This window comes from Balaenoptera physalus (genome assembly GCF_965194825.1).
Source record: "Balaenoptera physalus genome assembly, chromosome: 1".
Classification (NCBI taxonomy): domain Eukaryota; kingdom Metazoa; phylum Chordata; class Mammalia; order Artiodactyla; family Balaenopteridae; genus Balaenoptera; species Balaenoptera physalus.
In genome coordinates this window covers 60,162,589-60,306,767 of record NC_138882.1, presented here as the reverse complement: position 1 = coordinate 60,306,767, position 144,179 = coordinate 60,162,589, and the positions used below count along the sequence as shown (strand labels likewise).

The 144,179-nt window shown below is 38.8% G+C and overlaps 2 protein-coding genes, 1 long non-coding RNA gene and 1 pseudogene across 11 annotated transcripts in view; 2 read left to right on the top strand and 2 right to left on the bottom strand.

The window, feature by feature from the left end:
* LOC309651887 (uncharacterized protein C1orf105) overlaps positions 1-13,337 on the top strand; it is a gene marked incomplete at its 5' end in the record, with an annotated part of 47,614 nt that extends 34,277 nt beyond the window's left edge. Inside the window, one exon of the mRNA XM_082445040.1 lies at positions 1-13,337. This exon is cut by the window's left edge and continues 4,738 nt beyond it.
* Positions 13,338-42,080: 28,743 nt separating this feature from the next.
* On the bottom strand, positions 42,081-42,672 carry LOC309649343 (protein S100-A11 pseudogene; annotated as a pseudogene). The gene has a single exon. The product of its transcript is annotated as a protein S100-A11 pseudogene (transcript).
* Positions 42,673-44,425: 1,753 nt separating this feature from the next.
* SUCO (SUN domain containing ossification factor) lies at positions 44,426-117,446 on the top strand. Of its 8 annotated transcripts, none has more exons than XM_082437106.1 (24): positions 44,426-45,014; positions 61,247-61,355; positions 63,105-63,215; positions 65,381-65,535; positions 68,678-68,815; positions 69,050-69,200; positions 72,689-72,812; positions 73,517-73,641; positions 74,717-74,784; positions 82,086-82,193; positions 83,750-83,855; positions 86,392-86,412; positions 86,615-86,670; positions 87,149-87,240; positions 88,062-88,127; positions 93,472-93,540; positions 94,505-94,595; positions 97,681-98,838; positions 101,440-101,527; positions 104,260-104,364; positions 105,937-106,091; positions 106,688-106,779; positions 114,258-114,313; positions 115,421-117,446. In XM_082437106.1, the coding sequence occupies exons 1-24, from the start codon at positions 44,953-44,955 to the stop codon at positions 115,862-115,864; spliced, it is 3,750 nt and encodes a 1,249-aa protein (XP_082293232.1). In that variant the 5' UTR covers positions 44,426-44,952; the 3' UTR covers positions 115,865-117,446. The 8 variants fall into 8 exon arrangements, with proteins under 8 accessions (XP_082293232.1, XP_082293234.1, XP_082293239.1 ...); XM_082437108.1 differs by having other exon boundaries at positions 44,631-45,014; positions 73,505-73,641; XM_082437113.1 differs by lacking the exon at positions 86,392-86,412 and having other exon boundaries at positions 44,631-45,014.
* Positions 91,205-93,465, bottom strand: LOC309649553. Its single transcript, XR_014257199.1, has 2 exons — positions 91,855-93,465; positions 91,205-91,539 (listed from the first exon to the last, which is right to left on the bottom strand). It is a non-coding gene; the product is annotated as an uncharacterized lncRNA (long non-coding RNA).
* Positions 117,447-144,179: the final 26,733 nt, after the last annotated feature.

Genomic DNA, 144,179 nt, shown 5'->3' with positions numbered 1-144,179 from the left:
TAGGCATTGTGTTGGGTGCTGTAGATCCAACAGTGAATATCATTGTTTTCTGCTCCTGAGAAGTTTGTGATCTAATTGGGCAGTAGAGGTAGGTTGATAGGTAATCACAATGAAACGTTAGAAGTGCTGTGATAGAGGTATGCACAGGGTAGTAGGAGGGGTGGGGAAGGGAAGAAAGAGTTTCCTAGGAGAATTGTCCATAAGCTAATTTTAAAGAGCACTCGATATTGGATCTAGTGCAAAAGGACAGCCTCTAAGGGGGTGAGGAACAATAGTGGATATATGCTTGGGCTCTGTACTCACGCTGGCTGAGTTTCCTCATCTGTAACACCAAGATAGTAATATACCTTATAGGGTTACCATACATTTAAAGGAAGTAATTATGTACAGCACCTTAGCACCTAGCTCTCAGTAAATATAAATTATTAATTCACTTTAAATGCAGTATTACCTGATGGATCTGAAATTGTGTTTGGAGGGCTCTTATTTTAGGGTTAATTCTGTGCTTAGAAGTTTTTTTTTTTCCTTGTAGAATATTACACAAGAGTCAACAGGGGTGATGTATTAAGGAATTGATAAATTAATTAGAAATGTGGCAGTGTTGGGTTTTTTTTGGCTGCTTTGGGTCTTTGTTGCTGCGCGTGGGCTTTCTCTAGTTGCATAAGCGGAGGCTACTCTTTGTTGCGGTGCACGGGCTTCTCATTGCGGTGGCTTCTCTTGTTGCAGAGCACGGGCTCTAGGGCGTGTAGGCTTCAGTAGTTGTGGCACACAGGCTCAGTAGTTGTGGTGCATGGGCTTAGTTGCTCCACGGCATGTGGGATCTTCCCAGACCAGGGATCGAACTCGTGTCCCCTGCGTTGGTAGGCAGATTCCTAACCACTGCCAGGGAAGTCCCACAGTGTTGGTTTTAAAAGGAGTTAATAATGTTTAACAAGAAGGTACCTCAGCCCAATCCAACATTTGCTCTCATTCATTCATTCAGTACTTGAGTTCCTATGGTGTACTCTATGGAAGGCTTACAAAAAGCTTCCAACATAATACTTTTCTGTAGAAACTCACAGTCCAATGAGAAAGACAACGTGGAAACAAAGCATTACAACACCATATGATAAGTGTGATCATAAAGTCATGTGCAAAATACTGGTTATGACATTATTTGGATTATTTGGCTGTGTAATACTTAACTGAATAAGCTGGAGAAAAGCATTGTCAGAACTGGGTCTGAGAAAGAACAAACAATGGCAGCTGAGTGGAAGGAGAAAACACCAGTTGGAAAGAGATCAGTTAGAGGCTTTTGCAATAATCTGGCAAGGTTGGTAAACCTTGGTAGTTTCTAACTGAATATATGGTCTGGCCCTAGGAAGAGAGATCTGGACTGGGGGGTCATGTCTAGGAGTCATCAGTCTAAAGATGGTATTTGAAGCTACAGGTACCAATGAGATAATTCAAGGACATGGTGTTGTGGTGTAGTGTGAAAAGAGAGGGATTCCAAGCGGGCAGGCCTGGAGAATGTTAATAAAGGACAAGAAAGAGAAAGAAGAAAGTTAAATTGAGAAGAAACTGGGAGTAGGTGTCCCAGAAACCAAGGGCAGAAAATTTTAGCAAACAGAAGGCTATCAATGGTTGCAAATGCCACAGGGAAGTCAAGCAGGAAAGGAATGAAAAGAAGTCACCAGATTCCATAATTAAGGTATTGGGGATAACCTTAGTTCATGTATTACTTGTTCAACTGGATTGCAGTGAGTCAAAGAAAACAGGAGTTTGGTGATGAGGATGAGAGTTACAAAACACTCTACTGCTTTGTTTCTATGAGTTGCTCTGAAGACAAGAAATTTTGTAAGATATTGTTATGGTTTAGGTATCTCACTGATAGCATTTTTCAAAATGCATCTCTTAGTGTTTTCTGAACCCTCTGGGCTCACTCCAGGAAGGCTCTCCTCCCTGCCCTCAGCGCACCCACACCAGAAGCTCAGGACTGCAAAGAGAAATGAAGAGGAACCTGCTCCCCAGCTCAGGGCCCTCCTCCAGCATCCGGCCCTCTGCCTGCTTCCAGTCCTCTTCACTGGAGATGATGTCATCTCCCCTCCTCGCTGACCCATCTGCCTTCCCGACTTTGCTCCTACCTCTAGTATCTCTGAACCTCAGACTGTTTGCTCTGGGCCTGGTAACTGGACCTCCTCAGCGCTGCAAACTCAGGCCTGAGCCCCGAGAACACCGCTGGCAGTGCCAATAGTGGCCCATCCCCTATTTATTCATTGCAGATATATTTGTTAAGCCCCTGGTAGGAGTCAGGTACTATGCTAGGCACTGGAAGACATTGCTGAAGAAGGAAGCCAAAGTTCCTGCCCTTAGTGAAATTTACATTTAGTAGGGGAGATAAAGAATAAAGAAATGTTGGGCAAGAGCCCCCCGGGCACCCTCCCTCCCAGGGAAAGAACTTGGACCTACACATATTGAACTGTAGTTACACTTTGTAAACTCTTGGAGCCACTCTCCTAGCTATGCTTGGGCCTTTGACATCTATCCTAAAGTACAAGGTCTCACTAGTATCATATCTCTTTCCCAAGCATTTAGTCTCCCAGTCAATAGTTATAATAATGGTACTGTATCAGTTATTATAACTATTATAATACCATTACAATACCATTATTACAGTACCATTATTATAACTATTGGGAACTACTGTTCCCAACTACTGTTCCCAGTCAATAGTTATAATAATGGTACTGTATCAGTTATTATAACTATTATAATACCATTACAATACCATTATTACAGTACCATTATTATAACTATTGGGAACTACTGTTCCCAGCTACTGTTTCCAGTCAATAGTTATAATAATTGTACTGTATCAGTCAAGTCAGATTCTTATTCTTTTCTGACTGACTGTAGAAAATGAAGTAGTATTTTCATTTGTTCCTGCATCCCTTTTCAGTGGCTTTCTACCCTGCTGTGGCACCCTCATTCCACATACCATCTCACATTCCACTTCCAAAGTGCTAGACTTTCTAATTAATCACTGTATGTTACCCTATCTAAGATGCCATCAATGAACAGATGCACCATTATTTTATATACCAATAAAGAAGGGACTTCCCTGGTGGTCCAGTGGTTAAGAATCTGCCTTCCAATGCAGGGGATGTGGGTTCCATCCCTGGTCGGGAAACTAAGATCCCACATGCCGTGGGGCAACTAAGCCCGTGTGCCACAACTACTGAGTCTGCGTGACGCAACTAAGACGCAACGCAGCCAAATAAATACACAATTTTTTTTTTAATGCACAAGATGAAGAATCTAATGGGAGACCCCTACATAAAGCTGAGACACCAAAGGGCCACACTTTCCATACAGAAGTAAACAAGAAATAAACTCACCACACAGACAGAGACAGCAAAAAATCTTGCATGCCTCAGTCTCGGCACCGATGGAGACAGGGTGAATAACATCTCATCTGAGAAATGAAACTACAAGCTGGCACTCATACAAGTGGTCTAAGTTCACACTGCTAGCGTGGCCCAAATAGTCTCAACCTCAGAATTTAATTTGTAGTCGCGTCAGAGTGACCAGCAGAAGAAAAAGTAAATCCTCACAACCAAGGTTCTCAATGCCCATATGATGGTCCACCAACTCTAACAGTAATCAAAGTCAGTACATTCTACTGAAACCAAAGGACACTGAGCATCTGGTAGACTTCCTTGTGTAAGGATTTGGACTATAGTCTCTTTCCTGTGAGTTTAAATTATGAAGGTAATATTTCGTCTATTGAGACCACTCCAAAATTACAGATGCAGAAACCAAGGTTTATATATAACCGTGGCACTGGGGCGCTCATTTAGTGCTCCCCAATGCTACTTCTTTTTCTCTGAAAGATCATAACTTGTCTGTGTCTGGCATCTTAGGCTCTTCCTGGAATGAGGGAGGGCTAGATGGTAGCTTTTATTAAGTATCATGTTGGCATTTACAGACATGAACATAAGTTGCTGGAGCCATGAGTCGTAATGTTGACAGAACCTCACTAGAGACTAATTCTGGGCTCCACATCTGGAAGTTACAGATGCTGGTAAAGGTTTTGAGAGGAAACATAAAAACTGTTGTAAAACAGGAACTAGGTAGGAAGGGTAAAATTCTGGGCTTTTTTTTTTTTAACCAGAAGGAATTCCAGAGACCATCTAGTGCAGTTCCTCAGGCCATCTGGCAGGGCTGCTATGTAGATCAGATTTTTGCATGGCTCAACCTTTTTCATAAACTCTGTTTAAATGCCACCTTTTCAGAGAAAACCCCTTTGATTATCTCATCTATAATAGCCTACCTACAATCCAGGACGCTTAATACTTTATTCTACCTCTTTTAATCACGGCAGTTATCACTATCTGATGCTGTCTGAAATGATTAGTTAATTGTTAACTTGCTTTTTTTCTCTCTTCTCCCACTAGAATGTAGAGACCTGGTTCAACCAACTCCGTAAACCCAGAGCCAGAACAATACCCCTAAAATAGAAGCTCAGAAATATTTGTTGAATGACTGAACAGTGAATGAATCAATGAAGAAAATAAGGACAGAAGCTGTGATTACTTCAGTCAGACAGATAAAATTCCATATCAGGTTTAGACTAGATTTTAAGTGATTCATTTTCTATGAGGAACTAGCTATAATGTTTCTGTATCACAGCTCTTAGCATAGTGCCTGCCACATACAAGGCTCTCAGGAAATATTTGCTGGATACAAGAATGTGTATCGTATACCCCTTAATGGTGAGCTGCTAAAATTACCAGGAAGAGTAATCAGGGAACAACATATAATCTTATTAACCAAAAAAAGTATAGGGAAATACAAATAGATTTTATATGACATGAAGATTGAAAGAGATGAAAGATTTAAAGATTTAAAATAACATTTTTAGAATAAGAAGTGGAAAATCATTAAGACTGAGAATGGAATGCAGGGGACTTTTAAGGAAGAAGGAGAAATTCAAGACGTCATGATTGTCCATGTTCCTCTCATCTCCTTTGTTAAGTAACCCGGGGAGGTTATAAAATCTTCTTCCAGGAGGGCTTTAAAAATAAGAGCACTTTCTCCTTGACTGGAGTGCCCCCAGAATGAGGGATAAACCAAGCAGCCTTTCCAACATCTTCCAGCCTCATATACTCTGAATTTGGACACTGAGAAACTACTCATTTGTAATCCAGCAAACACTTACAAAGTGCCTCTAAGTGCCAGAGAAGAGTCAGGATCCTTTGGCTGCAAGTGACAGAAACTCAATTCATACAATTTAAAGAAAAAAAAAAAAAAGACGTACGCTTGAAGGATACTGGATTTTCTCCCAGAGCCATAAACCCACGAAAAGGGCAGGGATGTAGCAGACCCTAGGAACCATTGGAGCCAGGAACTTAATATGGTGTGGATTCTTTCTCTACCTTTTCCCTTCTTCCTGGTGTTAGCTTTTTCCTTCCCCTGCTGCAGACTGCCTGTTTCCCAGTGGCGGAAAACCTGACAACAGGCATCTTCTAAGATTTAGGCCTTATAGCTTTTGGCCACTGTGGTCCCAAGCTGAAAAATCTAAAAGAAGGCACCTAGCCCAACTTGAAAACGCACCCTATCAAATCAAGCAATCAATTATGACCATTGCAATGGGATTAGATTAGAAGTCCATAAAGATAAAGTGGTGGGGAGAGAGAGACAGTTTCTAAAGGAAGTGGGTGGGGCTGAGCAGGCAATACCACATACACTCATTATGATCTGGCACCGTGCTGGACACTGGTTAAAGGTGACTGAGGCTTTATACCTGTAAAACCAAGGTGTCATCAACTACTGAATCACACAAAAATGCTGGCAACGATATCACCGGGAAGTCTGACGCGGTGCTGTGTTTGGGAGCAGCTGAGTCTGGTATCTCTCTCTGAGAAGGCAGCCTCCAATTTCTTTGTAAAAGGTGCATTCTTGTGTCTCCAGCTCAGAAGTTTGACCTGTCCGTTGGAGCTAGTGATGACCATGGAGGTAAAGGTGATGGTTAAGGAACTGGTTTGTCAACACTTGGGAACCTGCAAAAGAGGTCACTATGACACTCTTGGGGGTGAGCATGATCAAGTAGAGTAGATGGAGAGAAAGAAAGAGAGAAAACAGGAGAAGAGTGTTGTTAAGGGTGTTAATGTCAAATTAACCCCAAACCTCACTTCCTCATAGCTCTGCAAAATCTTCCTCCATTGAGGAATGAGAAAGTTAGGCTCTCCTGGAAAATATTAAGAGGGTAAAGCTTTCTGATCTGGGAATCTCTGATCACAGACTGTCCCTTCTACTCTGTGGCTGTGTCTCCTCAGCTCCTCCCCCCTCCCGCTCCCCCCCCTGCCCCCCCAGCAGTGCCTGGTTGGAAAGGGGGTATGGGACTGAATGAGCTATTTATGTCCTAGCTTTGTTTCCATGACAACTGATCCTCAAGCATTGCATTTAGGCCCTTATAAGTCACACCTTCCCAAGGAGGACGCTGTAGGTTTGCGGAAGGGATGGAGTTGGCTTCTGGTCACATAGCTGGGCTTTTCAGAGATTCTCCAAAGGGCTGATGTATCTTTTAGAAATATTTCTGTTTTCAATGCTTAAAGTAATAGTAATTCTTTCCTAAATGACTTGAAATCAAAATTCTTCACTTTTCCCTTTAGACAATGGCCGCAGCCCACTAACTCCCAAATAGGCCCGTAAGAACAGCACGGGCTAGAGGATGCCTGCTCATTTGTCAGTCAAATGGGAAAGTAGGAGGAAGTAATGCATTGGTGACAACGGACTCAGCCAGTCAGCCCAAGTCAGGAAGCATCTCTCTTTTCCCTGAACTAGAGTGACTGTCCAGAACTGGAGCATTTCAGGGGAAGAAGTGTGTTAAGATTTCTTGCAAGTTAAGAGACACATGTGGCAAGCATCACAGAGGAGATGGAGGTGTTCAGGGAGATGAAGCTGATAAATATCCTTATTGTAAGAATTTCAGTGACTGACTCTGAGCTCCTCCTTTAGGCTTGAAGGAAGAAACCATGACTTAACCATTTCCCTGTATCTAGCCAGCGTGGTGCCGGGCGCTGAGCCAGTACTCAGTAAGTTTTGGTTGATGGATTGATTAAAAGTAATATTTGATATTTGCAAGCATATCTCAGGAGCTATGCAGAATCTGGGGCTTCCTAAAAGCACCAAACTTGCTCTCTAGAAGTGAAAGTCATCCTTTTTAAATTTTTTAATTATCACTCATTTAACTCTGATTGATTTTTCTTAATCGTGCTCCATGTTAACTAGGAATTTGATTCCCAAAAACTGGTTCCGAGTGAAACAGAGGAAATTAGTTTTCTCTCTCATAATCCTCTAAAGGAGGAGCAACTCATTCTGAGATCCAGAAACTGAGCTGAGGATAAGAATGCCTGTGGATTCCCAGCAAAACTCAAGATTGAAATAGAGTGAAATGCCTTGCGGAGTTATCTTCACTGAGGGACCACGAAACCACCACAGAAACGTAGAAACAGAGTCTAGTCAGCATGGAATTCTCTTTGGTTTCCTTTCAATTTGTAACCCCCCTAGACCTTAGATAATTGAAATCTGGAGTTTTTCACAGTTAGACCTCTTCTTTGTGCATGAGAATTGCTGAAGTAAACTGACTTAAAATTGAAAAACAACAAGGAAAAGATAAGCAATGAGAATTGACATTTGTTAATGAAGAACAACAACATAAGATGTTTATATTTTAGTGGCTGAGAGCAGGGCCGCTGGTGGCAGCCTGTCTGGGTCTGTGTCCTGACACTACACTTTCTTGCTGCCATGTGGCTTTGGGCAAGGCTGTTGTGAGACTGAAATGTATTATATCAAGAAAAGTGCTCAAAGTATGCCTGGCACATAATAAGTGCTCAATAAATATCAACGAATCTCACTATTTTGATATTATTTTTAAATGCTTTCTAAGCCACAATTTTAATAAGGCTATTCTCCTGCTTAAAATACTTCAATGGTTTCTTGTTTTCCCCCTAAACTGCAAGTTCTTGAGCATGGCCAACAGATTATTCCAGGGCTGGCCTCTACCTACACATCCCCTGCCTCTCCTCTCTGATCAAATCCTAAGCTCTGTTCTTAGGATTCGAGTTCTTTGATGTGTCTTGTCCTCTTATGTCTCTACACATGTTCTCTTTCTTCTGCTTGAAACACTGTCTCCCTACTGCTCACCTGGCTAATAGCTATTTGTCCTTAAATTAGCCTAGATATCGCCTCTTCCAGCAAGCTCCCTCTAACATAACTAGTTTGGCTTAAGGACCCTTCCCACAAGCTCTTCCATCCCCTTGTTCTACTGCTTTGCATTCCCTCACATAATCTGCTCACATCTTTCCTTCTCTTTGTCTCCCATGTGCTCCTTTGTGGAAAGAAACGACATCCTGTTATCCAATGTATCCTCAGCATGTATCACAGAGCAGGTGTTCCAAAAAATGCTTGGTCTCTTAAGAATAGAGGAGGCTGACAAATGGAATCTTCTAGAAAAATCAGCAAAGGTAAAGAACTGAAGCCCACAAGAAAGAGAAATAGAGAAAATCTGTAATTCCCTCACGTCTCAACCCACTCCTTCACCCTCACATTTGCAAGCCTGGGATTTGCTCCTTTACTGTCTTCCGTTCTCAAGTTGCCCTGAAGAGAATGCCAGGAGTTACATTCTCTTTTGACCCATGCCTTTGAGGGCTACCTGATCCTGCTTTATTTCCTGTTGTGCAACCACGACAGGCTGTGCACGGGAATTAGGGGGCTTACAAATTGAAAGGAAAGCAAAGAGAATTCCATGCTGACTGCACTCTGTTTCTACCTTTCTGTGGTGGTTTCGTGGTCCCTCAGTGAAGATAACTCCGCAAGGCATTTCACTTTATTTTCTTGATCCTCAATGGAAAATCCGAGCAGCCACGGTTTCAGATCCTTCTAAGCTGATTATGGTTCTTAGAGGTAAGGGAACCAAGGCTTTCCATAATCTAGACAATGCAGAGCTTGTCTTTTGGACTACCAGCACTGGATAAATACTAATCAACTGCTTTTCCCTTTTCTAAGAATCCTAGAGGGCCACAGTTAATCCTTTAAAGGCTCCTGTGGGTGGAAAACACCACTCTGTTACACATTGATTAGGAAAGTGATAGCTCAAGGTCGTTCAGCAGTTAAGTGGCAGAACTAGGTGGTACTGGGGGTCATATAACGCAAGTCAGTTTCTTTTTCCCTTTGGCATTTTAAATTCTGGACACAGAGCTACAGAATTAAAACCAGAGCAGGGGGCAGGCTAATGAGAAAATTACATATTTGAACAAGATTTAAAAATAAATAAATGATAAATAGAATTTATGGAATCCCTATGAACCTATTCCCAGCAATCTGGAAAGCATTAGCAAAAGCAAATACCCCAAGTTATCCCAGGGAATTACCCTACTATATTCATTTCTTTGGCATGAAAAAACCCCCAAGGATCCAGAGTAAGGGTTAGAAGAGAAAGAGGAAGAAAAATATTTCTAAAGAATCAGGGGTTTGATTTTTCTGCCATTTAGTAAAGATTTTATTTTGAGAAGAATTGGTTACAAGCTTCTGAAATCTCTTTCGTGGGATATTTGATCATGGAAAGTGGAAGAGACTTCAGACTATTTCAATCTCAAGTGTGAATAGATCCAAAGCTTTTCACCTGTCTCTGAAGTAGACAGGAAAATAGTCGGGGAGCTTCTCCAAGTTAATGAAGTCTCTTCTGGCCCAGAGATCATATATCACCTATCATTATGGCTCTTATTCTAGTAATTCTAGTATAAGGTCTGTCATTTAGCAGATGTGCAACAAATTTTGCTGAAAACAATTGTGAATGCATAGCATGTTTGGTGAAGGGATAGTGGTCTCTTATTTTTAGTTCTCAAAGAAAGAAAAGCCCTGATTTATAGCATTTGCCAATTACTGTGGTGTAAATACTCCCAGCCAGGCCACTTTCAAGTTACCCATGGCTTAACAACAAGCTCACAAAGTTTCTAGAAATTTAACAACTGGCTCTCGTGATGGGCAGGAGTCAATCCAGCACACCCATGCTTGTGGCAGTACATTCTTGGCTCCCCGTGTATACAAAGGCAGAGCAGTACCGAATGTTTTCAGTATATTTAGCCTTCAGAAGGAAAAGGGGGTTCTAGATAAAGCCAGAGGTAGCTTGGGAACAGAAATTCTGCAGCATGATGAGGCCTCCCACGTGGAAAAGCACATCAGTCGTGTCCTGGCGGGACTGCCAAGGACCAGAATAATTTTCTGTCTTTAGCTTAGTGTGAAACGTTGAAGAAGTGCATGTCAAACACGCCTCTGCCTTCTGCATGCCTCTTCCTCTAAGCAAAGAACAAAAAAAAACCCTCGGAATTCCCAAACCCTCTTTAATAGAGCTGAGGTTTGTGTGAACAATTAAAAAACACTAATCCAGGTCTGAGTGTACTCAAATCACAGTTACCAACGTAAGATGTCTTTGTAATGTGGGGATTAGACCAAAGAGGGTTATTTCTAATTATCGAAACCAGGAATATTTTTTGTGTGTGATTGGCAATAAGCATTCTTCATCACGATAAATAGATCATTATTTCCATTCTCTCACAGTTTACATCATTCATATAGTTTTTGTTCAAAGTTTCTCCATTTGTCATGCTGCTGAATTAACAGGGTTACCGGCTCATGAGTGCTTAGGATGAGTGCTTGGTGACAGGTGTTTCTCAGAAACACGTGTATGTAGCCAGTATGACTTCTTTCAGCCAATTCATCCTCTCCACTCCACGCTCTGGACAGATCCGTAGCCTGACACGGGGGTTCTGGTTATGGATCTCAGGAAAGTCGCTGGGACCAGGTCCCACATGAAGCACACGTCCCTCCTCCCCAGTTCTGCCCTGTCCGGGAGGTGGGAGCCTTGAGTAGAGCCCGGGAAGGTGAGAGCCAGGCCGGCAGGGCTCTTTCAAAACACACACTTCCCTCACCACCTAAACGGGCATTATGTGAAAGACGAGCCCCAGCCTGCTCTCCTATACACAGATTCAGTTAAACATCACTCACCGCAATCTACTTTTTACTTGTCCCTTGATCCTACTCTTGGTCTTTCTGACATTCACTCTGCTATTGTTCTCTTCCTCCTTTCCTAAGATCATTCTTTGGAATTACCCTGTGTGCTTGGGTCGGCTCCACTCGGTTTAGCCTAAGAGATAACACAGAATCTGAGAAGTCAAGTGGTCTGGGTTTGTGCCTTGACCCCTTCACTTGCTGGCGGTGTGACCTTGGGAAAGTGACTTGACCTCTTTAAGCCTCAGCTTCCCCATACGCAAAACCAGGTCACTACAAGTCCCTATTTTATGAGTGTCGTGAGGTGAAAATGAGGACATGCGTGCCAAATTCCCAGCAAATATCTCGGTGGTAGACACTTGAATAGGTTAGCTCTTGTGAACATTACTTCCGTCCTTGTTATTATTGTTGTCATCAGTAGAAGTGATGTTTCCATGGCACAACGCTGCCCCAAGTGCCTTGTGGGAGGCCCACACTGCAGCCCCAGAGGTTCCCATGGCCAAGGTCCCTGAGCAAAGTCTTATTTATTTATTTATTTATTTATTTATTTATTGGCTGCATTGGGTCTTCGTAGCTGTGCGCGGGCTTTCTCTAGTTGCGGCCAGCGGGGGCTACTCTTTGTTGCAGTGCGCGGGCTTCTCACTGCGGTGGCTTCTCTTGTTGTGGAGCACAGGCTCTAGGCGTGCGGGCTCAGTAGCTGTGGCTCGCGGGCTCTAGAGCTCAGGCTCAGTAGTTGTGGGGCACGGGCTTAGCTGCTCCGCAGCATGTGGGATCTTCCCGGACCAGGGCTCGAACCCGTGTCCCCTGCATTGCCAGACGGATTCTTAACCACTGCGCCACCAGGGAAGTCCCCTGAGAGAAGTCTTGATAAGCGCTTACTGTGAAGAGATGCTTGTGAAAGTGATGCCTACCTCCAAGCACAGAGCCGGGTAATAATCTGTCCCTTGATATGCCCTGCAAGTTTGTCTTGGATAAGAAAATCCTTAATGACTTTTTGATTTTGCTTGCCATGTGCTTTGTTATTGCTGACACAAAATTATGTCTAGAAAACATACATCTTTTCAAAAATTTAATTTGATAAACACTGACTTCTTAACCTTTAAAATGAATAATGACCATTGTAACAATGTCAGCAATGAAATGGTTTTATTGTTTGTTCCCCCTCTAAGAAGCTGAACCAGGGATGCGTAAGATGGCCTCTTATACCTCCTGTAATTAAAGATCAGTCTGGAGTCCTGCTTGAAAGCCCCACCTTTTTTCACTTCCCTCCATTTATTCTAGGGAAATAGCCAAACTCCTGAAATAGGACAGATGCTGCCTGGATTTGTCAGGTCTGGAAGCCCTTGAAACTGCAGTTGAACTCATCTGTCAGGATCAGCGGTTTGAGCTTACCTTCAAGGTCAAAAGTACCTTTGAATTTTCCAAGATACATGAAAAGAGATTCCATATATGCAGTCATGTGCCACCCTATATGTCAGGGAATGAAACCATGCCTTCTAGATACTCCAACAACAGACTTTACAAGAGTTTAAGAAACCTAGAGAAGGCGGGAGATGGCCGGGAATAAAGGCCAAGAGGAGCACTTGGGCTTTTCCAATGGGCAGGAAAGGTCACTGCCCAGGGTCGGCAGTGTTAGGACTCCCAGCGTTTCCTGACAGCACCATGACCATTGCATTCCACTCTACCCGAAGCCTGTCTCCACCCTCCCCACCAAACCCATTCCTCTAATTCTTGGCCTCCTCCCCACCAGCCTGCAGTCCTGTTCCAATCTTCAATTTCAAAATGGTGGTGGTGGGGGGAGCTACATTTGACAAAAAGTTTCCTACAAGCTTTGCACAAGGGTCTATATTCCATTTCCCTCAGAGAGTTCTTTTGTCACATATTGGAACCTGCCTGTTGCCGTAAGGGGGGCTCAGAGCTCATCCAATACTTCCACTGTCAAGTCACAAGTCCTCAGCCCTGTCCTTGAGCAGTGAATTTGTATTTTACAAATTCAAATTCAATTTTCTGAAGAACCTTATGTATTATGACCAGCAAATCTAAGAGACGGAAGGTCGTCAGAGGTCATCTTGGCCAATGCCAGAAGCCACAGCCCATTTACAGTGTTCCTCACAGAGTTGTCTGGCCTTTGATTAAACACCAGATGACAGAGGTTGCCTCTTCAGAAGAAAAAGGAATGTCTGAGAAACAGGGGTGGGAAGGGGACTAACTTTTCATAATATATTTTTTTGTTCCTTTAAAATTTCATCCTGTTGCATTGGTTGCCTATTCAAAAAAAGTAAGCTAGGTATTTTGAAAATACCTTTAGTGTGAGGAAACCCATTACACCACAAAGCAGATAGATCATTCCATTTCAGATGGTTGGAATTGGCAGACAGTTGTTTCTCCTGCTGAGCTGAAATTACTCTTTGTGTGGCTTCTACTTTTCTACCCATCCCTCATAGTGAGTCGTGCAGAACCCGCCAACCCCTCTTTAGCATCAAAAATAAAAAAGTCAAATATATGAAGACAATCATTTTACTTTCTTTTAGTCATTTCTTCTTGAAGGACAGAAAGGTCACCCACTTTGCTACATCAGATCTCTCAGCTAGAAGGACTGGAGGAAAAGAAAACTAATTTTAGTATTTATGGGGAAAAAAAAAGAAATTGGTCCAGGGATGAGTTTCCCTCATGCTGTCTTGTTGAATCTGGCCTCCACTGCTCACTGAAGGGTAAGGATTGGCAGAGCCAAATTCTACTCCACAATAAAGAGGTAGCTCTGGCCTTACCTTTGCAGCCTGAGGGGAGGGAAAGAGAGGCTCCCTTTGACAGTGGACATTTCCTAGCAGCCTCAGAAAAGTTTCATGAGCTTCTGTAATAGATTGCAAAGCATTTGGGGGCAGGGGAATGCCTGTTTCCACAACACAAAAGTTTTGCACAGGATTTCATCCAGAAGTTTATAAAGCCAATACAATCAGGGGACTAAATTTAAGGGCACTGTTCTTGGATTGGAAAGACAATGGATAGACCTGGAGCTTTGTACCCAATGCCTTTCTTGATTTTTATTATCATTTCAACAAGTATTGTCTCTCCTCCCCGCTCCATCCCAAGTCCCCAGAACTGTGCTAAACTACAAAGGAAGCACCAGGATATGTACCCTGCCCTCCAAGAGCATATATTCGTCCTGAGAAGGCTATATGCACACAAAAGCAATGAAGTAAGAATGCAAGACCGATTAGACTTGGCCAGAGAGTAACTAGTCACTGGGGCAGCATTCAGCCCATGGAACCTTTCTGTAGCAGGTGCACACATAGGAACCCCTCACAGATTATATGCCTTCCCAGACCTGAATATTGTTCTCATTTCCTCTCTCCTACAGAAAAAGGACCCTACTGACCTATTAGGAAATGACCTTCGAGGTATCTGTCCAGTTGCAAAAGAGGTACGCCCCCCCACCTACCCAAATACCTTTTCATCCTGGTTTCCCTTATGGCCAAGGGTACACATTGGGGACCTCCTGACTGGAGTAGAAGAGAAAGTCTGCAATTATGAGGTTTGAGGAGTAGTCACAGAGAGATTTGTCTGCCAGAGGGATATCTTTAAGGCTCAGATTCAGGCCAGAATAATGTTCACCCCTGTGAGATGGCAAATCCTATAATGTCTCCCTTAGCCCACCTGTGGCACTCCTGAGCCCCTCAACAGCACGGTAAAGCCTCTCCGGAAAGCTGGTCTTCCAGAGCCTTGGCTTACCTTATCAGCCCTGTAACCACGGGAGGAACTAGGTATCTAGAAAGGCATGAAACTGGACAGTGAATGCTTCTGTTTAAGCCCGTGTTCTTTCGTCTCAGTGCAGGCACACGTCACATTCATCTGTCTACTCTGGCCCGGTTCACACGCTGGCAGCATCTCTCTTTGCCCAGCTCAGTCAATTCAGCCCGGCTTTAAGCTGGAGCAGGTCAAATGTGTTCTCACCCCAGTGTTTACCACTAACCAAGCTGAACGACTCAGCAAGTGTTTCCTGCCTTTTATTGTTCTCTTTGAGGGTAGGAATCAGGCCTTCCCCTTGGGGAGGGCCCACAGCAGGCACTGAGCCTGGCGAGGAGAGGGTGGGCATGCCCAAAACACCACTCAGTGAATATTCAGTGATTACCCCCCATCAGCCTGGTGCTGTGCTTGGCACTGGGAGATCAGGGATGAATGAGATGCTTCTGCCTTCACGTTGAGAGAGGGAAGCAGACAAGCTAGCAAGCCGCGCGCGGTACCAAGAACCGCGATGAGAACCGGGGCCGGGAGGGCACTGAGATGGGCACCGAATCCAGCCTTGGTGAGCAGAGGGGCTGGGGAAGGGAGTCTAGGAACCGTCGAGGGGAGTCACGTCCCACCTGTTGAGTAGGTGCTAGGTGACCCAAAGACAGGGCCGGGTGTGCGCTCAGAGAGGAAGTTCAGGAGCCAGTGGAGCCACTGGGAGGTGAGAGAGAGCATAGGTGAGAACTGAATGATGAATCCTTGGATCTCAGAATAGTTCCTTATAGCTGGAAAGTTCTGAAGGTTTAATCATCCGCTTTTCACCCAGTTTAGTGATGGTGATTGATACCAATTCATATTCATATTCAGCCTAGGTTTAACAAAAGCCCTCTGTCCTGATCTGTGAAAGGACAGCTTAAAATGTGTGGAGGTCAGGAAAAGCAAAGGCCCGGTCTGTAACCCCACCCCTCCAGCTCTGGTAGAAAAACAAAGGCCACTAGCAAGTGTCTGTCATGCTGGAATGCGCTGGCGCAGCTCAGGGTTTGGGGAGCTCTTTCTCCTCTCTCTTTCTCTCCTCTTTTGGTCTGGTGAGCTTGAAAACAGTCTGCATTCTCAGAGCTGCCCCGTCAGGTCGCATACACGACTCCCTGCTTAATCAGGCGCACACACCCGACTGCTTTCCTGCACACATCCTCTTGCAGCCCTCCCCATGCCCACCTCCCCACCGCGCGTGCCCTGGGGCCCTCAGAACTGTGACAGCTCTCCGGAGACAGAAGGTCTGCAAGAGGGGAGCCCGATCTCCTGTGGGAGGACCTAAACACGGGAGGAGATGTGCACGTGATGTGTAGGTCTTCTCCTTAGGACCCAGGAGGAAGTGGGATGGTTCATCCTCTTAGGCAAATCCTTAAAAATCTCAAAAGAAGGAAAAGGACCTTCAAATTTTTGTTTCCACATTACAAGTAATTAACATTCTTAGATCTTCAAATGAAAGTTTAACATGGATTATCTCACTCAATCCAAATAATAATCTTTTTTATTTATTTATTTATTTATTTATTTATTTATTTATTTATTTATTTATGGCTGTGTTGGGTCTTTGTTTCTGTGCGAGGGCTTTCTCTAGTTGCGGCAAGTGGGGGCCACTCTTCATCGCGGCGCGCGGGCCTCTCACTATCGCGGCCTCTCTTGTTGCGGAGCACAGGCTCCAGACGCGCAGGCTCAGTAGTTGTGGCTCACGGGCCTAGTTGCTCCGCGGCATGTGGGATCTTCCCAGACCAGGGCTCGAACCCGTGTCCCCTGCATTGGCAGGCAGACTCTCAACCACTGTGCCACCAGGGAAGACCCCAAATGATAATCTTACGAGGTGTTTGCTATTATTATCTCTCTCTGTGCCTCAGTGTCTTCATTAGGGATATAATGGCACCTACCTCATAGTCTTGGAAGAATTTAATTTAACAAACATTAGAACTGTGCCAACTCTCAGAAAATGTGAGTATTTATCATTGTGAGGAATCTGGGGCACAGAGGCTAAGTACTTTGGCCAGGATCACACAGCTGACAAAATGAGGCCAAGATTCAAATCCAGCCAGTCTGACCCCCAAGCCTGACCTCCTAATGGCAGCACTATCCACCCAGCGGCTCTGCTCCAAAGAAGGATTAAGGATGACAAGGAACCGGTGACTCTGGGTTTTGCTAGAGAGAAGCTGGAAAACCCCCTTGGTTGGGTAAATCAGTGGTTCTCAGAATCTGCTCCCAAGTGGCGTCCTCAGCATTTCCTAGGGACTTGTTAGAGATGCATGTTCTCAGGCCCCATCCCAGCTACTGAATCTGAAGCTCTGGGGTGAGACCAGCATGCTCTGCTTTCAGGAGCTCTCCCGGTGATTCCGCGGCACACTAGAACCCCAGAAGCACCAGTGTGGAGTCTCAACTCTCAGTTATCTCATACGTAACGTGCTCTTAGGCTCCACAGATGCACGTGGCCCTCAACCACATTATGATGAACTGTCCCTCACCCAACTCCAGGCGGAGGTTTAGAAAAGGCTTAGCGAGGGCTGGACACAGAGGGCTCGTGAAGCCCCAGCTGCCCTCGGTCTTTTGTCAGAGAGCAGGTGGCAGTGGGACTTTCTCACCTTCTCTGATATTCCCTCCAGCAGTTAAAGAAACAATCCTCTGAAGAAACAGACCTCTAAAAATGTGGATTAATTTGGCCTCATGGCCACAGCACATGGAGGCCTCAGTTTTGGGAAACACTAGGTCTCGCAGTGGAGAAAACAGATTTGGTACCCAGGTTTTGGTGGTGGTTATTGATTTCCCCCCAAAATTGACTGAAAGTAGAATTTAAGGGCCCGAAAGGCTAAAAAGTGACCAAATGAATTCTTCCCCTTGGGGAGTGTATCTATGGGGTGTAAGGGTGGGCAGAGGTATAACCGAGCTCTAGGCTCTATAGCATTAAAATCTGGGTGAGAGTTCATAAAATTTACAAAAGTAGCACAATTTCCCCAAGGATCAGGGCAGGAGAAGGGTTGGCCTGTGGGTGGGCATGGGGGTCAGGCTCCATCACGTTCTTTGGCAACTGAATATTCTTGAATGTCTTCTACCTGGCTTAGTCTGCAGCAGCAGCTTCTAGAGGGCTGTAAGGAGCATTATCATGATTACTTAATACTGTCCTTTTCGAGCATGTACCCTGTGGCAGGCACTATTCATTTTGCATGTGTTAACTCTTTTAATTCTCATAAGTCTTGAACTAGGTATCATTTTTTCATCCTCCTATTACAGATGGATTTAAAATACTGAAGCACAGAGATATAAAGTAATTTACCTAGGGACAAACAGCTACCCAGTGGTGGAGTTCAGGTTAGAACCCAGGCACTGTTGGAATAGAGCAGGCCCTACGATGTGATTCCTCCTCTGCAGGAGAGTTTGTGCCCATGCCAGGGGACAAGGAAAAGAAGGAGAGTGGGGAGGAGAGCAGGTCAGAAACACGAGGCCCTCAGCTGATCCCTGAGCCAGATTCCCTCCCTGACACTGCCTCAGCCAACCGCTGCCAAACCAGTCCTCCGGACTGGAGTGTGACACCCACACCCTGTTCATCAGAGTCAGGTGGCAATGACACACGCAGTCCTTTGCCGGGGAGCCTCCCGAGACAGGTGTCAAAGTCCACCTCCAGCGCTGGAGTACACCTACCCCCACTGAGACCAGAGCTCAGGAGGGCACCCGGCAGGGCTTCCCTGGCCCTGGGGAGTTTTGCTCAGGCCTTGCCTGCCTCTCTGCTCAATAGGAAATGGGCTCCGCGCAGGATGTCCTGGCCCAAGGGAAAGGCCTGTCACTCCATGGCGGCTATTTCAGCTGAGGAAGCCGGGCTGACAGATGTAACCAGGTGTTCCCTCACCTGCCCACCTTTCCTAGAAGACAATTACAGGTTCCTCACTGTGAGTCTTTCTTCCTGGGCATTTTCACAGGGAGGGAGGACTGCCTTCAGGTTTTCTCTGGGGGAAAGGAATTCAAAGCCAACAGGCCTCTCCCTGGGAGACTGCAGCCACATGCCAAGGTTCCCAGGAAATGGCCAGCTCACCAGGTCTGACAAGTGACCTCTCCTGACAAGTGGCCAGTCGAGTTTCAAAAGAGCAGTGCCACTGACTAAGAGCAAATTGCCTCTTTTTAAGGAACACAAGGTGTTTTTGATAGGTGGGAGCAGACCCCCTCCACGCCTCAGATGCAGGACCACGGAGGACTCCCAAGCCTACTTCTCAGAGCAGGGTATTTGGATCACCCCTTCACAGAGGGGCTGACACATTAAATGGCCCTGCTGACGCGTGAGGGGATTGGCAGCTGGAGGTGGGCGCAGACCCGTGATACTGCTGATGCTTTAGGAACACGGGAATGCCTACCATGGACCACTCCATCGCTGGGCAATGAGTGCTCAGACTTGTAACTCCTGGCCTCTGAACAGTGCGTGTTTTGTTTCCTTGTTTGAAGCCAATTTTAAACTTAAATTGTAGGTAAGGGAAAAAAAATCATGTTTTTGCTATTGGACAGTCTAAAAAAAACTGGCAAGGATACAAGGAGCCCTTGTTACCTGGACCAGGATCTGAGGAAATGCTTCTTACCCAGAAGAGGGCTCTGGAATAAACTGTTCCTTTCACCAGGGTTGGCACAGCACCCAGTGAGAACTGAGGGAACAGATGAATAAAACCTGAGGGCTGGAAGAGCCAGTGGGGCCTCCCAGAGTTGTCAAGCTCCACCAGGGCCCTCATCTTCCTGCCTAAACCATTCTGGATCATTTAGCCTAAAATCCATCAGTCCTTAAACATCTTCTCCCACTTCCTCAAGGAAGATGTCTTCCTCCGTCCCCAGTTCCCAGAAGTTTCTGCCTTGCATTTTTGAGAGCTTGCTTTTCACCTGGTGTTAAAGATCATCCGTTCGAGAAGCAGGCTGGCAGGCTTCCCTCCACAGTCCGGCTGTGGGCCCAGGGATCCCTGAGCCTACACTGGAAGCACCCCACGTTAACCCTGAAACTGCTGGTGGACTCATTCACTGAGCAAATCTTTAGGGAGCACCTTCTACACACCAGGCCTGATCTAGGCCCTAGAGATAAAGCAATGAACCACACCCTTATCCCTGCTCTCACAGAGCCTACGTTCTATTGGGCGGGCCAAAAAGTTTGTTCGGGTTTTCCGTAACATCTTATGAACTTTTTGGCCAATCCAGTAGTACATATAAATAAATAAAACACAAATTTTAAATATGGTATATTAGGAAGTGATGATGGCTGTAGAAAAAAGCACAACGGGGTAGGAAATAACCAAGGAGACTGAGAGAGACATGAGGACCCAAGGGGACCCAAATCAGGAGTAAGTCACTGGGTGGGGTTGTCTTTTGGCCTGAATGCCACTGCTCCCCTCACCCCAGCTCCTGCACTTTTACCAAGAGCTCCTTCTAATGCCTGCCTCTCTTCTTTTGATCCTTCTGTTCCTATCCCTTCCTCCACCACCAAATACCTTGGCTCTTCCTCTTTCAAATTCTCCTGGTTTTCAAGGTCCAGCTCAAGACCAGCCTTATTGCAGCTCTTCTGAAGTGTACAGATCTGTCCCTTCTCTGAGCTCTGTAAAAACAGTAAGCCATGCAAGTGCTACTTTTTTTTTTTTTGGCTGTGTTGGGTCTTTGTTACTGTGCACCGACTTTCTCTAGTTGTGGCGAGCAGGGGCTACTCTTTGTTGTGGTGCATGTGCTTCTCATTGCGGTGGCTTCTCTAGGTGCACAGGCTTCAGTAGTTGTGGCACGTGGGCTCAGTAGTTGTGGCACGCGGGCTCCAGAGCGCAGGCTCAGTAGTTGTGGCTCATGGGCTTAGTTGCTCTGCAGCATGTGGGATCTTCCCAGGCCAGGGATCGAACCCTTGTCCCCTGCATTGGTAGGCAGATTCTTAACCACTGCGCCACCAGGGAAGTCCCAAGTGCTACTTGATCTTATTTTGTCTTCTGTAAGTGTCTCTTCAGTAGCATTCTCAACTTGTGCAAAGCTATAAAAGAAGGAGGCTGAGCTCTCAGCATATGGCCTTGAATATAGAATGCCTTTAGTCATCATACTAAGTGGCTTCAGTGCAGTTTGCTAGGGGAGGACTTCTCTCTCCCTTCCAGGAAGCTGCAGCTTTTTCTCCTCAAGCCTTAACCACTCCCCCAAGCTCTCTCAGCAGAATCTCCATCTGATATGAATTCCCTCAGTTTTCCCTCTCCTCAAAATGTAATTTATATTTTCATCATCTTCCTATTTAAGAAGAATTAGTGCTGACTTTGTTCAAGACTAACAGTTTCATCTACACTTTCCCACCGTGGCTGCTCATGACTCTGGCGTCTTGTTCTTTTCATTATCCAGAAATTCTTGTTCATTCTCTTAAAGGACTGGCTCCTTCTTAGCATCCCAGCGAGCTGAAGTCTTCCCCATGAAAAATAAGAAAAAGTCCTGATACTTCTTCCTCAAGCTACTACCAAATCATTCCAGAGGGAAAAGTGACTTAGAACATGGACTCTTGAACCAGATTGCCTATAGTTTAAATAATACCAGTTCTATTGTTGCTAACTGTGGGTTTTGGGCAACTTACTTAACCATTCCATGCCTCAGTCTCCTCATCTGTAAGAATGGGGATAATCATAGTAACAGCTATCTCATCATGCAGAGTTGACAATAAAATAAATTAATTGTCAACCGCTTAGAACAGCGTCTGACACATTATAAATGCTATGCAATTGTTAATTAAAATATATAATTGTTAAGCACTAGCTATTACTACTTCTTTCATTTCTTTGGTTTTATTTCTTCCTAAAGCTACCATCCAATCTCTCTGTTGCCTTTCATCACCAAATTTCTCAAAAGGATGGCTTTCGTTGCAGATTCCCCACTAATTGCCTCCTTTTCCTCATGTCTTTCATTCCTCGACCCCCTCCCATACTGAAACCACCCTCTTCAAAGACGCCAATGGCCTCTTAAGCTGCGAATCCAAAGTCTCTTTTCCTTCCATTTGCCTTCTAATATCTGACTTAGAATCTCTTCCTCCCTTTGGAGAAGGCACTCCAGCTTCCCCTCAGCCATCGCCTCTCCATACACTCCAGCCCTTAACGCAGGCCTTCCCAAAGGTTCTTCTCGGACTCTTGTGCTACCCTCCCTACCTGGTGATGTAATCCACACTGCTGTCTTCAGTTACTGCCTACATGCCATTGCCTCTTACACCTACTAGGCCTGACATTTCCCCCTGGGCACCAGCCCAAAAGCCTGACTGGCCAGACAGATAGATAGCCTATCAACTATTCAGTTACAACATGTAAATCTTCTCCCTCTCAGGTGTTGCTGCAAGTCTTTGTTTTGATATTTAGTCTCAAAAGCTTGAAATCTTAGAGTCTTTGCTGTTCTCTACCCCTACATGCCTTTGCATTTTACAAATCAGTTGTCGCCTCCCTTAGCTCAGTTGCTCCCCACGATGACCCTAAGAGCATTATTTGATTAGTGATTTAGTAAGTCTTAATTTAGATGAGTCTTCTTTTCCCAGACCGACAAAATGAGCGTATTTGCCAATTCTTTTAAGAAAGGCTGGTATAACTCTGATTTACAAAGGAAGACAATGAGGCTCATGAAGGTTAGGTAACTTGTTCAAGGTGTTGGAAGGGTCAAGTACAATAGTATGTGTAAAGGAAGCTTCATAGACCATAAAACATCATGTAAATACAAGGGTTTCATAATTACTAATAAAATATTAAATTATTCCTGATACAACAAATTTGGTAAATGTCATAAGAGAAGTACTAAGTGTACAGAACTACAGAGGGGAGGGAAATCCATTTAGTTCGGGGTAATAAGGATCCTAGAAAAAGATCTGTCAAAATCAGGTGAAGAACATATGGGTTAGATTTCAGTTTGATTATCTTCTAAATGACCACAGGTGACGTCTAGCAGTTGCCAACCTAATTAGGCCTGGATGGGATGCATTCAGAGACTTTGTCCCTTTCTCCCCAATCTTCCAAGTACTACTGTCACTAATGATGACCCCCCATTATTTAAGTGATTGAGACAGTCTTAACTTGCAATACTCCTTTCCCCAGACTGGCAAAATGGACATTTTGCTAATTCTTTTAAAGGACTCTTGTGAGGATTAGTGCGATTATGCTTGTACAGGGCTTGAGTTCCTACTAAGTAGAATGCTGAACAAATACTGAACACAGTCATTATTTAACCCAACTGACATTTCTTTTAATAGTTACTCATGAATAGTGATATCTTGAGAACTAGGCCTGAAACTGGACCAGCTATGAGCTGTCTAGCCACAAAAATCAGGGGGTACACCTTTACCTAAAAAGGTAGTCACAGAATGAGATATTGCCAGTCTGCTCTGACAGCTGTAAATAAGTTATGTCACATTTATGTTCAGATCACTAAGAGGTCCTGTTCCTGGTGGGCTGGGGAGAGGCCACTTTCTCTGCCTGAGTGGTCATCAGATGGTGTTCAGTCAGTGCCCCAGCCTGGGCTGCTTTGTCCCAAGATGGGGGACAAAAAAACTAGAAAGAATAGAGCCAATGCCAGCTCACCAACAACTTCACAATCTGTTGAAGATGTAAGAAAGCTTTGTTTCACAAATTGCAGTGACTGAATCAAAAAGTGAGGAGAGACCTCTCCTAGGTCCCAAAATCTTCCGTGTGGGTTGCAGTGGATGTAAAGGACAGAGAGTGGAGGAAGAGAACTGAGTCACTAACCAAGGAACAATTCATTTAAGTCTCTGGGTTTGGGGCTTTAAATATTCACTAGTGCCGGCATCTGTTCTCAAGTGTCTCCTGTTACCTACTTTCTTGAGCACCCCACCCCTGAGGAACACTGACCTGGAACGACAGTATCAAAAGAAACTCCTAAAGCTTAGCCCATAGCAGGACAGCTAGATGGTGGGAGGGCCGGCTGGAGAGGGCCTCATCTCTACAGCCAAAGGGGGTGTGGGGAAAGAACCTACAACAAAGTACAGTTGGAAAGTGACATGCTTAACTAGAATTGTTTACTACTTGCTTCCAGTTGAAAAGGAAAACCTAGCCTATGATGTCAAAACTAATGTCACTCACACAAGTATGTAGGCAGTATAACTGACTGACAACCTCACTGCTCCTCTGGACCCTCCACCGTGGTCCTGCTGAGGCCACACTTCCTACGGGCTGCTCCCAGCCACTGACAAAGCACACAGGGCATAATGAGGCAGGCCCTTTCCTGCAAGACTCTGCCAGTAGGTGACTTTGGCTCAGGGACATCCTATCAGGTTGGCCAAACCCTTCTTGTAACTGTGCTGTAGTCCATGATTCTTCCTACCCATTTCCCCTTCCTTCCGCCTCCCCTTCACAGTTGCCAGAGCTGCCTCATGGTCTGAAAGCTCTTCCCAGCTTCTCTTCCTTCCCCCTTTAACCTTCACAGGCACCGACCCTGTGAATCTCCTTCACATCTAATCCTCTCTTGGCTCTGTTAAGAGGACCTGAATTAGCACAATCATTAACAATGATATATCTATTGCATCCTCTGTGGAGGGCACTCTACCAAGACTGAGGGATGCAGGAAGCATACAAAGAGACACAGGCCACAGTCCCTACTCTCAGGGAGCCTTTCACTGAATAGGTATCCCACAGATAACAACGGTGAACAGTAAAAAGAAGTATATGCTTCTAACACAATACTGTAATCACCTATTTACATGACTGTTTCCCTTTCTATATCTCAGTGGGACCAGTGTTTTTTAAACTGTAAGTCAAGACTTATTAGGGGGCTATAAAATCATAACAGCGGGTCACAACCAGTATCGTTTAAAACAAAATAGAAGATACAGAAGGCAGCATACATAATAAATATTATATTGTGAAACTCTTGTGTCTATATATATATATATATATATATATATATATATATATGTGTACACACAAATATATGTGTGTAATGGGCTGTGATGTAAAATATATTTCTTACTGGAACACCATTAAGAAATTTTGGAAGTGAGTAAACTGGACCATAAGCTTCCTGAGGACCAGGACAGTGTCCTTACTCAGGGCCACAGTGCCAGGGTCTAGGCACTCAATATTATATGTAGGCATTCAATAAATATTTGTTGACTGTGTGTGCTTTTGATGGTGAACTTTAGAAGTCAGCTTGACAGGGCTTAGTGGTGCCCAGATAGCTGGTAAAACATTATTTCTGGATGTGTCTGTGAGGGTGTTTCTGGAAGGGATTAGCATTTGAATCAGTAAAGCTGAGTAAAGAAGATGACCCTCACCAATGCAAGTGGGCACCATCCCATCCCTTGAGGGTTTGAATAGAATAAAAAGGATGAGGAAGGGTGAATTTGATTTCTCATTGAGCTAGAACATCCATTTTCTCCTACCTTCAGACTTTGGTGCTCTGGTTCTCGGGCCTTTGGACTTGGACTTGGAATTATACCATTGGCTCCCCTGGTTCACAGGCCTTTGGCTGTGACTCCACCCCTTGCTTTCCTCGGCATCCAACTGGCAGATGATAGATTGTGGGACTTCTCAGCCTCTATAATCACATGAGCCAATCCCTTATAATAAATCTCTTTTAAAATATCTATGTATATCTCCTACTGGTTCTATTTCTCTGGAGAAGCCTGCCTAATACAGTGCTGAATAAGACAAAGAGAGTCACTTCACAGAGGAGAGGAAACCTGAGTTAGACGTTGAGAAAAAGTACTGGATTTAGAAAACTGGAGAGGAAAAGCAAGAATAGGCAGGGGGCATGATATGAGCAGAGAATCAAAGGTCAAGATGCTCATAATATACTGGGGAGATTGAGTAGACCAGTTATTTTGGCTTAATGCCCATTAGTGTGGAAAGAAATAAGGGAGGAAAAAGAAGTTGGCCTGAAATTTATGTCAAAATGGCCAACACAGTTCTCCAAGCATGTGTTTTTGCAACGATAAGGTGATAAAGTAATCATGATAATGACAAAATCATACCCAGAACTTATACAAGGCATCTTTCAAAGGTCTCAAAGCATGTTACCATGCTGCATTATTGATCTTCTTGATAATTCTGTGAGACAGGTTCAGGGAAGTTATCAATCACCTCTATTATACAGGTAGGGAAACGCGGATAGAGGCAGTGAGAGTGTCTTAATTCCACATCCCTCTAGTGAGCCAGCTGGAGTTCTTTGAAATGCAGTCGCCCCATTTCAGCTACCTTTTCTAGGGCCAATCTCCCTTGTTAATGTGTGTCCCAATTCCCATTCTGTATAAGTCTGTAGATGTTTATCTCTTCCAGGCAATTAACTGGACTTAAAGCCACTTCTCCACCTTGTTGCTTGGAAAGGTGGACTGGTTACATCTTCTCTTTTAGTGGCATACAGATATTTCTCACTGACACCTAAAATGAAATCTTTGTGTCTAAAGCTAATAGAGCCAAATGACACATGGGTTTTAGAGTGAATTTCCAGTCTAATATACATTCATTCTGTTAGTCTACTGGAGTCTTCTGCCTTTGAATTCCATCAATTTCTCTCTCTTTAGGCTGTTCCTTTGCCCCTCTCCCCTCTTTCACCAGCAATAAGACATGATACATAATCTCAGATACTGATTACCAAATCTAGTGAAAAAATTGAATGGTCCACAACCTCCTCAGCCTCCAGTTACTGCCTTTTATTCTTCATGGCCCACAGTAACTGATTGAATCTCTGACCCAAGAGCTCCTAGAGACTATTTTACTTACCCTAGGGCAGATGCAAGGGTCAGTTATGGCTTCTCCTGGTTTTCCTGGAACTCTGTTGAATAGCAGCCTACCTTTGACCTCTTCAAGGTCACTTGAGCTTGCCAAGAGTTTCCCAGTAAAATTTTACTTCTTCCTGCTTTACAAAGCCAATCAATATTCCTCCCATTGATTGAATGTAGACCTCTATTGTGTCAGGCTCATTCAGGTTATGTCAACAAGATGTGCAATGACATGATTGGCCATGGCTTGTACTTTATTTCCTAGCTGTCCCCAAGCTAAGTTGGCCATACTTAATGCCAAAAGAGCAGCAGAATGTATCAGGAAGGTCATGAACTCTGGAGTCCTGCTAGGTTTCCCGTTCTGCTGCACCTACTTGCTTGTAACCTTTAGATAACCCCTTTGAGTCTCAGTACACTGCTTTAGTCTTTCTCTTCAGTGCCTAGCAGAGTCCTAGACACAAAGTACATCCTTTGTTAGTTCCTGTGGACTTGGTGTAACTGACCTGCCTATAGGACATCGTAGCAAGTTTAAAGCTTCACCTCCCAAACTGTAGCTAGGTCAAAGTCATCAGGCAGCAAAAGAGACAGTGGTCATAGGAATGGTTTTGGCAGCAGCTGAACCCTAGTTGATACTTTCTTTCCTCTTCCAGTTCTCCCAGGACTTCTTCCTACCTGATGGAGAACACTCTGGTCTGGTATTGGAGGGTGGGTCACACTCTCAGGGAAACTCCTGAAGATTATAACAGAGCCCTGTTGCTCCCTTATGACATCAACAGTGACTGGAATAGGAAGAAATGGAAAACTGAAAGAAACACTCCTATCTCTAAAGCTAAGGCCATGTGAGAAGCCTGCTAAGGGACGGCACCATCTGGTATTTATATGGGGGCAGTGATGGAAGAGCAGCAAAGATGTTGCAAGGATAATGGCATGGCCCCTCCCTTCCTTACTAGCTCTCCCACAACTTCCCCACATATGTGCCAAGATCCAGGCATACTGAACTACTTGCAATTTCCTGAAAGTGCCTTTTTTTTTTTTTGCCTCTAGGCTTTTCTTTATGCTATTATTCTGTCTTCCTAGATGCCCTTCCCATGTCTGACTTCCTGCTACTTATCTTTCTGGGTGCAGCTAGGTATTAATTTCCCTTCTCTTGTTAGCCTTCTTTCTCATCACCATCCCAGACTATGCTCTTATAAGACCTCCTCCCTATCTTCATATGTCACAAGGGATGTTGTAATTGTTAACTTAAGATCATAATTGACCATCCCCAGGATGATGATGACAGTGAAATCATAGATGCCATCTACTGAGCTCTGTCTATATTCCAGGTACTATATTTTAAGCCACTAATTCTCACTCCGACCTCATGAAGTAGGACTGTTATTCCCACTTTAGAGATGGGGAAAGGAAGCTTAGAAAGGCTTTGTCTGCCTTTGTACAGTTAATAAGAGGCAGGGTCAGGATGAGAACATGTCTGGTTTTCACCTGTTGGGCTGCGTACAACCTGAAGGCGGGGCCACATCCTTCATCTCTGTATCCTCAGCGTCCAGCACAGTGCCTGGAACAAAGCAGCTGCTAGTAGGCACCCAATAATGTGTTTGATAAATCAGTGAATGAATGGTGATGAACTGCCATCACAGTCAGCCTTGGCTCAGACCTGATAATCTCGATATGTATTTCTTGGCCCTGGATACCCATTTTAGAGAAACAGTTAAGTCTGAAGTAAAAAGATACTTCAAGGACAGCAGCAAGGGAGTATTTTGTAACTTGGCTCTGAGTACATTATGCATGATTAGACTGGGCTGAGTTACTGGGCTCGATAGCTACACAAAGCAGGTCAAGTATCCAATGAGGAAATGAATATAGATAAACTGTATTTACTCCTAGGAACTCCTACAAAGGGTTTAACAGAGTCTAACATTCTGCTGAGGCAGGGCTTTGGGCAAATAGCTTGGCTTTATTTGCACAATAAACAAGTAGTCCCCTGTATGAGCTAAATTTCTCAGCCAGGAAGGCTGCTTGGAAAGCAGATCTGGGCTCAGAACAAGTTTGAAGCGGCTTCTTTTTGTAGGAGAATGAAAGAACAGGTCACTTTTGGTGGAAATAATAAACCTGAAGAGAAGAGGCTTAGAAAGGCTTTGTCCACATTCATACATTTAATAAGAGGCAGGGTCAGGATGAGAACACAGGTCTGCCTGACACTAAGCCCAATTTTCACCACTATGTCATTCAGCCGTCCCTGGTTAACCCATCCTTGGCCACCAGCTGATTAGTGGCAGAATGTGGGCTAGAATCTGCCAACTCCTCAGAATTCTTGCTTCTCAAGCAATGGTCCTCCTCTGTAGAGGGCAGACCTCGAGTAACCAGTATATTCTTTAAGCTTCCTTGTGGAACAGTCAAATACAAGAAATTTTCTTCTTCCTTGGGGAAATTCCTCCTATAAAAAAGAAATATATCTTTGTCGATTTTTCATGGAATTTAAATTTCCCATCCTGGCTGGGTCCCAAGCCTCCTTTTTAGAACTGACTTCCAACAAAATTAAGCACAAATGGGTCCTAATACAACTAATAAAAATGTACTTTTCCCCACTTGGGCAAAATAAGAGGTGATATACCAACTGAAACTTCCTATTCTTATCAAGCAGAAAATAAATAGCAATCTCAGAGCATACCAGTTGCCATAATGCTTGTCTTTTCTTTCCAGTCTTCTGTGACAGTGGGAATTTCATGTGATTGGATATGAGTCTGGAGACCTGACCAATCAGCCACTAAGAATAATAATTTGGAATTTTCTTGACCCTTTTAAGCTTTAGACTTTTTTGCTTATGAAATATGGTTATAGCTAATCTACCTACCTCACTGGTTGGAACTGATGAACAAATGAGATCATGAGAATTAAAGATGTAGACACCATCTTTTCCCCTTACCCAGTAATCAACATCACAAGTCCACTTTCAAGGGAGGGAAGTGAAGTAACGGGGACTGTTTTTACCTAGTGAAACCCTGTGAAGAGACAGGAAGAAGAGATAGATAATGTGGTTTCTTGGCTCACCACCTCCCTGAGTATGAGTCTCAGTAAATCACTAGCCTTTGATACAAGATAAGCAGGTTTTTTCGGAAACCCTGTAGCATATTTCCCTGCTTCTGCCTAGAACATCAAACATTTATTGTGTCTACCTCATGAAAGACAATGGGCTTCAAAGATGAAAAAGGTATAGTCCCTGCTCTCAGGGAAAATTGAAATGGGAAGTGACCCCTAGAAGCTTCAGGGTGGAATGGTTCACAAAACAGACAATGGAAAGGGAGATCTTTATTAGTTAATTTTATCAGGGTCAAGATTAATTCTGAAACTTTATAAGATATGCTTAAACAAAAGCTGAATAATTATTCTCATAACTGGACAAGATGCATCAGATCTCATTTGCTTGAGTGAAACAACAGATCACCCAGAATAATGGAGCTTCTTGCTTGCTTTGGAAGTACCTTGGATTTCATTCCCAAACTTTCTCAGATGTGAGGTTTCGAGAATAATCAAGGTGGAGTAAGACATTGAAAAGCAACAAAATGATAGAGAGAACACTGGAAAATAACAGAAATGGGTGGGCAACTTCAGGGGAATTTGTAATGGAAGAGGGATGGCAGATCATGGCATGAACTCAACAAATAAACTGTGTATTCACTTTGCAGCAATTATGTTACTAATTAGTGTAAAGGTAATCTAAATGAAAGATTTTAAAAAGCTGACATCTAGATTCATTTCAAGTTTTTTATTAATGTGTTATTAAGTTTGTTTAAATCTTCTTTTATAGTGTCTTAAGTATAACCTGGGCCAAGACTCAGTCTGGTAACATTGAATATTGAATGGATAAAGACTTGTCCTTGATCTTCTTCTTCTAAAACCCCTTTTAGTCCTTTATTTCCCTGCATCTTTGGGCACCAGACAAAACCTGCCTACCTAGGTGAGAACCCTGCTGTCTAAACCTCTCCCTGACCTACACACACCATCAGCACTTGCGTTCTGGATCTAATTTCAACATGACCCTACTCTCCACTGAGGAAAAAAACCAGTGAATCAATAGGAGTGTAGAGCCTCCATTAAAGGAGAAAATGGAGCTGGTCCAGAGACAGAGATGGATTTAGAGAGCTAGGAAGGGAACCAGGGAAGCCAAAGGAGGAATGGGATTAAAAAAGGAGATGGTGAACCATTAGGCCAAATGCTGAAGAGTGGTCTTGGACAATTGAGAAGAGTTGGATTTAGTGATTAGAACTGATGAGCTGAGTAGAATGAGAGGAGAAAAGACAGAATGCAACATGTTAAGGAAAAAAATCAGCCTGTGAAGAAATGGAGACAGGGTTATAAAAACAATGATGATAACCAATGTTTATTGGGGAGCTTAGCTGTGTGTCTAGAATTCCACAAAACACTTGGCATGTATTATCTCCTTACAGAGACCCTATTAAGTAGGCACTATCATTATCCCCATTTTAGATGAGCAAATTGCAACACAGACTGGACAGTAATTTATGCAAGTTAATTTACTATGATACATTACCCATAATCTGGAGCTGATGAAGCTCAGATCAAACTCAGAACTGTTCGACTCTTGACTGCCAGCTTACTGTACCTCTCAGTCTAGATTTGTTTGATTCAGAGGAAAGAAATAGTTTTATCTGTATCTCATGAGGAGAATGTGCTTTGGGGGAACTTTTTGTTAAGACAGGGAAGCTGTAAGGATATGTGTGAGCAGATGGGAGAGGAGCACTGGAGATGGAGGTTGAAGATATAAAAAGATGAGTCTACTAAATGGAAACTTGCAATTGATGGGATAGAATTTCCCAAGGATAGAAAGGGCTCTGATTACAAACACAGCTGGAAAAGTTAACTTACGACATAAGAAAAGGAAGAAAATGCTTACTGGGTTTGATGATCAGGAAATAATTTTGTTTGCAAGAGCTTTAAAACTTAGATTTTACAGAGGAAGTCAGTTGTTAACAAATATTCAGTTATTTCTCAGATGAGTTATGCGCCCTGTCAAGTAGAGTCAACAACAGCATTGCCCGTCATTTCTAATTATTTTCTAGACACTGATTATGATGATGTAAAACAATTTATCAGTACTCCATCGTGTAAAATATTTACGTTGCCCCATTCATCTGAGAAATTATATTCCTCAGGTAGTCTCTGGATAGGTAGGGCATGTCAATTGGAATTCCTTTGATTTCAAGGGTCAGGAACCCAACTGGAACTAACGTAGGTAAAAGAGGATTGCCTTGTCTCACACAGCCAGACCCCAGGAAGGACAGGGATGTAGCCAGCCTTGGGAGAACGGGAACATGGGGCTTGAATAGCAGCAGGATTCTCTATCCCTTATCTCTGTTTCTCTCTGCTGCTGACTTCATTCACTCCTACTCCGGGCTACAAGCTGTCCCTGGGTTCAATCTCCATCCCTTCCCTACCAGAAAGAAAGAAAGGCACTTTTCCCAAACTCCAGTGCGAAAATCCCAGGGAAAGGCTCAGAGTGCATTAACCTTGGTCATGTTCCCAACTCATGGGGCCAATCACTGACCAGAGGAGTGAGGTCAGCTCCCATCCAGACCAGTTGCAGCCAGGTGCAAGGTGGGGAAGTTCAGTTCCTCTAAAATAAGGAAATGCTGTTTCCAGAAGAAAGAAAGGGTGATGGTCAGAAACAAATAATAAAAATCTACTGCCTAAGTGTAGTCAGTTCTTTTACTGATGGGGAAAGTGAAGCACAGAGGCATTAGAAAATCAACTCAGAGTCTTCTTGAGTAAGAACGGACAATAGATGCGGTTCTTTTTATTAATCGTGCTGCTAAATTATTCTGGCTATCGTGTTAAAAGTTGGATTTGGTTTTGGTCGTAATGATTGCTGTTCCCCAGTTGTATTCTTTGTAAGCAAAGAGCGGTATGTGACTAGGAGTACGTATTTCTGGATATATCCTCAAGAGTCAGCTTCCTTCTTCTCCACAGAAAGTAGTAGGAAAATACTGATAAAAAATTTACCTTGGGCCACCAAGACTCTGCTTGATTCAGGCCTGTCTTCACCTGAGTTGTTCATGGTGCTCTCAGAAAGAGCCCCACCTGCAGAGTCATAATGAATGAGCTAAGAAATAGGAAACTTCAGCTCCATCTGGTCTGCTGACACAAGCCTTTGAGCTATCATTTCATTTGTCACAGTTCATTTAAAGTGAGGACTTGCTTCCTTCCCAGTCCTGAGAATATAGACATTTAGACATTCTAGAATATGGACGACATATGTCCAATTTGTATCTCTTCACTTTAAATATTTTAAAGGAATTGGCATATTTCACACAGCTTAAGGATAGTTTTCTCCTCATTAATGAAAGGAATTTGCAAAAGTAATTATTGAATACTTAGAAGTAAAGCAGAACATAAGGATTATCATTGTAGGCAGAGCTCTTGGAAATATATATACATGAAAAGAAGGCAACGTGAACTTGAATAATGCTTATGTCTAATTCATTGTGTGCAGATCTTTGGCTGGAATGCTGAAAGATTCATTGAGGAAAAACTCAATTCATTGTTTCATTGTTGAGAAAATAAAAGGGACTTTTCTATTAACCTCCAGATTAGTAAGTACAATACACAAAACATGTTCCTTAACTAGCAGAATGGCTTTTAGGACTAAAATTAGTCCTAATGGATATTTTTCAAGTATTTCCTGTTCTCTGCCACCCACTCATTCAGATTCAGATTCAACTAACTGTTCGTGATTGACTGCTCTGTTCTGGCACTTTGCTACATGCTCCTATTACCTCGTTTGATTCTCACTTCAACTTCGGAGGAGTCTCAGAATTCTCATTTTACAGAGACTTAGGGAAATTAAGAGCCTTAAGTAAGGCCTGATCAGTGTTGAGTGAGGAGCTGGGGTTCTGGCATCAGAATCTGGTTTTTTCCAGATACCATGACCTGTGCTCCTTCCTCTGACCCTTGTCTCCATTTTATCAGAGTCAGTGAGTTGTATCAACATTTAGATATCAAACAGCAAAAGGAATGGGAGTGAGAAGAAAAATATTCTTTCTTTGCTAATTTCAATTTTATGAACAAAAAAATCAAGCCGTTTGCAGATAAATAACAAAGAATAGAGCAACCATAGTTTGAGTAGTCATGAGGCATGATCTAAAACCATCTGTTCTTTCCCATGTCTTTTGCGCGTGTGTCTGTTTGCTTTCTGTAGTGTCAACAAGTTCTCTGTGTGGCAGAAAGGCGTGAAAGATGAAACACAGCAGGTTTGAATTACAGGGTTGTATGGGTAGGGGCTATCCCCCCAACTCATGGAATTTTATTTATTGATTAAAAGCCTTGTGTAGCATGTGTTCAAAGACAGCTGTGTCTTGGAAGAAGCGATATCACACTGGTGTTATCAGAGGGTCATGTAGCCATGTGGGACCTTAAGATAAACAGTCCTGCACAGTCTGTCCCAGTCAATACACAATTTGCCAACTTCACATGAAATGTCCTTTGGCAAATAAAAAGGTTCTCTTAGGGAAACGTAGGATGGATACATGCTGGTATTTTTACCTCAAATTAAAATAGAGTTATCAAGTGGATTATTAAGGAACAAAAATTAATTATTCCTGAACACATCACCCTAATAATAAAACTAATTTCTTTTTTTGTGTATTCCCTTCCTGGGGACATCACTGTCTTTAGGATGCATCACTTTGGCTCCTGTAATCTCTTTTGAAGAATGACAATTTGCAAGAGTTGGAATGCCTGACCTTGTGTTTTATTGTGCAAGGTCATGGCCCTCAGCAGTATGGTTGCATGGTGTTTGTTTGTCTTTTTGTGCATTCCCTGGTGGTGTCTAGATGTTCAAACCAACATACTAAGAACAAAATAAGTGTGCTAAGGAAGACCCATTTCTCTGCAGCTGGCTCTCCCCAGTCATTTCTGGTACAAAAGGCAGACCCCAGGGACTGCTTCCTGATCATGCATTTTCAGTTTCTTAAGTAACTGCAACAGGAAGCCATGAGGCTAGGCCTTATTTCCTCAGATGCATTGTTTTTGTCAGCCCATTGCTCCTATCACTATTCAGCTTCTAGCTTTTTACATTTTTAAATAAATCCCTTTTTTTTCTTTAGAAAAAAAGAAGGGTCATTCTCAAAACGCAACACTCATTGCTGCCAGTAAAAGCAATGAAAAACGAAAAAGATATAGGAGCTCTTCCACTGTTCACTAGGCTTCCTTCGACTATAGGTCAACCCTTCCAAGCTTGTTTTTCTGGGAACAAGCAGGAGGACAGAGAAATAGCTTCAGGAGGGTCACCTCGATGCACACAAGGTTGCATGACTCACCCCATTTTAATCACTCTTCTCTCCCCCAGCTCCCCGCTCTCTCCTCTTTTTCTCTCTCCCTGTCCCTTGTCCATATTCTCCCTCCTCCCTTTTCTCCCTTATATCCTTTTATCTGGTCAGGTTTTTAATATTGTTAGAATATTAAGATTAATGAAATAATACTTGAGTGTTCTGATGACCTCCGAGGAAGGTTCTTTGGATTTCCTCGTTCTCTCATAACTAATGTCTTCTCTGGGAGTAAACTGTTCATCCATCAAGCATATTAGCTCTTCTCCAGCAAGTTAACCATTCATTAGGCGATTTTTTTTTTTTTCAAGATTAAGGCCAAGGATCTGTATTGGCTCCTCGCGGGAAGGAAATGGAAACAATTCCAAGGGCTGCTGTCCTTGGGTAAAGAGGAGAGCAGTACCATTGCAGGGAGGTTGGGGGGGGGGCATTCAAGGCCTTCTATAATCTGCCCCAAACTACCTTTTCAGTCTTGCCTCCTACAATCCCCTGACAGGTCTGTAGCCTTCTCTCGAGGTAAACTGAACTTCTTTCTTTTCCCTTAGTATATGAAGCAGGCCCCAGACCTTAGCTTATATGCTCTTCCCACTGCCTGGAAAGCACCATCCCATACCTGAAACATGACAGGCACACACACAGTGCCTCACATGCTCCTTCTGTCAGGGAAAGTGCATCTATCCTTGAAGGCCCAGTCCTAGGCCCATCTCTTCCTCTGTCTTCCTTGAGTAGCTCACCTTGCTCCATCCCTTCTTTTTCTCTCTGAACACCTACAGCACTTACCTGTGTCAGGCAAAAGTTAATCTCCATGACGAAAACACGCTGGCACTGAAACTGAATATGATGTTCTTGATAAAATTTATCAGACTTTGAAAAAGTGATGTGTGTGTGTGTGTGTGTGTGCATGTGTGTGTCTTAGTGAAGAAGCTGAAGGCTGAGAGGGTGAGAAGAAGAGATGATGAATACAGAGAGAATAACTAGAGAGAAGTGATGAAAATAAAATATCACCTCCTGGTCCTGATCACTTATCTCACAGAACCCATTTTTGCTAGTCCTCTCCCATAGCTGTGCTAATTCTCTCTCTCTCTCTCTCTACTTTGGCCTTCATCCTGCAGCTGCCAGTCTTATAGATGGTAGAAACTCACCAAGGCTTCTCAAACACCAGTTCAATATTTAAAAAAACATCTTTTCAATTTGGAGAGACCACTACACACACAACAACACACACACACACACACACTCCATACCCCAAATGCCAAAATGTCCACTAAATTGCACTTAACCTCCTAAGTGCTGCTCCTTCTGCATCCTGTTGGCCAAAACTAAAAACTGAATAGTTTATATTCTTCTCCCTTCCCTTCTCCAGCCTTTTGCTGAAAGTTCTAATGGTATTAGACCAGCTTCAGGTAGTCTCCATCTCGCCCTGTAGTCTAGTCTGCACATACGCTGAAGCCTTTGACACGTCAAACAAAACCTCCTGGTACTTTTGTTTTCTAGTGTGTACACACATACCCTTATAATGTCGGAATAACATGCTCTATAAATAAAATGTGAACATTAAAACGTGTTTTTAAGTACCCAATTTTGCTTCTATACTAAAGACATATTTGTGAAAGGTAATGGAAAAGTTGTAGACTTTGTAATACCTTTTTCAGATAAAATCCTAAAGGTATTCATATATATTCATATATATATATATATATATATATATATATTCATATATATATATATATATATATATATACACATAGCCATAGCCATACACATGTCAAACTTATGATAATTAATAACTCATGTGGTTTTGAGATGAAAGAACAATGAAACAAACATGGAAAGTATTAGAGATGAAACTTTCCTTCCTTCCTTCCTTTCTCCCCATCTTTTCCTTTCTTTCAATAAATATTTAGTATCTGCTACATATGTGTTTGGTGCTGTAGGGAATAGAAAGATTAAAACACTGACCTCTGCCCTGAAGTCACTTTCAGTCTTGTTAGGAAGATAAGGTATGATGGAAAAGATTATATGATATAGACATTAAAAGATTAATACAGGGCTTCCCTGGTGGCGCAGCGGTTGAGAATCTGCCTGCTAATGCAGGGTACATGGGTTCGAGCCCTGGTCTGGGAAGATCCCACATGCCACGGAGCAACTAGGCCCGTGAGCCACAACTACTGAGCCTGCGTGTCTGGAGCCTGTGCTCCGCAACAAGAGAGGCCACGATAGTGAGAGGCCCATGCACCGCGATGAAGAGTGGCCCCCGCTTGCTGCAACTAGAGAAAGCCCTCGCACAGAAATGAAGACCCAACACAGCCATAAATAAATAAATAAGTAAATAAAGTGAAACCTTTAACAAAACAAAACAAAACAAAAAACAAATACGAGACCTTTACTTGAAGCAGCCTTCATTTAAAAAAAAAAAAGATTAATACATAAAATGTCATGAAGTAATATGTGATTATATAGCAAATAAGTGGTATTGGCGATTAGTGCTACAGTTTTGAGGTAGACATCTTTGTGGGTTGGGTGATCCCAGCAGACTTCCTAGACGAGGAAGAGCTTCAGATGGGCAGAAAAGAGAAGCACAGGACAATTCTGATGGAGGGAACTAAACTAAGCGGTGAATTAAAAGACTGTACGTGGGATTAAAATGTATTGATAATATGATCTCGATGATGTTTTAAAAACAGATGCTTAGAAAAAGAAAAGACAAGAAATATGGAAAAATACAGTGGTTGACTTTGAGCGGTGGGACTATGGTTTTCTTGGTATCTGTCTATTTTCCAAATTATCTATCATGAACCTAAAAAAAAGAAAATAGCGTAATGGAACCTTAGAAAAGTCATGCATCAATTTCTGTTGACCTTTTGCTCACAAATCTTCTAGTGACAATACAGGATTATCTCTCCTAGCTCATGTTTATAACAGGCTATTCAATTATTTTTCTCACAGAAATGTAGGGGCAATTTCCATGATTAATGTTTTATTTGATATGTTAGGTAACTTTCGTGTTCTCTTCCGTTCAGCATATTAGCCATTGTTCCAGTTATCTTCTGTGTAATAAAATCACCCCAAAACTTAGTGGAGTAAAACAAGGTTTTATTGTGCTTATGGATTCCATGGATCAGATATAAGGACAGGGCACACAGGGAGAATTTGTCTTTGCTCCATGATGTCTGGGCCCTCCACTGGAAGATTAAAAAGTTTGGGGTGATGACTGCCGGAGGCTGGAATTATCTGAAGGCTCATTCACTCAGACATCTGGCAGGGGATGCTGGCTGTTGACTGGACTATAAGCTGAGGCTATTGGCCAGAACACATACATGTGGCCTCTTTGTGTCATTGGGCTTCCTTATAATATGGAGGTTGTTTTCTAAGGATGTGTCCAAGTAAGAGAGAGAGCCAGGCAGAATCCATATCCCCTTTTACGATCTTCTATGACATAGCCTTGGAAATCACACGGCCTCACTTTCACCACAGTCTATTGGTCGAGGCAGTCACAAAGCCCACCTTCCCCTCTCATTTCAAGGGGAGGAGAGACAGTCTCTGCCTCTTTTTTTTTTTTTTTTTTTTAATATTTATTTATTTATTTTTGACTGTGTTGGGTCTTCGTTTCTGTGCGAGGGCTTTCTCTAGTTGCGGCAAGCGGGGGCCACTCTTCATCGCGGTACGCGGGCCTCTCACCATCGCGGCCTCTCTTGTTGCGGAGTAGGGGCTCCAGACGCGCAGGCTCAGCAATTGTGGCTCACGGGTCCAGTTGCTCCGTGGCATGTGGGATCTTCCCAGACCAGGGCTCGAACCCGTGTCCCCTGCATCGGCAGGCAGATTCTCAACCACTGCGCCACCAGGGAAGCCCCAGTCTCTGCCTCTTGATGGAGAAGTAACAAGGTTCCAGAAGAACATGGAGAACGAGACAAATTTCTGTGACAATTTTTAGAGAATATAATCTACCACAGTCATTGTCATGCTTTCTCTTGCAGTTAAGTAAGTTGTACCCAATTATTGCTGAAAAAGCCAGATGAGCCACAGATTTTCAGGCCCAGAGCTATGTTCAATGGCAGAGAGACTACTTAGTTCAGTGATACCAAGTATCTGCTGCAAGTTGCCTTTCCACTGGAGAAAGGAAGGTCCTACCTTCATCACTGAAATGGTTTCGTTTATAGTCCTGGAAATGCTGTTTATGTTATTAATATGCTGACCAAGACCAGAAAGTTCTGCTGAGAGAGTCCCTGTCTCATTGAAGTTTACATTCTATGTTATATTTACATTCTATGTTATATTTATAAATACATAAAGCCATTACTTGAGTGTGGAAGGACAAAACAGACTCAACAGAGGGAGTTTGGAAAAAGAGCAGAGAAAGAAGGAAAGTGAGTACATGAGAGAGAGAGGACCGGTGGAAGGAGATTTTCTTAATATCTTCCATTCATCGTTGCCAAGTGGGAAATCTTAGTTGATAGCAGTTGGGTCTTGGTCGGCAGAAGATTAGCAGAATGATCTCCAAATCATTCTGCTTAGGCCTGTGAGAAGCATAGGTAAAATAAAAAATGAGACTCTAGCCTTAGGAAGTTTATTTGTCAGGGTGAGGGGTGTCAAAGGAAAATCACATACATATATATTTCACTTTTTCACTCTACAGTGAGAATGTGAGTTGTCATTTAATCAGAGTGGTGCAACTTAAAAACTGAATGAAATTAGAATAGAAATAAAATTTACCAAGTTTCCCTGCAGCCACACTTTTAGTCCAATACAACAGAGATGCTTTATTTAGTCCTGTAAAGGTAATGGCTCAAGGAGCCAAGGGAAGAATGTCTTAGAACAGTGTTTCCAAACTTATTTGACAACAAAAGCCACCGATTAGGTACAGATTTCAGGGCCAGCCTCCTGGAGATTCTGATTGTGTTTCTCGGGTGGGCTTAGGAAACTACATTTTTTATAGAAGATTCTATTATAAGGAAAATTTGGAAAATGGAGATCTAGAAAAAATTGCAATTGACCAAAGAGGAGTGAAAACACAAAGAACTGTTTGTGCAAATAAAAAAAACAGAAGCACAGTTAATTAAATGCTTTGTGCACCTTTCACAAGTTGACTGAATCTATGTCGGCAACACTATAGATAAATACAATAAAAATAAATTCATAATACATTTGTCAAGATATTTCCAGCAAATGTGAGTCTCTAAAAAGTAGGTATAGTTACTCACAATTGTGCAAATAAATGCATCACATTGATGTTTTTAGCCTATAAGTAGGTTCTGAATAAAGGTAAAATTAAAAACATACAATGTTTAAAATTAATCAAAATCATTTTAAAGGATTCAAATTTTAAATCCTCCTCATAATGATCAAAAGTCCCTTTCAGGACTTCCCTGGTGGCACAGTGGTTAGGAATCCACCTGCCAATGCAGGGGACAGAGGTTCAAGCCCTGGTCCAGGAAGATCCTACATGCCAAAGAAGCAGCAGCAAGTGGAGTGAAGACAAACAGTAAGAAATTTCTGTATTGTATCTATATGTAGTTAAAAATTTAAGTGCTGATCACCACATTCACCCTTCTTTCCATCTGGTTTAGTCCCTTTTCTTGTCTCTGTATACGTCTTTTCTCAGTTCTCTGGCCTTTCTTTCACTGATTTCAGGGAACTTTTGTCCTAAATGGCTTTTACTCTAGAAGCATCTAATTTCATTGAGCCTCAGCTGTTCCTCTCTAAGACACATAGTATCTCAGTGTTTTATAATATTGAAAAGAACAAATAACTTTTCAACAAATTCAAAATAAGTCAGAGCTTGCTCATCATATATCACCAACTTAAATTAGACAAATATTTCTTCTCTTGTGCTTTGAAAGTATGATTTATATATGAGATAAATGACAAAGGAGATGGCCAGAGGGGTTGGCTTCTTTTCTGAGATCTGCTTCTTCTTCTTCACCATCAGCAAATAGAGTATCTGATCTCTATCAGGGCAGGGACAACCTGTCCAGAGTTTCTGTGTCTTTAACCTTTTAGGAATGGGAGAGCTCCTCTTCATCATGCATTTTAGTCCTTGGTGACTTCCTGAATAATCCAAGGATCTGCAAGTCACGTGAGTTATCATGTGTGTTGTCAGTGCTTTATAGATTTTATTGAATTGTGAGATTCTGCTATAGCACGGTTTCTCAAGCTGGGTACTTTCAGCTTTTCAGGCCAAATAATTTTTTTGTTATGTAAAGCTGTCTTCTGCATTGTAGGATGTAGCATCCTTGAACTCTACCCACTAGATGTAGCATTACCTCAGTTGTGACAACCAAAAAATTTCCAGACATTGCCAATTTTCCCCCAAGGGAAAAAAAATTGTCCCTGGTTGAGAATCACTATAGTGTAGTTAAGAGGTGGTAAATGGTGATTACTTAGTGTGAGCCTTAAAGATTATATACACATTTTGATTTTTCTATATATTTTCTTGCCATTCTTTGGCATATGTTATACTTTTGAGTATGGTGGCATTTATCTATACTCAATTTATTTTATATAATTCTTATTCATTTTCTTATTTATCTATTTCATTATAATATAATTTTTTCCATTATTTTTTCTCATTATATTTACCAACCAAGCAGAAAAATGTCTACCAGTTTTTCAAACGTCACCTCCATGGAACTTCTCTTATTCTCACTATCTGAAGCCTTAAAACAAAGAAGAATTAACACAAATAGAAACTCAAGTGAAGAAGTTAATTTATGGGGAAACAACTTCTATTTTATGCAGGTAAAATTTGAAGTGATGGTAGAATTAGTGTTATGTCCAGCACCTACTTGAAGAGAAGTTGGGATATAGACCTGGGAGTCAACAGTATAGATGAGAACTGAAATTATGAAATATCCAAGAGAAAAATGAAAAGGCTCAGAGGGCTGAAAATTACACCTTAACATGAAGCCATGGAAATGAAACTAGCAAAAAGAGAAAAAGATATTTATTGATTGAAATAATAAAAGCTAATGATTGATTAATAATTAGGTGAATGGCAACCCTACCACAGGGGTCACAATAAAGCCCCAACTGTAGGAAAAAGGAAGAAAGAAAGAAAAAAAAGAAGAAAGAAAGGAAAGAAGGAAGGAAGGGAGGAAAGAAGGACGAAAAATTCTATCTACTAACTGTATATTCCAAAAGATCATTGCAGAGACTTAGTGGAAAAGCAGTGGGTGGACTTGTGGGTTTGGGGTGAGAAGGAGAGGATACAAGAGAGGCACATGATAACTTGCCAGGCTTGAGTTGAGCATGTATTCTTTTTTTTTTTTTTTTTTTTTTTGTGCTTTAAAAAACAATATTGTTTTATTACTACCAGCAGGAGTGGCCTGCATGGGGTGGTGGGTGCACTGGGCTCAGGGTATGTGTGGGCTGTGAGGGGTAGATGATAATTGGGAGGCTGAAGGAAAGGGAGTGGGGCTGGAGGCCAGGCCCAAAGGCTTCTCCGATTTACTTCTGGGAAGAGGTAGACTTAATAAAGGAGTCGTGGCAAGCTAGGGCCAGGCCGCCAATAAGATTAAGAAATTCTTGGAAATCTAGCTGTCCATCAGAATCGAGGTCCAGCTTCTTCATCATGCGGTCAAGGACACCAGGGTCCTTCTGGTTCTTTGTGAAGGCACCCAGCTCTGTATTCACGAAGATAAGGAACTCGGCCTTGGAGAGTTTGCAGTTGTTACCGTCCCTTCCAGCATGCCTTTGGAAAACAGCAATCAGAGACTCGATGCACCGTTCAGTCTCTGTAGGGCTGGATATTTTTGCCATGTTCGGAGAAGAGCGAAGCACGGGGCTGCGAGCAAGGAGCGGCGAGGCGCGAACTGGGCGGCGGGCCGGGTCTGCTCGAGCATGTATTCTAACAGAACTTTCTTTGCTGTGATCTACTGAGGATCAGCTCAGGAGCACCTGTTCCTTGCCCTGAATAACCTATTTCCTGGAGTGAAAGGAAAAGGGTGCCTCACATGGTGAAGAATGTAAAATAATCCCCATCCTTCTGTTGCCCCTACCTTCCTTTTAATTTATATATTAATCATTTGATACTGCTCTTGGGCGAGTTAAGTGCTTGCCTACTGCAGTGAGAGAGATGAAGTGATTTTATTGTCATATACTAAAAGTGCCATGAACAGATCATTGGAACTGTTACCTAATTATTGCCAGAAAAATTAGTTTAGGATGAATTCTTCTAAAACCAAATCATCCTATGTAGAATTTTTCTAATATCCAGTTGACTTATAGTAAGAATTTTAGAATGAGTCAAAACATTCTGTTCCCTGGGAGTACAATTAACAACTAATTCAACTTAGAAGGTTTACAAGGAAATTACGTGGTTCAAAATTGTGTTAGATGGGCACTTTACTGAGTCCTTTTTCCTTCGACCACATGAGTACCAAGTGGCCCACGCTTTAATAACACCTGCTTTGAACATTTCTTACACTAGACATTGTGCCATGTTCCACGGCACAGACAACTGGAGTCTCCATTCTCCCATATGTCTGGCTGCTTTCTGGAGAAGGTAGTTCTGAGTTTCTGACAGCCAAGACAAAAAGGGAAACACCATTGAGTTATACTTTTATATTTCTTATTTTATAAAAGAAATATCCCTCCGTAGAGACTAACTTCCCTCTTAGTGTCAAGAGTCAAATACATCACCAGAGACAGAAGAAGGAACACATGAGGCCAGAGGCCAGACGTCTCCCGAGCAAAAGCTCGTGCGTCTTCCTCTATACCACCTCATAGAAGAGAACTACGTCAAGAGGCGCTTGGGAAGAAAAGCGGTCAAGCATTGTGGACTTTCAGGCAGAGGGTCCCTAAACTAGCTTCTGAGACATCTTTAGGGGCATCAGTGGCATAAAAATCTCGAGGGGGGCACACTGCTCGTTTTAAAGATTGAGAAGCGGTCACTTTTTGTCTCAGACTGGAGCAACAGACTTGTGTACACGACCACCTTCCCCGCTTTCGGTGAACCTCAGAACTTGGAGCTCCCCCATAAGGAGCCGCAGTTTTCCCTTCCGGCCCCACCGCAGCGAACCCAAAGCACGAATCCAAGAGACTGAAGACCAATCGAGCCGATCCCAGTGGAGGAATCTGGCGGGGAGCGAAATTCTCCCATAGGCGGAAAAGATGCGGAAGACTTCTCACTCCAACCAATCAGATGAGAGGAACTCTTGGCACACCCCTTTCCGCTAACCAGTCAGCACCTAGCTCGATGGGCCCGGCCCACTGACACCCGGAAAACGTCTTTTAAATTTTATTAGTATAGCTTTTCCCCCACCGTCATTCTAGGCCTTCCCACAAACTGTGGTCAAAAAAGGAAAACTGGATGTAACAGTTCCAAAGCTGGACAGTCTTGCAGTGAGAAGCGAAACCACAGACCTCTTCATCAAAACAGTGATACTGGGAAGGACAGGGAAAGGGAAAGGGAAGGGTTCCGGAGAGAAAACTACAGCTCCCAAGGGCCCTTGCACGGACTCGGCGCGCCCTGGGCTAGAGGGCGGGACATCGTACGAAGAAGGCTGAGGGTCACGAGGCTCCTCTCGGACTTCCTGAAGTGGGCGGGACTTGAGATGGGCGGGGCGGTGGCCACCCCCGCCTCTCTCGCTTTGTGTCCTCCTCCCTCTGGCTCAGCTGCCTGAGACGTCGGAGGGGGCGTGGTCCGCGCGGAGGCTAGTGGGGGGTGCGAGCGCCGCGGGACGTGGGTGACGCGTCTTCTTCCAGCTCAGCGGTGTGTGAGGTGTCGCGGCCCCGCCGGTGATTGGTTGTTGAGAGGCTAGTACGCAGCGGCCGTTGGTCGCCGGCAGCACGGAGCGAGAACCGGGGAGGGCGGGGGGGTTATGGGGCGGCAGCGGTGGCGGCGGCTGGAGGAGGCGGGCGCGGACGAGCCGGCGGCTGCGGCAGCAACGGCGGTCCCCGGAAGCCCCCTGTGAAGCGCACCCGTCGGCGCCGCTGTGGGCCCCTGGGAGAGAGCGGCCAGCGCGCGAGCCGCTCAGGAGCCGCTCCTCCAGCGCCGCAGCCCTTCGGACTCTCGGTCTCATCCTCGCTCTCCTGCTCCGGCTCCTCCATCTTGGCCTCGGCAGTAGCAGCTGCCGAGAGGATGTGCCGCCTTCTGGCAGGGGGAAGAAGGAGGAGAAGATGAAGAAGTACCGGCGGGCCTTGGCCCTAGTCTCCTGCCTGTCTCTGTGTTCCCTGGTCTGGTGAGTAGCCGCGACCACACGGGAGTTTCCCGTGAGGGGAGAGGGGGGCAGGGAGCGGCCCAGGTCACACCCCCAAATCATCCCGGCTTTTAGGGTGCGGGTCTCCAAGGCTCCTATGAAGCGACAAACCGATTACTCCGTGACTCTCCGGCGGGCTGGCCTGGCAACCCTCTCTGCGGAGGCTTTCGTGGTGCGTTTTGGAATTTACAGAGACTAAGTGGGAGAGGGAGGCGCCTGGGTGCCTTTGTACCCGGTTACCCTGGCCCTTGGTGATGGTGGGGTGTGTGGGAAGTGTTCACATAGAGGCTGGGTAAGTTGCTCGGGCTTAGTAGCAGCTACTTGTTTTCATGGTTTGGGAAGGGCATAAGGTATGTCGGATGTGATGTGTTCCCGACAGGCGATTTTAAAAACGTGACTTGTCGTGAAGGTGACTAATGTACGAGCACTGGTTCTCCTGGCCCTTTCTCTCCTAGTCTTTGGCCTCGGGTACACTTGGGGTTGCTGTTCTTGGAGACTTTCGGGAGGCGTTATGAAGCACTTTTTCAAGGGGTAGATGATAAGAAGCTGTTGAGCAGAGAGTGTCTTCGGGTGTAGTGTGTACAGGGGTTTCTGGAAGTGTGGCTTGGATAATGTCCCGTAGTAATGGAAGGATAAGTCCTGCATTTTGGAGGCGGGAAGAGTGCTTTGTCTATAAGTTTGTGGAGTTTCTGTTAGTCCCTGGCACATTTGGGGTTTTTTGAAGGAGAAGAGAAAGCTTGTCAGTCAAAGGATCGCTACCACTGTACTTGGAAAATCCATTCTGCCCTCCGAGGGAGTTTCTTCAGAGATGTGTGACATTTGCTGACTGTAAAGATGCTTCTTCAGTCAGAGTGATTTGCTGTTATATTAAAATCTAGACAAACTAAGTTTCTTGTTTAGCTTATTTCTGCAAAACACCAACAATTTTTTTCATTTATGTGGGTGCCTAATGGATTCCAAAGACACTGAAGTTGTAGAGTTGTTGCTCACAGAAAATAATACGTAAATAAGAAGAAAAGAAAACACTTGCCTGGCTGAAGAATTTTGATTGGCAGGTTGATAGACGTTTTAGAGAACAAGAAATTTGGCCTCTTGACGTTCATTCCGAACCCTTTAATGAGACCAATGTTATCTCACCTTCTGCTTTTTAGTATCGTGTTGGTTACCAAGAAATGCATGTAGGAGATGAGTCCGCTCACCTCATTTTAAATTTAAATTTGTACATGAGATACGGAAACCTTGTGTGTTCATATACACTTCTTTCTGGGGGCTGTTTAGTTGTTTGTAGGTTATATATGTTTTTTCTTTCCTCTTTCTACTTGATCTTGCCCATCTTTAGGCCGTGTATTCTTCATCACTTTCTGAAATGGTTGAGAGGGCAAAGAGGTTACACTTTTCATTCAAGTTTAAAACACACCAGGATCTCTGGTTTTTTTTTTTTAGTTGAAATATACTTGACATATAACATTGTGTAAATTTCAGGTGTACAACATGTTGAATTGATACATTTACATAATGTAATATGGTTACCATTGTAGCAATAGTTAGCATCTCTATTACATCACATAATCATTTCTTTTTGTGGTGGGAATAATTAAGATCTGGTCTCTTAGCAAGTTGATAATTATAATACAATAGTGTTGTCTATACCCACTATACTGTGATCTCCAGGACTAACTTATCTACCAGCTGCAAGTTTCTACCCTTAAACATGATTTAAAAAAAATTAATTGGCTGGTGGCAGTGAAATCAAGCATTACAGTGTGGTTTTTAAAATCATTTGCAGATTTAAATTATCCATGCTTCTATTAGTTTGTTTAATTTTGGGTTGTCTTTTGCTTAAGCTGACCTCAATATGGTTTCTCAACTTTATTCATTGGAAGTAGTGAGGAGATCATGACCTGTTAGGGGAAAAAAAAAATCAGTTAGCTTAGTACTGAAAATAATAGTCATAAAGTTCTGTAAAGTTTGTTGACTTTCACAGTGAAAAATGGTTGTTGAGGGATTAAGTAAATATTGCAAAGTTTAAGAAACTTTTGTTTAAGAAACAGTTGGGTTTGTTTTGAGATTTGTTTGCACTGCCAAATTTTAAGATATTTTAATTGTTCTTTACTGAGGCCATGGAAAGGCATTATAGGATATTAAGGCTTGAGAATTTTTTGGAAGGGTGATGATGACATCAGGGAAGAGAAGTGATGTGTGGTGTGATTGGCAAAGGGTATGTTGTGTCTTTTGAGGCTGTTCTTCCTTGGGAAATTGGAATAATGAAATTATGTCACTGACTCAGCTGGAGATCTAACTCTTGCTACAAGATGGTCTGTTAGGTCATTTCTCGACATCTCCATTCTCCCTTAGCGTAATGCTCTTGTAGGGTTTGACAAGTTTTGCAAGAGTCATTTTTGTTTCTGTCATTTATAAAGTGTTCCAAGATTTTGTGATCCATTTCTTTTTTAAGCCATACCATTTTGTAGATTTATGAGTGCTATATGTTTATACTACAATACTCTATAGTTTCTAAGTTCCTAAACTCCTCATCCTACCAATATTACTGAATCTTATAATCACTTTATTTATACTGTCACATATTTATAGATCTTGCTTATGTCTCCCCTCTCCTTTTGTCTTTCCAGCCTGGAGTCCTAACCTTAGATTACTTTCACAAAAGACTCATCCTATCCTTCTTATTATTTATTCTGGTTGCTATTTTTTCCTTTTGCATACTTCATGTGATTCTTTATCAAATACTACAGAGTATTTTAGGCATAAATGTACTATAGCTGTGGCAAGAATAATTATGATAGCTATTATTTATTGTCAACTCTCTGACAAACCTGTGGTGTGTACTTTGCACATTTTAGCACCTTTAATCTTCACAACAACCCTATTAGTATTATTGATAATTTACTTTTACATTTTGTAGTTAAGGAAGTAGAGAAGTTAAATAACTTGGCTAAAGTAAAGCAGCTGTTAAGTTTTGGAGCTTGGATTTGAACCTAGGCCGCCTGATTCATGGGATCCTGACTGCTGTAATCCTTTGTCGGTCAGGAAAACTATATTGTAGGTACGGCTCCATCACTTACTAGATCTGCATCCTCGGACATGTTTTGTAATTTCTTTGAACCTTAGTCCTTATATCCTAAAAGTGGGAAAACTAATTCATTCACACCCCACAGGGTTGTTAGGAGGATAACATGAGATAATATATATGGTACATCTTTGTAAAATAGTAAGGGTACATTATCTATATGTTTTATCATAAAATCATTCAACAAAGGTTTTTCTCATGTTCATTAAGTACCAGATGTTGTTATGGGCATTGAAAATGTGAAAATAGGGTGACCAACTTATCCTGGTTTTAGCAGTGAAAGTCCTAAGTCCCAGGAATCCCTATGTTAGTTTCCTATTGCTGCTGTAACAAGTTACCAAAAATTTAGTGACTTAAAACAACACACATTTATCATCTTACAGTTTTGGGGGTCAGAAGTCCAAAATAAGTCTTAACTGGGCTAAAGTCAGGGTGTCAGCAGGCCAGGTTCCTTCTTGAGACTAAGGGAAGAATCTGCTTCTTGACTTTTTCACCTTCTAGGGGCTGCTTATATTCTCTGGCTCCTTCCTCGGGTTATTCCAACCTCTTGCTTCAGTCTTCACATCTACTAATGAGAGATCCTCCTGCCTCCTTTTACAAGGACTCTTGTGATTACATTGGGCCCACCCAGACAATCCAGGATTATCTCCCCATCTCAAATTCCTTAACTTAATCACTTCTGCAAAGACCTTTTTACCATGTAAGGCAATATATTCAGGGATTAGGACTCAGACATCTCTGGAGGGGCCATTATGCAGCCTAGCCTACCCACCTTGGTCCTGGCAAACTAGGAAGATTGATGACCACCCTAAAGAGGAAAAAAAAAGACTTGGTCAGTGCCTTAAGTGGTGGATATTCAAATTTTTTTGTATTCCCCCCATCAGAAAAGCATTGTGCATGAACCTTTAATATGTAATTAATTGTTTATAAGATTTATACATGTGTAAATATGGTATTAGTATATTAGTATACTAATAGCATATTGGTATACATAATAAATTATACAAATTAGATGGTTAAGAAAGATGAGAAAGAAAATAAACAGTCTAATACTTTGTTAACAGACCTTTTTGTTCTTATTTAAAAAGTAGTAGTTTGGTGAGAGGTGTGTGATTGACTGACTAGATTATTTTACATCATAATGTGGATGAATAATAGCTTGTACTTTGACTTTGTATTCTAGATAACGGTCTATTATCACTAGCTGTGTGTCCTTGGACAGATTATTTCTATGAGCCTCAGTTCTCATCCATAAAATGCTTTGCAGAATCAAGATGGGAGAATTTTGTTTCAGGCAGAGGAAAGATTCCTGTTGGTGGAGAGAGATGGGAAGGGAGGTTAGAGCCAGCTTTTGAAGGGACTTGATTATTGTGCAGGTGAACTCTGATTTTAACCTGACTGAGAGGATGAGCCAATGAATTAGTTTAAATAGGAGAAACCGGAGAGTGAGGTCAGATTGATCTTTTAGTTAGATCACTAGGAGGATAGAGTGGATTGGAAAGGACAGACTTCGGAGACAGGGAGCCCTAAAGTGGCAGTCACACTAGGAGAGAGTTGATAGATATCCACAATACCTTGTGGATAGATATCCACAAACATTTTGTTAGGTAGAAACATTTATATGTTTAAAATACTTCAGTAAGAAACTAAATACTCTTTTTTGGAAACGTACATGTTGCAGATTGTACTTTAGTGCCAGGTGTGTGTTAACCTGTTTTGTTTTCAAGACCATATTTTAAAGTAGATTCAAAAAATAAAATTGTACCTGTCTCAGGGGAATGGAAATTGCTTTTGAGTATTTGTAGTATAGGAATGTCAATCCTTTGTGACAGACTAGTTTCATAAATGCCGAGTTTTTTGAAAGAAAATTTGATTTTATTTTAGGACTTTGTTTTTGTAATGAATCACTAGTTAAAATTATTTTATATTTTCCGTAAAAGTAACGCCTAGCTTTGGTAGAAAATGTTTTGTCGCATTAACATGGCTCATAAGTACTAAGGTCATTTTATATTTCTTGTTATGGAGTATTTGAAATCGATAACAGGAGAAAATGTGAAAAGTGCTTAAAACAGTGCTTTGCTCATAGTAAGCCCTATTATGTAAGTTCTTGTTATTCATTCATCCTGGATACTTTGGCAGAAGTAGGATCCTAGGCTGAGGTATCAGAGTTCAGAAGTAGGAATCCATACATCTGTTCAAAATATCAATATTATTTTGTTGCCAACAATGTATTTGGTGTGGTGGGGGTGGCTGAAGAAGCAGGAGACTTGAGCTCTGCCCTCAGGAGTATACAAGCTGCTTGTCAAAATATAGGTAGGTACTGGTGTAGTGGAAAGGGCATGAAACTAAGTTAGAGCTTGGCTGTAATCCTTTATTTCCAGTATTAACAGTGAACATTTATTGGGCACTTATTTCTTTTTTAAAATTTTTTGTACAGCAGGTTCTTATTATCCATTTTATACACATCAGTGTATACATGTCAATCCCAATTGCCCAATTCATCCCACCACCACCCCCACCCCTGGCCACTTTCCCCCCTTGGTGTCCATACGTTTGTTCTCTACATCTGTGTCTCTATTTCTGCCCTGCAAACCGGTTCATCTGTACCATTCTTCTAGGTTCCACATATATGCGTTAATATACGGTATTTGTTTTTCTCTTTCTGACTTATTTCGCTCTGTATGACAGTCTCCAGATCCATCCATGTCTCTACAAATGAGCCAATTTCGTTTCTCTTTATGGCTGAGTAATATTCCATTGTATATATGTACCACATCTTCTTTATCCATTCGTCTGTCGATGGGCATTTAGGTTGCTCCCATGACCTGGCTGTTGTAAATTGTGCTGCAATGAACATTGGGGTGCGTGTGTCTTTTTGAATTATGGTTTTCTCAGGGTGTATGCCCAGTAGTGGGACTGCTGGGTCGTATGGTAGTTATATTTTTAGTTTTTTAGGGAACCTCCATACTGTTCTCCATAGTGGCTGTATCAATTGACATTCCCACCAGCAGTGCAAGAGAGTTCCCTTTTCTCCACACCCTCTCCAGCATTTGTTGTTTGTAGATTTTCTGATGGTGCCCATTCTAACCGGTGTGAGGTGATACCTCATGGTAGTTTTGATTTGCATTTCTCTAATAATTAGTGATGTTGAGCGGCTTTTCTGGGCACTTATTTCTGTTCTAAGTGCTTTATATACACTAACTCATTTTGTTCTAATTAAACTCTTTTGAGATAGACATACCATTTTAAAGAGATTAAGAAAGATACAAAGAAATTAACCAATTTGCCTAAATTCTCAGTAAGCAGTGAGCTGGAATTTAAGTAGCCTGAGTCTGAGCCTGTGCTCTTAACCACTACTGTCTGCTGCCTGTAGGCTGGGAGGTGGCCTTAGGCAAGTTTCTCTACCTTTTCTTTGTTTGTCAATTTTCTTATCTAAAAGATGGGGCTGACTGGATTGGCTCTACGAGGAATGAATAATAGAATTATTCATGAAGCTTTAAAAAAAAATACATGCCTACGGCACTTACCTTGGACGTGTGGTTAAGTTTGGGATACTCTTGTGCATTCCAGTCATTACTGCTAAATTAAATGAATTCTGAGATTTTTCTTTTGCACTTTTAACATTCTAGGATATCTGATTTGAACATTAGTGAACAATACAAAGAGCTGAATTGTTTAGTAGTTGCTTAAAAAAGGGAAAAAACTGGACTGGAGTTGTCAAGGAAGACTTGGTTTTAAGAGAAATGACGTGTGGTTCATATACTTTACTTCTGTGGAATACAGGTGCTTCATGAACTGAAATAAGATACACTGGTGCTGCTAATATGAATAGCGGCCTTTCCCTAGTTTGTGTGTGTGTGTCTGCTTGCCTGCCTGCAGTGGGCAGATAGTACTTAATTGTCAGGAGAAATGAGAAAGGTTATGAGTAAAAGAAGACGATGTACTTGATATGGGTGGAAGTGATAGTAAGCAGCCAAGCCTGAGTAGAAAATAAAAGCTAAAGTCATCCCTTGGTATCCGTGGGGGATTGGTTCCAGGACCCAACCTTGGATGCTCAAGTCTGTTATGTAAAATGGCATAGTACACTCAGCCCTCCCTCTACCCAGATGTGGAACCCGTGGATGCGGAGGGCTGAGTGTATTCTGGAAATTGTGATGGGTTTTGCAAGCTAAACCAAGGAGTAAGGCAGTAAAGATCCAGCAAGAGAAGTGGTGTTTGGAGAGTGTTATTTTGACATCATTGTGTTACAGGAGAAAGGCTGGAGGGATGAATACTAAATGAAAAGCAATTGGAGTAGTTGAAGTTTTTCATAACAAGGACTTAACTTGGCAGTAGAAATGAAGAGGGTTCATTGAGCAGAGATTTCCAGGAAGTAAATGATCTGGTTTGGTGATAGGTTGGCAAGTTGGCAATGCAGTACAGAAGAACTGGGTTTTAGTTTGCCTCTAACCAGCTCTTGGTCTTCAACACCGCCTTTCTGTTGTCCATCTCAATGTCAAGAGATGTTTACTGAGGCTTTTCTGTGTGCTGCTTTCTGTGCAAGATTCTGGTGGACAAAATAGAAAAAGTAGCTGCTTTCTTGGAGCCTACTGTGGTTGAGGGGATAAATTCTAGGGTCTAAAATGATGGATCTGTGAAGTAAAGTTCAAAGAGAGAAGAGGAGTTAATTTTTTTTTTTTTAACTTGGGCAACTAGAGGAATTGGAGGTGTTAAAAAAGAACTGGAAGAGTTGCAAAGAGTTTTAAAGGAGAAGGAGATGTTAGTTGAGGCGAGGAGAATATCCCAGTGGAAACGTTATATAGGGACTTAAATGCAGACTTCAGTGAAAATGAGATTTGGGCTGGAGCTGTCCTCATAGAGGGGATCATTTTTGAAACAGAACCTTTGAACATGGAGTTTCTGCAGATACTTAGAACAAACAAAGGTGACAAGCAAAGTAAAGCTCTGAGAGCGGAAACTAGGGAAGGTGGAAAGAGGTTTAAGGAGGTCATTTGAATGGTCAGCAATATAAAAACCTCAGATAGCCTGAAAAGCTTGAAAATTGAGAAAAAGGCCCTGTTTTCAAAAGAGAGAGGTGATTGATAAGTTTTTGTGAGTGGAGATAGAAGGTATTTGGAGAGTGGTAAGTGTGAGCTCGTACACATTTGTTTCGCAGCCAGAAGGGATACAGGAAGCTGGAGTAGCCTCATACTTGTATGTTTCAAACCATTCAACCCATTTTGATTTGAGGAGGGATACTGAGGGCCTATGCAAGGGACTTGAGCATCTGTGGATTTTGCTATCTGCAGGGGATCCTGGAACCAAGATACCTAGGGACAACTGTTTACACTACTCTGGAATTTGATAAGTGAAAGAAGATAAGGATAGTAGCTGATAACAACTGCTAACATTTGAGTGCATATTCTATGCCAGGCTAAGCATTGCACATGCATTATTTCATTTTCCCATTTTACAGTGGAGACATACAGGTTTTGTAATTTGTCCAAGAGAATGCACCTGGGATTAACACTTGGGTCTTTTGACTCTGAAGTCCATGCCCTAGCCACTACACTACAAAGCTTTGTATTTATCTCTTGTGGCTGCTTTCTAAATCAAGAGGTAAATATTGCCCCTCCCTTGTAGTAGTTCTTATATTTTTATGTTCTGCTGTAACTAGCCATGACTAACATCATCAGTTCTTAAGGGAATGGATTAGTGTTATTTTCTCACCTTTCTTTTCATTTATCTATTGACCAGAGAGTATTAAATAAGAAATGTAGCACTACAGAAAGATCATAGGCTTTGGAGAGGTAGATCTAGATTTGTAGTCACAAATTGAGTGACTTTGGGCCAGTTAACTTCTGAGCTTTAGTTTACTTGTAAAAGTTAGATTAATATTTTAATCTAAACTGCCTGGCACACTAAAAAAAAGACTGTGTTTTCTTCTAGAGACATCAGATATTTAGGATTGGATTGATCATACTCTGTTTATGCCACCTTCTGTATGGACCCCCCTTTTTCCTCCATCTTACATCATTACTCTTTTATCTTCTATCTTCATTTTCACTCCTATTTCCCCCATGTTAGGCATTTACCCTAGAGTATATCTGATGTGTTTTTCCAGTCGACCTTCATGTATTTACTTCATATACTTGTGTTTTCTTCCAAAATAATGTTTTGTTTATATGTTTTAAAATTTACATACAGGGTATAATGCTATTAATCTCATTCTTTTTCCTACTTTTTTCCACTGAACACTTTTTTAGAAGCTTGTTTTAGTTACTAGAATCATCATTAAGTGAATTCTACGTAGTTAATGATGTGGCAGATGCCTCAGGAAGGCCTGATGTCATTTATTCATTCATTCAATGGGTATTTATTGAGCCCTTTGTGTGCAGGCTGCTTCTAATGAGAGACTTTATGCCAACAAATGCATTTGGGAGTATTTGTTCCAGTTGCTTGTCTTTTGCGATCCCAGTACTATAGACGAATTAGGGTGGTTTTGTAGTAAATCTTAATTATCTGGCAAGGTGAAACACTTGTCTTTGCTTTTTTTGTTAATATAGTTATTCTTAGACTGGTTTTTCCTTATCATATTTAGAACATTAGGAGCCTTCACGTTTTTTTGTTTGTTTGTTTTTGTCTTTAGGATTCTCTTTTAATTTTTATTTTATATTGGCGTATAGTAGATTTACAATGTTGCGTTAGTTTCAGGTGTACAGCAAAGTGATTCAGTTATACATATACATATATCTATTCTTTTTCAGATTCTTTTCCCATATGGGTTATTTCAGAGTGTTGAGTAGAGTTTCCTGTCCTATACAGTAAGGATCCTTCAGGTTTTTTTGTTGTCTTTTTTTTTTTTTTTTTTTTTGGCCGCGTTGGGTCTTAGTTGCAGCACGCAGGATCTTTCGTTCCAGCCTGCGGGCTCAGTAGTTGCAGCACGCGGGCTTAGTTGCCCCGTGGCATGTAGGATCTTAGTTCCCCGACCAGGGATTGAACCCGCGTCTCCTGCATTGGAAGGCGGATTCTCAACCACTGGACCACCAGGGAAGTCCCCCTTCAGGTATTTTGATAGGAGTTATATTTGAGTGATGAATTACTTTGGGGAGAATTGCTGTCTTTACTCTGCTGTCAGTAGCATTCCATCCATGAACATATTAGATCTTCATTTATTTGTCTCTTCATTTTATGGTCATTATTAGAGTTAACATTTTTTCTCTATAAGTGGTTGTGTAATTTTTAAGGTTAATTTCTGTAAATTATTTTATAATTTTTGTTATTGCTAATAGTTTATTTTCTATTTTGTTATTGCTGGGGAGGAAAATATTGACTTTTTTGCTTCTTATATTTTTAAATTGAAATAATTTACATACAGTGAAATGCACATATGGCATCAACTGTATAGTTGGATCAGTTTTGACAAATGTATACATCTGTATAACTCACACCCCATCAAGGTATGGAACATTTCCATCACTCCAGAATGTTTTTTCATGTCCCATTCTACAGAATTCCCTGAAGCAACCGGTGATTTGATTTCTATCACCATGGATAGTTTTGCTAATTCTGGAACTTTATTTAAATGGAATTATACAGTATTTATTCTGGTGTCTGGCTTCTTTCACTCAGTGTAATGCTTCCAAGATTTATCTTATCTTTTTTCATTCATTAGTAATTCATTCCTTTTTATTCTGAGAAGTAGTACATTGTATGAATATACTACAGTTTGTTTACATTTTCCTGTTGAACATCTGGGCTGCTTCCAGTTTTTGGCTATTAGGAGTGAAAGCTACAGGGGACATTTTTGTACACATAGTTTTCATTTCCCTTAAGAAGTACCTAAAAGTGGAATTGCAAGCACCGAAACAGATGGATATCGTATGCTACTGGATATAATACCCTGAGAAAGACACAACATCGCTTATGAAGGCTTCCAGCCAGGAATACATAACCTGAATCTGCTCATGATGAAACATCAGACAAACCTCAAAAAAGGACCATATTATTTCAAAATAAAAGGACTATGTCCTTCAAAATGTCAGTGCCACATAAGGTAAAAGCCAAGAACTATTCCAGGTTAAAGGAGGCTGAAGGCACATGAAAAATGCAGGATATGATCTTACACTCGATTCTGTACTTGAGGTGGGGAGAGGGGGAATGCTGTAAGGACACTACTGGGGACATAGATTATTGTGTCAATGTAACATTTACTGAGGTTGATAATTGTGGCATGGTTGTGTAAGAGAATATCCTTATTCTGAAGAAATACATACAGAAGATATTTAGAGATAAATTACGTGGAGTGGGGAGAGAGGGAGGGCTATGTGCTTGCCAGGAGCAAATGGCAAATGATGGAACCAATGGGTCAAAATGTTAACAATAGGTTGATATGGGCAAAGGGTTTATGGATGTTCTTTGTGCTATGTTGGCATTTCTTCTGAAAGTTTGAAATTATTTCCAAATAAAAAGTGGGAAAAGAAAGAGTGAGATTTCCTTTTTCTCTGTGTATGGTTTTGATTAATCCACTCAAATTTCTTTAATTATCATCAATTAATTCCAATTTTTGTATACTTTGTGCCAATTTTGTTATTTTTCTAGAAACATCCATTTCCTCTGAGTTTTCAAATATATTAGTATATATAGCTGGTAATATTTTATAACTTTAAAAAATCTGTTTTGTTTGTGGTTATTTCATGCTTTTAGGAACATATTTTGTTAATTCACATCACCATCTCTCCTTTATCGGTTTTTCCAGAGGTTTATCTTTTTAATATTTTCGTCGAAAGACTAACTTTTGGTTTTCTTAATCTTCTTTGCTTTTTTTGGTTTTGTTTTTTATTTCAGTGATTTCTGTCCTTATAGTCTTCCTTTTTTCTTTAGATTTACAGTTCTTCATCTTCTTGAGTTGAAAGATTAGCTCTTTTGTATTCAGTGTCTCCAAATGTGCTCAGAAGCATAGTTTTCCTGCTGCTGTCTTACCGGCATCCCACCAATTTCGACCTGTAGTCTTCTGCTATGTTTTGTAATGTTCCCTATTGTTTCCTCTTTAACCAAAGGATTATTCTGCTGCATAATTTTGTTTCCAGGCTTTGGTATGTTGTTAGCTGTTGCTATCCTAAATGACACTCAAATGTGAATTTTACAAGACTTTTAATTACATTTACTCTGAAAGTTAATACCTTTCTGTATGAATGGTGAATCCATGCCACGTTATTGGGGAGGAATTGGCAAAAAGGTATAAATGTCCTCTTAGTTTCCAGATTCTGTTTTTTGAGCTTGTGTGTGTGTGAGGGGGTGGTGGGTGGGTGGGTGAGTTGGGGAGTAGTAGTGGTGGAGGTGATGGGGCTGATGGGAAGAGGAATGAAAAGTGACCTAATTTCCTTTCTGCTACTTGCTACAAAACAGTTCCCCTCAGAACCCTTATTCATTTAATAAATATTTATTAAGCACATAATGTTTGCAGGTTTTGGCTTTGTAGGGAGGGGCTAAAGTATCAATAGTTAGGAATATGGAATTGATTCTCAAAGAGTTTAAGTAAGAGAGGATATACATGGCACAGAATCAACTTACAAATAGTAGTGGGGAGTACTCATTTTGAACTGAGGGAGAGTGTCAGGCTCACAGACTGCCATTTATCTTGATGTGATTTGTGGTGCTGAACTTCTTAAAAGTTTTGAAACTCATCTCATCAGGCTTGGGGTTTTCATAGTACAGTTTTTGAAACTTGCTTAAGTAGTATGGAATGAGACCCATTTAATCATGCAACAAAGTGCCCTCAGCCATTGTAATGTGACCCACTGATTCTTAATGAGGGGGCATGCATATCTAATTCACCTTGGGGAACTTGTTGAAAGTAAAGACCCCATTATAGCGATTCATTCTTCTTCAGTAGAGTTGGAGTGGGTTTGGGGTATTTCATTTTACTTTGGTGATTTAAAATTTCTTTCTTTTTTTTTTTTAAATTAATTAATTTATTTATGGCTGTGTTGGGTCTTCGTTTCTGTGTGAGGGCTTTCTCCAGTTGCGGCAAGCGGGGGCCACTCTTCATTGTGGTGCGCGGGCCTCTACTATCGCGGCCTCTCTTGTTGCAGAGCACAGGCTCCAGACGCGCAGGCTCAGTAATTGTGGCTCAAGGGCCTAGTGGCTCCGTGGCATGTGGGATCTTCCCAGACCAGGGCTCGAACCCGTGTCCCCTGCATTGGCAGGCAGATTCTCAACCGCTGCGCCACCAGGGAAGCCCTAAAATTTCTTGACAGTTATTAGTTGGTGATAAATTTTATCTATTTTAGGCTTTTTTTATACACAAAATTAAGGTTATCTTTACAGGTCTGTCCTTAATTAATATCTGTCCTTAAATAGGGACTGATATGTTAGAGGTATTTAAGTGATACTGTTGATAAAGCTGTAATTAAGAGGAGGAATAGGGTAGATAGGTAAAGAATGTAGTCTATATTAATGTCAGGTATATTCACATTCTTCAGAGAAATAGAACCAACCATATATATATATATATAAAATGAGGCGTTGGGTCACACGATTATGGGAGCTGAGAAGACCCACGGTCTGCGATATGAAAGCTGGAGACCGAGGGAAACCAGTGGTTAATTCAGGCCAAGTCTGAAGGCCTATCAACCAGTAGAGCTGAAGATATAAATCCCAGTTAAAGGGCAGGAGAAGATGAGATGCCTCAGCTCAAATAGTGAGGCAGAGGAAAAAAGGGCAAATTCTTCTGATTTTTGTTCAGTTCAGGCCCTCAGAGGATTAGATGATGCCCACTCACGTTGGGGAGGGGCAGTCTACTGAGTCCACTGATTCAAATGCCAGTCTCACCCAAAAACTCCTAACTTTGGATAATGGGATTTGATTATATGATAGTAAAAATTTAGGATCATGAGATTTAATGTCTTTTGGCCATCTTCACATTAACTGTGAATATTAGGATTTATACACAAGTATACACATACACATGCAGAATTCTTGATGATAAAACTAGTATGTGCTCATGGTAGAAATTTAGAAAGTATAGAAAGGAATATAGAAAATAAGGGGGCATAATCTCCAAAATTCTAACACCCACAGTTTTGAATATCTGAAACTTTTTGCTGTCCCAAATATGTGTATATATACACTCACAAATGCACCTACAAACACACATGTGTACACACACACAGCTGAGAAACAATGCAAAAGTCTATCAATAAAGAAATATTTAATAAATAGTGATATATCTATATGAAATTTTGAATAAGTAATATATCCTTGTGGTTCAAAAGACATAGAGTATCGTAGAGTGAAGAATATCCACCTATTATCCTGTCACCCAGTCAGTCACTCAGTTTTCCACCCTGGAGGCAACCAAGGTGGTGCTTTTTTTTCTTTTCTTTTTAATTCTTCCAGAGAAATTTATGCACATACAGGTGCCTTTAGTACACATATGCACACATGGTAGCATACTATATGTATATATTATTATGTACTTTGCTCTTCTCTTTTTGTTTTTTTTTTGTTTTTAATTTTTATCAAAATGATGTATTCATATCAAAAAGTCAGATAGCTCTAAAAGGATTTTGTTTGTTTGCTTTTGTAAATAAGCCATTCCCTCATCCCTCTTTCCCCATTATTTCTTTCAAGGAAACCACTTTCATCTCTTAGCTGATGAATTTTATGTTTACCTCTTTGTCTCTAAAATAATTGCTTTAATGTCAGTTTTAGGTATTTTACTACAGATGATCAGATTCTCTTAAGCACATGCTAGTAATACAGTTTAGTCATAATTTGGGTTAGATCAGTATTCAGTGTTTATATTATTACTATAAATGATACAACTGAGCTGTGTAGTAAAACATGATTACTTTTCCCTTTTCTGTTCTGCTTTTCCTTTTTTTTTTTTTAATAATGAAGCTGCTTTTCTTTCTTTCTTTTTTTTTTTAATTTAGGGAAGGCTCTTTTATTTATTTTTTTTTTATATTTTATTTTTGGCTGTGTTGGGTCTTCGTTTCTGTGCGAGGGCTTTTCTCTAGTTGCGGCAAGCGGGGGCCACTCTTCATCGCGGTGCGCGGGCCTCTCACTATCGCGGCCTCTCTTGTTGCGGAGCACAGGCTCCAGACGCGCAGGCTCAGTAGTTGTGGCTCACGGGCTTAGTTGCTCCGCGGCATGTGGGATCTTCCCAGACCAGGGCTCGAACCCGTGTCCCCTGCATTAGCAGGCAGATTCTCAACCACTGCACCACCAGGGAAGCCCTGCTTTTCCTTTTTCATGGTACTAATATTTGACTTGTTATGTTTGCTTATTTTTCTATTTAATTACAAATTATCTACCAGTTATGTAAATCTGTTCTTGAGATTTTCAGACTCATCAGTTGTGCTGTTAATTTCATCCTCCTAAAGAAGACTCTTCCAGAGCTTCTGATGATCTCCAATTTAGTATGGTTGCCCTCTGTTCTTTGTGTACATACAGCTGTCATCCTAGGAATTCTCTTTCCAGTCACCCTGGGGATTCCCTTTTCCTCTCTCATCTCACTACCATAGTGTTGTGATTATTGTGGTTTCTTAGATGTCTAGTTTCCCCACATTAAAATCTTCTTGACTATTCTATTTATATAAAGTTTAGAGTCAGTCTGTCTAATTTTTTAAGTTTCCTTTTTTGCCACTTCAGTATGTGGTTTTCAGATCTACCATACATATTACCTTAAATTACCTTAAATGCTTTGAAATATCAATAGTTTAGGTAGTTTTAGAGTTATCTGTTCTTAAATATTTGGTAGAATTTAGAGTATCATTGGCATCTGATGCTTTCTGAGGAGGTTAGCTCTTTGACAACTTTCTCTGTTCCTTTTGTGATAATTATCAGATACTCCTTTTGTGAAGTTTTTCCTGTTTTACCTTCATGAGATTCATGATGCCTTACTTGGAGTGCTGATAACACTGTTTATGGTTTTCTTAGGGCATTAAATAAAAAATCTTTGTCTTATGTACATTTGTCTTCATCATTAAATTGTTAAGTTCTCAAGGGCATTAGGATAAGAACCATCTGTTTGTTTATTGCCTCAAATTCTAGTCCAGGTATGGAATATGTTGGCTTAACAACTTTTTTTTCTTCTTTCTTCTTCTTTTTTTTTTTGGTGGTGGTGACGGTGGATGTTTTACAGGCTTCCCAGTTGGCATGTATGTTGCAAAGAGAGTTCTTCAGCTTCATCATACTACTCTCAAGATGACAATTGTGCACTAGAAAATGAAGATGTACAATTCCAGAAAAAGGTACCTTAAATGAAGTTGAAGTTGTAATTTGTGTATTAGCTTTCTAAGACTTCCTCAAAACATTTGGAATAAAAGTATTTCAAAAATACTATGACATAATTTTTGGTGGAGATTTGTAATTTTCTTTGCTATAATATGAGGAGTTACTCAGGTAATTCTGAAATTAATGTGACTCTGAGATATTTATATATTTATTCTTATTGCTTATATTTGGAATGTTGTAATAACATTCTTAGTCCTACAGTAAGGAGAAAAAATAGTGCCTATTCAGAGAGAAAACTAGGGTTCTCTTTTTAATGCTTTAACTAGTTAAAGGGTTTCTAAAGAAACCCCAGTCTTATAAATTAAAAACTATTAGAAATGAATATTATAGGGAAAGTCTGCAATTAGTGGCTATGTACTTTGTTTTATATAATTGTGTGGAGTGAATAGACAGAGTCCAAAAAATCTGATGGTGTCTAAATAATTTATTATTTTATCATTTTAAATGATGAAAGGTGAGCTATCATTGTAAATGATGAAAGATGAGTATTGACTTTAGCTAGATTTGGCTCCCCCCTCCCCCCAAATCAATATACTTATTTTAAATTACAGATGTAATTTATACCCACTATAAGATATTCATATTTATATCTCATTCCCCTCCTCAAAGGAACCACAATTTACTGTTTCTTGTGAAAACATTCAGACTGTTTTCTGTGGTTATAGATATATCATTTTGTAGCATACAAATTAATGTTTTAATTTTTATTAAAAAAATATTGTACAAATTTATTTCCCCTCTTCCCCAGTAATATCTCATGGATACCTTTGCATGTTACTGTATTCTTCTGAATAGCTACATTTTTATTCTGTCATATGGGTGTATCACAATTTATTAAGCATTTATTTATTGACAGACTTTTGCATTGTTTCTCAGCTGTGTGTGTGCATGCATGTTTGTGTGTACATTTGTGTGTGTGTGTGAATGCACAAACTTATAATTACATGCTTGGGTGGTTTTTTTTTTTTTTGGCATGATATTGTGTTTAGAGTAGATTATTTAAATTTCTGAGTTATACAGGATATATTTCTGGGATGGAGCAGTTAAAATTTTGAAGACTATTGCTGGGTATCTCTCCGAATAAAGTATAATTGTGTGCTTCTATCTACAGTCTATAAGATTTAGAGCTGGTATCTTCTTTGATGAGAAATTTGAAAACTTAAATGTTGTAAGAATGAGTTTAAGCAAAGCATTAAGGAAGGGGAAACATTTCTTTCAGCAAACATTCGGGTACCTAGTATATGCTATACAGGCTTAGATAATAATGAATATGAACTTTGCTTTTATGAAGCTTATATGCCAGAAGATAAATTTAAGGACAACATATCTGAAATTCTAATTTGAAAGTGAGTGTCAAGAGAGGTGACACAAAAACTATAAGTACATTCATTTATCAAGTACTTACTGACACATAGTGCTGGGTAGTAGGACTAAAGTGTTTATTAAGAAATCAGATGTAGTGTATATTTGGAAGGCAGCTATGCTCATCACTATACACCAGCGCACACATGTAGTATACATTTGAAGTGAAGCAGTAAGGAGGGTAATGCAGGAAGGTAGACAATAAGCATGGAAACAAATAAAAGACATTAAAGTCACAGTAAAGTGTTTTGGTTGTAAAGTATAGAAAGATGGTCTTTAATGTTGCTTCAGGACTGTTTTGTGAAACAATTTTATCAGTTGGCCTTTTCTTTGTTGCAATATAGGATGAAAGAGAGGGACCTATCAATGCCGAATTATCAGGAAAGGTGGGTTCAAGCTTACCTGTTCCTCCAGAAGAACACAAAGTAAAAGATGACTACGTTGTGAATGTAGAAGTAAGCTTTGTTGCTTTGATTTTTAATGATATGCCTTTTCAAACCACTTCACAAAATAGAAAACCTGTTTGGTCACCATATTGTGTATTTTTATTTTTTTCTTTTTGTAGTATCATGCAGCTGGCCTTAATACTAGTCACCTGCTAAGAGTACTACTTTTGAGAAAATTCGGAATTACAGGTTTAATAGTAAATGCGACTTTTCTCTGTGGTATAGGTTTGGTTGTAAGTCCTCCTTTCTTCTAGATTCCATTTTGACTCTCTATAATTTATCTTGTCTCTTCAGTTTTTCAGATGTCAGGGGAAATTATTTTCTGACTTAATGTATTTATATGTAGAACACAGAGCATTTTGATACCAAAATTTTACCACTTAGTGTGGAATATGGATTAATAAATAATAGGTTGAGTGTATTTTTTCCTTTTAATCTCATATTACATCCTAAATATTATTTTCCATTTTGTATACCAGATTTTATGAAAGATATTAAAAACTAGACCAGAATGTAAGCTGATCAGAATGCTGAAGCATCTGGAAACCATTTAGTATCAGGAATGACTGAAGGAACTGGGGATATTTGATCTGGAGGGAAGAAGGACTAAGGAAAAACTAAATATCTCAAATATTAACAAAAACAAATTTCAGCTTAAAAGGAGGGAGAATTCTCTTAAAAAAATGCAGCCAGAGTTATTTTATGAGTTAATTGGGTTATCTAAGGAGATATAGTAAGTTTCATTTTATTGGATTCTGGAGGACATTTGGAAAAGATTTGTGCATAAGAGTAAGAAAAGTGATCTCTGTAACCCTTCAATTTTATGAGTATCCTGAACAGTCCAGCCTTTGTTCATTTTCCTGAATTTTTATTATGGTATTCTCTTGTTCAAATACTTTGAAGTGCTTACTGCATCTTAGAGACCTGTGCTGTTCAATATAGTAGCCACTAGCTACCTGTGGAAATGTGGATAGTCGAAGTTGAGATTTGCTGTAAGTATAAGATACACATCGATTTTGGAGACTTAGTAACTAAGAAAAAAAAAGTGTAAAATATCTTACTAATTTTTTTATATTGCATGCATATTGAATGATAATGCAGTATTTGATAATATTGTAATGGTTCTTTTCTCAAAGCCTCCATCATAAAATGTAAAGTATTTGTATTCTTTTGTGAATTTTTCGTTCCAGTGTAAATAATTCCCCAGACGATCATGTTTTATTTTGTACTCTTCTGACTCTGCCTCATGTTTTCTTTCTGCTGCTGTACTGGCTGCCCTGTTCTTCAGAGTCCTAGTTCTTCTAGTCCAGAATAGTCCTTCGTTTCTCTTTACCTTGAACTGAGCACGAGTACCTCTCACTTGATATTCATTTAGTAACTATTAAATGTCTACTGTGTGCTAGATACTGTGCTAGGCACTAGGAACATGAAGATCAGGAAAATATAGTCCTTACTCAAGACATTTATAGTGTAGTTGAAGAAGAGAAAGAAATAAATAAGGGCAATTGAGGTGTTATAGATCCTGTGATTAAAGTCTGTACAGAGAACAGTGGAGGCATAGAGGAAGGGGAATGGCTCATTCTATTTAGGGTTAGTTGTGGGGGAGGAGGTACTGATAAGAGGTTTTCAAACATGAGTAGGTATTAAGTACGTTTCAGTTTGTGTTTTGGAGGAGTAAATGGCCCAGAGCATACGGGCCTTGAAGGAGCAGCAAAAATCATGTATTGCTTTGTAATGTTATTTATACATGCCTTGTGTTGTTATTTGTTGATACACATTGTCTTCTTAACTGCTCAGGGGGCAAAAACTATGCGTTTTACTATTTTATATATTTATATAGGATTTCTGTGTTGCTATTAGCATTAATTAATTACAGTAAGAGGGAAATTTTGTGGGTCCTGATATAAAATAGGAAATAGGAAAGAAGAAAGACAAGCTGCTTTGTCCTAGTTTATGAAATGCCATGAAAAATGTGTAGAGCCTGTATTTTAATATGAAATATATTCCTTAGGGTGGTAATGTTGGAAGAAAGGATTTTTATAAAACTACTTTTTTAGTGAACATTATTTATTTATATTGTTACTTTTGAGACATAGTTTTTATAATACCCTCTTCAGCTAAAGACATAGTTTATTAATCCCAACATTAAATATAACTGACTTTTTTAAAAACAGAATACGGAGTCAAAAAAGTTAAGTCCATCTGTGATTGAAACACTCCCTACAGTTGATCTGCCTGAAGATCCTTCCAGTGTAGTTGTGGACAGTGAAAACGTGGAAAATACTTCCAGCTCATCTACCTCAGAGATCACTCCAATCTCAAAGCTTGAGTAAGTCATTACAAAGAGAAAAAAATATGATTAGATAATGACGGAAAAATTTCTTTGATACTCAAATTTGACATTAAGGCTTTATAGAAGACCTAAGTAATAATGCCTGTTTTATTTTTATACATTGTTTAAAGTTTACTTTCCATTTATAGTTATTACAAAATATTGGCTATATTCCCCATGTTGTACAATACATTCTTGAGCCTGTCTTACACCCAGTACTTTGTACCTTCCACCCTGCCACCCCTACATTGCCCCTTCCCACCCTCCCCATTGGTAACTACTAGTTTGGTCTCTGTATCTGTGAGTCTGCTACTTTTATTATATTTACTAGTTTGTTGTATTTTTTAGATTCTACATATTAGCTATATCATACAGTATTTATCTTTCTCTTGACTTATTTCACTTAGCATAATGCCCTCCAAGTCCATCCATGTTGCTGCAAATGGCAAAATTTCATTCTTTTTTTTGGCTGACTAGTATTCCATTGTGTGTGTGGGTATGTGTGTACATATATATATATATGTACACACACCACAGCTTCTTTATCCATTTATCTGTTGATGGACACTTAAGTTGTTTCCATGTCTTAGAAATTGTAAATAATGCTGCTGTGAACATTGGGTACATGTATCTTTCCAAATTAGTGTTTTTGTTTTTTTCAGGTATATACCCAGGAGTGGAATTGCTGGGTCATAGTTTTAGTTTTTTGAGAAACCTCGCTACTGTTTTCCACAGTGGCTGCACCAATATACATTCCCACCAACAGTCTACAAGGGTTCCCTTTTCTCCACATCCTTGCCAACATTTGTTATTTGTAAACTTTTTGATAATAGCCATTCTGACAGGTGTGAGGTGGTATCTCATTGTGGTTTTGATTTGCGTTTCCCTGATGATTAGTGATGTTGAAGGTTTCCTTAATTTAGAAAATCTCTTTTATACTCCTAGCTCCAGCAACACTACAAAGAACAAAACAAAATTCCCTTCTCTTAATACTACATTAAACATATCCTTTATCAAATGAGTTAATTTATATAAAATGTATAGGACAATATCTGGCACATAGTAAGAATATATGTGTCAGTTAATATCATCATTTTTATCATCACTACTTTTTTTTTTTTTTTTTTTACCACAAGCACTTTTTAGACACCTAGTCTCTTCAAGAATGTAAGGGACTGGGTTGAAGGAGTTGTACACAAAGATGTTACAGTTACCATTTAGGAGTTTGCCCTGGTAAGGGACAAGGTAACAGAAGACATGCTTAGAAATAATGATAGTATTTAAAATTTTTAAATATTAAATTCTTAGAAAGAATTTAAGGCTAGATACTATGTATCTGAACAATACATCTTATTTTCTCATTATATTGAACATGACTGTCTAGTGAAATGGGAGTGAGGTAAAGAAAAATATTAAGGTATATATTTTTTAAATGAAATTACAGGAGTGCTTTAAGAATTTTAGTGAAGCGCTTTGAGATAATAGATGATTTCTTGATACTATAGGCAACAATTCTAATATTGGTAGAATGTACTAATAGAAATGAAACATTGGAGAAGATGCATTTAGAATAAATAATTTAAAAATCTTATTTTTGGCAAGATCAGGTATTAACCTATAATATTTTGTTTTAAAATTTGGTAATTAGCTATTGGGTTGGCCAAAAGGTTCGTTCATTTTTTTCCGTAAGATGACTCTAGTAGCACTTAGTTGTCTTTAACTTCATTCGAAGCAGTTTTGTTAGATTGTATGTGACAGCTGTCATATCAGCATGCATTTAAAACAAGACATCAAAATTGGTGAATTTTTGTGTAGCCATTTTAATATTGAAGATGGAAGAGAAAAAGCAACACTTTTGGAAAGGTAAAAAAACAACTGAAATGCACAAAAAGATTTGTGCAGTGTATGGAGAAGGTGCTGTGACTGATCAAACATGTCAAAAGTGGTTTGCAGAGTTTTGTGCTGGAGATTTCTCGCTGGACGATGCTCCACGGTCGGGTAGACCAGCTGAAGTTGATAGCGATCAAACTGAGACTTTACTTGAGAACAATCAACATTATACCACGAGGGAGATAGCCAACATACTCAGAATATCCAAATCAAGCATTGAAAATCATTTGCACCAGCTTGGTTATGTTAATCGCTTTGATGTTTGGGTTCCATATAAATTAAGCGGAAAAAACCTTCTTGACTGTATTTTCATATGCGATTCTCTACTTAAATGTAATGAAAACATTCTGTTTTTAAAACAAATTGTGACTGCCGATGAAAAGTGGATACTGTACAATAAGGTGGAGTGGAAGAGATCATGGGGCAAGCGAAATGAACCAGCACCAACCACACCAAAGGCCGGTCTTCATCCAAAGAAGGTGATGTTGTGTATATGTGTATATGGTGGGATTGGAAGTGAGTCCTCTATTATGAGCTCCTTCCAGAAAACCAAATGATTAATTCCAACAAGTACTGCTCCCAGTTAGACCAACTGAAAGCAGCACTCGACAAAAAGCATCCAGAATTAGTCAACAGAAAACACATAATCTTCTATCAGGATAGCGCAAAACTGCATGTTTCTTTGATGACCAGGCAAAAACTGTTACAGCTTGGCTGGGAAGTTCTGATTCATCCGCCGTATTCACCAGGCGTTGCACCTTTGGATTTCCATTTACTTCAGTCGTCACAAAATTCTCTTAATGGAAAAAATTTCAATTCCCTGGAAGACTGTAAAAGGTACCTGAACAGTTCTTTGCTCAAAAAGCTAAAAAGTTTTGGGAAAATGGAATTATGAAGTTGCCTGAAAAATGGCAGAAGGTAGTGGAACAAAAGGGTGAATATGTTGTTCAATAACGTTCTTGGTGAAAATGAAAAATGTGTCTTTTATTTTTACTTAAAAACCCAAGGCACTTTTTGGCCAACCCAATATTTAAAGGCCAAGCAAGGGCACTAACAGATCGAGTCAACGGTTTACATAATTTAAATCTTTACACGATTTAAAATATCTGAATTCTTCAAAATCGTCTGCAGAGCTGTAAAGCATTCTTTTCTGGCTTAGATTTGTTTTGGAAATCAGTAATATCACTTTTAACTTATGGTTCATTATATCCATTAAATTGTCAGATTGTCTTTTTTGTTTCTATTTTAGTGAAATAGAAAAATCTGGTACTGTTCCGATAGCCAAGCCAAGTGAAACTGAGCAATCTGAAACTGATTGTGATGTTGGTGAGGCCCTTGATGCAAATGCTCCAGTTGACCAGCCTTCCTTTGTCAGTCCACCTGAAAGGTGGGTGTGAGCACTTGTTTGCCCTTTGTATGGTTCTGTAATAAACAGCAGTGTCACGTTTGAGTAGACTTTGGTGCATGCTTAATTCCACTTTATGACTAAGAGAAAACTGATCCCTTTGTACTCCGTTCTTGGTTTACTTTGTACTCATGTACACTTACAATAGTTTAGATTGCATATACTCGTTATTCAGCTAAAATTTGTTTATTTAATATGCGTTTTGCTTTCAAATAGCCTTGTTGGCCAGCATATAGAAAATGTGTCATCTTCGCATGGCAAAGGAAAGATAACAAAATCGGAATTTGAATCAAAAGTTTCATCAAGTGATCAGGGTGGTGGTGATCCAAAATCTGCATTGAATGCTTCAGATAATTTAAAAAGTGAGGTAGGTAAATAACTTGCACTGTTTCCTACTTTATTATACAATGCATTTTTGTTATTAGCTAATCTTGTAATTTGCTATCCGTATTTGCCATAAAGCCAGGGGATTAGTAGTTAGTGATGAACGTGGAACTGAGGTGAACTGTGCTCCCAGAGAGCAAGTGGTTGCTTCACAGAACTATTGCCAGGATACTGTTTATACATAGTGTTGTCCCAAGTATGAACTCTCTTGGGTTATATTTAATTATAAATGTTTTTTTGCCACCATTGATTATTTGATAACCAGATACATAAAGTCCTTATTTAAGCAGTTAAGAGAGCTATATAGAAGAAGTTATGATTGTTAAATTTAAGTATCTTCAGAATAAAAATTTAACTCAATAATACGAGATTAAATTTAGTCTCTTCAACCAGAATTATGTTAAAGGGACATTTTACCCTTTGTTATTTGTGTGCAGAATACAACTAGACTAGCTTATATTAAAGAATATGATTCTTAAAATAAAGACAGGGCTCATTCCTGTGTAGCAGTTTTACTTTCTTTTCTTCTTTTGAGTTCTACTTTGACTTCATGTAGAGGCCAGTACAGAATTTCCTGAAGAAATGTTGACAGAGAAGTGTGCTCCCTTCAGCTAAGAAATAGCTGAATAAAAGAGATGAAGGCCACTCTGTGCACTTCAAAACGCTTGGAATCAGAGTATTTTAAAATACTGAGTACCACATCCACATTTGTTTCTTTATAATTTGGATCTTCTGTTCTCCACCTTTTCTTTCAACTATTTTCTGTGAATCTGCACTCATAACTAACTAAACTTCATTCTGGAGACTTTAGTGTCGTTGGGCCAGCTGTTTATTTGATGCTTTTTATAAACATAGGAGGTCCCCATTTCATAGTCCAACATCTTGAAGGAACTAATTTTCCCAGTGAAACCAAATCAAGCATATGTTACAGTTCAGTTGTCAAATACCACAGGCATAAATAAAATTAGACAAACATTACAAAAATGTCTTCTTTGAGCTATTTAAGTATCAAATGTAAAATTCAAGCATGGCAGCCAGTTTTGTCCAAGATTTGCTTGTTCTCCTTAACCATTTGCAGCAGTGTCTTGCAGATCCTTGAGATAACGGGGATAAACTCTCTCCCACTCACACAAACTTAACAGGGCAGAATTATCCTGAACTGGATAGTATACAAAACTACTGGACACTTTATAATATGCTCATTATCTGACAATTTTTCTGGAATATTAAGTTATTTAGGAGGTAATTAATACAGTTAAAAATTCCACTCTTCTGCCTGTTATAATGCTTTACAAAGTAATTTTATTGTATTGTTTAGTTCTCTTATTTGTTGCTAAGAGGCGATAGTGATTGCTCTGCCTGGGTCTCAAAGAGTGTGTGTATGTTCTTACTTCTTATGTATTTCTTTTAGTATTACTCTTAAGTATCTCAACTATATTAATTTTTATAAATATTTGTTTATTTTCTCATTCAAACTAGATTTTTGTTATTTAATTTTTAAATTAAATTAGTATAATGCTACTTCTTTAATTTTATTTTCTGCTATGTATTTTTTTAATAGCCACATACTTTATTTGATAAATTAGTGTGTTCTGCAAAACACTCCGACGTGGAGGTTGTTTAGGAACCAATTTGCTAATAAGTCTTCCTAAAAGGAGGTAATAGGTATTTGTATTGATGTATTACACTAATACACTAATTAGTATTAGTACTCAAAAATGTGCCCTAATATAGCAAATATATACTGTATGAGATTTGTGCTATTTACCAAAGTAAGCTGTCTAAATAGATGTTTTGTACACTTCTCAAGGTACTATTAATAAGTATGTGTTGTTTTAGGAATACAGAAGTAATTTAAAAATGGAATGAACATCCTTGCATACATTCTTCCAATTAAGAAAAAAATTACAGATTGAATTGTATGCCCTTCCCAGTTACATTTCTTCTCTCCACTTCAGATATAACCACTATCTTGAACTTGGTGTTTTTTACATTGGTAGAGCATGTTTTTTAACTTTTACCAAATATGCATTGCTACAACAGTACATACTATTTTTTGGCATATTTTGAAACAATGTAAAATGGTATCATTCTTGTCTTAAGTATCATTTTACTCAACATTGTTTATGAGTTTTGTCTATGCATTGTTCGATTCTACCACAATTTATTCTTCAATTAATGGATATTTAGATTGTTCCTAATTTTTTGATGTTATCAATAGTGCTGCAGTAAGTATCCTTATGCATATTTTCTTAGGCACATATGTGTGTTTTCACTGATATTTATACATAGGAGTGGAATTATTGGGTCATAGGGTATGCATATCTTTATTTAATATTCCTAAATGTTAAACTCACTTTAGCAGTCTAATAGATGTCGCATGGCTCAATAGGCTGTCACACTTTAACCTCAATCAGATTGGTATAATTTATTTAGTATCTTTAGTTTTCGTTTGCATTCCCTGATTATACTGAGAGTGAACATTTTGTATTTTCTCTTTGCTTAGTTTATTGTTCCTCCTTTACTCTCCCCCATTATTGATTTGTAGGCAGTCTTTATAGTTGGTAATAATTCTTTGTTGGCTGAATGTGTTGCAGATATTTATTTCTGTCTCTGGCTATTTGAACCATGTGGTTTATGGTCTTTTGATATATTTAATTTTTAAATTATAATCTATCCAAATGTATCAGCCTTTTTAAAAATGATGTCTTTCTTCGTCTTGTTGAATCCTTTTATAGCCTGAATCATGAAGATGTTTTTCTGTACTTTCTTTAAGCTTTGCTTTTCACATTTAGGTTTTTACATCCACCGTAAAATTTTTATATAAATGGTACTTCTTTTTTTTTAAATTTTTATTGGAGTATAATTGACTTACAATGTTGTATTACTTTCTGCTGTACAGCAAAGTGAATCAATTATACATATATCAACTCTTTTTTAGATTCTTTTCCCATATAGGTCATTACAGAGTATTTAGATTTCCCTCTGCTATACACTAGGTCGTTATTCGTTATGTAAATGGTACTTCTTGTTAAGGATTTTGTAGAAACAATATACGACATCTAAAATTAGTTAGCTTCCTTTAATGTGTATATTATTTTAATGTAGATTTTAAGATGGATGCATTAAAATTATAGTATTTATTTGTACAGTTTTTGTATGGGTAATTTTTGGCTTATGATATTATATAGGTTTTTTTACAACCTATGCTAATATTGCTAACATGTGAAGGGATTCATCCTGTGGTGCTTAGGTAGAAGATTTTAATTCTTCGAAGAGAAACTCAACTTTTAAGTTAAACCAAAGCCTTTCTTTTTACATTTTTTGGTTTTTTTTCAAAATACTATCATTCCTTATAAAATTGGACTTTAATTTGACAGAAACATTTGTATTTACTATTATAATTTATTAATCTGTTTTCTCTATATTCTTTGAAATCTGAAATCTGTTTATTTTTGACATTTCTGTCAGAGTTCTGATTATACAAAACCAGGAGAAATTGACCCTGCATCTATAACAAATCCCAAAGATCCAGAAGATATACCAACATTTGATGAATGGAAGAAGAAAGTTATGGAAGTAGAAAAAGAAAAAAGTAAGGAAGCACTGTGATTCTTTTTTCTTTTTTTTAAAGGGCCTGGTTTAAATATGTAGTTCTCTTTTTAATTGGTAAAACAAAGTAACAGTTCTGAAAACTTTTTAAAGGTGAAACTTACCAAGATGCTTTTGATTACCCACATACAATTAGCTGTGCATATGCCTTAATCTTGATTAAAATCCATTATTGTAAATTATTAAATGAGGCTAAAATAAAGTAGGCAGAGCAGTGATTTTTCATCTCAGTTTATAAGAGGAAAGTTGAGGCATGGAAAGTTCTGAGTCACAAAGCTTTAAACTGTAAACAGAATTGGACTAAATTATCATACTTTCGTTTTGTTGTTGTAAAATAACTCTCAGTTAAAAATTATGATTAGGATTAGAGATAGAAGGATAGCGTTCATCCTTAATAGAATAAAATGTATATGCAGAAGTTTTGATTTTCATGGATAAGCTTCATTTTGTGACTTGTACTAGGCATAAATCAAGTAATGTGGATTTTTGTAGTTAATTTGTTTATTAGGGATATTTTAAAGTTATTGAGCTGAAGCATTTTGATTTTCATGTGGGTTTTTAAAATATTCTCTTAAGCATTAAAACCTGTTCTCTAGATGGCAGCCTGTTGCTCTTGAGATTGTTTGCTCTGGGTATTTTCAATCGTAATCATCATATATATATGTTCATAATAAGGTTTGTCTGCAGGTCAGTCAATGCATCCATCTTCTAATGGAGGTCTACATGCCACAAAAAAGGTCCAGAAAAATCGAAATAATTATGCTTCAGTAGAATGTGGTGCCAAAATTTTGGCAGCTAACCCAGAAGCCAAGGTACTGCAGTGTAAAATTCTTCTGTACATATAGAAAACTAGTGACTTTATTAAATATAAGCAGTGGTTTCCTGGGAACTGTATTTTAACATGAGCTATTTTCCTAATCCACTAATAAATGCAGGATTATGCTTTTAAAGACATTTTCTTGCATGAATTCTTAGTGTATTGGTTGATACATTGCACCCTATTTTTGTTTTTTCTTTTTAAAGACAATTTTTTTAGAGCAGTTAGAGGTTCACAGCAAAATTGAGAGGAAGGTACAGAGATTTCTCATATACCCCCTGTCCCCACGCCTGTTACCCTCCTCCATTATCAACATCTCCCACCAGAATGGTACATTTGTTACAGTTAATGAACTTATATTGACACATTGTTATCACCTGAAGTCCATAGTTTACATTAGAGTTCACTCTTAAACATTCTGTGGTTTTGGACAAATGTATAATGACATGGATCTGCCATTATAGTATCATACAGAGTATTTTTACTGCTCTAAAAATCCTCTGCGCTCTACCTATTCACTGCTTCCTTCCCCCAACTTTTGGGAGCCACTGATCTTTTTACTATCTCCCTAGTGTTATCTGAATGTCATATAGCTGGAATCATACCATACGCAGCTTTTTCAGATTGGCTTCTTTCACTTATTAATATGCATTTAAGATTCATCCATGTCTTTTCATGGCTTGATACCTCATTTCTTTTTAGTGTTGAATAATATTCCATTGTCTGGATGTACCACAGTTTATCCATTCACCTACTGAAGGGCATACACTCTGTTTTTAAACTTCTAAAACCTGTGTGAAATTTACAGAAGGAAATAGCTAATAGAAAAATAATTTTTCCCCTATAGTAACAGACATTTAATTTTAAATGTCTTGTTATAAGGCTAACTTAGCACAGTATAGACAAAACTTGTAAATTTTAGCCACTTTTATGCTTTCTTCCCAAAGTGAATGTTTCAGAGTCTTAGGTGTATTTTAAGATCTAAAAATATAGAAAACCTAGAAAGCTTGATAGTTGAAATAAATCTTTTTCTTTAAGTAATTTATTGCCTTCCCCCTTTCTAAAAATAGAGCACATCTGCTATTCTTATAGAAAATATGGATCTTTATATGTTGAATCCTTGCAGCACTAAAATTTGGTAAGTAATATAAAATTTAATAAAGTGTACTCTATACATGTATTATATTAAGCTTTTATTTTGGGATTAGATTGATTTGTTCATGTAGTCACTTAATAAGCATTTATGATTGGTTGGTGGTGGTACTGTACTTACCTTAGGTCCTGGGGTACAGAATTGAAGACAAAAATGCCTTTCCTTTTAAGGACATCACACACAAAAATTGACAGATCTAGTTAAACAGTTACCAAATGGTATAAAAAGTACTGCTGAAAAGGTATTATAGGATAAGGGATGATACATAACTGCAGAAGAGGATGAGCTTGCTAGAAGAGGTAGTTCATGAGCTGAATCTTGAAGGATGAATTCCTTGAATTCATAGGAAGTCACAGATGAGGGAGGCAGAGGTATTCAGGAACTATAAGAATAAGGGGATAGCGCTAAAAGGAGCATATTTATCTTCTGGGCAACTATAAGTAGAAGCAACCTGAAGAAGTTATTTTAGTGATTACAAGAATAGAGGTACAATTAGAGTCATCATGGAAGATGAGACAGCAGAGTCAGTTTAGCAATAACCAGGCCATTCCATGCTACGCATACCCAGCTTAAAAGTTTCTGAAGTTTATCTTAAAGACCGTGGAGGGTAGTGTTTGTTTTAAGTAAGGAAATGACATGACCTCACTGGCGTTTTAGGAAGGCTTATCCTTAAAAGGTGGCCTACAGCATAGTGCAGTTGGAAGCAGGGAAACCAGTTAGGAACCTGTTGTCATAGATCAGGTGAGAAATGAGGGCTTTAATTAAGACATTGGCAATTTGGATAAAGAAGAGAGGGGAATCTGAAAAATGTGTATAGCAGATAAAATTGACAGCTCTGGGTTAGTAACTGGATGTGAAGAAGAGAGAGGCATCTGTTAATCTCCCTTGATTTTGGCTTCCCTGCTTGGATCTGTGATTCTGCCATTAACTAAGAATATAGGCAAAGGAACCGATTTATGTGGGAAATCAATTGATATACCAACAATTTTATTAGATTACTTGATTTCATTGATCAAAAGCAGCTGTTTTAAAAAAGAATTGAGATAAATCACCACCATCAAATTGAGTAATATATATATATAATTTTTTTAATTTAAAGAGAAACTCTTTAAAGATAATGCTTATTCTTTTCTACTTTTGGTTTTCACTCCTTTTGTTAATATACATATTTAAGTTCAGTTTGAAAATTAACACCAAGCTATTTAAGGGCATTAAGGGATAATATTAAAAAACTTAATTTTCCCATATGCCATTTGGTCTGGAAACTGAATTTGAGGAAATAGTTATCTGAGATCATAATCAAAATGTTATTTTTGGGTTTTTGTTTTTGTTTGTAAAAGCCCCTGTAGTCAGTAACAACTCAGTTTTTATGCTCTAAAATTTTGTATTTTAAGCAAAGACATGCTGGGATGAAGTTATATGAAGCAATCATTTTGTTTTATTCTGGTTTACAGAATAAGTGATCATAGCTACCCGTTTGTATTTTAACGTTTTTGCAGACAGCATGTATTCGTGTATGTGTGTTTACTGTATATTTTACTTTTTGCTCATCCATTTATGCATCTTTTCATTGTATAATTAAAGAACCTCAGAACACCTTTACTGATTTAACCTGATTTGATTGGGTTGACCCACCTAAGGTATATTAAGATCACACAGTCTCATTATATAGCTTTATAAATCCTAATATCTGGTAGAATAAGTTTATACCTCATCTTCAGATGTATCTTCACTACTTTTGTCCCTTTGTTTTTTCTTTTAAATTTTAGAATCTTGTTGAATTCTAAAAAAAAAAATCATGCTGGCATTTTTATTGAAATTGTATCAAATGTCTAGATGAATTTCAGGATAATTGACATTTTAGGATTTTGAGCCTTCTTGTTCATTTGATAGTTTGTCCATGTGTTCATTCATTCGTTTGTTCCTTCTTTCATTCTTTCTATGTTTATTGAGCACCTGTTATGTGAGGTTGCTGATACTAGAAATAACATTGTTTCACAAATTAGGCTGAGATCCTAGGAAGGTGTCAATCCCTAATCACTAATGAGACTGAACATATTTTCATGCACCAGTTTTTCCTGTAAATAATGGTGCTATGAACATTGGGGTGCGCATATTGTATCTTTACAAATTAATGTTCTCATTTTCTTCAGTTTTATACCCAGCAGTGGAATTGCTGGATCGTATGGTAGTTTTATTTTTAGTGTTTTGAAGAACCTCCATACTGTTTTACATAGTGGCTGCACCATTTTACAGTGTACTAGGGTTCCCACCAACAGTGTACTAGGGTTCCCTTTTATCCACATCCTTGCCAACGTTTGTTATTTGTAGACTTTTCAGGGGTGGCCATTCTGACATATGTGAGGTGATATCTCATCGTGGTTTTGATCTGCATTTTTTGATGATTAGCTATGTTGATCATTTTTCATCTGCCTGTTGGCCATCTGTATATCTTCTTGGAAAAATGTCTATTCAAGTCTTCTGCCCATTTTTAACACATTTTTGACCAGAGATGTATTATGGCCACAGGCATTAGTTTCTGCAAAAATCCCCCAGTCAGTAATGTGTTGGGCTTCCCTGGTGGCACAGTGGTTAAGAGTCCACGTGCCAATGCAGGGGACACGGGTTCGAGCCCTGGTCCGGGAAGATCCCACCTGCCACGGAGCAACTGAGCCCTTGCTCCACAACTACTGAGCCTGAGCTCTAGAGCCCATGCTCTGCAACAAGAGAAGCCACCGCAATGAGAAGCCTGCGCACCACAACGAGGAGTAGCCCCCACTCACCACAACTAGAGAAAGCCTGCTCGCAGCAACAAAGACCCAACACAGCCAAAAAATAAAAATAAAAATAAATAAATAAAATAATGTGTTAAACTGGGTTCTTTGTTTTCTTTGATATTGAGTTGTATGAGTTGTTTATAAATTCTGGATATTAACCCCTTATCAGTCATCATTTGCAAATGTTTTCTCCCATTTAGTAGGTTGTCTTTTTGTTTTGTTGATGGTTTCCTTTGCTGTGCTAAAGCTTTTAAGTTTACTTTTGCTTTTATTTCTTTTGCCTTAGGAGACAGATCCAAAAAAATAGTGCTATGATTTGTCAGAGTGTTCTGCCTATGCTCTTTTCTAGGAGGTCTGTGGTTTCAGGTCTTACATTTAGGTCTTTAATCCATTTTGAGTTTACTTTTGTATATGGTGTGAGGAAATGTTCTGATCTCATTTTTTTTACATTTAGCTGTCCAGTTTTTCCAGCACCACTTATTGAAGAGACTGTCTTTTCTCCATTGTATATTCTTGTCTTCATTGTCATGGATTAACTGACCATAAGTACATGGGTTTATTTCTGGGCTCTCCATCCTGTTCCATTGATCTGTTGTCTGTTTTTGTGTCAATACCATGCTGTTTTGATTACTGTTGGTTTGTAGTATAATCTGAAGTCAGGGAGCATGATATCTCCAGCTTTGTTCGTTTTTCTCAAGATTCAATGTTCTAAATTTGGAACTCAACTGTAAAACCTTCCAGGCCTCTGGGAAGATGTTAATTTTAAATTAAGTATGTGATTTCAAAAATAAATATTTAGTATAGTCACATGGCTCAAACCCAAAAAGGTATTTAAAAGAGGTAGGGGAGTTACAGTGAGAAATATACTTCCAATCTGTCATCTATCTTCCTATTCAGTGTTAAATTTTTAGGTATCTTTTTAGTTTCTTTATGCAAAAAATTAGAGATTTTTATTTATCTCTCACTTTTCACAGTAGTATATTATACTTACTATGTCACCTTGAATTAAGTTTTAACTTAAAAATATCTGGTCATGTTTCTGTTTCACTCATATAAAACTTTCTCATTTTTTTTTTTGATAACTGCATGAAAATCCATTATATGATTGTACCAAGATTTAACTAGTCTTCTGTTGATGGTGTTTGGGTTGTTTATAATCTTTTGCCACGACAGCCAGTTATTATAAATAAGCTTGTGCATACACTGTTTTATACTTGTGTGAATAGATGGGAAGTTTTAAAAATTATATTTAAAAGAAATAATTATGAGACTATATAGGTTTTCTATATCTTCTTTTTTTTTTTTTAATTTATTTATTTATTTATGGCTGTGTTGGGTCTTCGTTTCTGTGCGAGGGCTTTCTCTAGTTGTGGCAAGCGGGGGCCAATCTTCATCGCGGTGTGCGGGCCTCTAACTATCGCGGCCTCTCTTGTTGCGGAGCACAGGCTCCAGACGCGCAGGCTCAGTAATTGTGGCTCACGGGCCTAGTTGCTTCGCGGCATGTGGGATCTTCCCAGACCAGGGCTCGAACCCGTGTCCCCTGCATTGGCAGTCAGACTCCCAACCACTGCGCCACCAGGGAAGCCCTCTATTTCTTCTTGAGTTAGTTTTGGTAAATTACATTTTTCTAGGAATTTGTCTTTAATCCATTTTGAAAGTTTTTGTAGTAAAGCTGTTTATGGTATTCTCTTATTGTTTAAAGATCTTTTCTTTGTAGCTTTGCAGTATAGTCTGAAGTCAGGGAATGTGATTCCACCAGCTCTGTTCTTTCTCAAGATTGTTTTGACTATTCGGGGTATTTTGTGTTTCCATATAAATTTTAAAGTTATGTGTTCTTGTTTTGTGAAAAATGCCATTGGATTGCATTGAATTTGTAGATTGCCTTGGGTAGTATGTTCATGTCATCTGAATTTTGACACATGGTATTTTATCAAACTATTCTTATGTTTAGATCTGCTACTTTACTGATCTTTTAAAATTCCTGACCTATAAATATTTAAGGGAAGTATGTTGAAATTAGATTTGTCAGCTTTTTATGTAGTTCTATTAATTTACAAAGTGTTGTCTGCTTCTAAGAAAATATAAAAGATGAGGCAGTAAGATAAGAAAGCATTTTAAAATCAGCTTTCATGTGGAATAATTACATATGTACTAATGTTTTATGAGTCTGTTAGTTTCATACAAGTGTTAGAATTGTTAAATCTGCCCGGTGAATTGACTCTTTACACCTGGAAATACATTTGTCCAAAAGTTTATTTTAACTGTTAGTAATATAGCTCCTATTTTCTTAGAAATTGAGAACATTGTATGCAAAAAAAGGAGGTAGAGGAGAATTTGCTTTTTCTTCTTAGTGCTCTTTTAGATTTATTTTCTCCATTGTAAATAAAAAGCAAAGTCTTGAGTCTGATATTCTTTAGTTTCCTCTCCCCAGGGTGTTGTGGTGGTATGGACAATGTTTAGGCTTTGGAGCCAGATAGATGTTTATTTTGACTTTTAGCTTTACTATTTATTGGCTAAATGACTATTAGTTAGGGCTCTTGATTCTGCTGCTTTAACAGAGACCAGGTAACTGTGGTTTAAAAAAGATAGATATTTAATTTTCTCTGACATAAAAACCTCAAGCTGGTAGGTGGTGCAGGGAACAGAGAACAATTAAAGGACCCACACACCTTCTGTCATGTTTTTCTACCACCCCTGAGATGTTGTCTCTGCCTGCATTGCTGAGATGATTTCTTCCTACCACATCCTCATTCTAGCCTGCAAGGTAGGAAAAAGCAAATGGAGAGGTAGCAGCTTCTTTTTAAAGGCTTGACCTGGAAGTTGCACTGGACATGCCGCTCACATCCCATGACCCATAACTAAGCAACATTGCCAAGACTGGGAAAAACAGTCTTTGATGGGTGGCCGTATGGTTGGCTACGTCTTTGGAGGGGGGGACAGGTTCTGTTACTAAAAAGGCAGAAAGGACAAAATGTAAAGTAACCAATTAGTGATTATTGAATGGTTCTATAAAATGGAGGTAGTGTCCTATGCAGTTTGGTTGTAAGAATTAAATCAAAGGATGGATATAAATCATCTACCATGGTATCTGACCCAGAGTAAGCATTCAGCTAATGTTAGTTTCCTTTTTTTCATGAGCTTTTCTCTGAATCATGGCTGTTTTTACCATCTCCTGGAACTCAGTTCTGTTGCTTTCCAGGATTAACACAATATGTTAATTTCAATGCCTTTAATTTATTTAACATTTAATTGTCAGTGTATGTAATCTCATTTGATATAATAATTAGTTTATTAAAGTATTGGAGTGCTAGATGTCATGAGTATTTCTTTTCCCGAAGTGCCATGCTTTATGCAGTTTTATTTTACACATGTAGAACCATACTTTTAATTTTTTCCTAAACAGCAATATTTTGTGGCATCTTTTCCATGTCCATAAATATATATATCTCAATTATCATTTTTTTCAAAAGTTTCATACACATGATTTCATATAATCCTATAATAACCCTTTTTTTTCCCTTCCCTACCCCTATTTCCCCTCCTCCTTTCCCTCTCCCTCTCCCCACTGGTAACCACCAGTTTGTTCTCTATATCTGTGAGTCTGCTGCTTTTTTGTTTTATTTACTAGTTTGTTGTATTTTTAAAAACAGCTTTATTGAGGAATAATTGGCATAAAAAACTGCATGTAAAATAAATTGCAAAATGTTAAAGTGTACGATTTGATAAGTTTTGACATTTATACATCTATGAAACCATCACCACAATGAAGATAACAAGCATGTCTATCTCCCCCAAAAGTCCTCATGCCCCTTTATAATTTTTCCCTCCCAGCCTTAACCCCATAGCAATTAAAGATCTGTTTTCTATCACTATACATTAGTTTATATTTTCTAGATTTTTATATAAATGGAATGTATAGTTTTTAATACCATTTTTAATAGCTGTTTGGTATTTCATTGTCTGGGTGGGGCCATAATTTGTTAATCAATGCTCTGTGCTAAACATTTAGGTTGACTTCCCCCCCCACCCCCCGCTCTTATAAACTGTGCTTTGTTATGTTTGTTAAGATGTATATTCAAGGGTGATCATTTGGAGACGTGTATCCATAGATTAAATTTCTAAAAGTATATTGCTGAATCAAAGGCTGTGGTACCTTTTGAGACAATATGGCCAAACTGCCCTCTAGACTGGTCAGGTTACACTCCTACTAGATGTTCTTAGTCAAGTCATTCCTTCTCCAAGAATGAGGTTTGTCATTAGAAAAGAATCTTCTAAAAAAATATTATAGGACAAAATCAGTATCTTTTTTTCCCACTAATGATATGCTTGGGAAATACTTAAGGGTGTTCCTTATTTATAACCAAGGTTGCAAATCCTCTTCCTTCCTTACATTTTTTTAATGAGTAACTTCATGGAGGTCTAGTTTATGTAAGCCGTTAATGTCATGTTTAATGTGAACTGTTATTTTGGTTGGTTTATCTAAATAATTGTCTTGTGTTCTTTTTAAAGGTTTGTTATTGAACTCTGTGAACCAATTCAAGTAAAACAGTTTGATATTGCAAATTATGAATTATTTTCTTCTACTCCTAAAGACTTTCTGGTTTCTATCAGTGACAGGTAAATTCTAAAGCTGGTTTCTACAGAGTTTATATTGGATTTTCAGAATAAAAATTTAAAAACAGGTCACATTTTAAAACTTTAATTATTTTATTTTAATCAACTTGTATCAATTTGTAAGAACAGTAGTAATACTATTGTAGGAAAGGCACTTGTTAGTTTACTTTCATTAACTTATATAGTGCGTATAACAACCCTCTGATATTATTCCCTTATGAGATGAGGAAACAGAGAAGGAGAGATTAAGTAGCTTGCCTAGGTCGCATGACTTGTGGCTTGGACAACCAAGATTCAAATGTGGATCTGTATGACTTTAAAGTCCTTACTTTTAATATATTATGCCCTATTGCTTCCAGATATTCTTTAAAAAGTTATTAAAAACATACATGAGCATTTTATATCATGAGGTATATTTTTGTTAAAGTATATTTTAAAAACTTTGGTATATATGTGTGATTATAAGAGAAATAAACATACATTGTAAGGAATTTGGTAGAGAACCCCAATCCTATCAACCATAGATAACTGTATTAGCATTTTAATACATTCCTTCCAGTCTTTTCTACACATTTATTCTACCAAAAAAGTCAGTTTTTAATGCTTACATCTTGAGAATATCCTTTTGTGTTTTAAACACATCATTTTTAATGAATACTTGATATTTTCCTCCCAGTGGAGGTGTTTATTCCTTCCATAAATCCTTTTTGAGTGCCCATATTATACCATGTAGGATGCTGTTTTTTATTTTACCATTCTTTTATCATTGATCATTAAGGGTTTTCTGTGGTGTTTCTTCCCCCACCCCACACTTAGCATTGCCTAATACAGTTTTTGAAATGAATTCTCAACATCTCTCATTCATTTTTCTTTTACTAATCTTGCTCAAATCATTTCCTTTTCTCTAAGCTGTAATTTTCTTATATGTCAAATGAATATTCAGCTTTGACAACTAAAGTGTTTTTTTTTAATGTGATGAGAGAACACTCGTTACTTTGAGGGATTCTTTAAATGCTGTAGTAAACAAAAATAATAGTTTTGGGCTATTACATTAGATTTCCTTTTAAAGGGGGGAAAGCTATATAAGCTGTGAAATTCAAATATTATAGTAAAGGATTTTTTCTTTTTCCCTTTCCACCAGTACTTATACTTCATATCATCACACACTTATTGGTACATGAAGAGTAGTACCTCTTTCTTCCAAAACAATCTCTTGGCTACTTTCTGTTTTAAAACCTCCAGTTTACTTGGAAGCCCTCCCAAACCCCAAGAAGCAGTCCTGGTCCTACTTTTGTCTTCCTCTGTCTTCTATTTGATAATGGTGTAATTTTTCAAGACCATCTTTCCTCATAAGGAGGAACGTGTCACAGTTTAGCTGGAAGAAAAAATGTATTTATTCAACTCGATGCTTAACTCATATTTAAACTATGTTAAGTGAGTATGTTTACCTGGAGAGGGGGAAAATAATGCATAGGATCTCTTTTGAAAATGTGATGGAACCTCTCAATGTGTGATTTATGATTTTCTAAAAAGGAATATTTATATTTTATATTTTCTAGATACCCCACAAATAAATGGATTAAGCTGGGTACTTTCCATGGTAGAGATGAGAGGACTGTCCAGAGTTTCCCTTTAGATGAACAGATGTATGCAAAATATGTGAAGGTATGTTTATATTTGCAGAACTATGTTCTATAATGAAACATACCTGTTATTCATACTTTGTACCTCACCTGTTTAGAAATAAGAAAAATTAAGAGGAAATTTACAGCAGTATTCCTTTTAATAAAACAATTCTTACTTGGATATATTATTTTATGGGACAAATACTAATAAAGCCCCTTTTGTATAACTGGAAACCTAGGCTAGTTTTTTGATATCTGTGGCTCTGATGAAATTCCAAATTATAACTCGTAATATTTTTGGAGTCTTGATATAAAATGTCATCTTTATAGTATTATATTTCTTTATATTTTAAAAACCAAATCAGTTAGTCACTTCAGTCTTTAAAGCAGGTCTGATTATAGGAATCTAAGATCATTTCCATTTTCATATCTAGTTATTTATCATTATGGCTTTTTGCCTTTTGTATACTCAAATGAAATATTATGTCTAAGTAACAATTTCAAATAAAGTTTTAACCATTTAAATTCCTGCTGCAACCTAAATGTCCATCAACAGAGGGATTGATAAAGAAGTTGTAGTACATATATACAAAGGAATATTACTCAGCCATAAAAAAGAATGAAATAATGCCATTTGCAGCAACGTGGATGGACCTCCAGATTGTCACACTGAGTGAAATAAGTCAGACAGAGAAAGACAAATATCATATGATATCACTTATATGTGGAATCTAAAAAAAAAAATGGTACAGATGAACTTATTTACAAAACAGAAATGCTACAGATGAAATTATTTACAAAACAGAAACAAAAAAACACAAACTTCTGGTTACTGGGGAGAAAGTGGAGGGTGGGGGGAGGGAAAAATTGGGAGACTGGAATTGACACATATACATTACTATATATAAAATAGATAACTAATAAGGACCTACTGTATAGCATAGGGAACTCTTCTATAATACTCTGTAATGACCGATATGGGAAAAGAATCTAAAAAAGAACGGATGTATGTATAACTGATAACACTTTGCTGTACAGCAGAAACTAACGCAACATTGTAAGTCAACTATACGCCAATAAAAATAAAAAATAAATAAATAAATAAATTCCTGCTGCTTCCTCCCCCAATGTAGAGGTGGAATTATCTACCAAAGTAGAATTAATCACTCTTGAATTGAATTTAGACAAAATATGGGAATTTCTTACTCCTCTTATTACTTCTTTTTTTTCTTTAAAATAATACAGCCATACCTTAAAGTACAACTGTGTTAATAATAAGACCTTTTGGAATGACAGCAGCTCTAATTTTCTTTCTAATCTTTTCTTCTTTAAATGTGAAAACTTATAGCTACCTACTTGTCTTTTGGGATTTTACTGTCTATGTCTTTTTAAAGCATGTATTAAATTGGCTTCTGTAAATGGGTAAACTTGTAGTATTCCTAGTCTCCGTATAAAAATGCTTTTATAAAAATGCTGTTTTTAAAGTACAGTTGATATTCTCAGTTAATGATTCAGCTGTGTTCAGAAAGGTCGAAGGTACATTTTTAGTTTCTTTTAAAGTGAATACTGAAACAGTTGTTCAATGACTTTTTTATATAACACAGTTTCTACACTGTGATGAGGAAAAAAAATTAAAAATAATTTGGCAGGTGATAACAAGTATACCTAATTTTACAATTAAGACAACTGACATGTTATGAAATAGTTCCAAGAATCATTCTTTATATCATCTACCTTGTTAATAATGGAAGAACATTTTATTGGTGATACAAAAAATGCCATATAAAACTCCCGACTTTGTCCTTTTTATGATGGGAGACTATAGAGCATTTTGATGATTGGTTTTCTTAAAAGCCCTTTTTGGTAGAATTAAGTCTAAAAGCAAAAAATTTTTACTTCTGATTCTCATTTTATACTGGTAAATGTTATATAAGTTTACCTGGGTTTTCCTCATCCCAAAAGAACTAAATCCAAATTTACAAAATACTTTTTAATAATTTATATTTTAAAAATTTATTGATAAATATCTTCTACTTCTATAAGTTATACTTGAAATAGCATAGCATATCAAAAATTCATGTTTTCCCTAAAACAATTTGTATACAGTACTGTGCAAGAATAAATATTTCATATTCGAGTTAATTTTTTTATCAATATGAATGTTCATAGATATGTGTAGCTGCATATGTATCAATATATAAATTCATATGTGGGTACATACGTGATAACATATCTATAATATTTAAAGTAATATAAAACAGGTTATTTCTAGATACTCTTTACTAATTACTTTTAGAGTGCTTTCATATCTAATGGATAAATAAAACAGCAGCAATGAATTTTAGGTTAAAGTTAATTTATTTCATTACAGTTAGACTATCTAGTTGTGTTGGTAAAAATTTAAATCATTGCTTTGGTTTCTGCAAAGAAATAAGAGTACTACAATGTTATCCATCACAGTACATTGCTTTCTATTCCTTAATTATACAATAATTTACAAATATTAAATGTTGCTTATGGTATGTTATCCAGACTTTGGAACTGATTTCTTTTTCTTTTCCTTTCTCTTGCTTCAGATGTTCATCAAGTACATAAAGGTTAGCAACCTTCTCTTTTGCAATATTGAATAACAGGGCATGGCATATTATTCATGGCAAAAAGCAAAACTTTACAAGTATTGATTTTTGGGGAAACGAGGACTTTATTTTTAGAAATGTTATAATGAAAAAATGAATATATTGTTAGATAATCTCACATGCACTGTACTGGCTTCCCATTTCATGTGCTTTTATTCTTTAGGTGGAGTTGGTATCACATTTTGGATCAGAGCACTTTTGTCCATTAAGCCTTATAAGGTAATACAGAACAAAAAAATTTACTGAGTGGTTTAAAAAGAAAAAAAGGGATACATAAAAATCCCACTATATTTAAAGTGGAGAAATAATGTTCTACTATGTGAAGATAACACCATAGAAATATAAGCTACTATACCTTTCTTACTCTTGAATACTGTTTAGAAAAATGTAAAAATTTCCTTTAAGAAAAAAGAACCTTCATTTTATGTGTTCGATTTAGCTTGCTTGATATGATGACAATATATGGAAACATTTTAGACTGATACAAAACTTAGTCATTGTATTTTTAAATGCCTTAAATAGATCAACATTTTAATGGAAACAGTGGATTGAGAAACAGTGGTCATTATTTTTGAGTCCAGAAGTTAATGGCCCTCAAAACATAACCAAAGTTATTATATTTTGTCATTTATTATGAAGAGGTGAGTCTTAACAACTGTTTAGTTTTGAAAGACTTTAATGAAACTGTTGTTAATAGGGTATTTGGCACTAGCATGGTGGAAGAATATGAAGAGATTGCTGATTCCCAGTACCAGTCAGAACGTCAAGAACTATTTGATGAAGACTATGGTAAGTGACTTTAAAACAGTGACTATTTATGTATTATTTTTTGCTTTTTAAAATCTAATGGTAATGGGTAAATGTAGGTCACTTAAAAAAATCAATATGATGGTTGTCTTTAGTTTTTTCCTTGTTTTTAACCCTAGTAACTAATTTTTTCTTAAACGTATTTTCTAAAATAATTTTCTGCTTTGTAAATTGAGCTGTTTTCCAAGCTTAACAATCAGTTATTTGTGACTGGAACTCCCTTCAATAACATCAGTGCTATAAATTATGGTTATATCCCTATGCCAGCCCCAAAAACCTGTTACTCATAAGGCAACTGAAATAGTAGAATTGAAAATTAATTTCTTTGATTTGCCTTTAGCCTCAGAGCAAGCATATTGAGGCCTGAGTTTTTGAGAAACTCCCATGAACTTGCAGAGGTCGGAGAAGGTTTTATGATACCCTCCGTTTCTACTTTATCCAGTTCTTGTTTTAAGATGTCTTAAACTGTAGTCTGAAAAATCTAATTTTTCCCTTCCCTAGTTGTCCCATAAGTGAAGTGAAGACATTTACTAGGGGTTGGTAAACTACATTGAAAGCTTGAATAGAAGTCTTATAAATGTGATTAAAATTTTGGTAAGCAGTAGAAATATTTTCCTTGGTTTATATCTGTTTGATAAATGGCTTGTGAATTTCATTTTCTTTTTGCGAATGTGTTTTAGATGTATAATGAAAATTATAAAATTGTTTTAAATGTCAGCTGACTTTGACGGGATATAATTTGAGCTTTTAAACATATTGGAGATAGTTCTTAGCATAAGTACCTTCATTTTCTCTTTGAACAGATTACCCACTGGATTATAATACTGGGGAGGATAAATCCTCAAAAAATCTTCTTGGTTCTGCTACAAGTGAGTATTTTGGGTTTTGCTAGTCACTATAATTAAAGTATTTCTCAACTTTGTTTTCCTGGCATATGTGAACATTTTGTTGTGGTATAGTTTAGGGGGCTCCTACTCTCCCAGTGTTAAACTTTGAGTTGAAATCAAAGAAAATACTTTTGAAAAGTATTTCCATGGAAATAAAACAGGAAGAATATATGAAAACAAAGAAGAGAGGGAAAAATGCGAGCACAAGTTGGTTCTTCTACTAAAATTAAGCAGCTATATTTTTAGGCAAATTCCTTACAGTGAAGAATGGGCTATGAATTTACTTGGGGAAAGAATTATTAAAGAGGTCCTAGACCATATGAGTAAGAGCGTCTGGGTAATCATACTGGATGGGAAAGGAATTAGTTTTAGAGGTGGTACTCATCAGTGAAATCCTACCAGATGAGGATTTGTTAATATATGGTATGGTTTCCTACTTAATTATAAAACATAAAGGCTGTTTCTTATTCATAATAATGATGATTCCCAACCAGTAACAATAATAGCAATAACAATATACTCTTTGTAAACTAAAAAGAACAATGACTAACATACTAGTTGTTTAATTTCTTGTCATGCCAACCTATTATCCGAACTTAGTGGTAGGCTAACTAAGTAGACTCCTTGAAAGACCATTACCGACTGACACTTTAGCTTTACTGTTAGAATGCAGGTAGGTATATTTAATGTTTGTTATCTTTGGTTATTCCTGAATAATATGGAACTTACTGGAAGGAGTTTTCTTTTTATTTGGAGATTAATAATTGAATTTAATGAAAGTAAGTCTTAGTAAAATAGAAAACTATTTGTGCATTTCTCTTTTAGTGAGTTGAATTGCTTGAATCCCAATCTCACTGTGTACATTGTCCTTATACCTTTTTAAGATACTCAACCAGTAGTACATATACTTTAGGTAGATATTTGGGTGGCTACAGTATATGGAGTTGAGTCACTTCTCTTTCTTTTCATCTTTTTTTCCCTTTCTTCTCTTCGTGTCCTCTTCCTCTCCACAGAAGACTATAGATTTCAGTGGGCTTTTTAGGGAATAGGAAGAAGAGTGTTAAAAATACCTGCATAAAGGGAATGCTTTTATGTTATATTTAGCCTTGTTACAGATTAGCTCAATATATTTTGTTTTACTCTATTGCCAGTCAACTGACATTTTAGATATTATAGACTACTTTTAAGTAGGTTCCTTAGCTATATCTAGCTGATGATAGCATTAAAACAGGTGCCTCATTCACTGCTATGGTGTATAGTTTTTTAGGAGTGAAAAAATGATGCTATTTTATTTATCTGGATATTGATATTATTGTTCATGTCCTTAAATTTGTAATAAAAAACTATGTTATATAATAGTCATCATATCATAGCTCAGTAATGCTGACTTAGCTGTGAGGAGGAATTATTATTTTATGGGGTCAGAAAATAGCCCCAGACTAAAAGCTCTCTAGTATCCAATGGTTACTGGGAAGGAAGAGGCACCTTCCAGAAGTAATGACTTAGAAGTTTTAGATAAGGGAAAACTCTGTTGATATTCTTGCTTTCTTTTTCTACCTTCCTATGGGATTAACTCCAAGACACCATTAAAACGTTTTCAGTGGAGGACATTTCCCTATTTGTAATCACTTCTCTGACTAATGTATTATTTTAATTAATGAGACATAGAATTTTTTTAGATCCTACTCTTTGGATCTTTTTCCTTGAAGGTGTGTTTCTTGGTAACACATCATTTTTCTTTTTTGTGGCTTTCTGGAAGGACAGTCCATTTACCTTCCAGTGTTTAGATGTTGAAAGATTTTGTGTAGTGAGACAAGATGGGTGGGAGGATGTCAGCTGAGCCTAAGCATGAAAAATGGGGTTTAAAAAGGTCTCTATTTCTTGAAGTTTCAGAACAAGAGAGGCAGTAGTAACCGAGTGATAAGACTGCTGTCATAAAGTTTATAGGCATGACCTAACACTGCTGCCTTCTATACCTGTATCCTTCTAGTTTTCTCTGAACAGTCTAGGACTGGTTTTGAGCCTGACCTAGTTACTGCCTCCAATGTAGTATAACTTTAAGGCGTAAATAACAATGTGGAATCAGGCCAAAGAGCTAGTCTCTGGCACTGTAATGTCTGAATTTGACTATAATCATCACCACTTTCTAAATTAGCTTGAAATTGGCCAATTTTGCACCTAATTTATTTTCAATATTTATGTAATGTCTTCAAAACAGAATCCTGTGGCTTTAATCTAAAGAGAAACTCTTTTTTTCTTTTTGTTGTTGAGCAATTAGTAGTCATAGGAAATATATGTCACCAGAGTATGTTGCTTCTGATGGGACTTGGTTGTCAAAGAGCATGCATGCTGCATATTTAGACATATTTGATACTACATAATTTACTGAACTGCCAGAAAGGGAGAAACTACTATTTTAGAGCAGCATTCTTGGCTTTTACATATGCCAGTTCTGGCAACTCTTCTGCCTGAATCTTTTGTTTACATTCTTGAACCAAAACATTTAAATATTTTATATCACCAGAAATTCTTTGTACCACTCTGCTCTACTTGTGCTTGGTCATGTGGATCTTCCTGACCACTCTCTACTTTGATATTCTTGCAAGTCTGCCTTTACTCCTATATATGGTCTGCATTTTATTAGAATCATCAGATTTGCTAAAGTCCAGGTTTCTGTTTACGTTTCTGTATATGTTTAAGACAAAGTATAGTTTTTGTTTTAAGTCAGAGTATTTTTTATATTTTAAGGTCCTAGAAGGAAAAGAGAATGAAGGTAGGCATGCTCAGTACACATGGGAGGAAGTAGTTTTCTCATTGGTTTGTCTTGTGTTGTAGCATAGGCAGTTTGTTTTCTGTCTCAAAAAGAGCCATTGGTGTGCTGGAGACTGAGTGTAACATGTTGATATTTGGTCCCTAGGGAATTTCATCCCTAAAGAAATGGGATGCGATGAATAGTTGCCCAACTCGAAGAGAAAGGAGTTGGCTAATCCATAAGAAATTAAGGACGGGTATCTCGTTTGGCACTATATTCCAGATTATACTTTTACCCTTTAGCCTTTCTGAAGGCTTTTTAGTGGCCAGATTATCATCGTGACAAGCAGTTGGACGCAAAGTGAGAATGGTTAAGAAAATTCACAAATCTGCTTTCTCTCAAAAGACAAAAGAAAAACATTATATTTGTCAGTGTCCTGTGAACATAGGAAGATTCTTTCTGACAGGTTAGATGGGCTGAGAAAGAAGAAATTTGCCAGATTTTGCTTTTGTTACCAAGTGGCCCCCTGAAATGATGATAATAATATTTTTAAATGATGGGTAGTATAAATCTTCCTTATTGTAGGTACTAGTATTAAAATTTAGGTTAAAAAGTAATACTTTAAAGCTTCTTGGGGCTTCCCTGGTGGCGCAGTGGTTGAGAATCTGCCTGCCAATGCAGGGGACACGGGTTCGAGCCCTGGTCTGGGAGGATCCCACATGCCGTGGAGCAACTAAGCCCATGAGACACAATTACTGAGCCTGCGCGTCTGGAGCCTGTGCTCCACGACAAGAGAGGCCGCGATAATGAGAGGCCCACGCACCGCGATGAAGAGTGGCCCCCACTTGCCACAACTAGAGAAAGCCCTCGCACAGAAATGAAGAACCAACACAGCCATAAATAAATAAATTAATTAATTTTTAAAAAAAAATAAAAATAAAGCTTCTTTCTCTACACAGATTAGTAGATAACAGATTTTTTTTTAATTGTTAATAATAATACCAGAAAATTTAAAGGCAGAAAGTTTGAAATCTGTGGTACGATTGCCCTTTGAAGCACAAGGGTCTTAGAATATAGACTTGGTTACAAAATTTGGGTTCTGTGAAGCCGTCAGTTTTGACTGAACTTCAGCTGTCAGGCTAAGTAGAGGATCACATACTACTATTGCAGTATTGGGTGACATTGTATTTATGAGGAAATAACAGAGTTTCCTTTGCTACTTTATCTTAGTTTGTAAGAAAATAGAGTTTCCATTCCTGTTTTTATCTCATGCTGAGGCATCTCTTTAGCCTAAGATCCAAGACTGCTTCTCTGTTTAACAATTTGCCAGGTCAAAGGGCAAGGTTGACCTGTAATCCTAGATATTTAAAAAGCAAATATAAAGCTTTTGTGTGTCTAACTGATGATTGGAAACAAAGTACCACTGCTTGTTGTCTTTCAGAATATAGAATCATAGTTAATGTAAAGATTAAAATTAATAACTGTCTACCAGATATCACTTTTAAAAGTCTAAAATATACTATTTTTACCTGCCATAAAGCATATCTTTACAGTATCAGCGCCAGGTGACAGTGCTTGGCTTGTTCCCAGCCTTCCTGATGTGCTAGCTTTTCCTTCTTTAGATCCTTTCGTACTTCTCACATCTATGGTTTTCATGAAAGTGTGATGAAAACTCTATGGATCTCTTTTAGGAAAGGAAACTAAAATGGAAAAAAACTGATGAGGCTTAATATGTAGCCCCTGCCAGATCTTAGTATTTTAATAGGATAAATACCTGGTGAATTAACTTCTAATAGAATTTCAGAGATTACATTGGAGTTGGAAGTTAATTTCCCTTGAAATTACATTATATTACTAGAAGGAAGTCTTCTGTTCCCAGCCAGCTAAGTTTTATGACTTTGACTTTCAATTCATCTGCCCTTGCCCATGCTCATCCAGTTCACTAAAGAATTTATGTCATTTATTGGCCATAAAACATTGTTAAAAGTCATCAAATACATGATTCTATGCAGTGTCATTTTGGATTTAAGCATATTACCTCGGTATTTTATGTTCATAGTTGAAAATAAAGTCGTTCTGCTGCTCTTTGGATAATAATCTTCCCATTTCATTTATTTTTACCTATGATAGTCACATGTTTAGGAAAAACTTTTATTTCTTCAGGCTTTTTTGTCTTTGATTTAAACTGTAGAACCCCTTTCTAAAGAAAAAAAGACTTTTCTATAAAATACAAATTTTGGTTATCACATTTCTTTCCTATCTCAGTACAGGCTGTATGTTGAATTATACTTGAATTTTATAATATGCTGAAGGTAGTGTTTGCTAAAAGGTTTGGGGAAGTTTTACAAAAAAGTATAATTAAATTTTATGAACATAAAAATTCAGATTTATGCTTAATACTTTTTGCCTGAAATTTGTGTCCTATATTGGACTTACATAGTAAGGTGAGCAAAAAGGTAATTAGTCCAAAAAATGAAAAAAGACCATTACAAATGGTTTTTGACTATCTGATATTGAGTTATATGAAAATATTTAGGTGTATTGTTATTTTTCTCTGATTGAATTTTGTTTTAGATGCCATTCTAAATATGGTGAATATTGCCGCTAATATTCTGGGAGCAAAAACTGAAGACCTGACAGAAGGTACCTAATCATTTTATGGGTCTTTTAAATATATGATACTCCAGGGATCTTCCTAGTTAGTAAAATTAATTAATAAGCCAAGCAATTTGATTTTTCATTTAGAAATACAGAAACCATTCAAAGGAACTTACCAGTCTTCTATTATTCATTGTTTATTTGAATTTCACAAGTTCTCTTAGTAAATAGGATCCTGTCTATATAAAATCATGAATTTGTTTTTTGATTCTTCCCTGCCGTAGAAGTAATGATTTTATCCCTTATCTCTTTCCTGAGGTTTTGGTGCTCTAGAGGTACTTAAAGTGTATGCTTTTATTTATCAAACAGCTGTTCAATTAAGAAAGCAATTATTTCCTTAAAGAATGTCAAATAAGAATATTATTAGCAAGGAGAAACAATCTTGCCTTTTTTGTTTTCAAAAATACTTGGTCCCAGTTATAAAATAAGTAAGCCATGGGGTTGTAATGTACAACATGTGGAGTACAATATGGTGACAGATGGTAACTAGACTTACTGTGGTGGTCATTTTGCAGTGTATACAAATGTCAAATCACTGTGTTGTACACATGAAATGAATATAATATTGTATGTCAAATATACTTCAATAAAAAAAATTCAGTTCCAAGTGCAAACTTAAAATGACCCATTTATTTCTTCTCATTCTCTTTTAGTAACTCAGGTGTCTTATTAATCATGTAAGATTACACAAAATTCATAGTCATCTTACTTGCTTTAATTATCTGAGAAGCTGAGAAAGAATATGCACTACTTGTAGTTGTGACTTTCTACGATTATTTCTTTCCAAAAGAACTTTGATGAAAAAAACCCACAAAGTCTGCAGTAGTAAACCTATTTGACTTTTTTCTTCTCTCTGGAGAAACTAAAGTCCTTTATTCGTTATAGTGAAATATTTTCATGGTATAGCTTTTTAAAATTAAACTCAATATGGACATCTTTCTTCAAATAGGAAATAAAAGTATATCTGAGAATGCCACTGCCTCAACTGCACCTAAAATGCCTGAATCAGCTCCTGTTTCAACTCCTGTTCCATCACATGAGTAAGTTATATTGTGATATTAGAGTTCTATTAAAATGGAAAGCTAAGTATACTTGTACATAAAAAGGTACTTGTAACTTGTGGGAAATTATTATCTATAGAAAGCTCTGGATCATGGGACAGACATTCCACAGCCACTTAAAACATCTTTGAGTTGCTTTTTGGGTACTAGGAATTCACTTCACTCCAGACCAAATGTTTGTTGTTTTGATTTTGTGTGTTACTTTTATTATTTACAATACTTAATCTTTTCTTTGTTGCACATAATTAACCTAACTCTGCAGGTATAAGTTTGAGGACAAATATTAAAGGTCTGTTTTTATTAAGTTCAAATTTAAAAGCATTGATTAAGTATCTGTGCTATGCCTAGAAAGCTATAAAGGGTACCTGAAATACTTAGAGCAGTGATTTTTAAATGATTTGTTTGCCACACAGCATACTCTTACAGTGTTCAGTTTCTGAAATCGAATGATATAAGGTCTTTTCCCAGGTTGCAGTGGATACTTTGGGCAGGGATGTATATATGTCGGTAACATATGAAATAACCTCATTTGGTCCTTTCTACCAGAGGTGATTAAGGTTTGTCGGTACCTCAACTTCTGATCTATAATAGATAGGCTCATTAATGATTTGGGTTATTGGGACAATAATTGGGATAATTTGGATATAGTTATTACAAATGTAGCTTCCGTATATTTCGTTGGATATACTCCCTGTAAACTTTGACAGCCCTTTCTCTCAGAGGAACTCTACTTAATGGGATAAGATATTTGAACAAGAAGCAGTTAGTTCAAGGTTATAACTAATGAAACCTCCAGTGGGTGTGCTTCAAGCTGTAATTCCTAAGTACAATCTTAATTAAAAAATGAGATTTTTGTGCTTTGAAGCGCACAGTGTCAAATTTGTATTTTCCTGTATTAATCCTGAAAGTGACTAAAGATATTCATTGGGTGATCAGAGTGAAATATATAACATTATGTGCTATTGATCCCTAGAAGGTCCTGAGAAATCTCTTTGGGATAGAGATTCTTGGTGTTTCTAATTATGTGGAGCTGTCCCGGTTTTGTAACTAAATTCTTTAGTTAATAACATATATCAATAGTATGTCTTATTTTTCAAAACTAAATGAAATTAATTTCATTTTGCACATATATACACACACGCACATATATACATATACACATTCACCCCTCATACATATGTATGAATATTTGTTGAAAGGTATCACATCAGGCTAATGTAGCAGTTTTTACTTTTCTATATTAGAGTTTGTTTTTTAGTAGATATTCTTGCATAATTGTTTGTTTCTTTACTTAATGTTTCTTCATGTATGTTTGTCTTAAATTCTTTTTGATGGTTATATGGCAGTCCTCTGAAGAAAATAAAAGAATCCATGATAGGGTATCACTCTTAAAGTTATTATGAAAAGATGACTTACTTTCTTTTCCCAGGTTTGAGTTTTTTAAAGTGTAACTCTGATTAGGGTGTATATATATATGGTATATAACTTAATTTTTACCAGATTAATTCAGTTTAGTTTTTTTCCCTCCCCTTCTTCAGACATTCCTCCTTTTTACTGTTATAATTTATTTGGTAGATAATAAACAGTATACCACCTGAGTATGTAAGAAATGTTGTATAGTGACTATATATTGATATCTGTATCTATATCATCTATTTAGGGAAGCATAGCCTAATTATGTTTTAGTTTAGTTCATTTACTATTTTATTATCAACAAGATGAAAGTCCAGCTTTTAGATATTGTCTTTTTTATTCCTACTTTTGCTGTTGTGATATTAGGCTTTCTTTGAAGACATTTCCTGGCATTCTTAGTAGTGTTTCACAGTAGGAAAATTTGCATATGAAGGGGTTTTTTTGGTATTGAAATTACTTTGTTTTCTCAAATTATACCTTTGGTGCTGCAAGGGCTGCACCCGGAAATTCATTATCTTTATCTTGGAAGGGACCACAGATATTACAATTTATAACACTGTTCCCACCAGCTCCATTTCCCACTCTCCCTACCCTACACACATACTCCAGAGCCCAAAGATAGGACTGAGTTAGTGGCACTACTAGTTTATTATTAGTCAGGATTTTCATTAAAATGGCTAAGTATTTAGCTTTCAACAGTTGAAAATTAGCCAAGGTGATACTGAGATTATTTGCGGGGAGTGGGGATATGTTTCTTCTTCCTTGGCAGATAATCGTTTGTGTGTGTGTGTGTGTGTGTGTGTGTAATGCCATGTTGAAATTCCTCAAATCATCCATAGATGATTTCCTCAATAATAATATATAAATTTATAAATTTATAAATATATTATAAATATAAATTTATAAATTTATGTTTATAAATTTATAAACATAAATTCCTCAAATAATAATCCATAGAGAAATTTCAACTGAGAAATCTGCAGTTGACCCTTGAATAACATGGGTTTGAACTGCACGGGTCCACTTGTACATGGCATTTTTTCATTAGTAAATACTACAGTACAGATGATCTTGGTTGGTTGAATCTGTGGATGAGGAACCATGGATATAGAGGAACTGTGGATATGGAGGGCTGACTGTAAGTTATACCGCATGGAGGCCGGCAATTCTAACTCCCCACGTACGGTTCAAGGGTCAACAGTAGTTGCCTTTTGAAAGTAGGATATTCAAGCACAAAGTGCATTCATAATAAGAGTCCTGCCTTCTGGTTCTAGCTCTGGGACTAGCTCTGGGTAGCTCAATTTCTGATATAAGGGGTGATGAGGCTTGTAATATTGGTGAATATTTATGGGAGGAAAGTTACATGAAACGTTCAGTAAATGGAAATATTCACATACAAACAACTCTTAAACAGAGTTTAAAGAAAAATTTGATTTGGTAAATATGGTGATTTGAATTATCTGGCTGGTCACTTGATAAATTATCTTTCTGTTACCATTTCTGAATAATACTGTTTTTATAATGAAAGTGATTTGAAGGGAAATAATTCATCCAAAGTAAATTGAGTGTTTTCTGTATTTCCAGCCTTCCTTTTATCTTATGTATGATACATTTATTTTCCTTAAACATAATTATGGATATGTATTTCTAGGTTTGTAACTACTGAAGGACTTGTACATGACACAGAGCCATCATCACCAGATACTACAAAAGAGGGTCCCATTGTACAGCTAGTTCAAGAAGAGGAAGAGGAGGCAAGTCCTTCTACAGTGACCCTTCTGGGTAGTGGTGAACAAGAGGATGAAACGTCACCTTGGTTTGAGTCAGAGACACAAATATTTTGCAGTGAACTAACCACAATTTGTTGTATTTCTAGTTTTTCGGAATACATATATAAATGGTGTTCAGTTAGAGTTGCTCATTATCGGCAACGCAGCAGAACTGCTATGAGCAAAGAAAAGGAGTATCTTGTGTCAGCTCAATCACCATTAGTACTTCCTGAAGAATCAGTAGATGTTTCAGTATTGCAACCTCCAGGTGGAGAACCAGACAGTAAGAGTAAGGAAAAGAAAGCTGAAACTGTTGTTCTAGGTGACTTAAGTAGTGTGCACCAGGGAGGTTTGATTAATCACACTTTAGAGGCAATTGAACTTGAACCAAGCCATCCTCAAACTCTTTCTCAGTCTCTTCTCTTAGATGTTACTCCAGAAATCAATTCATTATCTAAAATAGAAGTATCTGAGCCTATTAAATATGAGGCAGGGCGTACGCCATCACAAGTGATTCCCCAAGAGAGTTCTGTTGAGGTTGATAATGAAACAGAAAAAAGGTCTGAGAGTTTTAGTTCTATAGAGAAACCAACTGTGACCTATGAAACAAAAAAACTTGATGAAGTAATGGATAATATTGTAAAAGAAGACTCCGTGCAAATTATCACAAAGCTATCCGAAACAATAGTGTCACCTGTAAACACAGCTACCGTGCCAGACAGTGAAGATGGGGAAGCCAAAATGAACATAGCTGACACACCAAAGCAAATTTTGACTCCTGTTGTGGATTCTTCTTCATTACCTGAAGCAAAAGAGGAAGAACAGTCTCCAGAAGATGCCCTTTTAAGAGGGTTACAGAGGACAGCTACAGATTTTTATGCTGAATTGCAAAATTCTTCAGATCTAGGATATGCTAATGGAAATCTTGTACATGGATCAAACCAAAAGGAATCAGTATTTATGAGACTTAATAACCGTATTAAAGCCTTAGAAGTTAACATGTCTCTCAGTGGTCGCTATCTGGAGGAACTTAGCCAAAGGTAAGCTTTATTATGAATTAGCACAATCCGCTTTGCACAGTGAGTTAAGTAGTAAAGTATAATCTGTGACTAGAGAAGGAGAGGATTTAATTATCTCATGGTATAATAGTAATAAGCACCATTTTAACTGGAGAGAGAAAGAAAGTTATTTGGCTGTTGATCAGTGATCTTAAGAATTGATTTCCTTTTCTAGAAGTATTACTAAGTGACTATTATTAGGCTGATAACAAGTTTGAATTATCTATAATCAGTTTCTCCTCTCTTCTGTTGCTTAACTTTAGCCACTTTTGCTGTTTGATTCCCAGAGCACTCATGGGAAAAATTAGTCTGTAGACTTTAAAGCTCTATGTGGAACTTGACCAGATATTATTTAAGAGTTTAAATAAGTGAAGATTAGAAAAATGCCAGAGGCCATGCCAGTTTGCTTATGCAGTGATGAAGGTCTCAGGCACAGTTCTCCACTTCTAAAGCCTATTTACTTTTTTTTTTTATTCCTTAAGTATCCAGCGTCCTTAGGGCTTTTCCAACATTTTGTAACCACCTAGGCACTCAATGCCCAGAATTTCTGAAACGGCTACCTTTTCGTAATCTTCTTAAATTAAAATGCTGCTAATGAAATGTCACTAAGGTCATCATTATATCCTGAAAGGGGTTTCTTCTTAATTCATACATATAATTTATTGGCAAATTTTCTGTGGGTGTATGTGCATGCCTACATCATACCTGTTCTTGCCTCTCCCCACCCCCACCCTATTTGCCCCACTAAAGGAACCACAGAAATCACTAATAAATCTTTAATTGAGATGTAATTGACATATAACACTGTATTAGTTTCAGGCATATAACATAATGATTTGATATTTGTATATATTGCTAAATGATTACCACAATAAGTCTGGTTAATATTATCACCACATACAACTTTTCTTTTTTCCTTGTAAGAAATTTGAAGATCTACTCTGTTAGCAACTTTCAAATATACAATCCAATATTATCAACTATAGTCAACATGCTGTACATTATATTCCTGTTACTTATTCATTTAAAGTTTTACCTTTTGACCCGCTTCATCAGTTTTGCCCACCCCCACCCCCCGCCTTGGCAATCACCAATCTGTTCTCTGTATCTATGAGTTCAAGATTTTTTTTCCTTTTATTTAGATTGCACATGTAAGTGAGATCATATGATATTTGTCCTTCTCTGTCTAACTTATTTCAGTTAGAGTAATGCCCTCAAGGTCCATCCATGTTGTTGCGAATGGCAAGACTTCCTTCTTTTTTATGGCTGAATAATGTTCCTTGGTATACACATACCACATTTTCTTTATCTTTTCTTCTATTGATGGATACTTAGTTTGCTTCCAGGTCATGACTATTGCATATAATGCTGCACTGAACATGGGGGTGCAGATATCTTTTCAAGTTAGTGGTTTTTTTCCTTCAGATAAATACTCAAAAGTGGAATTGCTAAATCATATGGCAGTTCTATTTTTGATTTTTTGAGAAACCTCCATACTGTTTTTCATAGTGGCTGCACCAATTTACATTCCCACCAACAGTGTACAAGGGTTCCCTTTTCTCTGTATCCTCGCCAACATGTTTTTTCTCTTTTTGATAATAGCAATTTTAACAGATGTGAGGTGATAACTCATTGTGATTTTGATTTGCATGTCCCTGATGATTAATGATGTTGAGCATCTTTTCATCTTTCACCTGTTAGCCAATTATCTGTTTTCTTTGGAAAAATATCTATTGAGATTCTCTGCCAATGTTCTTTTTTTAATGTTTTATTTATTTTTGGCTGCATTGGGTCTTTGTTGCTGCACGCGGGCTTGCTCTAGTTGTGGCAAGCGGGGCTACTCTTCGTTGCGGTGCGCGGGCTTCTCGTTGCAGTGGCTTCTCTTGTTGCGGAGCACGGGCTCTAGGTGTGCGGCCTCAGTAGTTGCAAGCGCGCGGGCTTCAGTAGTTGTGGTGCGTGGGCTCTAGAGCGCAGGCCTCTAGGTAACCTTTTCATTAAGTTGATGGTTTCTTTTGCTTTGTAAGAAGTTTTTCAGTTTGATGTAGTCCCACTTGGTTTTTTTGCATTTATTGCCTTTGCTTTTGGTGTTAAATCCAAAAAACATTTCCAAGACTCATGTCAAGGAGCTTACCGCCTGTGTTTTCTTTTAGGAGTTCTGTTGTTTCAGGTTTTACGTTCAAGTCTTTAATACATTTTGAGTTAATTTTTGTGTATGGTATAAGATAGGGGTCCAGTTTCATTTTGTTGCATGTGGCTGTTCAGTTTTCCCAGCACCATTTATTGAAGTGACTGTCCTTTCCCCATTGTATATTCATGGGTCCTTTGTCATAAATTATTGACTATATATGCGACTAGTAAATCTTTTATAGCAGTGAGGAACGTAGAATTGATTTTGAGGTAGCAAGTACCTCAAGGGACCTCTTTATTTTACCTTTGTAAGTTTTCCTGTGTTGCACAGGGTTCAGTAAGAGTCATTTTCAGAAATATGGATTTATCTTACATATTGAAATCAGAAGTGTGTTTCCAGTAATAAGTTAATAAATAAGAAATTAAAACCAATTTAAATCAATTCTTACTCCATAGGTACCGAAAACAAATGGAAGAAATGCAAAAGGCTTTCAATAAGACAATAGTAAAACTTCAGAATACTTCAAGAATAGCAGAGGAGCAGGTTGGTCATCTTCATATCTTATTTACTTTTTATATAAATTTCCATTGAATTTTGTAGGATCTCTCTGGTAAGAAGGATAAGTAGTGTTGGTTCACTTTTTCCCTGATGGCTGATGATGAAGCTGTAATATGATGTTTTCTAGCTGTTAGCATCCGTATCTCCTCAAGAGAAAATTTTCTTGAGCATTATTTGTATTAACATTTCAAGATCTGTATGTATCTGTATGTGTGTAGAAGTGCAGTGGACTTTTTGGCAACTTTGTTAAACTCTAAAATCATTTGTGGTTTTCTGTGTAGACAGTTTTATTGGTTGCAAATAAACAGCTCTATTTCTTTTTAATCCTTATACCTTTTTATTTCTTCTTTTTAACTCTTATCTCTTGCCTAGAGCTGTACAGTGATGCAATAGGACTGATAGTGGCCATTCCCCTGTCTTGTTGATTTTAAGGGATTGATTTCAGTATTGCAGCATTAAATGTGATGTTCATTAATAAGTTTTTATAGTGTGTTACCATCATGAAGAAATTTTATATTTAACTTTTTTAAAAGGTTATTTGGGACTAAGGGAAGGTGAGGTGAGGTGAGGTGAGGAGGCCTCAGGTTGCAGAGTTTAGTTGCATCTTACTCCCAGTTTGTGACACGTTATAATTGTGGTTCTACACAAAGTTTTTTTCCCCACCCCTCTTTTTTTTTTTTTTTTCTAAAATTGAGGTTTGAAAGTTGTTTACATATTCTTAGTATGAGTCCTTTATCAGAGACAGGCTTTGCAAATATTTTCTCCCAATCCATTACTTGTTTTGTCATTCTCTTAAACATATCTTTTGAAGAGCCGAATTTAATTCATTGAAGCCCAATTTACCTGTTTTCTCTTTGCCTAACCCAAAGTCACAAAGATTGTTTTCCTGTTTTCTTTTAGAATTTGCAGTGTTTTAGTTTTACATTTGGTTTATGATCCATTTTAATTTTTACATGTTACAGACTATGGATCAAAGTTCTTTTTTTGTGAGGGAGGGGATTGAGAAACATGAATATTCCTTTCTTCCAGCATCATTTGTGGAAAGGACTATCTTTTCTCCACTGGATTTCCTTTGCACTTTTGATGAAAATCAATTCACCATGTACATGTGGATTTGTTTCTGGAATTCTCTTCTGCTTTGTTCATCTATGTCTGTCTTTTTGCTTATACTGCACTGTTGTGATTACTGTAGCTTTATAGGAACTCTTGAAATCAGGTAGAGTGAATCCTCCAACTTTGCACTTGTCCAAAATTGTTTTGGCTAATCTGGATTTGACTAATACAGATTTTAGAATCAGCTTGTCAGTTGCTACCAAAAACAAACAAACAAAACCTGTTTGGATCTTGATTGGGTTTGTGTTGAACTTATAGATCAGTTTGGAGAATTGACATGTTAATAGTATTAAGTCCTCTGACCCATGAACCACAGTATTTATTTAGTTCTTCATTAACATTTTCCCTCTGTATTTTCCCTTTATATTTAACATCTATGCTTTATGAAAGACTTGTTTAAGTACTTTTAAATAATCTTGTGTATCATTAACACTATTGGAAGTAAATCTTGATTAGAAGTGTTAACCAATTTAATAACTGTAATAACTTGTCCTTTAAAACTGTCTAGAATTTCTCAGTGTTTGTCAAAAGTGAGTCAAAAGAAACAGTTTAATGAATCACATTCAGCATTTTAAAAAGATGAAGTAGGATAGAAAGTACCACAGTGGATCACAGTGAGGGAAGTAAGTGAAACTTCTTGTTACAGTTTTATACATCCGCCTACTCACCCCCACATACACAGTGGAGACTTAAAGATTATTTAAATCTAAATTTCAAAAACTTAGGTTTAGAATACTAAATGGTTATGTAGCTATTTCATAGAGGGTCCTAAATTAGAGTGTTAGATTTCCTTGATTTCTTTCTGCCCTCTTTTCCTTCTTCCTAAATTCACTAGTTAGTTGAAATTTTCAGTATAGTCTACCTAACGTAGGTTCATGACCATGGGTATACTGCATAAGTCTCTAAAATATGCATGCAAGTGATATTTTAAATAAAGACATGTCTGTTGATTATAAAAGTTTCTAAAATTCAGAGCTGGAAAGATGGGTGTTTTTGATGAATTTCTTTTCACTGGTTGACTAGAGGATCTGTTGTAGTTTTTTGACTGTGACATCCTAAGTTCCATCCTAATATGCTGTGAAATAGAACTTTTAAAACCTTCTTGGTATGAGCCTGCTTGGTATCCAGAAACATTCTTCAAAAATTTTTCAACATGTCTTTGTATTGACTGCTTTGGTTTAAAAAAAAAAAAAGCATGCTTGACAAAGTGACTATTTTGCGTATAGCTGGTTATATACTGGTTTATACATATGGAGCCCATATTAACTTGAAAAGCAGTTTATTAGCGTCTGTTAGACAATATTCTACATGGTAGCAGTGAATGGCAAAAGGTTTTTTGGTTTTTGGGTTTTGGGTTTTTTTGGCTTGGGGCAGGGGAGGAAGGTTGAATAGTCTTAGATTCTTGAAGTGTTTTATGTCTTTTTTAAAAATTTCTGGTCCAAGTTTACAGTATTCATTCATTAAGAGCTTCCTATTAATATGTCCCCCCCCTCCGCCCTGAGGAATTTAACAGTTTTTCCAGATTTTTTATTTGAATTTATAATGTAGTTAAAGTACACATGAAACACAAAGGAAAATAATATTTATTTCCTCCTTTATTATAGGATCAGCGGCAAACTGAAGCCATCCAGTTGCTACAAGCACAACTGACCAACATGACACAGCTTGTTTCAAATTTATCAACAACAGTAGCAGAATTAAAACATGAGGTAATTGTTATTGATGGTATTGTAGGAAACGGTGTCATAAAGGCAGGCTTCATATCTAAGAACTTTAATCGAAGAAGATTGTCATTTATAAAGAACTTTTTCAGAACACCAGAATGTGGCATTTTAAAGTTTTGGAAATATATTAATTATCATAATCTTTTGGAAAACACAGCTTTCATAGTTTAGGTCTTAACCTAAATTACAGTTATAAAGCAATTCTGTTAGGCCTTTTGTAAACCATTGGTAGTTGCAATATATACTTCATTTTCAGTTCAAATAAGCTTATTAATTGCTTAATGAAACAATTTTTTCATTGATTTAAGCAGTATTTATTGAGCTACCAGTGTGTGTGAAGCATGAGCTGTCCAGTTCTAGGTTGAGGCATACAGCAGTGAAGAGTCCCTAGCCTCACAGGGCCCTCTCACCTGGGGGAGAGAGGGAATACATACAGTAAATATATATGAAGGACAGTGGGGTAGAGAGTGAAACTTGTGTGTGTGGACTGGTGGTGCTTTAAGTGTTGCTGCTTTAGCTACGGTGATGTTGGAAAGCTTGCCTGAGGAGGTGGCATTAGCACTGAGTGCTCAAGAGGAGTTAGCGTCCACACAGAGCCTGGGGTCAGAACAAATCTGTTAGTAGCAGAAGTAGGGCAAAGGGCCTGTGACTAGAAACAGTGTGATGTGTCTGGGGTCAGAGAGAAAGCTGGTGTGGCTGGAGCAGAGTGAATGAGAGAAGTAAGGGTAAGAAATGAGTTTAGGAAATTGGCAGAGACCTGGTCATGTAGGCCTTTGTAGGCAATATAGAGTTTGAATTTTATTCTAATCACTGCAAGTCACTGGAAAGTATTCAGTAAAGAAGTAACATGGATCATCTCATTGCAAACACTTTGAGAAACTCCCTGTTTGTTGCTCTATAGAGAATTGCCTCTTAGAGACCAGCAAGAGTGGGAGTGGGGAGGAAACCAATTAAGGAGGCAATTGCAGTAGCCTGGGTGAGGTGATGTTGGCTTGGACTAGCATTTTAGAAGTGGAGAACATTGTGAAGTTGCTGAATTCAGGATATATTTTAGAGGTAGAAAGACAAGCCTTGCTGAAAGATTGGATGTGGGACGTGAGGAATTAAGGGTGATCCCCAGGCTTAAATCACTGGGCCGCTGGTGGTTTAGTTTTGTAAGGTGGGAAAGATAGGTAAGAGCATGGTTTGTTTTTTTTTTCTCACCAAGGAGAAGATAGTACAAATGAAAAAATGGAACATAGGTGGCAAAATGTTAATGATTGGAGAACATGTTAATGATTGGTGAAAGGCATATTATGTTATATTCATTGTATTATACTATTTTTAAAACTTTTCCATAGGTTTGAAAATTTTTAAAGAATGGAGCGGGGGAGAAGAAAAAGTAAAACATCGCCTTCGTAGTACATTTTCAAAGAGCATGCCCTGCATTTACAGTTTTGAAGCACTCTGAAAAAAAATGTTTAAAATGATTTGTCCTTTGAACTTTAGATCCCATTGTATTTTTTTCTAATATAGTTTTCAAATTATTATTATTATTAAGCCCTCTTCTCATCTCAGGTTTCAGATCGACAAAGCTATCTTGTCATATCTTTGGTTCTCTGTGTTGTCTTGGGACTGATGCTTTGTATGCAGCGTTGTCGAAACACTTCTCAATTTGATGGAGATTATATTTCAAAACTTCCTAAAAGTAATCAGTATCCAAGCCCTAAAAGGTAAGGCAGCATTATATTTCAGTTTTCCTCTTATTTTTATTTTTTATTTTTTGGCCACACTGCGCAGCATGTGGGATCTTACTTCCCCGACCAGGGATTGAACCCATGCCCCTTGCATTGGAAGCACGCTGTCTTAACCACTGGACTGCCAGGGAAGTCCAGTTCCTCTTATACCTTTGAGAAATTTGAGCAAATAAAGGATACTGAGATAATTTCTTTCCCCGTATGATTATCTTGAAACCAAAATGTTAAAAACATCATTGGAACTAGTGAGATGGTCCTATGCCCGGAAGGTTCTGTAGACTCTAATAGAGAAAACACTGATAGTAAGTGCATAAAAACCCTTGAAATGGTTGTGAAAGATGCTTCAATGTGGAATTTAAAGGGGGAGGAGGAGAATAGGTATTCTAATACAACACCTTTTAGAGAATGATCCTTAAATTTTTTTTACATGTGTTATCAATAACTGGAGTGTTACTTTAGAGATTAGTCCTATGTGGCATGAACAGTTCTCTAACGTCTGTCTAGCCCCAACTACAGAGTAAATTACATGTATTTTACTCATTGTGCCCAATGTTGTTTTTTCTTAATGTTAGGTGTTTCTCTTCCTATGATGATATGAGTTTGAAAAGGAGAACGTCATTCCCACTCATCAGATCCAAGTCTCTACAATTAACTGGGAAAGAAGGTAGATTTTTGTGGATATGTAATACGTGTATAGAAACATGAATCTAGCTTCCTTCTAGCAGAAGCATAATGTCAATGTTGTGTTCGAGACCATCTGCAACAGAACAGTGGGTATAAGCAGGCTTTGTTTGTGCAGTGTCAAAGCCACTTTACCATTTCCACACTTTAAATCTATCTTTGTTCCTAAAAGCCCAGAGGGTGGGGTGGGGGGCTTAGTGAAATTAGCCATTGGTAGCCTTATTTGCACATGCTCCTGTTTAGAAGTATTTCTTTTTAGAAAGGGGTGTTTGAGAAAGTTCAGCAGATATGGAAAACCTGAATGTGCTCCCATAGTATCCTGTGCTTATCTGCCTTCTCTTCCTGTACAGGTAGGACCCCTTTTGTCTCTAGTTTAGGTCTGTGAGGCACTTTCTGAAAAATAAATCAGGTCTTTCTCCTTTTCATAGCCCAGGGTCTACAATAGTATTCCATTGTCTAACACTTAATGAATACTTAAATTTAAATGAATGGGTGTGTGCTGAGTGGTTGTTTTCCTGTATCAGTACTTTTTATAATTAGTACTGTAATTAGTGCTTATCTTCATAGCAATATTAAAATAGCCAAATTAATGATATATTTCAACTAGTGCTTTCTTAATAATCATTGGATTCTCTTTCTTTAGGATTTAGTAACTGAGCAGCATGTTTCAATTGATTCAATCATTTAAGCAATCATTCCTGAGATTCTCTGGTTTACTGTTATCACAAAACTTTACAGACTTAATCCATTACATGTGTGTTTACTTACGACTAGTAAATTTCATCTGAGTTCCTGCCTTTTTCTTTCTCTTTCTTTCTTCTTTTGGCTGATGTATCTTTTTATAACTGAGTTTTTTAAATGAAGTATAACTTGTACAGGAAAGTGTACTTATCGTATGTGAAGCTTGGTGGATTTTCACAAACTGAACATACCTGTGTGACCAACACCCAGATTAAGAAGCAGAACATTATCCAGCACCCCAGAAACTTCCTTGTGCTCTACACTGCCCATCCCCTCTCAGTACAGCCACTACATATTTTGATATTGTGAGATTCACCATGTCATTGAGTATAGTTGTAGTTTGTTTACTCTTATTCCTGTATAGTATTCCATTATACAAACATACTATACATTATTCATTTACATTGGATTATTTCAGTTTGAGGCTATTACATATCTTTTGGCGAACACATGAACACACATCTGTTGGGTATATACCTAGAAATGGGATTGCTCTATCATAAGATTGTGTATATTCCACCTTAGTAAATACTGCCACACAGTTTTGCAGAGTGTTGTATGAATTTGCCCTCCCGTCAGCTCTTTTTGAGAGTTCCATTTGTTCCATATCCCTATTAACATTTAGTATTGTTGGTCTTTTAGCCGTTGTGGTGGGTGTATGTACATTACTTATTTGAGCTGTGTTCGTGTGATTAGGAAATATGTTGAGATGTTTTTCCTTCTCAGCATTTCTAGTCTCATTTTAAGTTATTTGAAATCCTATTTTACTATTTCTTTTCTCTATGTAACTCTTCAAAGCCAGATAGAATAGCCTTTTGTACCTGATAATAGAATTACTTCTGTTTTAAACAACTGTGTCATCTTGGTTCATCTTTACAGTTAAAACAGTTGAGTACAGTAGGCAGGAAGCTGGCTTTAATTCTGATTCCGCTGTTTGTTAATTCATTTATTTATTCTCCTGTTTGAATTAAATCTCTTCTTAAGGCATTTATTATAGCCTACTTTGATTTTAGCCATCCTATACTTGCCTTATTTTTAATTCTAAGCTCAGTGAGAAGGGTCCATGTCTTATTTTGTTTCCTTACTGTAGTAAAAGACATGTAAAATTTACCATCTTGAAATTTAATTTGCTCTTAAAAATTTACTTTTTAAGTGTATAGTTCAGTAATGTTAAGTATATTCACAGTCACGTGAAACGTATCTCCAGAACTTTTCCATTTTGTAAATCTGAAACTCTATATCCATTAAACCAATCCCTTTTTTCCTCTCCTCCCAGCCCCTGGTAACCTTCGTTGTGTTTTCTGTTTCTGTGAATTTGAATTTTTTAGATAAATAATATAAAATTCCTCTTACATGAGTTGTCTTTCTCTGACTGGCTTATTTCACTTAGCTTAGTGTCCTCAAGTTTCGTCCACGTTGTAGCATGTGACAGGATTTTCTTCTTTTTTAAGACTGAATAATATCCTGTTGTACAGATATAATCATGTTTTGTTTATTCATCTGTTGATGGGCATTTGGGTTGCTTCTACCTCTTGGCTATTGTGGAATAACGCTGCTGTGAACATGAGTGTGCAAATATATCTTTAAGACCTTGCTTTCAGTTCTTCTGGATATATAGTTGACCCTTGAACAGTGCTGGAGTTAGGGGCACTGAGTCTCTGTGCAGTTGAAAATCCATGTATAATTTATAGTTGGCCCTCCATATCTGTGGTTCCTCCGTATCTGAGGTTCTGGATCCGCAGATTCAGCCAACCACATATTGTGTAGTACTGTAGTATTTACTGTTGAAAAAAATCCATGTTTAAGTTGACTTATGCAGTTCAAATCCATGTTTTTCAAGGGTCAACTATGTACTCAAATGGGATTGCTGGATCATATGGTAGTTCTTTTTTTGAAGAAACTTTACAGTGTTTGTCATAGTGGTTGCACCATTTTACAGTTCCACCAACAGTGCACAGTGGTTCCAGATTTCTCCACATCCTCACCAGTACTTGTTTTCTATTTTGATAGTAGCCATCCTAATGGATGTGAGGTGATATCTCATTTTGCTTTTGATTTGTGTTTCTCTGATGATTAGTGATGTTGAGCATCTTTTCATGTGCTTGTTGGCCATTTGTAAATCATCTTTGAAGAAAAGTCTATTCAAGTCCTTTGCTCATTTTTAAATCAGGTTATTTTTTATTGTTTAATTGTAAGAGTTCTATATATTCTGGATATCAATCCCTTATCAGATATATGATTTGCAGCTATATTCTCCCATTTTGTAGGTTGAGTTTTCACTCTGTTGATTGTGTCCTTTGATGGACAAAAATTTTTTAAGTTTGATGTAGTCCCATTTGTCTATTTTTGCTTTTGTTGCTTGTACTTTAAATGTCACATCCAAGAAATCACTGCCAAGGCCAATGTCATGAAGTTTTCCTTCTGTGTGTTTCTTCTAGGAATTTTATAGTTTTAGGTTTTATGTTTAGGTTCTTAATCCATTTTCAGTTAATTTTTGTATATGATGTAAGATAAGGGTTCAACTTCATTCTTTTGCATGTGGATATCCAGTTTTCCCAGCACTATTTGTTGAAGAGACTGTTCATTCCCCATTGAGTGGTCTTGCCACCCTTGTTGAAGATTATTTGACCATTTGTGAGAGGATTTATTTCTGGGCTTTTTTTTTATTCCATTGGTCTGTATGCCTCTTTATACCAGTACCACACTGTTTTGATTACTGTAGCTTTGTGATGTGTTTTGAAATCAGGCAGTGTGAGTCCTCTATTTTTATTTTTTAAAAATTGTTTTGCATATTTAAGATCACTTGGGATTTGATATGAATTTTAGGATGCATTTCAGCAAAAGAATGCTATTAGGATTTTGATAGGGATTATGCTTAATCTGTAGATCGTTTTGGTAGTATGGACATCTTGACAACATGAAGTCTTCCAGTCATGAACGTGAGATGTCTTTACATTTTTTTGTACCTTCTTTAATTTCTTTCATCAGTGTTTTGTAGTTTATACTTTGATTTGCGTCTCTCGCTTTTGTTGACCAGCCAGGTGGACCAAAATTGTTTTGATTTTTGTAAGACATTTTTATTATAAAATAAGTGAAATACAAAAAAGTGCACAAAACTGAAATGCACAACATGCAAAGTAATTATAAAGTGAACACCTGTGTAACTAACACCCAGATCAAGAAATAGAACAAGGCCAGCACTTTTGGTATTGCTCCTGTAGAGGTAGCTGTCTTGACTTTTGAAATAGTCATATTCTTCATTTTCTTAATAGTTTTACCATTAGTGTTTGGATTCCTCAACAATATAATTTGATTTTTGCCTGTTTTTGAGCTTTTGATAAATGGAATCATACCATATATATTCTTTTTTGTCTTCTTTCTTTCAGCTTTCTATTTGTAAGTTTCATATACATGATTATACTTCATTTTCAATATTGTATAGTATTTCAGTAACTGACTAAATCACAATGTAGTTATCCATTCTACTGTGTTGTTTACAGTTTGGGGCTATTACAGATAATGCTGCTGTAAACATTCCCTTTGTTTGTATACCGGCACATAGTTGCATGAGTTTCTCTAGGAATATTACCTAGATGTAAAATTGCTGGGTTGTAGGGTATGCTTATCTACAAGTTATAAGATAATGGCAAACTTTTCCAAAGCGGTCATATCAGTTTATCCTTCCACCAGTACCATGAGAATTCCCATTATTCTATGTTTTTACCAGCACGCACTTAGAATTGTCAAATTTTAAAGTGTTTAACCTCATTGCAATTGTAATTTGCATTACCTGATTACTAGTGGGGTTGAGCATGTTTACTTATGCCTTTTATTCATTTGATGTTCCTGGGCATTAAAGGTTTTTGCCTGTTCTTTTACTGAGTTGTTTCTCTCTTTTGTACTGGTTTATAGTTATTTTTAAGATTTGGATTCTAATTATTGGTTGGTTAAATGTTGCAGATATCTTATTTCATGCAGGTATCTATTTCACTCTTGAGACAACCTATTTTACATGGAATCTTTTTTTTTAAATATTTATTTACTTCTGGCTGCATTGGGTCTTAGTTGTGGCATGTGGGATCTTTTGTGGCTGCGCATAGGCTTTGTCTAGTTGCAGCAAGCGGGGGCTGCTCTTCGTTGTGGCGTGCGGGCTTCTCATTGCGGTGGCTTCTCGTTGCAGAGCACGGGCTCTAGGCACGCGGGCTTCAGTAGTTGTGGCTCACGGGGTTAGTTGCTCCGCGACCTGTGGGATCTTCCCGGACCAGGGATCAAACCCGTGTCCCCTGCATTGGCAGGAGGATTCTTAACCACTGCGCCACCAGGGAAGTCCCACAAGTCCCCTTTCAAATCACACTATACTACTTTACAGGTAATATGAATATTTTATAATAACAAAATATTCCTAATTCCTCCCTTCAATCCCTTATATCATTTCTGTCATTCTTTTTACTTCTATATAAGCATGTATAGTTACATAAGCATACTCAAATACGTTGTTGCTATTATTGTTTTGAACAAGTTGTTACGTTATGGATTAAGAATAAGAAAAGTTTTTATCTTACCTTCACTTACTCGTTCTCTGATACTCTTCCTTTTTTTATGCAGATCGGAGTTTCTGACCTGTATTATTTTCCTTTCTGAAGAACTACTTTTAACATTTCTTGCAAAAGCAGGTCTATTGGCAACAATTCCTCAATTTTAGCTTGTATCTTTGATTTTTTGAAGTTTGTATATGAAATGCCTGGGTGTAGTAATTTTGGCACTTGTCCTTCTTGGTATTCTGAGTTTCCTGGATCTGTGGTTGCTGTCAGACATTAATTTGGGGAAATTCTGTCATTATTACTTACAATATTGCTTCTGTTCCATTCTCCCACTCTTGTCTTTCTGTATTCTCATTACTCGTATGTTACACCTTTTGTAGTTGTCCCGCAGTTTTTCGGTATTCTGTTCATTTTTTTAAAATTCGTTTTTCTCTTTACTTTTTAGTTTTGGAAATTTCTATTGTCATATCCTCAGCCTCAGTTATTCTTTGCTCAGCTGTGTTCAGTCTACTAATGAACCCATCATCAGAGGCATTCTTCATTTCTGTTACTGTGTTTGATCTCTAGCATTTCTTTTAATTCCTTTTTAGAATTTTTCTGCTTACATTATCCACCTGTTCTTGCATGTTGTCTACTTTTTTCCACTTAAGTCCTTAGTATATTAATCATGGTTTTTAAAAATTCCTGGTCTAATAATTTCAGCATTCCTTCCATATCTAACTCTGGTTCTAATGCACGTTTAGTCTTTTCAAACTGTGTTTGCCCCGTTTTAAATGCCTTGTAATTTTTTGTTGAAAGGGGACTATAATGTACAGGTGGTCCCCAACTTATGATGGTTTGACTTAATTTTTCAACTTCACGACAGACTTAATTTTTCAACTTCATGACATGTGAAAGCAATATGCATTCAGTTAAAATTGTACTTTGAATTTTGACCTTTCCCAGGCTAGTAATATGTAGTATGATTCTCTCTCATGATGCTGGGCAGTGGCAGCAAGCTCTCAGGACAAAAATGACTTTTGTGTTCCACTTGACTGTCTGGGTTCCTACTTTTCCTTCAATTGTGGCCTGGGATTACTTACTTAGTCTTGACAGCCCTTCAGTGCTGTTAGTGATTTTTTTAAAAATTCATACTTAATTGCTTGAGGTTGATCTGAAAACCATTAACAACCATTCCTAGAAGTAGACATCATGTTTTTTAAAAAAGCAATTTGAATGAGATTAGTAATCTGATAGAAATGACTATTTAAAGGAATCTTGGATACTTTTATGTATTTGGTGACTTTCTCAACAAATTTCTAAGACAATGAAAAAATTATAATTCGTTGAATCATGTTGTTAGTAAATTTCTGGTACATGAACTTTTACAGTGAGTTTGCTACTTATAAACTTCTGCCTGCATCATTTACTTTTAGTGGACTGAATAGGACTGAAGTCTCAGAGCGCCTCTTTTATATACGTGTTTATCTTGTCAGGGTGGGGGTGGCATAGAGCTGTCGTGAATGTGCTAAAGTAATGAAATCTCAGCAACCTAAGACTAGTATTTCTAATTTACTCACCATGCCAGAGTGTTTATTCATTATTGCTTGATCGCTGATATTGCATATTCAAGCTATTTTAAGATTTTGGAGTTCATAGTTTTGATCACAATAAATCATAGTTTTGATCACAGTAAATCATAGTAATAAACAATTAGAAAAAACTTCTTAGACCTCTTTTTGTATGTTCCTTTAACTGGCTTTCATACACAGTCACAACTGCTTGTTGCACATAGTTAACCCATATTTGCAACACAGTATAGAGTTTAGTCTTCTGGAAAAATATTCACATGATCTGTAGGTTTGGTATTAGCATACCTGGAATGTGATTTTTCTCACCACGTAAGAGGGTAGAGCTGGCCCAAACAAGGGTCCTTACTGTGTTGGCTGATAGCTGATAGCCAACACACAGTAAGTTAAAAACTTAAGTTATTTGATGATGATCAATCAAGCCCAAAATAAGAATGGTGCCCTCTCCTAACTTATTGCTTTTGGCTTACTAATTTCAACTGCATAAATATATGATATAAATATAAATTCATTGGTTCTGTTAAGAAAATAATCATAAAGGGATAATATATTTATAGTATTTAATCATAGTATAATCTACATTTTACGTCTGCTTTTTTTCTTACTTACAGTAGACCCAAATGATCTGTACATTGTAGAACCCCTCAAGTTCTCTCCAGAAAAAAAGGTAATGTTTTGTTTCCTTTTAAGTATATTGGTGTGTTATGTGGGTGTAGATGAAAAAATAGGTTGAAAGTTTTAATATAACCTTTAAGTGGTCCTTAAACTTACTGTTTATTTTCAATCATGATGATAATGATGTAAATGTTTACAGGGGTCAGCAAACTATGACCCATAGGCTATATATGGCCTGTGGCCTGTTTTATACGGGCCTGAAGCCATTTTTAGAGGGTTGTAAAATAAAAAAGAATATGCAAGAGAGAATGTGACCTGAAAAGCCTAAAATATTTACTACCTGGCTTTTACAGAAAAAACTTGCTGACCCCTGGCTGCTTGCCTGACATGCAGTGATAATAAAGAATGACTCAGTGTGTGCGCTATTCCTGTAATCCTCACATCAACCTGAAGACGATACTCTCCCCAGTTTTTAAGTGAGAAAACTGAAACTCAGAGTTTGTATCTTCTTTAAATGACTCATTAAATAGGTGCCAAAAATCAGACTGTACTTAGGCTTTTTTGGTTACAAAGTGTGTGCTTTTTGCATTTTGCCTCTTAAAGTAAGTTGTACTCATTTTGATTAGAGGTAATTGTCTCTAGGTGAAAGAACTTGGCCATTAGAACTTACTACCTTGTAACTTGGCCCAAAAGGTAGTATGTGGCGAAGTTAGGATTGAAATAGCCTAGGATTCAATCCTAACTTCACCACATACTACCTTGTAACTTGGGCAGGGAATCAAACCTGTGAACCTTGGTTTTCTCATTTGGTAACCAGGGACAGAATATTGATACTCACCTTTCAGGGTTAGCAAGTAAGATACACATGAAAGCAACTAGAATGATGTCTGGCACACAATAGGCATTCAGATTTTAGTTATCGCCCCCTAATCTATATTCAGAGGTGGCAGATAAGTAAAGAGTTTGATTGAGTAGTATTTACAAAATGAAAAGGTAATTATGGTATCTGTACAGAACATAACAGTATGTTTTGCTATTTATAATACTCTTTTACTTTCTGCCAGGAGATGGCACTTTACTCCAGTAGCTCAGCTCTCTGAATTTGGTTAGGTAACTATTGGAGGTCTAATTCCTACCCTTTCTTTTCCTTGTGTTATAGAAGAAACGCTGCAAGTACAAAACTGAAAAAATTGAGACCATAAAGCCAGCACATCCATTGCACCCTATAGCCAATGGCGACATAAAAGGAAGAAAGCCTTTTACGAACCAGAGAGATTTTTCTAATATGGGAGAAGTTTATCACTCTTCTTATAAGGGTCCTCCGTCTGAAGGAAGCTCAGAAACTTCATCACAGTCAGAAGAGTCTTATTTTTGTGGCATTTCAGCTTGCACAAGTCTGTGCAATGGACAGTCCCAAAAGACAAAAACTGAGAAGAGGGCTTTGAAACGAAGGCGGTCTAAAGTCCAAGACCAAGGAAAATTGATAAAAACTCTCATACAGACTAAGTCAGGATCATTGCCAAGTCTGCATGACATAATCAAAGGAAACAAAGAGATCACCGTGGGAACACTTGGTGTTACAGCAGTCTCGGGACATATTTAAAATTAATCAACTTTTCATACTGGAGACTTTTGTTGTTCTTTGAAGAACGGTCTGTGGTATTTGAAGGGTTTGGGGAAGGGAGAAAATATTAATGGGAAAAGTATTCAGAAATTATGATTTCTGCCTTTTTAAAAAGCAGGTGGGATTGTGTCAATCTTGGTTAATGAGCTGCAGTTTTACAAGGCTGATCACTTCCTACAAGGACAATGTAGACATTTTATAAAAATTTTTTTCACAGATTAATTACTGGGACAAAAGTAATTCGGAAGCCCAGTTCCTTGGGTGGGATAGGAATGAAAGCCTAAACCTCTTCCTTTAGCTTTGTTCCTATTTCTTGCACCTTCCCATATTTATGTGCCTTTTGTCTATTTATAATGCCACTGGAAGAGGAGGGAGAACTTTTCCTGTCATTTGATTTCTTTTATAACTTTGTTAGTTTTTTGAAGCTGCAAACACTACAAGGCTTTAATGTGATCTGCGCCTGGAGTTCAGTAAAGATCAGTAAAGACAGTGTAAAGATCCTAAAGACTTGGCCAACTAGACCTCTGTTTAGCAAACTCACTTGAAACAGACACTTGATGGAATTTTTACGTCTGTTCTTTTAGGTAAGTGGTGATGCTTTTGATGTTATTTTCATTTAACTTATTCACTCTAGTTTTCTTTGGTTACCAATTCAATGAGAAGGGGAAGAAAAAAAAAAACCGACAGGATCTTTTCTTGCAAATGATTAGTATTTGCAAATAATTGTTTTATAAACTCACCCTTTAAACTCATTTTGCCACTTTTAAGGGTTTTCCTTAGCTACATTACATTTTAAACATTCACAATAAGCACTAGGCCTCCCAACTTTCAGATCACTGTTTTCTCTTACAAATGGAAAATTCAAAGGTTTGTCAAATGAGTCCAGGTCTCATAATCACTGCCTATGTATGTATGCACAGAACCAGCTCGTGAGTTTGTCAAGCCTTGTCTAATTGGTCAAGTCTAAAGGGATTATTATTCCTTGATGTTTGCTTTGTATTGGCTACAAATGTGCAGAGATATACATGTGTGACGTCAATGTGTTTGTCTTCGTCTTTTTTCTTTAAAAATAATTGGCAGTGACTGTATTTGAATCACATGGTTTCTAAGTATGTGTTTGTACAGTAATGAGTGAAAGTGGAAAGTTTCTTTTTGAAAGGGAGAGAATTGACCGTTTTGTGTTGTAAGATTTAAGTTATTGAGCACTTTTAGTAATAACTGTTTTTAAACTTGTCTAATACCTTTCTGGGGGTATTGGTTGTAATGTGACTTATTTAAAGCCTCTTTTGTTTAAGTTGCTGCTTTAGGTTAACAGTATGTTTTAGATGATTTAAAATTTTTTCCAGTCTGTACAATTAGCCATTCAGAGCAAGAGGGCCTGATTGTATAGAAACCCATTGAAAAGAGGTCCAGATGAGAGCAGAGGCAGAGCAGGAAGTTACCCCGTCTGTGTGCAGCATCCACGGCTGTGGAAAGAAGACTTTCAATATGTAACTACGGAGCTGTAGTGCCATTAGAAACTGTGAATTTCCAAATAAATCTGAACACGTGTCTTTATTAATTACTGGCTCTTCTGTTCTTTGAAGGAGAACTTTTACCAACTTGTTACTCTGGGCACAGATTTGTTTTTGCCACTTTTAACATTAAATACAGCAGCATCCTGTGAAATAACTGATCACATTTCAGCCAACTACAAACTGATTGAACTTTGACAGAAACATTTTGTTCCCTATACAGTCAGAATTTCACCATTTCAAACACTGAAATGAGAATTTTGAATATTTAATAGACTATGTTTATGTGCTTTTCTCTTATTAGGTGCCGTCTTTAAGACTACTAATTGTTATTTTTTTCCATATATAAACATAGCATAACACTTTACAATTTGGGGTTTATTTTTCCTCTCTGAGATTATACTTACATGAGGGAAAAAAAAATGAAAATTCTTGCCAATAATAGATTTGTGCCTGGTGAGAAGCAAAGCTATACATATGTGTGTGTGTGTGTGTGTGTGTGTGTGTATATATATATGTATATATATATATTTGTAATAGGCTTTCAATGTTCCTTGGTAGTCAACTTTATTTCTTCTAATATTAAGTAAAGCATTAAAACAGTAAGAAATAAGAAGAAACGAAGGGATCCGTAAGAGCAAGAACACAAGTAAAGCAGTTCTTCTAATTGGATTTTTAAAAATAGAGTTATATAGGTTGAGGAATGAAATTGTTTTATAAGGTAAGGTTTGCACAGAAAGACAGCTCTTCTCTATTCTCTGCCACTACACGTCCCCCACACCCCAGCCTTCCCCCCATCAAGGGTTTCTTGCTCCCCAGCAGCAACCATTTTCAACTCTGTATCTCCAGTTACTGTGCTTATTTTGCCACTTACTGATTTGCCAGTTTTTGATGTGTCCCCAGTGTGAATATATAAACTTGTCGGCATGAATATGAAGTAGATATAAACTTATATTTGTTAACCTGGTTGAACAAATTTAAGATCACAGTATAATAAGCAACATGTCTATTTAGAAATATGTTTTAACTCTCTATTTCATAGAACAAAGTTACTTAAAAACCTCATGCTTTTCCCCAACTTTTTAACTTGAGAAATTTCAAATCCATGAAAAAGGTGAATTCCCATGCACCGTTACCCAGGTTCAACAGTTAGCATTTGTAGTTTTCTTTTTATACATACATACACATGTATTAAACACATTTTTTGGGTGAGCCGTTTGAAAGTTAAAAGATATCGTGCCCCCTTAACCCCTAAGTACTTACGCATGTGTTTTCTAAGAATAAGAACATTCACCTACCTGACCATAATACTAGTATCACACCTGAGAAAGTCAGTAATTCCCTAATATCTAATACACACTCCATGGTCAGATTTCTCCACAGGTCCACATGCATACTCTTTCCTTCCTTTTCCTTTCCTTCTTTCTTTACCAAGGGCCAGTCAAGTTTCATTTGGTTTCATTGTCTATTTTCTTTTAAAATGTACAGATGACTGCTTTATGACTCTGCATGTCTTCCTTGTGTAAGGGCCATACTTATTTTCTCGGAGTCATTCCAGTTTTAGTGTCTGGGCTACCAAAGTGGCTGTTAAGAGCTTTTCTAGTGATGTATCAACACTGTCACTATAAATTTTATCCCAACCCACGAGTGTTCATTCATACGACATGAAGACATTAAAAAAAAAAATCCTATTGGAACATGTATTATACCCCACTTAGTCTACTACTTCCAAAATTAATCTTTAGAATATTTGTTTACAACAGAGTTTATCACTTGCATTTGTAAGGTCATACACCCTAGACTACCAACTTTGCATTCCATTTTTTTGACAAATCAGATATTGAAAACCCAAATACCTTCTGTTATAAAACTTGCAAAATAAGTCTTTTTGAGCAAACAGAAGCATTTGTGATTTTTACGTTTATAAGGGATAAAAACCAAGTTTTACACCCAGAATGGTTTAAAATAGTTCCCCATGTAGGTGGTGTACTATCCCACTTAAGAGCAGGTGTTTAAATCAGACTGCCTAGTTTCATATTTGTTCTCTTATCTCTTTGAGTTTGGCATTAGACAAAATCACAACCAGTCGTAATCTCATTAAGCATCAGTTTTCTCACCTGTAAATATGTGTAACAGCACCTATTTCAGATAATTGTTCTGAAGATCAGTCATGCTTATACATGTAAAACTATCATGTGCCTAGCACGTAGTACACACAACGTTAGCTATTAATGTTTTGATGCTCAGAGTGAGATCTCATCCCTTTGTCTCTGAGCATCAACCAGCAGGTGTAAGACTGTCATCTCCAGCCTCAGTCTACAACCACCATCCATTAGCAGGGTCAGCAGGGAGCTTTGAGCCGGATGTGCTCTGTGTAAGATTCCACCCTCAGTGCTTCCATCGCAGGTGTCAGTAAGTCACTCCAGAGCTCTGCAGGGCCCCTGGAAACACCTTGCTACCCCTTGTTATAAGGCCTTGCCACAATTTTATGCCTCAAAACCATTAAGGCCAATTTCATATGCCTCTGATTCCTATTAATTTTATCACCACAAGAAACCCCATATGGCTCTTCACATCCTTCTTTCTGGACCCATACTCCTTCACCAACACCTAAAAACACTTCCCCTGTGCCCTCTGGAACTCAGAAATCAGTCATCAGTAAAATTTCCTAAATCTTTAACTTCTTTCAACCTTCTCTTCACCTCCTTATTCTAATTGAAACTACTTTCCTTGAATCCTTTCCAGGAGGTCACTTTTTTTCTTCCTGACTGCCTCATACCACTCGACCTAGAGGTAGAATAGATGATCTCCTTAATCTTCAGTGCCTAAAACGCCTCACTTTGTATCTTATATTGACAAACTCTAGCATCTACTCTTTCTCCTTGTTGCAAGTGAACCCCTGTGTTCTCTCACCCTCTCTCATCTTCATTCATGGGGTCACTGTCATTCTAATACTGCTTCTGTCATAATCCTTGATTTCAATGTCTACATTATTTTTTCTAGTTTCTCACTTCTTTGCCTTCTTTCCCCTAAGATCTTGTTCTCCAGCCAGTATCAGCCACTTACTCCCCTGATTAAACCCTAGTGTTTGTCACTGTCAGTATCCATAATCCTTAATACCAATTTCAAGCACCCAACTCTGACCACCACCATGCCCCCTCACACCCTAACTCTAACAATTCTTCGATTTCACCGAATCCTACAGTCCATTGGTCATACTGATAAGAACAGAGTAAAGGGACAAAGTAGGTGATTAAATAGATAATCCCACTAAGGGAACATAAGTAAAGAAAAAAGTATGGGAGACCCCTGTTAGTTAGTGATCACTCAAGAAAGCAGGTTTGCCTAACCACAAAACCAAACAGGCTTCCTTAAAAACAAAACCATGCAACAGTCATGAGACATGCCCTAAAACAATAAAACAATGATGGCTTTCTTAAGCTCCCTTTACACCCTGGTCTTTCTTGTCCCACTCCCAAATCACTTTTCTTTCACTCAAAAGAAAGTTCTCTTTCCTATAGGGGAGGGAAAAAAAATGACACTCTCAAAATATTTTCAAATGAAGCTTATTCTTCATTAGGGCAAAGGCAATGCTTCCTATCTTTATCCTTGACTTCCAAGAATGGCTGAAAGATGGACTTCCCTTTTACCATTTCAACTCAACACCTTTAAAAGTCAACAGCAATGGAAGAGGAATCAAAATGGTGGGTCAGTAGGATGTGGAGCTTACCTCCTCCCACAGATACAGCAAAAACACATCTACAAGTGGAACGATTCACACACAACATCTACTGAATGCTGGCAGAAGACCTCAGACTTCCAAAAGGGCAAGAAAACCTCCATGTAACCCAGTAGGACAAAAGAAAAAAGAAAAAAGAAAAAAAAAAAAAAAAAAAAGGAATTGGGACAGGACCTGCACCCCAGGGAGGGAGATGTGAAGGAGGAAAGGTTCCCCCACCATGGGAAATCTCCTCAGTGGTGGGGAGATCAGCCTGGTTGGAGGGGGAGTCTTAGAGCCTCGGAGGAGAGTGCGGCAACCAGTTTGTGGAAGGACCTGCACAGGTGGTCAGTACCTCTGCCCTGTGCTCCCCAGCCTGGGACACTTGTCTGCTGGTGTGGGCGGGGCTGGGTGCTGAAGCTCGAGCTTCAGATGTCAGACCCAGGGATAGGACCAGGGTTAGCTGCATGGAGACAGCCTGAAAAGGTTGGAGAGTGACAACTGAGTGTGCACTCAGAAGAGGCCTGGGCCCGCCAGAGAGGCAAAACACCACTGTTGGGGGGCACCTGAGAAGACGGGCAGCACCACCATAGGAGCTTCTGTTCCTACCTGTGGGCTCTCAGGCAACAAGACACCACGTACATGAGTTCTGGGGGCAGGTGCAAGCTGCTGCCACCATCATGGGCTCCAGAGAGAGACATGGGCCACTGCCACAGCTAGGGGACCTGCAAGCAGGTGCCACTTGCTGTCCTGGCGGGGGGGGGGGGTGTTGCACAGCCCGCCACCACCACTGTGAGGCCCGCGGGTGGGTGCCAATTGCTGCCCCCACCATATGAGGAGCACGCACAGGCCATGAGCAGGCACCAATTGCTGTTCCTACTGTCCTGCAAGTAGGTGGGTTGTTGCTGCCGCTAAGAGACACAAGAGCAGGTGCCATCTGCTGCCCCTACTGTCCTGGGACTGCATGGGCCACTGCTGCCACTGGGAGACCCGGGAGCGGGTGCCAATCAATGCCCCCGCCATACCAGGAGTGTGCACAGGCCACCGTGCCTGCACACCTCATATCAAGAGGATAAGAGCCAGCACACACTGTGGAAAGAGGCAACAATCATCCAAACGAAAAGCAGCCCCTTGATTCCAGACAAGATGGCAGGGGTAGAAGGACGTGAACTCACCTCCTCTCACGAAAACACCAAATTCACAACTAACAACTTAATAACCATTGACAAAAAAGACTGGAACCCACCAAAAAAGATACTTCACATCCAAAGACAAAGAAGAAGCCACAACAAGATGGTAGGAGGGGCACTTTCATGATATAAGACAGATTCCATACCCGCCAGCTGGGCAACCCACACACTGGAAAATAATTATACTGCAGAGGTTCTCCCACAGGAGTGAGTTCTGAGCCCCATGTCAGGCTCCCCAGCCTGAGGGGTCTGGCCACAGTAGGAGGAGCCCCCAAAGCATTTGGCTTTGAAGGCCACTGGGGCTTGAGTGCAGGAGCTCCACAGGACTGGGGGAAACGGAGATTCCACTTTTGGAGGGTGCACACAAGATTTTACGTGCACGGGACCCAACACAAAGCAGTGACTCCATAGGAGCTTGGGCTAGACCTACCTGTGGGTCTTGCAGGGTCTCCTGGTGAGGCGTGGGTCAGCTGTGGCTCACTGAGGGGCAAGGACACTGGTGGTGGAAGTCCCAAGGAATATTAATCGGCATGAGATTTCCTGGAGGTCTCCATTTTGGCACTGAGACCCGACCCCACCCAACAGCCTGCAGGCTCAAGTGCTGGGATGACTACAGGCCAAACAAACAGCAGGGGGGAACACAGCCCCACCCATCCACTGACAGGCACCTAAAGTTGTACTGAGCTCACAGCCACCTCTAAATACACCCTTTGACATGGCTCTGCCCACCAGAGGGACAAAACCCAGCACCACCCACCAGCGGGCAGGCACCAGTCCTTCCCACCAGGAATCCTGCACAAGCCTCTGGACGAACCTCACCCACCAGGGGACAGACACCAGAAGCAAGAGGAAATACAATCCTGCAGCCTGCAGAAAGGAGACCACAAACAGAAAATTAGACAAAGTGAGATGGCAGAGAAATATGTTCCAGACAAAGAAACAAGATAAAACCCCAGAAGAACAACTAAGTGAAGTGGAGCTAGGCAATCTACCTGAAAAAGAATTCAGAGTAATGATAGTAAATATATCCAGTATCTCGGAAAAAGAATGGAGGCACAGACTGAGAAGATACAAGAAATGTATAACAAAGATCTAGAAGATTTAAAGAATAAACAAACAGAGTTGAATAATACAATAATTGAAATGAAAAACACACTGGAAGCAACCAATACCAGAATAAATGAAGCAGAAGAAGGAATAAGTGAGCTGAAAAACATAGTGGTGGAAATCACTGCTGCAGAACAGAAAAAAGAAAATAGAATGAAAAGAAATAAGGACAGTCTTAGAGACCACTGGGACAACATTGAACACACCAACATTAACATTATAGGGGTCCCAGAAGGAAGAGAGAGAGAAAGGGCCCGAGAATATTTGAAGAGATTATAGCCAGAAACTTACCTAACAAACATGAGAAAGGAAACACTCGAGTCTAGGAAGGAGAGAGAGTCCTATGCAGGATAAACCCAAGGAGGAACACATCAAGACACGTATTAATCAAACTGACAAAAATTAAAGACAAAAAATATTGAAAGCAACAAGGGAAAAGCAACAAATTACAAGAGAATCCCCATAACGTTATCAGCTGAATTTTCAGCAGAAACTCTGCAGGCCAGAAAGGAGTGGCACGATATATTTAAAGTGATGAAAGGGAAAAACCTAAAACCAAGAATACTCTACCCAGCAAGGCTCTCATTCAGATTTGACAGAGAAATCAAAAGCTTTACAGAAAAGCAAAAGCTAAGAGAATTCAGCACCACCAAACCAGCTTTACAACAAATGCTAAAGGAACTTCTCTAGGAGGAAAAGAAAGGGCTACAACTAGAAACAAGAAAATTACAAATGAAAAAGCTCACCAGTAAAAGCAAACAAAGTAAAGATATGAAGTCATCCCCACACAGATATGATATCGAAACCAGCGATCATGAGAAGAGGAGAGTACAAATGCAGGATATTGGAAATACATTTGAAATTAAGAGACAAGCAACTTAAAACTGTCTTGTATCTATACAGACTGCTATATCAAAACTTTATGGGAACTGCAAACCAAAACTCTACAATAGATACACACACAAAAAAGAAAAACCCATCCAAACACAACACTAGAGATAGTCATCAAATCAAGAGAGTAAGGGAAGAAAAAAGACCTACAAAACACATCCAAAACAATTAACAAAATGGCAATAAGAACATACATATTGATAATTACCTTAAATGTAAATGGATCAAGTGCTCCAACCAAAAGACATAGAATGGCTGAATGGATACAAAAACAAGACCCGTATATTTACTGTCTACAAGAGACCCACTTCAGATCTTAGGGACACATACGGACTGAAAGTATGGGGATGGAAAAAATGTGTTCCATGAAAATGGAAATCAAAAGAAAGCTGGAGTAGCAATACTCATATGTTTACTCATAAAGTAAACAATATTTATTTTTTAAAAATAAAGACTGTTACAAGAGAAAAAGAATAATGATTAAGGGATCAATCCAAGAAGAAGATATAACAAATGTAAATATATATGCACCCAACACAGGAGCACTTCAACGTAAGGCAAATGCTAACAGCCATAAAAGGAGAAAATCGATAGTAACACAATAATAGTGGGGGATTTAACACCCCACTTTCATCAATAGACAGGTCATCCAGACAGAAAAATCAATAAGGAAACACAGGCCTTAAATGACACATAAGACCAGATGGGCTTAATTGATATTTATAGAACATTCCACCTGAAAGCAGCAGAATATGCATTCTTCGCAAGTGCACATGGAACATTCTCCAGAATAGGTCACATCTGGGTTACAAATCAAGCCTCAGTAAATGTAAGAAAATTGAAACCATATCAACTATCTTTTCCGACAACAACACTGAGATTAGAAATCAATCAGAAGAAAAAAAAAATGTAAAAACCACAGACACATGGAGGCTAAACAATATGTTACTAAACAAGCAATGGATCACTGAAGAAATCAAAGAGGAAATCACAAAATACCTAGAGACAAATGGCAATGAAAACATAACAAACCAAAACCTATGGGATGCAGCAAAAGCATTTCTAAGAAGGAAGATTATAGCAGTACAATCTTACCTCAGGAAACAAGAAAAATTTCAAATAAACAACCTAACCTTACACCTAAACCAACTAGAGAAATAAGAACAAACAAAACCCAAAGTTAGTTAAGGAAAGAAATCATAAAGATCAGAGCAGAAATAAATGAAATAGAGACATAGCAAAGATCAATGAAACTAAAAGCTGGTTCTTTGAAAAGATAAACAAAATTGATAAACCTTTAGCCAGACTCATCAAGAAGAAACAGGAGAGAGCTCAAATCAATAAAATTAGAAATGAAAGTTACAACTGACACCACAGAAATACAAAGTATCATAAGAGACTTTTACAAACAACTATATGCCAATAAAATGGACAACCTAGAAGAAATGGACAAATTCTTAGAAAGGTACAACTTTCCAAGACTGAACCAGGAAGAAATAGAAAACATGAACAGACCAATCACAAATACTGAAATTAAAACTGATTAAAAAACTTCCAACAAACCAAAGTCCAGGACCAGATAGCTTCACAGGCAAATTCTATCAAACATTTAGAGAACACCTATCCATTTGGAACTCCTCCAAAAGTTGCACAGGAAGGAACACTCCCATTCTATGAGGCCACCAATACCCTGATATCAAAACAAAACAAATATACCACAAAAAAAGAGAATTACAGGCCAATATCACTGACGAACATAGAGGCAAACATCTTCAACTAAATGCCAGCAAACCGACTCCAACAATTTGGTGAAAGGATCATACACCATACTCAACTGGGATTTTTCCCAGTGATGTAAGGATTCTTCAGTATCTGCAAATCAATCAGCGTGATATACCACATTAACAAACTGAAGAATAAAAACCATACGATCATGTCAATTGAGGCAGAAAAAGCTTTTGACAAAATTCAGCATCCATTTATAATAAAAAGTCTCTGGAAAGTGGGCATAGAGGGAATCTAACTCTACATAATAAAAGGCCATATATGACAAACCCATAGCTAACATCATTCTCAATGTTGAAAAGCTGAATGCATTTTCTCTAAGATCAGGAATGAGACAAGGGTGTCCACTCTCACCAGTTTTATTCATAGTTTTGGAAGTCCTAGCCATGGAAATTGACAAGAAATAAAAGGAAACCAAATTGGGAAAGAAGAAGTAACACTTTCACTGTTTGCAAATGACATGATACTATACAGAGAAAATCCTAAAGACACTACCATAAAACTACTAGCGCTCAATGAATTTGGTAAAGTTGCAGGATACAAAATTAATACACAGAAATCTCTTGCATTCCTATACATTAACAAGAAAAGATCAGAAAGAGAAATTAAGGCAACAACCCTATTTACTATCACATCAAAAAGAATCAAATACCTAGGAATAAACCTACCTAAGGAGGCAAAAAACCTGTACTTCTGAAACTATAAGACATTGATGAAAGGAACTGAAGGTGACAGAAACAGATGGAAAGATATACCATATTCTTGGATTGGAAGAATCAATATTGTCAAAATGACTATACTACCCAAGGCAATCCATAGATACAATGTTATCCCTATCAAATTACCAATAGCATTTTTCACAGAACTAGAACAAAATTTTAAAATTTGCATGGGAACACAAAAGACCACAAATAGCCAAAACAATCTTAAGCAGAACAGAGTTGGAGGAATCACTCTGACTTCAGGCTATACTACAAAGCTACAGTCATAAGAACAGTATGGTACTGGCACAAAAACAGACACATAGGTTAATGGAATAGGATAGAAAGCCCAGAAATAACCCCCTGCACTTATGGTCAATCAATCTATTACAAAGCCAGCAAGAATATACAGCGGAGAAAAGACAGTCCCTTCAATAAGTGGTGCTGGGAAAACTGGACAGCTACATATAAAAGAATGAATTTAGAATGTTGTCTAACACCATACACAAAACTAAACTCAAAATGGATTAAAGACCTAAATGTAAGACCAGATACTATAAAACTTCTAAAGGAAAACATAGGCAGAACACTCTGACATAAATCACAGCAATATATTTTGAATCCGTCTCCTAGGGTAATGGAAACAAACACAAAAAACTAATGGGACCTAATTACACTTAAGATCTTTTGCATAGCAAAGGAAACCATAAACAAAATTAAAAGACAACCTAAGGAATGGGAGAAAATATTTGCAAATGTTGCCACCAACACGGGATTAATTTCCAAAATATACAAAACAGCTCATACAGCTCAATATCAAAGAACAAAACGACCTAGTCAAAAAATGGGCAGAAGACCTAAGTAGACATTTTCCAAAGAAGACTCACAGATGGCCAACAGGCACCTGAAAAGATACTCAATATTGCTAATTATTAGAGAAATGTAAATCAAAACCACAATGAGGTATCACCTCACACTGGTCAGAATGGCCATCATTAAACAGTCAATAAATAATCAATGCTGGAGAGGGTGTGGAGAAATAGGAACCCTCCTACACTGTTGGTGGGACTGTAAATATATATATATTATATATATATATATAATATATATATATAATGAAATATTACTCAGCCATAAAAGAGAATGAAATAATGCCATTTTCAGCAACAAGGATGGACCTAGAGATTATCATACTAAGTGAAGGAAGTCAAACAGAGAAAGGCAAATGTCATATGATATCACTTAAATGTGAAATGTAAAAAATGATACAAATAAACCTACAGAAAACATAAATAGACTCACAGACGTAGAGAGAGGGTTAAACTGTGAATTTGTGATTAAGAGATACACACTACTATACATAAAATAGATCAACAAGGACCTACTTATAACACAGGGAACTATATTCAATATCTTGTAATAACCTATAATGGAAAAGAGTCTGAAAAAGAATATATGTATAACTGAATCACTGGGCTGTACACCTGAAACTAACACAACATTGTAAATCAACTATACTTTAATAAAAAGAAAAAGAAAAGGATATATGAGTCCTTTCAAAGAGGTATTTTATTCAACGCGGTAAGATAAGTATTTTGTGATCATCATGTATTAGGGATGGACTGCCACAACCCTTAACTTTAAGGCATAAGGAAGTTTACACAGTCTAATTCTAAGAACCATGCAGCCATTTAGGAGAAATGAACAGTATTTGTATCACTGGTAAAGAAAAGTCTGCTCTCCCCAGGAGCAGGCAATCAGAATTCTTATTTATTGGGGTTGATGGAACTTTAAAAGAGCAAGTACAAAAATGACTCAAAATCCCCACATGAAAAAGAATATTGATTTGAGGGGGCATGAAATGCTAATGTGTATCACATCAAAGAGGCTCTGCTTAAAAATAACAACTAGTAGCACAGCAGAGAACGGAAACTGTGGCTCTTCTTTTCTCCCCCAAGAGTCTCTGATCTCCCCCTACATCCCCATAGCACCCTTCACATGTATTGCATGAGCCCCACTAGGGTTTTGTTAGCTCTGATTTGCATGTTTCTATGAATCCCAGAGTGACCAAGTTTATGAAGTCACTCAGAAATACCTTAAATATTTACCACAGGGCCATATTGCCTATCCCAGGCTAGACCTGGCCATTGTTTGCCTAATTATAGTTATAGCAAATAAAATAATCCTGGGCATTTCAGAGTGTTTACTCTTTTTTTTTTTTTTTCTATCATAAAGATCAGTTTAGAGCTATCTCTAACAGCTGTTTGATTGTAAAAATAGGTAAGCCTCTTTGTATGTTATCAGGAATGAGAGTCTGAACCTGGTACTAACGAGATCACTTTTAGTCAATTCTAGGATGACTCTGTAAACTAATTCAGAGACTATTATTTACAGTAAAGAAATGATCAATTCATCTGTCTTTGAAAAGTGGCTGTGGGTTTGTATTTCCATTCTGCGATATTCATGAAAGAGGAGTCATAACTAAAAGACAATTAAATGAAATTTAAGGAAATGATTTGCCCTCAAGATTTCTACTGAGGAACATTAATTGCTAATATATTTCATACTTCCTACAAGAGGAATTACAGATGCACAAACTTCCACTGGTAATTAGATGTTCTAATTTCCCCCACACCTGTAATCTGCTGACTTTCATCACAAGTTTTATGGGTCTAGGGCTCTTTCTGTGGAATCAAGTAACTTAACTGATTTATTACCCTTAGCTCAAAAAGGACCCATCAGAGGATCCTTTATTGCCTGACCCATTTCAAAACTTTTCCTGACTAGCACAGCATCCAGTTCTTTAAAATCCTCAGAGTCCAAGAATACACTCTCCTAACATAAGGAACCCTTTGGAAGGGCCAAGCAGACCCTATCCAGGTGCTGCTGGGCTGTGTCAAGTCTTGTTCCATTTTCTTTCATGGTGTGGCCTGAGAAGAAGAGAAGGTCAGGTCTACCTGACCTCCTGCCTTAGTCTGGGCCTGCTCCAGTCTCCCATGGGCACGGCTTGGACAAGTTCACACGGGCATCCACACACTTGCTTGTGCACATACATGTACCTTCCAGGAAACAAACCTCATAGCTTTCAGATGAAGGTTAAGTACACATTTAGAAAAAGACGTTCTAACAACCTTCATCCCTCCACTTATCCCTCTATTCTAACATTGGATCATAATAGCATAATGACAACAATTTACTTAGACATCTATGTCTCCTCTTCCTCACTAGAACTGTGAGGTTTCTGCGCTTGAAGTCTTCGAGTAATGCCAAAGGATATGCCTAGTTCAGTTACAGGTCTTAACTCATGTTTTCCTAATTAAGATCTCTGTCTGAAACATCTTCACTTGGGTTACTTTGCAATTATGAAGCTCCCCCAAGAATAAATGCAGAGGCTTCAGGCAGGGCTGTTTGAACACAGCCCCTAATCTTAGGAACCTCATGGTCTAGTGAGCAAGGATAGACAGAGAAATGCAAACAAACGGCCATTAATATAATATCATGTTTAAGTGCTCTAGGAGTGGCATGATGAAAAGCTATAGGAACACGGAGGGTATACCACTGCCTGGGCAGAGCAGATTTCAGAGAGAAATTGCATTGCCTTTTGAGCTGTGTCTGGAAGAATGAGTAGGAGTTTACCAGGCAACGGAAGCAGTGGCGGTAGACACTGTCGGGGAAGGGTAGGAATTAAGACTGGCCATCAGGAGGGCATTTCATCCACAAAAAGCCCTAAAAAGCCCTAAAAAGCCCAGAGGCATAAACTGCAATGAGCTTCATAACCACAGCTGGTCACTAATCAGATGGATTTCAATTTCTCTCCCAGGGCAAAGATCATCAGATTCTTACCTCTACTCTTGGCTTTCCTTCATGATATGAAGATGCCTTTACTGAACCATCATTATGAGCTTTTCTGCTCATGGAGATTAACTAGTAGGTGTGGGACCTCCAAATACTGTCTCTCCTCTGTTGTTACCAAACCAAACTTGGGTCCGCTTGCCTGTCACAGTAAAGCCAATCTCCAGACCACAGGTTGCGGTGAAGGAAAATGCAGTGTTGATTGCAGGGTGCCACGCAAGGAGTTCAGGGCAGCTAGTGCTCAAAAAGCCCAAACTCCCGGATGGGTTTCAGCAAGGCAGTTTTAAAGGCAAGTTGAGGTAGGGGCGTCGTGGACATGTGATCAGCTCATGCACAGTTCTCTGATTGGTTGATGGTGAGGTAACAGGGCAGAGTCAAAGGGGTTAACATCATTAATCCTTAGGTGCCAGTAGGTCTGGGGCCTACGTGCTTATGATCATTGAGTAGTTAATTTCTTCCATTTGGTGGTGGATTTGGCATCTATAAAACAACTCAGGAAATGTGCGTCAGATACTGTTATCCAGGTACGTCAGAGAGGAGCTAAAGCAGAGGATATGGGGGAGGGGGTCTGTCCTGGGAAGGCCCCATCGGGTCCTGCTCAGTTACATTGCGGCTGTAGGCTTATGTTTGAGATGATGACCAGCTGGGATTAAGAAAGTAGGCTTTGCTGTGATAGTGGATCCTTATGGGTCCTTATTGGTTCTATTCTGGGCTAATCAACTGAATTAACATATATCTATAACCTATGGGCAACCTAGGAATTTTTAATCTCTTTCAGGCAAGGGATGGGGAAAAGCGAGTCACTTCCTCATATTCTTCATTGCTTTTCTCTGTGGAGGCCAAAGAAAAAAAATTCCGAAGTAAAATAAGAGAAAATCTTAATTTTTAAATAGTAATTGGCATGGAAAAAAACTAAAGACACAACATGACCAGGAAGATTGAGTTCAGAAGTCTGGATCAAGGACCAGATCAATCCTGATAGGTATTTATTTCAGGAAAATTCCCCTCTTCCATAATGACACTCCCTTGCAGAAAAAATACTTCACATCAAAAAGGTGACCCACCTGGAGGAATGATTTTTCTTGAGTAGCTCAAGATTGAGGACACATGTGGGACCCATTTCCCATTATTCCAAAGGTTTCTTCAATGGTGGCTCCAGGTGAGTAAGGGGATGTGTGGTGTCGAATTTGAACCTCTCTGCCCAGGGATCTGAGGGACCTCCCAGGGCCCCTAGCCTTTAGGAAGCACTGGTCTTGGATGGAAGTTCTTCATCTGGGCTTAGAGAAGGAGTCTGAGGAACCTGAAATTCTGTGCAAAATTTTGAGTTTATTCTTATTTGTCTTTGTCTTTTGTCAATTTCTCAAAGGAGTCTGTCACTCTCAAGCAGGTTTAAAACCCCAAGTTTGATACAATATGTTTTAAGTCCTTCCTTCTCCCCTCCACCACCTTTTTTTGGGGGGGGGGGAGTTGGTGGTGGGAACAAAAACTGGTGGAGCTTCCCTTTGAGGTTACATCACATCTCCCTAAAGAGAGATCTGAAGGACCCAGGAAAAATCACTTCAGAACCCTTTTAACCTGGCTGCTTTCAAAATTCTGGCAATAACTCACGAATTATCCTAATGAGGAAGAAATGGGGAGACAACATCTACAGAGGCCCATATTTCTATACTAGCTTGGATACAAACTGAACCTGTGCAGAAGCGGGAGGTTTTATGCATGAACACAGAAGAGTAGCACAAATAAGTATGACTCTGAAAAGAAAGGCCAAAACAAAGAGGAAACCATGAGGCAAAGCTTGCAAAAACGCAACATCAAACTGCAATGACCTCTTTTTTTTTCCTAAAGGACGATAAACAACCAAGAGCACAGGACACCAGCAACAAGTGACATAGCTCACTGGTGGCACAGAGCCGGCAGAAAAACCGTGTCTCGTCTCAGCCTGGGGAGGTAAGAAAAGACGTCCCAACACAGGGGAGAGTATGGCTCTCAAACTGGTTCAGTGGGCAAAATACCTCGATGATTTTTATCAGCAAGAAAGATGATAATCTAGGTTATAATTTCTGATTCAGATCTGTAAGGCCAAAAGTATTTCAAAATTTAAAAATGTTTTCATTTTAGAAAGCTAACATAGTACGTACTTTGCTATGAGGTGACACCCCCAGTCTGGATCACGTTTCCATGATCAAACTAATATTTGATCAAAATTCACATTTTGACAGTTCTATGAATATTCACACTAGTGGGAAAAGAGACTCTATACAAAGACTATATATAGACTCTAAATAGCCTCATGGCAGTTCAGGTCAAATACTATCACCGAATGAATTCAATTTAGGGCCCACTGCTAAGTGAGTTATGAAAAACTTCCAGTTTTCAGGCTTTTATGGAAGGATTGTAGATCTGTATTTTATATATATATATATATATATATATATATGTATATATACATATATATATATATATATATACATATATAAATATCTATCTCCACACATATATATACACAGATCTCTGCAACTCAACAAATCAAGTATTTTCTAGAAACCATGCACACACCACCTATTCATAAAATCGTATCATCCAGATATTGACATATAGTTTCAGTATTATCCAGAATAAATTCAATTGAACAATTTTTAAAATACTGAGGACATGTGTTTCTCTCAGATGTCTCCCAGTCCTAGTTTCCATTTCTTGAGAGTTACAAATTGTCTCCACATTCAAAGCTGCAAGTTTTGACTATTCTAGAATGAAATTAGTCTGAGCATGGTGAATGTGATATAATAAAAAAATAAATGTTTGGTCTTATCCCAGGTTCCTGGCACACAGCTCCTAAACCTTTGGAATCTCTGGAATGATAAGAGTATCTTTTGTATGCTGATGAGGTGACTCTGGCTAGGGTCCCCTAGGTAGCTTCAGGATGGGGGCTGGTGCCAGAAAGACAACCCCCAATCTCTGGGGAGGGTAGAGGGGCTGGAGATTGAATTAATCACCAGTGGTCAATGATTTACTTAATCACACCTGTGTAATGAAACCTCCATAAAAACCCCTAAACAACGGAGTTTGGAGAGCTTGCAGGTTGGTAAACACATCAAGGTGCTAGGAGGGTGGTGTGACCTGACACGGCATGGAAGCTTGAGCCCCTGATTTATAGCCAGTCAGTCAGAAGTATCGGCCCAGGACTTTTGACTGGCACCTGAAGTGGGGGGCAGTCTGTGGGATGGAGACCTTAAACTGTGAGGCACTCTGGGAAGTTAGTGTCAGAATTTGACTGAATTGTTGAACACCCAGTTGGTGTCTGGAGATTCAGAGAATTGCTTGTTGGTGTTAGAAAATACCCTAGAGTGAGACTTTCATCATAGTGATTCTCAAACCATGTTCCCATGGGACAGTAGTGTTTGTGGAGCTGACTGAGGTCCTTTGTGGTGGTTATTGAATAATGATAGTCTTGAAAATTTGCTGGAATAAAGTGCAGAGGTTCTCAAATTGTGCTTCATGAAAGCAAAATTCAGAGATACATTTAACGCCCAGTCAGAGAGGCACATTCAGTGCCTGACTTGATATGAAATTACATCTGACTCTATACCAAAGGACTCTGCTCAGCACCAGAGATCTAGGTAGTCTGTCGCCAAGACCAGTATGAAACCCAGGTCGATTTTGGTTCCGATCTTGACTTGGCTATTTACAGACTTTTTCACTGTGGGCAAATGATTGACCATTTCTAAGCCTCGGTTTTCTTTTCTTTTATCTACTTTATCTATCTATCTACCTATCTATCTATCTATCTATCTTTCTCTTTCTCTCTCTGTCTTTCTCGTCTCTTTCTTTCACCAATTATTACCTGCTATCATCTGTCATTTCCATCTATCTATCTATGGTAGACAAACTATTCATCAATATCTATTTCCTTTTACTTCTATGCATTTAGGACGATCACACACACACTCATACACAGCTACACATGACCTGCTCTGGCCAGTGAAAAATGAGGAGAGGTGATGACTTGTGTCCCTTCCAGCAGAAGCACTGAAGAGCTGGTGCCAGTGTTCCATCTTTCCTTCTCCCTGGCGCTGTGATTGACAGTGTAGATGGGGATGCCTCAGCTGACCAAAGTCCCTGAATGAAGACATGATGGAGGCCAGCCACTGTGAACTCATGCTGTTGTGTGAGGCCAGTGAGATTTGGGGATTGTTTGTTGCCGAACCTAACTTAACGTGACTAATACATCATCTTGCCTTGCTCCAAAAAGAAGTTAAAGTAGCTTAAAGAGAAATAGAGCACAACAGGATAAAAAAGTAACTGAGTAAATTAAGGATAACATATATTAACATTTGCCTCACAGAATTATTGGGAGAAGACATATATATTCATCAGTGTGATTGATAGTAGATGTAACAATATGAGACTTCAGCTCTTTTTTTTTTTTTTTAAATATATTTTATTTTTATTTTTGTTTTTGGCTGTGTTGGGTCTTCGTTTCTGTGCGAGGGCCTTCTCTAGTTGTGGCGAGCGGGGGCCATTCTTCATCACGGTGCGCGGGCCTCTCACTATCTCGGCCTCTCTTGTTGCTGAGCACAGGCTCCAGACGCGCAGGCTCAGTAATTGTGGCTCACGGGCCTAATTGCTCCGCGGCATGTGGGATCTTCCCAGACCAGGGCTCGAACCCGTGTCCCCGGCATTGGCAGGCAGATTCTCAACCACTGCGCCACCGGGGAAGCCCCCAGCTCATTTTTATGTATGGATCTTTCTGTATGATAGTCCCTCCCCACCCCAGATACCTCTTTCACTTTCTACTATGCTCAGGGAGCCCTTCCTTGACCCACTTACTTACAATTACAACCCAGTTTCCTCCATCCCACACTCATTATCACCTTAGCTTACTTATTTTTTTTCCATTGTACTTATCACCATCTGCCATACTACATCTTTTATTTATCTGTTTGATATCTTCTCCTACACTAGAATGGAAGCTCCATGAGGGCAGGGGCCTTTATCTGTTTTGTTCACTGCTGTATGCTCAGTACCTAGCTTGACATATAGAGTCAGTGCTCAATAAACTTTTTGAATGAGTTATGAATTAATAAATTGACTTGATAGGAGGTTCCAGAATCCTTCCTGCAGATACCCAAATGGGGAAAATAGCCAATTTCCTGGCACGCTAGACTTTGGGAGAGCAAGACATACATACCACACTGAGAAATGTCTTCTCCATGACCCTCTCCTTGACCCTGATCTGCCCATATATACCTTCCCTGTCTCCTCCCTTTTCAGTAGTCTGGTTTTGAAATATGCCACCCACTAGGCAGACTTCAACAACAGTAAAAATGAGAAGTAAAATTACATAATGGTTAGTATTTATTGAGTGCTTCTGATGTGCTAGCTTCAAGGCTGAGTACATCCCATTCATAATATAATTCGAATTTCAAAAACTCTGAAGTCAGTACTATTATTTTCCTTATTTTAAGGATGAAGAGATTGAGGCTTAAAGATGCTAAATAATATGCTTAAGGCCACATTCTGAGTAAGTGGTAGTGTATGCGATTCAGTTACCTTTTGCTCTGTAACAAGCCACCCAAACACAGTGGCTTAAAACAATTTACTAATATTTATCATGGTTCTGTGGGTTGAAAGGGTTCAGCTGGATGGTTCTCTCTTGGAGCCTCTCATACGATGGACATGTTTGTATGTAGCTAGATGGGTTCTGGCCTGGGTGTCAAGATGGCTTTCACACGTCTGGCATCTCAGATGGGATATCTAGAACACTTGGGGACTCTCTCTGTGTACATGGCCTCTCCCCATTGTTAGCCTGGGCTTCCTCACAGCATTGAAGCCTCAGAGTAGTCCGACTGTTTGTGTGGTGACTAGCTTCTTATGAATTGTCCTTAGACGCCACAGTGTTGCTTCCGTCGCATTCTATTCGTTACACAGGAACAGCTCAGATTCACTGTGGAAGGTCATAAGTACTGGGAGGCATGGGCCATTGGGAGATTATTTTGGAGACTTGCTATCATGTTGGGATTTTTAAACCAGACATTCTGAACTCAGGCTAGAGGCTGCAAACTCATTTATCTAGATGGAACAGTAGGTGACATGTGAGGAAGGAAGCCCTCGCAAGACAATTGAGACTGGAGAAGACCCCGGTGAACTTGAGAGTACAGGTCTTACTAAGAGGCTACCTGCTATCAGCACAAGCTGACTTTGCCTCGAAAGACTACAGGCCCCATATTACTGCACCCTCTGATTTTTAAAGGGAAGCTAGAAATCTAGGTTTTATTTTTAAATAAAATACCTTAATTTAGATACTTTTCCCATATAGGCCATTACAGAGTATTGAGTAGATTTTCCTATGCTATACAGTAGGTCCTTATTAGTTATCTATTTTATATATAGTAGTATATATATGTCCAAGAGTAGATATATGTATGTGTATAACTGATTCACTTTGCTGTACACTTGAAACTAACACAACATTCTAAATCAACTATACTCCAATAAAAATTTTTAGAAGTACCCTAATTTAAAAAGCACAGTATAGGTCAAGCAAAACACTCCTGTGTTTGGCCCAAGGGCTGCCAGTTTTTTTAAAACTGGCATACAGTAGGTCCTTTTTGGTCATCTATTTTAAATATAGTAGTGTGTATATGTCGATCTCAAACTCCCAATTTATCCCTCCCCCCCATCTTTCTCCTTTGGTAACCATAAGTTTGTTTTCTAAGTCTGTGACTCTGTTTCTGTTTTGTAAGTAAGTTCATTTTTATCATGTTTTTAGATTCCATATATAAGCGATATCATATGATATTTATCTTTCTCTGTTGACTTACTTCACTTAGTATGATAATCTCCAGGTCTATCTATGTTGCTGCAAATGGCATTATTTCATTCTTTTTAATGGCTGAGTAATATTCCATTATATATATATATATATATATATATATATATATATATATATATATACACCACACCTTCTTTATTCATTAATCTGTCAATGGGCATTTATTTAGGTTGCTTCCATGTCTTGGTTATTGTAAACAGCGCTGCAGTGAACATTGGGGTGCATGGATCCTTTTGAACCATGGTTTTCTCAGGATATATGCCCAGGAGTGGGATTGCTGGATCATATGGTAGCTCTATTTTTAGTTTTTTAAGGAACCTCCATACTGTTCTCCATAGTAGCTGCACCAATTTACATTCTCACGAAGAGTGTAGGAGGGTTTTCTTTTCTCCACAATCTCTCCAGAATGTTTTGTTTGTAGACTTTTTGATGATGGCCATTCTGACTGGTGTGAGGTGATATCTCTTTGTAGTTTTGACTTGCATTTCTCTAATAATTAGCAATGTTGAGAATCTTTTCATGTGCCTCTTGGCCATCTGTATGTCTTCTTTGGAGAAATGTCTATTTAGGTCTTCTGCCCATTTTTTTTTTTAATTAATTAATTAATTTATTTTTGGCTGTGTTGGGTCTTCGTTTCTGTGTGAGGGCTTTCTCTAGTTGCGGCAAGCGGGGGCCACTCTTCATCGCAGTGCGCGGGCCTCTCACTATCGTGGCCTCTCTTGTTGCGGAGCAAAGGCTCCAGATGTGCAGGCTCAGTAGCTGTGGCTCACGGGCTTAGTTGCTCCAGGGCATGTGGGATCTTCCCAGACCAGGACTCGAACCCGTGTCCCCTGCATTGACAGGCAGATTCTCAACCACTGCCCCACCAGGGAAGCCCCTGCCCATTTTTTGATTGGGTTGTTTGTTTTTTGATATTCAGCTGCATGAGCTGTTTGTAAATTATGGGCTGCCAGTTTGTAAATATTGCACCAAGTCTCCAAGTTCATGTCCACACTCGCTAGCAGAGCACACAAGGCCCTCATGATGGCGAGGCTACCCTGCGTGACTGTCCAGCTTCATTTCTCACTCCTGCCAACATCCATGCATTCAGCAAGTATTTGATTCCTACTACATGCTAAACATGTTTAGGTGCAGGGATTATAGCAGAGAACACAACGAAGTCCCTGCCCTCAGGGGAATTATGTTCTAGTTGCTGGTGACAGACAATACACAAATAAAGGTATAAAATGGCAGATGGCACTAAGTACCACAGAGAAAAACAAAGCAGGGCGAGCTCTTGTGAGGTGGGTGCAGAACATGCCTTGCTTTCCTGTCCTGCTCTTTTGTCTGCTGGGAGTGATGCTTCCTCCCTTGCGGCTTAGCTGCTTGAGACGTAGCTTGAGCATCACAACCTCTGAAATATTTTCTCTGACCCCCACCCTGCCTGTGGAAGATTGGTGACCCTTCTCCTGGCTTCCATGGCACTGTGCGTACTCTCACCATGAGGTTATAACTGTGTTTTTTTTTTTTAATTTTACTTATTTATTTATTTATGGCTGTGTTGGGTCTTCGTTTCTGTGCTAGGGCTTTCTCTAGTTGCGGCGAGCGGGGGCCACTCTTCATCGCGGTGCGCGGGCCTCTCACTATCTCGGCCTCTCTTGTTGCGGAGCACAGGCTCCAGACGCGCAGGCTCAGTAGTTGTGGCTCACGGGCCTAGTTGCTCCGCGGCATGTGCGATCTTCCCAGACCAGGGCTCGAACCCGTGTTCCCTGCATTAGCAGGCAGATTCTCAACCACTGCGCCACCAGGGAAGCCCCAAGGTTATAAATGTTTTTTAAGTTTATATTTACTTTTCAGTATCTCCCACCAGATAGTGTGTAGTAAATCGAGGGCTTCTGTATTTCCTTAAAATTTTATAAATCTCTGATGATCAAAGGAACATCTTTGTGAAGATCTTTAGTGAGGGAGCCACTGGGTGGGAGGGGAATTCTCCTGCTCTGTTTTCTTCATGCCCTTTCCCGGTAAGAAAAGCACTTTCCTCTGTTGTCAAAACACAGAACAGTGCATGTGATTACTTGGAAAACCAACTTAAAGGACATTGTTTGTGTCCTTTGGTTTAGGGACAGCTTATGAATGAGTGTAAAATATTGTCTTGTATTATCAGTGGGTCAAAAGAGCCAAAGCTGACTTTACCTGGTTGTGAAACAGATGCTGATATACCCATCCTATTTGCATATTCACGTATTCATGCACACATCAGAAGATGAGGACTATATCTCCTGTGCCTACAGGCTGGGACTTAACCATGTGAACTTACACTACACAACTTAGGTAAACAGGATGCATATTTATGACCGACAAGCATCAAACACGAAAAGCTGCTCCTGGCACAGCCCCATCACTGACCAGCGTCTCTGACTTGCTGTGCCGCTGTGGTTCCATACGGCTCCTGCCGCCTGAGTTTCCGTGGTTAAAGCCTCCTTTGTCTAACATTCTGAGAACCCTGGCCCGTGTGCCTGGAGGCTGGCTCGTTTTCTAGAGGACGCAGGGCTGGGGCTCCCTCTGCCCATGTGTTGCCACCCCCTGGAACAAGATGAGGGCTGACTTTCTGTTTCTCGGGCGGAGCACACACTTGTTCCACTGCACTCTGGAACGCTTGAGATCTGGAGTTCAGACCACAGAGGGCTGTGGGCAGAGCAGCCTCTGATGTGTCTCATCTCTGGAAACCCTGACTTTCAAGCTGTGTCAGAGCCGCTCCAGAAGAAAGTGACCAGGCTTGAACCGTGCGTGACAGTAGGAGGGAGGAGCAGCCTTGGGCAACAGGTGGCTGTCTGGGAAGCTTGTGCCCTGGAAGGGCGGCTGTGGGGAAAGGCCCACTGACGGGCATCACTCGTGTGTGCCTCGCCTCGGAGGAGGAGGGCTGGTCGTGGACAGGACGGGCAGAGATGCACCTGCAGCTGCCCTCACTGCTCGGGAGCCAGGCTGAGCCAGGCTGGCAGGAATGCCTGGGGGATTCGGATCACACGGAGCAAGGAGGATTCAGGTCACAGATCAGATTTGCAATTTCTCTTGAATTGTTTACTTGCTTCATATGAGCTTTCGGTTGAATGGACCCAAACTTTTTTTCTAAAGACATCAAATTAAAATAAATGAGTGGCGGTAATTCTTCAAGTCCCGTCTCACAGTCAACCTCCTCAATGAAGTGTTTCCTCTGTTCCCACCTCTGTCCATTCCTCCACCCTCAGTCCAAGGATGATTTCTCTCCTTTTTAACGCAATACTAATGTGGAGGTGTCTAGAATGTTTATCACACTTGTAATGCGGTTACTGTTCCATGAGGACTTCTCTGCGTCAACGCTGCCTTTCTAACCGCGGGCCACCTGAGTTTGAGGACTGGCTTGCTCCTCTTTGCTTCCCAGAGGTGGGTAGTGAGGGTGTGGCACTCAGGAGCTCAGTGATCGGTGGCAGAACACAGGGGCTCCCAGACTCGCTCCTGTCCCTTGCCCACTTCTGGTGACTGACTACCAGCGTTGGCCACATCCTGGGAAGGAGATGGCCAGGAGATGTTCTAAATATGGTTCAAATAAATCAGGTTGGTAGAACAGAGAGCATGGCATGAGCATCAGAAACATGTTATGTCTTTTGACTGCTCATAGCTTTAATAGCCATTTTATAATCTGAGAGCTACAAACATGATCCCCACTGGTGGTTTGCTGTGTAAATTCCCTGAGGACAGGGGATAGCCTGTCTTCCACTGTACGCCCACAGTGGTAGGTGCTGCCTGGTGCTCAGGGGTGTTGGTGGAATGACTGATCAGCTCCTGGCTTTGTGGTGGCGCCTCAGTCTGTAATTTACCTCTTCTCTCTGACTCCAGATGCTGGGGTGTGGGGGAGGAGGGACTGATGATTAGCAGGAAATCAACCAGGAAAGGCAACGAGAAATCAAGGCAACTGCTCAAGAAGTAGGATTGCAATAAATCATGAGGGTCTAATGCTGTGCTTTTGTTAAAGGACTAATGTCCGCCTTGTTTGTTCTGGTGAACACAGGGAGGGACAGAAGTCACAGAAAAGGAAGGCCTTTGAGATTGGGATATCTATCGACATGATCAAAAACAAACAAACAAAACAACCAAAAATACTTGGGTTTGAGTAATAGAGAAAATGTGGCTGGTGATTTTGTGTGCTGCAGTGACTCATCTTTCTGTAACAAGCTTTAGAGACTTGGCCCTTCTTTGCCCTGTTCCATTGTTCATTCAGCCCTTTCCTAGACTCCTGTTGCCTCAAAAGACTGGGCCATCTTTCCCCAGCACTGTCCCAGCCCTGACACCTACTCAGCTGCAGGTGTTGATGTTTCAACACCTTAACCCGCCAGATAGATGCCTTCTCCTTCCCACCACCCTTGGTGCTCTTTCTTTCTCAGATTCCTATCGCCTTCCCTTTGTCTCGGCTTTCTCTTCCCTCCCCCCACACCCCCATCATTGGCTGGCATATAGCAAGCTCTGCCTTCCTGTCTTCAACAAATATTTCCTGATTGCTAAACTCTCTAATTAGGTGCTGATGATATAACAGTGAATAAGGTAGACCTGACCCCTGCCCTCCATATGTCTTCAGTTTAGCGGTTCCTTTACTGCCAGTCTGACCAGGGTCACGAGAGCTGCAGCATCTTGCCCCCCTCTTATTCATGGAACTTAGGGTTGGGAGGGATTCCTTCACCACCACCCTCATTTTACACAGACACACACACACACACACACACACACACACACACACACACACACACACACACACACACACGAGTGCCCTTTCTCAGTCTTTCCCCCTTTCCACTGTTTAGCTTTTTTCCTAATAAATCAGACATCTTTGGGTGCCTCTAAAATAAAAATTATGTTCTGGGGACCTGGAAAGCATTGTGGGTGTTAGAGGAGGCGAACCTCATCGAGAGCAGTTTCATATTCTCACACTGAATCTCACTGGAAGGTTAGGTGGGTGGAGGTCTAGATGTCAGCCCAGGATGAGCTCTTCTCTCCTGGTGAGCTCTGCTCTGCCACCCGGCAGCCCTGATTATTTGAGTGGGGTTGACCTTTCCTCTTCTCAGGGGCTGGCAAGACTCAGGCCAGTTGCCCCAAACATTGTCAGTGCCCGGTCGTTAAAACTCTTATTCTCTTTAAGCATCCCCTCAGTATCCTTGTTGTGGGTTTATTAGGTCTCTTTCGGTTTCAGGTGACAGAAACCCAACTCAAATAGGCTTACACTAAAAAAAGAAAGAAAGAAAATGTTCTGATCCCCACAGTTTATAAAATTTAGGCCCCGCTGGAATCAGATACTCAGGTGATATCGTCAAGTACCTATCTTTGCTCATCTCTCAGCTGTGCTATCTTAGACACTCCCATGTAGATGACTAGACAAGCAAGGCCAGGCCTCCCCTCTGCGTTATTAACAAGCCCCGCAGAACAAGAGCGCTTCTTTCCCAGCAGCACCAGCAAAGTTTCCAGAGATGCTCAGTAATGGCCCAGCTTGGGGCCCTTGGCCAGCTCTGACCCAGTCACTGAGGCCAGCGAGACTCATGGTTTTATTGACCGAGTCTGAGTCCTGGAGCACGATGGCATCTAGATGGGATCAGCTGCAACTGAACCACATGGACAGAGAGGGAGGAAAACTTCTCAGAGAAAACTGGACCATTGTTACCAAAAATGGGGTGATGGTTGCAGGGCAAATTTACTTTATAATGAACAGGCACAGTCACTCTATAAGGATTTCTGCATCCTTCCTACAAGCAAGAGTGTTCGTATAGAAACATTTCTCTCCATCTAAGCTTTAAGGGCTGGGCTCCTAAAATTGGGTCTCCCTGTCCTCCTCAATACCCTCCTGGCTCCATATAGGAGCTGGTTTTTTTCTTTCTTTTCTTTTTTTTTAGATAGTTGAATATTTTCTTGTGGAGGGCATTCATCAAGAGGAAAAATAACATTTAATTATTTTTTTCAATCCAGTGAAACAATCAAGAAGCACAATCTCTGCTCCTTAATGAGGACAAACACAAAGTTTCTAAAACCAATTATCTGGGGACAAAAGAGCATCATAGATTTATCTGAATGGGACCCATATGTCATGTGGTTTGAGCCCTATCTCCAGGGCGATCAGAGTGTTTGGAGCCAGCAGTGGGATGCACCTGGCCTTGATGGATGTTGGAAGACTGGAGGTTTTGGCCCTGGCTCTGTCACTCATAACCTGGGTGAGACTGAGTAACTCACTTTTTTCCTGGGTTTCAGTTTTCTCATCTTTAATGTTAGGTTTGGACAACTAGATGTTTTCTCTCTAGTGTACTCCATTTTATTTCTAAAGTATTTGATTTTTGGCTGACACTCAAAATCCATAATATTCTGGGTTGCACATCCCCCATATTTGTAGATGGCAAAACTTAGGCACTGTAGGATTAAATTTTAAAAAGACCTTTCTGCTTGATTCAAGAAGAGGAGTGTGGGGCTTCCCTGGTGGCGCAGTGGTTAAGAATCTGCCTGCCAATGCAGGGGACACGGGTTCGAGCCCTGGTCTGGGAAGATCCCACATGCCGTGGAGCAATTAGGCCCATGAGCCACAACTACTGAGCCTGCACGTCTGGAGCTTGTGCTCCGCAACAAGAGAGGCCGCGATAGTGAGAGGCCTGCGCACCGCAATGAAGAGTGGCCCCTGCTCGCCGCAACTAGAGAAAGCCCTCGCACAGAAACGAAGA

Coding starts and splice junctions, on each gene's coding strand:
- SUCO (XM_082437108.1), top strand. CDS start 44,953: ATGAAGAAGTACCGGCGGGCCTTGGCCCTAGTCTCCTGCCTGTCTCTG. Junction 65,536..68,677: donor ACTCCAATCTCAAAGCTTGA/GTAAGTCATTAC, acceptor TTTCTATTTTAG/TGAAATAGAAAAATCTGGTA. Junction 68,816..69,049: donor TTTGTCAGTCCACCTGAAAG/GTGGGTGTGAGC, acceptor GCTTTCAAATAG/CCTTGTTGGCCAGCATATAG.